Genomic DNA, 144179 nt, shown 5'->3' with positions numbered 1-144179 from the left:
AGAGAAGCATCGTTGCTAGTAAAAATCAAATCATCTACATATAAAACAACAATAAGAATCTTACCGTCATTCTCCTTTATGTAGAGTGTGAGTTCACCATCACACTTATCAAACCCATTCTCAATTAGATAAGCATTTATTCTATTGTACCATGCTCTTAGAGCTTGCTTCATCCCATAAAGAGCCTTCTTCAGTTTGCAGACTTTATGCTCTTGGCCTTCAAATTCATAGCCTGGAGGTTGTTCAACATAAACCTCCTCTTTTAACATTCCATTCAGGAATGTAGATTTAACATTCATCTGATAAATGTCCCATTTGTGTTATGCTACAATAGACAACACTGTTCTGATTGTTTCCATCCTTGCTACTGGTGCAAAGGTTTCATCATAGTATTTTCCTTGTTGCTGCTTGTAGCCTTTCACAACAAGTATTGCTTTGTGCCTGTCAATCTTGACTTCAGCATTGCTTTTGGTCTTATAGACCCACTTAACTCCAATAGCATCTTTGGCTCCAAGGAGGTTCACTAACTCCCATGTTTTACTCTTCTCAATTGCACCAGTTTCTTCATTCATTGCTTCAATCCATTTATTTTCATTTACAGCATCTTCAAAATGAACTAGATCATCAACATGACAATACAAAGCGAATAATGAATTCAGACCGGTATTGTTACTTACCTCTCCTTGTTCATAAATCTCATTCATATTTCTGAATCTTGATCTTCTTGGTGTGTTTGGAGTTCCATCCGAACTTGAGGGTATTTCTGATCAAGGGTGGTGTGCTTGGAGAAGCACTTCCTTGGTGTGGTTTGTTGTACTTGCTGTGGTGGAGGAGGAGCCACCAAGGAAGGATTATTTGTTGCTGTCCCTTCCTATTCTTCTTCGTGAGACACAATTGTCTTCGCATTCACTGTCTTCTCTAAGCTTCCATCCCAAGCTTCATCTTCAATGAACTACACATCTCTGCTTACTATTAATTTCTTGGTGGATGGATTATAGAGTTTGCATGCTTTTGACTCATCACAATAGCCAATAAAGACACCTTCTCCCCCTTACTATCAAGCTTCTTCCTTAGCTGATCCGGTACATGTGCATATGCTACACAACCGAATACTTTCATGTGAGTGACAGTTTGCTTTTGACCACTCCATGCTTCTTCTGGTATTTTGTTCATGACAACTTTAGTTGGGCATCTACTCAAGATGTAAACTGCACAAATAACAGCTTCTGCCCAATACTCATGCGCAAAGTTTTTTTCCTTCAGCATACTTCTGACCATGTCAGAAATGGTCCTATTCTTCCGTTCGGCAACACCGTTTTGCTAAGGTGTATACCTCGCGGTGAACTGCTTTTGTATGCTATTCTCTCTACAAAAACGCAGAAAGTCTTTGGAGATGTACTCTCCTCCACTATTTGTTCTGAGCACTTTGATATAATGCCCACACTACTTCTCAGCAAGAGTTTTGAAGTGGCGAAACTTATCAAACACTTCACTCTTCTGTTTCAGCATATACACCCATGTATTTCTGGTGTAATCATCAATGAAAGGTAAAACATATTTATTTCTGACAAATGATGGTATTTACATCGGTCCACACACATCAGAGTGAACAATTTCCAAGGGTGCTTTTGCCCTTATACTCTTTCCTGCTGGAAAGCTTTCTTTGTGTTGCTTGCCCAAGATGCAGCCTTCACAAAGGCTGTCCGGTTTCTCGATCAATGGCAATCCCTTTACCATTCTCTTTCTGTGCAACAGATTCAAGCCTCCGAATTTGAGATTTCCAAATCTCAAGTGCCACAACCAACTCTCATCTTTCACTTGTTCCTGAAAGACTTCTTGTGTTACAGCTGCAATAGTTCTTCCTTCCTTCAAATCTGCCCTGAGTTTGAGAGGAAACATTCTATTGCTGGTCATTTGCACCTGTGCAATGATCTTCTTACTTGGAGGTATGTCTCTGATTGTACACATATCATCTTTGAAGAACACATTGTAACCTTTTTCAATGAGTTGTCCAATGCTCAAAAGATTACATTTCAGACCAGATACATAATATACCTTTGGCACAATCATCTGTTCTCCATTTCTTGCTTGGATACTGACTCTGCCCTTACCCTTTACAGATATCTTACTATCAATTCCTGTTGTTACCTCAGATTTCACATTTTCATCCAGATTGGCAAACATTACAAGATTTCCAGTCATGTGATTACTACAACCTGAGTCTAAGAACCAAAAATCTTCTTGTTTGTCTTGTGCAATATTACATGTTAACATCACAGTATTTGGATTCTTATCTTCTTCATTTGCAAAATTAGCATTCAGCCCACTATTCATGTCATTTTGTTTTTTCCTACATTCATTGGCGTAGTGCCCATATTTCTTACAATAATGACATTGGACTTGGGATTTGTCATACCTTTGTCCATGAGCTTGTTGTTTGCTTAAACCTTCATCTTGGTTCTGATTGTAGCTCCTTCCACTTGTGCTTATAGGATTGTTTTTGCCTTTGTTTTGGCTTCTTCCACGATCTCTGTTATTTTTTCTGCCTCGACCTTTTCTTTGGCCAAAAGACATCTCAGTCTTGAATGCTTGCTCAAAAGAGGAATCTGTTCCTCTACTCAGTCTGTATTCATGAGACATAAGAGAAGCACTCAGTTCATCTACTGTGAACTGTGAGAGACCATTTGTTTCTTCTATTGCTACCACAATAGATTCAATCCTTGAGGGTAAAATTCTCAAGATCTTCTCTACAATCCTTCTTTCTTCAAGAATCTCACCATGAGATCTTATCTGGGTTATCAACCCAATAACCTGAGTGAAGAATGAATCTATTGTATCAGATTCCTTCATGTTGAGTGTTTCAAAGTCTCTCCTCAACATCTACAACTTTGCAGTCTTCACCTTCTCCATGCCTTGATAGGAAGTTTTGAGAATATCCCATGCCTCCTTGGATTTTGTTGCTGCTGCAATCCGTGGAAAAACACTTTGATGCACAGATTGGAAGAGGGAAAAAAGGGCTTTAGCATCCTTCTTGCATCTCCAGGTTCAGCATAGCCAGTTTCAACCAGCTCCCATATTCCTTGAGAAGCAAACAATGCTTTCATTGTTATGGACCAATAACTGTGATTTTTCCCATTAAATTGTGGCAGCTGCGGATTTGTCAAACCAATTCCAGCATTTGCCATCTTAACATGTATAAGTAAAGAAGAAATACTGACTGTATAATTAAAAACAAGTAAAAAACTTTATCTGCTGGAGAAAATCTACTCAATAATCTTCTTACAGCTCCTACAATGAGAAACAAACTCTGTTTTTGACTCACTGAGTGCCTAGACTAGCTCTGATACCATGTTGGAAATTTCTGATAATTTCGAACAAAACAAAGGAAGCAAAGTTCCTCAACTCAACACAAAGAAATGAGAGAAATCTGGACAAGGAAGATATGGATAAAATCTCTTTTTTTATTAACCATAAAAATGACAATAAAAATTACAAACTTCTTTAGAACTATAGTTCTGGAATAACTAAAAACTCCATACTCTGTTTTTACAAACTCTGTTTTTTAACACAGATTCGTGTTTCAACATCTAGCAGACAGTTGCTGAAACACCAGTTTCAGCCACACAGTCTGTTGCTGAAACACACAGACAGTTGCTGAAACAGCCTGTAGAATGCATCGCTACTCTAAAACACAACTACTCTGTTTTCTTGTTGTTTTCTCTGCTCTGCCTTCTTCTTTGTCTTTTTCTATTTCTCAAACTCTCTAACATTCTTCTAACATGAAAAAGAACTGTTGTTCATTACATTTATATGTTAAAAACATATTTGACTTTAAACAATAAAATAATAAAAATATCTTCTAAATCTTATCTGCATATTGAATGCAGCAAGTTGTGATGTCTTTTGAAGAAATGAAGTCGGTTGTTGCAGGGGAATTTAATTCTGAAAATAATGCGCAGTAATATGCAAAATATCAAACACGACTTTGAGGCATCCAACAGTCTGGAATATCTATAGCAAATCGGATTTCTGTCCAGTTGTTTATATTGCAGTTGGAATTAAATTCCAACAACATGCTCAGGACGTTTATGCAGCTCAGACGGCCTTAAAATCTTGGAATATGTAAGCGGCCTGCATTGTATCAAATTAGGTAACATGGAAAGCAATAACAAACAAATAAAGAATTTGTAGGGAGCACTGAAAGGAAATTATTGTGGAGCCATGCTTCGTCTAGGTCTACATCTACAACGACAGCTACAGAGTGAATATAAAACACGTTGAGGCGTAGCCAAAGAATGAATGAATAAATTGTGTAGTCTACCATAATGGATGCGTTGCACTTTTTCTATCTAGTCCATTAAATTTACTGCTTTGCACTCTATTTTTGAGATAGAAGTCCATTTATTTTTCTCTCTAGTTTTGGAGACCCAAGTCCCTTTCCAGTGATATATATTCTGTTTCTATAATTACAAGTAACTGATTTTGCACGCTATTTTTGTTTGGAGACATAAATCGATTTAACTAATGTGTTTTTGATTTTGCTCTCTGATTTTGGAGATCGAAGTCGATTTAGAGTAATACAAACTTTTTATAACTGAAGTTATGTAGAAGTGGAAGATTTCGATTTTAATTTTTTTCATTTTCAAGGAACACATAAATAATGTAGAAGTGGAAGCTTTTGATCTTATTCTTTTTCATTTCCAAGTCACACATAAATAATTTTCATAATTGAAGTTATGTGAAAGTGGAAGCTTTTGATTTTATTTTTTTCCATTTGCAACGCACACTTCAATAACTTTCCTAAATTTTATTACAGACACAGAGGGTACACGGCTGAGTCTTCGGGCATGCATTATTTACAGTTTTAAAGAGGTGTTTTTTTAATAATATAATTTTTTTCATGTTTGAACAACAAATATATTTTTTCCTTATTTACCGCTTAAAATACATTTTCTACTGGAGAAAGTAGTGAAATATTAACTCTCAGTTTTACTACCAAAAAAATATTAGCATGTTAATTTATTCTTATATTATTTTGTTCTTTTGTTATCGTTCCAGTGAGACCACTGTAGCTCTAAATACCAATATATATATATATATATATATATATATATATATTAGATGGTCGGTGAAGTTCTCATATATATATATATATATATATATATATATATATATATATATATATTAGATGGTCGGTGAAGTTCTCAATAGCTATGTATATATTGAAATTTTTAATATTATTTTAAATTTAACAGGAATAAAAATGATTCCAAATATTAAATTAAATTGTATTAACTATACCATATTTTTAATATCTAAATTCATAAACAATATAATATAATTTTTTATTTTAATTTATTTTAAAAAATAATAAACTTTATATATCTTATTTTTAGTTTGGTTAATTCAATTCAATTTAATATAATAAATTCACAATTTAAATTTATTTAAATATGTATTCATATTTTAATTATTAAAAGTATTTCAAACAAATATGTATTTCATATAATTGTTTAATAAATACACTTCCCATATAATTATTTAAGCAAATCAATGTTAGGATAGAATCATTTGACATCAGTGTAAGGTAAACATTAAGAAGTACGAAAATTTTCAAATTTAAACTTTAAATTAGAGGTGTCTACTTTTTATCTGTACTTGATAAATGAAATATATTATTACACTATAAGGCATTCCCTTTGAGATAAACTTCCCTGTGGTCTTCGTTGTCCTCACTATGAGCCATGAGATTAAGTGTTAGACGATTAAATTGTTTCCCTACATCAATCACCGCGATTAACGCACAAAATTGCCAACTGACCTTAGTCTACGAGCACATCATCTCTGTAATTCAGAACCCTTCCATGAGGTTCACGACCAAGGATATCATGAATTTGCTTGCCATTATCACGTTATCCTCCTCTTTCCCTTTTAATTTTTGTTGCCTAAGTTCTCTCTTCTAAGTCTGTGTAGGAGTGGTGTTATCGGGAAAACTAGTGTCCATTCAGAGCTGCTAGTCCCACTAAGACGGATAGCTATCTTAGAAACAAATAGATTAAAGTTAATTGTGTTTTCCTTTATGAGAAATAGATGAGAGAGAAGCAGAGAGCACCAACCTCAGTCTTTAGCTAGTCTCCTTGCTTGTTTCCTCTCTCCTTTGATAAAGCTTTTGCCACTCCTTTTTCGCTTGTCCCGCTTCAAAGAACACCTGCAGAGTCAAGGAAGCAAAACACCATCAAAGCATAGAGATCTATAACCATAAATAATGTAGGATCAAATGTACATTAACCATATAAATGCATACACAAACAAGATTAAGAGATATACAAACATATGGAGGAAAACTCAAATAGCTTTATTGATAGAAGTAGTAGAAGAGAGAATTACAACCAGGCTGTCTGATCCAGCATCATCCTCCCAACATGAAAGCCCTCTTCACCTCATACAAGCAAGATCACCCAACAATGTCTTCAAAGAGAAACCAACAACACTTCCTTGCAAATTACAAAATTCCTGCCTCCTGGATCTCTAGGATGAGGGATCCATATATTGATGTTTGCAGAGGAGTGAGTCAGCTTCTGGGATTTTGAATAGTGTCATTTCACTGATAGTTCTTGGTTCCACTTGGAGATTTCATGATATCTTCTCATCCCTGGGCGAATTTAGAGAGGCAAGTGTCTTGGGGAAGTTTCTGGAAGATTCCAAGATCATCCACTTAGCAAACTACCTTTGCCATTTGTCTACTCTCGCTCATCGCACCCTATAGAAGGATTTTTCAGTATGCATCACACCCCCCGTGTGTAATAGGTGAGATGCATCTCACCCTCAGCATGGACCAGGTGAGATGGTCCAGTTTTGACCAATTATGAGCAATTTTTCAGGGAGAACTTCTGGGAAATGATGTAATCAGTTGACCTTGCTCCTCTAGGGTATGAAACAACGCTTTTAGGGGTTTAGAAGCCCTTGGTTTATGGACATATGTGATTGGGGTTGCAGTGGAAAAATAGGTTTGTAATAGTTACCCCCTAAAGCATGAGGTCGTAAATCTTCTGTTGTCGGGTGAAATGCTTTATATTGAGGATTCGAGGTTTTTCGAACTAGAAGGTGACCTGTAATAAGATACAATACAATAAATTATCTTCACAATATTTTCTTGATCTAGCTAAGGAGGGAATTCCCATGCTCAACTTTATAAATTCATATTCATGTACATAAGACAGACAATTGTCTATGTGGCAGACTGATGATTCTGGTAGAGCCATCATCCTTTAGTTTGGATGATTATCTGTGCAATTGTGATGTACATATGAAGTCCTTATTTTCTTGAATATATCACAGCCCGGATGGATGAAACTAGATCCAGGGTCTTCAAACTCGTTCAATCTTCACCCAAAGTACAAGTCGATCCATGTGAGAAGATGCTTTGATGTCAAACATGGAAAGACATCACCTGATTACCAGCCAATGATGTAAGTTGTTAACAGGCGTGAGAGGAATCGCCAATAATGGTAATGACCCTCAAGGTATTGCAGTACAATTCACATGGTGTGAATACATGAGTTGACATTGAACACCACGCAAAATCTTTCGGTCGAAGGCCATTGATGTAAACCTGTCACCGGAAGTGAGAAACTTGCCATTGAGGCATGCAAGCTTCAAAGTACTGAAAGGGTTGTTCCTAAGTCAACTTCTTGGACAATGAGCTGATGTCGATAAAAAGTGACCTGTCGTAGGAGGGCCTTAATGAATCCCACATCTACGACATGGAACTGAGAAAATGATTTCGTGGAGGTGAAAACGATCTGATGATATAAGGTTCAGGGTGGCAGTCATGAAAAATGGAGAGTGAAGGTATTTCAGCGGATGAGGAGTTAGCTAGGTTGGTGAATTCTTTGAGCGATTTCTCTTGAACATATCGACGACACTGAAATGGATTGGTAGCTTTAACCCCAAGGTGGATGGTACGGCGGACCAATGGTGATATGACTGGTGAACGGAATAACCCAACCCGACTCAATCACGGTGACGGAGTGAAAGTGTCATGTTCAAGAGCAACCTACTACCAATGAAGCTATTCAAGTTTTCTTCCCTTTTTCCCCAGTCATCGCTGACCAGTACCTCTTTATTTTTGCCAAGCTTGAGGAGGATAACATATGCTTGTTCTATAATTTTCCCTTTGGGCAAACCTGTCGTTGTGTTTTAACGAGCCTAGGGATAGTGAAACTCGCTCTTGTCTGCATGGACAAGTTTTTTCACTATTGTTTTAACGAGTTTAATGACAAAGATAACTCGGTCCTTTTCAATTTTAGAGTCTAAAAAGAGATGTAAAGGAAACTCCAATGGTCCTGTTATCACAAAATCAGGTACTGAAGGCTGCCAATCAGCAAGACTCTGTGTAACTATTTCAAACCAGGCTTTGGACTAAGGCTTAGCCTCCTTAATCTGAGAGGGCTCTCTCACAGATTATGAATATTGACTAATGACAAGAAAAGATGGCTAACTCTTATAAGACACATGAAAAATAAGCTGGCTGGACAACATTGAATTGATTCCCATTGGGCTTATGGAGTCTCTCATATCTCAGCAAACAAAAACACTATCTTTTCATAGAAATCAGGGCACTTTACATCTAAATGTTCAAACATAACTTTGAAACCATAGTTTGCCAAGGCATACAGGAAGTCAGAGCATGATTCATGAGTTCTGAGTGATTATGCATTAACCAAACTGTAAAATAACATTAAAGAGAATAAACCATCATACATTTGAAAAATAAGATCTATTGTGAATCCTGAGAAGAAACAACAGTCATTTGCATTACTGAAATCTGCTATACATAAACCAAAACAGTCTTTTCCAAAAACATCCAACCCCCATTACATCCAAGTCTGATCTATATATAGGGATACATTCTTAACCACCTTGAGCTTCCTCCTCCAGCATGAGGGGAGCTCGAAGACTGCTATTAACTACTCCTATCTACTGTTTAACTAATTCATTAAATACATTAAGTGCTGAACTGTAATTACAAAGAGTCCTAATTTAATCAAAACTCAAATTCTGTCCTCCTCGTAGCATGATTCCTTCTTGATTCTTGACACCTGTCTTCTTTCTGTTTTGGCCGAGATAGCTTAGAGGAGAATGCAATGAACAAGCTGGCTTTGGATACTGGATGCGTTGATGGTTCATTAATCATCAAGATAAGTCCCCTGTTTTCCCGGTCCTTGTCTCCCATCATTCTTCACAAATTAAGTAACATGTTCCCAGCCCTTTAATTCCTCAAAAACTACGAGCATCACCATATTCCCCAATGTGCTGGAAGCCTTGTTGATTGAACAGGTGTATAAACCAAAATCTCCGTATGCATTTCTTATCAGAACCCTAACAACCGGTAATAAAGTACATTTATCAAAGCTTTCACTAAAGACAAAATATTTCACCTTTTCAAAAAGGCACACTTGTCATTCTCTGAATAGCTAGGATAGCCTCAAGTGGTCTCCCTTATGTTCCTTGGGCGTTTCCTTCAAAAATTTGTTGATCTCATCATTAAACTGTTTGTTTTTATCATAAAACAGCACCTACAGCAGTTTCGTAGCGCGCTACGAAACTGCTGTTTTTGCTAAAACAGAGTATATTTACATTAAGGCATCTTTTTCTTGAACTTATGACTCTTTAGACTTCTTCTACAGGTGTCAGAGACTTAAATGACTTCAAAATAATGGAGCTTAAACAAAATTGACCAAAACTAAGAATGGCACCTTTTTCTTCAAATCAGTGAGCTAGTTGACCTAGCTGTATCTTCAAATTTGCAACCTCCTTCTTTAAGGCTTTGTTTTCAGCTCTCAGGCTCATGTTCGCTTTTCTGATGAGTTTAGCTTGCTTGAGGGCTGGAACCGTCCATGTATACACATCAGCCACTAAATCTACCTGACCCACTAGGTTTTTTCTACCTTTTAACACAGCTCTTCGATAGTTGGCATATCTAACTGCAAGGTCCTTAGTAACATTCTTCACCTGGGCAACTTCATCTTTTGCTGCTCCTGCTTGGTTCTTTATGGCTATAACATTTCCTCCTTGGGTAATAATAACCTTTCTATTCTTGTCTTTATGCTTGACTGCCTCCACTGTTTTGGTCAATACTTCAATTACCTCTGTTCTGGGCATCTTTACAGCTATCTCTCCTTTATGCACTTTCTCAGCTTCTCTAACTTGTTTCCTTGTAACCGGCCTTCGTGGTTTGAACATAAACTCCTCACTAGGTTCATCAAACCTTAGTTTCTTCGAAGCTTTTGATTTCTTAGTGCTCTCAGGTGATGATTGCGTTAAAGCAATATGCATAGGTTCAATATGCACCGGTTCTACCTGCTCAAACTCAATGGCCTCAAGAAAATCACTTAAGCTGGCCTTTGATATTGGACTTTCCTCAACAGCTACTGATTTTCCCTTCTCTTTGCTTAATTGACTCCTGGTCTTTACTCTTGATACCTTTTCAGACCCACTTGATCCAGGTGGATCTTTCTTGTGCTTAACCCTTTCTTTTAATGATGGCTGAGATGTCTCTTTAATAACCAAGGGCTTTACTTGTTTTTTCAACTGAGACCTGGTTTTCTTTTTATCCTTAGCCTCCTTTCTAAGCTCAGCTATTGTAGGTTCCTCCACTGATTCTTCTCTTTCTCTAACCGGCTGTGGGGTGAGGCCTGTCTTACTCTGGAAACCAGCCATATAGATGAAAGAATTCCAATCCCTGCCAATTTTCTGAAGACCATCCAGCACTAACAGTTTGACTAGACCATGGTGAAATAATGATGTCTCACAGTCATCCTTCCTTAATTGAACTTTATCACACATCTTGCTGAGACTACGAAACAGGTAAAATGGAATATCTATAGAGGCTTTACCAGTAAAATGCAACAACAACTTAAAGTGATAGGAGTAAACCTTGTTATATCTACCCTCACAGGTTAAATACTTTTGAATACATGTAAGAAGCAGAGCATAGTGCTCCTTAACATAACTCCTAGGCACAGCCTTTGTTAAATCCTCATTCACATATGCCTCTTTAAGAAATTCCTTGCAGGGGTTCAAATCAAATTTAAATTTTTTAAACCACTCTTGCCCTCCTCTTGGAATTTTAGTTACATTAGCAATTGCCTCTGGAGATACTTGAAATTCTAACATAGATACTTTAGAATTTAAACCTGTAAAATTCAAGGCAAATTCTTTTGTTACCTCAGCATGGCCACCCTGCAGCTTCTCACAGAAATTCCAACAGCGAGCATCCTTGAAAGCTTTCCTGACCCCTTCGTCTCTCAATGCAAGATCCAATCCTTCAGGCTCTGTTCTCTGACATCTTCCAGATAGATGCTCCTTCCTCTCCATTCCGCTTTCGAAATTTTTGCACAGAGAATCACCACCAGCTTCAACTCAAATGGAAAATTCATTTTTTTTTTAAAACGCAGGCTCGCTTGAAAAAGAAACTCGAGCTCATTTGAACTCGGGCTCATTTGCAATTCAAATATCTTATCACACAAGCGGGTCAGTTTATGCATCATTAACAAAAATCATAACACAACCATACATGACAAAACCGTTTGAATGATTTTTATGTGCGTGGCTATGAACCTATTGGTGGAGTGGTGGCTCATAATTGCTTGGAAAGAACGCCAACTGACAATAACCGGACGGACACAATGACTCATCCCCAGACATGACACTTTAAGAATCTGCGCTGCAAAATCCCCGAATCCGCGATTTCGTAGCGCAGATAGTTATAAATTAGCAAAATGCGCTGCGAAATGGCTGGATACTGACGCGCTGCGAAAAGGTTAAAACATCATTGCGCTGCAAAATCAACCAATAAGACTGCGCTGCGAAAATACGGAAAGGACCAGTGACATGTACGAGATAAGACATGGCTTATACAATCATGATGGAGGATGACCAACGGTATTTGAGAATGATTCACATCAAAACCTTTTAGAAACATGACCCCTAAGTAGGAAACAGAGGACAAAAACCATTTGACACCCATTTTTGACAATGAACTTTGGACAAAAAATTATATACATATGACTGTAGTTCTAGGTGATAACAGGTCCTTTCTCGTAATGTAATTCCTTAAGTCTGGAAAAGTGTAAAATAATACGAAAGGGATGAATTTTTGACAGTTTTAATGAGCCGAACAAGACAAGCGCTCGATCTTTTTGTGTAATAATCCCCCAAGTCCAAAAATATTAAAATCTATAGGAGGGATGGAACTTTCGATCACTTTAACGAGGTGGAGAGACCAATTGCTTGACAATCTTTTCATATTTTACGAGTCAGATGAAAAGAGCTTAAAGGAGACTTGTTTTTTTTTTTTTTTTTAGGAATGAGTGATGTTTTTGGATAGCAACTAGTTCCAGGTAAGGTTTGGAACTTTTCAATCATGACAATGTAAAGAAGGTGGCTAATAGAATCACTCATTGCAGTTGTTCCTCAAAAGGGTAAACAATCAAATAGAGGCGTATGATTGGCTAAAAAAGAGTGGAGGTGATGGTAAGAACACAACCAAGGTTCAAAAGTTGATAATTATGCTATCACAAAGATTATTTATTGAAGGTGGTGTTCATTTTTTAATGAACTTAAACTCTGGGGGAACTTTTGCTCATTGTTAGGTTTATTTTTCAACGAGCTTGAACTTTGTGTAAAATTGCTCGTGTTTCCTTTTTATGTAAGCTAGGAATAACTAAACTATATATATAAAAAGCTAAAAACTCTAAATTGGTCATTTTTGCTTGCATAAAAAGGTTTACATGCCCCCAGCATGAAAAAGTCCTTGGAAACTTACTGTGGTTAAGCAGGACGATTTTTTGTCAATACTTAGACATAACACTTCTTGCACTTTGTCCGCCAACTAGACAAAGGTGAAAGGTCGCCCGGACCGATCACATAACTTACAGGGAAACTTACCTCTACAGCTGGGTTTGTCCGCAAAAATTGACAAGGGTGCATGCCCCCTAAACTTCATTACATTCACCAGACTACTCGCTGTAATTAGGTGGATGGAATGAAGGTTCCTTTACAAGATCAAGTGAAAGACTTGACTTGGGACTTTGCTCAACCTTGTTTCATTTTTTAATGAGCTTGACACAAGACAAGGAATTTTGCTCAGATCCTTGGTTTAATTTTTTAACAAGGTTGACACCAGTCAACGAACTATCCTCTGGAAACCTTTGATCACAACTCATAAGGGGTCATGAAGGAAAGATCTGGTTCTAATGCCCCCAGTACATAATGTATAACATCAGTGAATTGATCATCAGATGATGTAGGTATGGTAGGGCTTGGAGGCAATACCTTGTGATGACCCACATTATCAAAATGTTCAGAGTTCTTCTTCATCTTTGTTGATGTAGAAGATATCATGTGACAGGTTTCCACTGTGGCCACTTCTTCCAAATTACTCAGAGGCAGAAGGGAAAAAGTCCCCATTAAGGAAGGGTCTTTTAGGAGACCTACTCCGATATTTTGAAGTGATTGAGAGAATCCATGGATCAATGGAATGCTTCTGGTAACTTGAGAACTGTTTGGGAGAAAGTTCTGTTGATCAACGATTGTAATTCCTCCTTGAAAGGGAAATGCAATCTTTCTAAAGTAAGTTGACACAACAGCAACCATAGCATAAATCCAGGACCTTCCTAGTAGGATATTGTAATCGAGGTTTCCATCAATAACTTCGATGTCAATTTCTATTGTCTTGCCCCCCAGTTCAACTTGCAAGTTACTTAATATCCCATACGGCATGTATGTTCTTCCATCGAATGTTTTTAGTGTTGTTGATGATCATGACAAGGGTGGAGAGCCTAAAGTTTTCCAGCAACTCATTGACATAATACAGGTAGATGCCCCCTCATCAATGATTGTTTGATGAACAGTTTTGTTGAGGGCTTTTACGTGTATGAGGAAAGGGATTTGGGCCAGTAACTGAGGTTCATATTCTTTATGATTAAAGGCCACTAGATCAGAATTTGCTAGATCAATCCCACCTATCGCTGATAACAAAGCCTTCTTTTGGGAGGGGCAATTCTGCAGTACTTCAAGTGTCGACATAACAGATGGCGATTGGGCCAGATCCTCCACTATATTATAATTCTGTGCTACTCGAGCACAAGGATTAAACGTCGATTTATGTACTACTCCCTTAGGCGGTTTTATTGTTAATTCAGGAATGATTGGTGGAACAACTTCTGGCTAAGTTGTTGTCTAACTATCGGGTTGATTTGTAGCCTTGCCATTCGACGACTATGGATATCCATAATCTTTATTCCTTGTTGATATCAAAGAATAATTTTGGTGTTTTGAAATGGATAACATAAGCACTTGGGATTTGGAAACACGATCACTAGCAACCAGGTTTATTTCTGAGCTCAGAAACGGGTCAGTCAATACCGTTGAAGTTCTTGAACTGTTAAAGATTTTCTTAAGTTTAGCTTTATATGGACAATCTCTCATGCAATGGTCCTCATCGCATATGAGACATGGCTGATTAGGTTTATTTTGCCCAGAAGGGTTTGCAGAAGATTTTTCAGGTGACGAATCATCCTGTTTCTTCTTTTTTCTTTTCCCCTTTTTCTTGCCACCTGGTTGCTTCGGTTCTTTTCCTTTGTCAGTCGACACGGCATTAACCTCCGAGGCAAGAAGTTCTCATTTGCATTTTGACCAGAAACTGTATGGGCTTTCTTAGATGCATCCTTCGCGGTTTTCGAGCTGGTTGTGCATATCACGCCATCACCGGCATGAGAGTCTTTGCTTTATTTAGGAGTAGGAACGGAAAGCTCTGGTCTAGGAGCATTAGGTATTTTGTCATAGAGTGTGCCAGACTGAGTATAAATCAAGTCTAGATATTGCGCACGAGCAATGACTTGCTCTTCAGTGAAAACCCCCACTTTAGCCACATCTTCTGTAATAGAAGGTAATAATGACTTAATAAACCATTTAGCTAGCAGCTGATCAAGAACATATGTTTTTACCATTCTACAATAACGTCGCCACTCATGAATATGATCAGATATGTGAGTGGTTGTCATCTGCTTAAAATTGTTAAGAAGCTTTTTTCCTGTTTCGTACCTTATGGGTAACTGAAAATGGGTTAAAAAGGTTGTGGCAAGGGTGCTGAAGTTATCGAATGAAGCTCTAGGCAATTCGATGTACCATTTTGATGCCAGACCAGTTAACGTTCACTGAAAGAGGTGAAGCCTAGTCGAATCATCATTGAGAGTGTTGGACGAACATCACAGATGAAAGGTCATCACATGATTCAACGGATCTTCACCCGGATTTCCATTGAATTTAGGAATATTTGACAGAATTTTATGAAGAATTGCCGGCCACCAAGGGGCATAAGCAATTGGATCATTTGTTAGTCGATTTAGATAAGTAATTCCAACGTTGCGACAAAAGGCAACTGTTGATTTAGGTTTGGAGAATCGTACCCAGGATAAGACGAGATCGCCTAAGCAGTGGGTCTTTGCATACCATCATAATGTACTTGATGCTGATAACTTTGATAAGGTTGATGGGCATAACCATTATGATATGATTGATGGTGACTGTTTTGAATATACAGTTTTCCATTACCCGCAAAGCTTTGTTGCTCAGGTCCTCGGTAAGCTTGCCGGAATTGCAGTTGTTGATATTGCACCAGCTATGGTTGTGAAGCCATTTGTTGTTGTCCAATATTGGATGTTTGACGAAGATGAAGGGTGATAGTACCTGTTTGAGCCTGATTTGCTTCAGTCAAGGAGCCACTAATCGACAATTGTGGTTGAGTCATTGAGATAAGAGGATATTGTATTACGACCTGAGAGACTTGAGGTTGACATACAACATGAAGCGCTTGTACTTGCGACACCGTTACAATAGCTAGTGTAGTGGGAATATTCAACACAGGTAGATTTGGTTGCATTGAATATACAACTCTTGGCTATTGAGGCAGTATTGGCACCCAACCACTAGATGCAATTCCAGCTTGACCCGAATTTTGTTGTGAACTCTCATATGGTTGTTCTCCTAGAGGGAATAATGAAAAGGCATACTGCCCCCCATATGGCAGTAGTCTAGTGTTCAAAAGAAAAATTGGTCCTTGTAGACTGGACTACCCAAATTGATACTGTTGTGGAGGATCAATTTTCCGAGACTCAACATAAGAAATTCCAGATATTATTCCGGACAAACAAATGAGAACAGACCATATTGTCGAAATAGTTCCTAGGTGGACTCCATCTAGTGGTTGAGAGCTAGTTGAGATCAATGGTATACCAGTGAACATTGTCAGAGTAGTGGTAGGAATTTCTGCTACTACTGTATTGGATTACATAGTCCTAGATGTCGATGGTTATTCAGACATATTGAGTCTATCCAAAAGACTTCCTAGAAATTCTATAGGAACTTGCGATGAAGGTTAACTATCTTCTGAATTAGAAGGATATAGGTGGATCCCAATTCCAAAATGCAATGGGTTACTGGATGGAATATCCTCCACAATCTCTTTTATTGCAATCAGTCCAGGTGGAAGAGGTAGACTGTCAGATCCGTAAAATATTTCTGGTGCCAAAGAAGGTACACTCTTTGCAACGACAGATGTTGGAGGGTTAACACCTTCTGAATTAGTCCTAGATGGAACTGGTTCAGGAATATATGTGTTTACCATTATAGTAGGATCAGTTCTAGTGTCCTCTTGTAACTGTGGAACTTCTCTTGTAGAGGCAAGGATACCAGAAATAGTTGGAATAACTAGAGTTTCTGAGGATGTTGAAACATAAGTTTCAAATAAATCAAGTGAATTTGACTCAGTTAAACGAGAATGCTTTGCCCGAGATGGTTTCGTTTCCAGAGTCAAAGACGGTTGACACATTAGTCTCCACGAACAATGGGGTTTTGATTGAATTTCTTCCATGATTGCGGATTACTTGATCAACTCAAAATAAAAAGGGGAAAAATGTTATTCCGCATTAAATGAATTTTATGACGCTTTGACACAACTTGCTTTTTCAATTTTTAAGAGTCGAGAAAAAGCTAAAGATGACTGTAGTCGCCTTCGATTTTTAATGAGCTTGAAGTAACAAGTGCTCAAATGGACCTTTTCTTTTAAGGAGTCCGAAAAGGAATGAAAGTGACTACTCTGGAAATCTAGACAGAGGGATTACCAAACCAATCACAAAACTGTAGGATACTTTTTACGGTACGACAATCAATCTTCCTGAATGTTGTGTTCAATGCATTGCAATTGATAGGGTGGTATAAACTTCTTCCTAAGGATAAAGGATGTAGCCTATTGTGCTCTCCCAATATATACTCTATGGTACATGGGAGCACAAGTCCTTACTGGAACTTGTCGTCTCAAAGAGGAGGAATCACCCAACCTACAATGAAAGCAATAGTTACCAGGCTTTACGACGTCGGAATACGTCTCTAGCCTAGACTTCTAAATGTTGTGCGTTAGGTTTCAAAGCATTTTTATGTTCATTGAAGTTTATTTTACAGTTGATCTTTCTTAAGAATTTTGCCTTTAAGGTTCACCACGTGATGTAGATATACAATTCCTAAATATGACATCTAAGATGATAAGCAGTCGTTTACTTTCTTTTTGCAATGAAAATCCTAGCTACTAAGGAAAGAGAAATGAAATTCTTTCAACATAGAGCAGAGAACACACACTAGATGCACTTTTCCTAAATCAACTTCAGCATGCAGTCTTAATTCAAATGTGCATGCATGTATTGTTTTTTTTGTTTCCTTAATGTGAGAATGACAAAAAGAAAACAAAGTATAGATCTAAACTATCTTCTTTTAAAGCGACAATACTAACAATTTTCTTTTCAAAAAACGAAAGTAAAGCCAAGACGACACTTCGCAATTTCGAATTTAAAATTGTTTTCGACACTTGAAATACTAATGATTCAAATCAAATACAATGGAAAAAGTGTAATCGACTATCTAAAAGAGGAATTCTTTGTGACACTCTTTTTCTTGACTAAAAATGACACTTGCGACACTTTCAAATCAAAAGACGACAGTTCGATTAAGCTACTTTTTTGCAAAGGAGAACTGTAAATGATGAAAAATACATAAAAAAACATTCACAATTCCTTCTGATGGAGGCCGAATAATGTAAATTAAGATGGTTTCAACAGAGATATACTGATTACAGATAGCAAAACTACTGAATAAAGCTGAAGACAATGAAGAAAAAACCAAAATCTAGAGGCAGAAACAGTGTCATTCAATCATCGCTCCTATAACACAGAGAAACAGGGATGCATCTCACCTGCAACACACGGGAGGTGCGTTGCATCCAGATTTCCTAGAAGAGACAGTGCAATGTTCTAGGGATGAGACTGTGCTTGGTTTTCACTCACAGATTGCTGCTAAGTTCAGGGATTTAGGCTGAGCTAATGATAGTCAGTAAACACAAGGTATAGGGGCTGATCTAATGAGGTTATTTGAGCTACCACCAGGGCACTTAGGATGTTTGAAAGCTAGATGTTCAGTTCATAAACCAACTCGGAGATTCACTGAAGCAGCATTGATCTACTTTGCAGTTGCATAGCAAAAGCAGTTTGAAGGCTAGCTGGCTTAAATTCAGGCTCCATCTTTGGTTTATAAAAAAAACAACAGTAACAAAACAAACAAACTATTCGCTCCCCAACGGGGTCACCATTTTGTTATCAGGAAAACTACTGTCCATTCATAGTTGCTAGTCCCACTAAGATGGGTAGCTATCTTAGAAACAAACATATTAAAGTTACTTGCATTTTCCTTTATGAGAGATAGATGAGAGAGAAGCAAAGAGCACTAACCTCAGTCTTTAGCTAGTCTCCTGGCTTGTTTCCTCTCTCCTTTGATAGAGCTTTCACCACTCCTTTATCGCTTGTCCCACTTCAAAGAACACCTGCAGAGTCAAGGTAGAAAAATACCATCAAAGCATAGAGATCTATAACCATAAATAATGTAGGATCAGATGTACATTAACCATATAAATGCATACACAAACAAGATTCAGAGATATACAAACATATGGAGGAAAACTCAAATAACTTTATTGATAGAAGTAGTAGAAGAGAGGATTACAACCAGGCTGTCTGATCCAGCATCATCCTCCCAGCATGAAAGCCATCTTCACCTAATACAAAGCAAGATCACCCAACAATGTCTTCAAAGAGAAACCAACAACACTTCCTTGCAAATTACAAAATTCCAGCCTCCTAGATCTCTAGGATGAGGGATCCATATATAGATGTTTGCAGAGGAGTGATTCAGCTACTGGGATTTTGATTAGTGTCATTTCACTAATAGTTCTTGGTTCCACTTGGAGATTCATGATCTCTTACTCATCCCTGGGCGAATTCAGAGAGGCAAGTGTCTTGGGGATGTTTCTAGAAGATTCCAAGATCATCCCCTTAGCAAATTTCCTCTGCCATTTGTCTACTCTCTCTCATCGCACCATATAGAAGGAATTTTTAGTATGCATCACACCCCCTATGTGTAATAGGTGAGATGCATCTCACCCTCAGCATGGAGCAAGTGAGATGGTCCAGTTTTGACCAATTCTGAGTAGTTTTTCAGGGAGAACTTCTAGGAAATGATGTAATTAGCTGACCTTGCTCCTTTAGGGCATGAAACAACACTTTTAGGGGTTTATAAGCCCTTGGTTTATGGACGCATGTGATTGGGGTTGCAGTGCCCAAATATGTCTATAACAGGTGGATTGACACCCTATTGTGAAGAGGAACTGTGGTCACACTATGCTCAAGTGAGAAATTTCTTTCTCCAGCGGGATTTAGTTAAAAATGTATGTCTTTTATTGAACTTATTTTCTGTCAAAGAGAGATTCGTCATTAATCTTATTGCTCTTGACTTCTCATCATCGTGGTCGCATGTACCCCAACCTACTCCTAAGCTGGATATTCAGACTTGTACCTAGCCTTCGTGTCATATTGGGGTTTCTTGATTACAACTGCGTTGTTTTCTTCTAGGTTGGCACACTTCAACTGTAGGTTTAAAGGACTTCGAATGGGAAGAAAACCCTAACCTAGGGTTTTGCCTTACGCCTTCGAGCTTAAGCTATCGGCTATCGACTGTTATTAGAGAAGGAAGTCTTCGATATTGTCTTCATTTTTGTAGATCACGATGATTGGTATTTTAGTGAATACCACCACACCATCCTATGGCTTGCCTTGCCATTATGAGATGAAAACACAAAGAAAAAACTTGATCAGGTCTTTGAGGTCAATGGAATTTCATGCCTTTTTGTTCAAGATAAAGAAGGTATATTCATAACCACTGAAGGTGTGGAGTTCAATGAAGAATATGGTGTTGAGGGTTATCCATTCACTATCGAGAGACTTGATGCGCTAAAGGCCAAAGAGGACACCTCAAGGAATGCATAGACTGTGGAGTCCCTTCTGATGTCCGATGAATGAGATTTTGTCTTTGCTCATGGAGGTGATCAAACATGGAGGTGCCCAATTGAGTTACTGAGATCTACTCACTACCTACATTGTTCTTATGTCATTATTCATTTATCAAACCATAAAAATAAATTCCACTAGTTAATGAATGAGGTTCACATACACAAAAGGTCAAGCAAAGTGCCTCATTGGCCTCCCCGTCTTAGTTGGGCTTGTGAATCATGATAATGTTGACAAGTGGACAAAGTGAGGTACAAATTAGTACTCTCGTGGTTGGTATCAATCATTTAAATGTTTTGATTCTTGTAACAGGTCTCGGTAGCTAAGTTTGTGGGAAAGACAATTGCTCTATATTTCTTTATTTGTTGGTCCCCCTTGCCGAGCTTTCACTCAAGAGCTTGTAAAGATATGCAACAAACTCAAGGAAATGGGAAAAGAATTTGAGATCGTAATTATAATTTCTAACTCATTGATGATTCTTAGAGTTAAAAACTTAATAAAAGTGGAAGGACCATGCAATAAAATATTTGAGTTGTATTTTTCAAAGTGCGATCTCCTTTCTTCCTTTCCAAAGTTAAAGGGTTAAGACATGAGTTTTGTTTGTCAAATGTAAATGAATTGAGATACTTGAGATAAAGTTGTGAGTTAATGGATTATGGTTATGAACCTTTGGTATTCTTCTCAATTTATATTATGAACCCAAGACTTAAAGAGGCAAGTTTGCTTCACATTTGTGGTTCTTTTTTCTTCTACTTCATTTTTTGATCATTTTGAATACATCTAGGGCAATGTTTTATTATTTTTAAAGGGATTTTCTTATAAACGAGCATAAATTATTGGAGGAGATCCAAGGTTCCATTCTCAGAGACTGTTGTATCTCTTGTATGCGTGTATAATATTGTACATTTCCTAGACCAATATAGGTACCTCAGAACTTTGCTAATACTTTCATTCCTTTTATTTAAGTTGCTTCTAAGAAACATAAACATGCCTCGACCCATAGTGCTGCATATTATAGCATACATAGTCTTTTCGGTTCATATGTCAAGCCTTAGAGGTATTTTGCCCAAATCACCCAAGAATCATATTTGGCCTCATCCTTTCTGTAATGCTCCATTCAGGTGTGGAAGATCACAATGAGAATTGAACCCTTGTGATGACAATGAGAATGGAAACCTTGTGAGCGGTTTAATACTCCATGGACTTGACAGCAAACTAAGGATCCGTTGGCACATGTACATGATTTTATTGTAGACCAGATAGGGCTATTTGAATGGGGATGGAATGGGGAGTCTAAATATTACAACGTTCTTTTATATAATATATATTTTGGTTGGGATAACAGGTCTCTGTTTTCCTTTTTCTTTTTCAGTGAGTTGATTTTCATCTTTATTATTATTATTATTATTATTTTTGTTTTTTTGTTTTTTTTTTTTTTTTTTTTTTTTTTTTTTTTTTTTTTTTTTTTTTTTTTTTTCAACCCATGGGGACTTGAATATTTAATCTCATTGTTTACATGATACCTCATATCATGGTATTGCCAATTGAACTACACCCTATGGGAATATCTATCTATGTTTTCATTGTATAATATGTTGTCTTTTTTGTGGGGATTGTAGGTTTATGTTTTGTTTATTTTTTTATTGGGTTGATTTTCATCTATGTATTTTCAATATTCATTGTGTAGTTTGTTATGTTTTCTGGGTGAGCATCACTTTTTTAATCAGGCTGGGGGATGGTAAATGGAATTTTCTCATTGTGGGTTATACCTTATATTCAGGTGCTATAACCAATGGATATCTATTATATCTTTCACCTAGGACTTACAAGTATTCTTGTTTGTTGAGATATGCTTCATTTGTGGGTCATCAAATCCGTTGAGACTTGAAAGAATAAGACCTTTCCTTTCATGGTAATTTTTTGTTATTTACATGGGAAAGACCTTGTTGGTTGGGTTAGACTTTAGAAGCAACCTTGCCTTCTAACTTGCAACCATTGTTACCCGGTCTGGACGAGATAACTATCTATGTTGGCCACATGAATGCTACAACATGTTTTTAGTGGGGTTGGTCTGGATGGGATAGCTAACTCTATTTGCTACATGAACACTGAAACATATATTTAGGGGGTTTCATATTGACAAAGTGATTTAAATATTTATTGAGAGATAATTTTTTCCTCTAAACATGTTCGTCCTCACGTGTCTAGCTTATCAAAAACTAAAAAATATTGTGTCATAAAATCTATTACTAACCACTGTCTCAAAGAAGTAGCTTATTTCTCCTACTATATATTGAGGCCCCATGCCACTCTAAAAAATATGTCAACTATCCCATCCATTTACATCAGCTTATCCTTGTTTTGGATCAAAAATACATATATAACCACATATATCCCGTGGACCTTTTTTTTCTTGAAAAGATAAAAACATATAAAAAATAGCATTTTCATTTAGTTCCAAGTATCATAAAGAATTTATGTATGTTGGAATTCCTTTGTTAGTGTGATCTTCATTGTGCCTAGGTCCATTTCCTTTCCAGTCATGGAAAATCTAGTTGCCTCTGGATTTTTGTTCTTGTGGACATCGTTAAAGGAGATGTAACAAAAGAAAATTGTTGTTTAATAATTTGAAAAAGTGGCTACAAGTGGTAGCTCATAACTCTAGAAGCTCCTTTCAACCCATTTGTGACTAACATGGAGCCCCCTAGATATGGGGGTAGTATATCTTGTGTTCTTGAGCAAGATGAATAAATTTTGGAGCCTTCAGGTTTCCATTGTTGCTTGAAACAGAGCCAATGTTAGCTGAAAAAGAAATGCAGTGTGAGTGGGAAAGAAAAAGAGGCCCACTAGCACCTCCTTCAAATGGAGAAACTTGGACAACCCCATCTAAAAATCCCAAAGGGTTTTCAATTTTGATAGAGATGTCACTTTGAATGGAGCTAGCTAGAGAGGTTTTGTGAGGCACCTAATAGACCATGTCATGGCTTGCCCTGCCATTCTCAGATGAAAATACAAAGAAAAAAATTGATCATGTCGATGGAGTTCCATGTTGGTATTACATGGCTTGATGTTCTGGACAAAGAGGGAAGAGTTAACCACTAAAGCTGTGGATATAGTTGCATAATATGGTGTTGAAGGTTATCCATTCACTGTAGATAGACTTGATGAGCTAAAGGCCAAAGGTGAGACCTCAAGGGATGCACAGACTATGGAGTCCCTTCTGTTGTCTGATGAATAAGATATTTTCCTTGGACATGGAGGTGATCAGGCATGGAGGTGCCCAGGTGATTTACTCAGATTTTCTCACTATCTTCATTATTCTTATGCCATTATTCATGTAGCAAAACTTGTCACATTCCCAATAAGAAAACATGATGTTTTAACTAGGTAGATGATAAACCTATAATTACGTTGGAACCAGAGCCAAAGCCTCTTGTAGAGAACCTTTCACAACACCCACACATGTAAAAACACACTAGTATAAATATTACACAAGAGTAGTGATATGAGTCCCTTCTTGCTCAAAGTAGTTAAACTTTCATGATTAATACTAAAAGCACAAATATATATCTCTAGAATATGATAATATTATTTTACACAAAAATTTTCATGTGAATTGAATAGCCTATTTTTAGGTAGTCAATTTTCATAGCCATGGTTTTTGGAAGTTTTCTTTGGACTCATGGTTGACACTCTCACTTTCAAAAATAAGAATATATTATAACTTTAAAAGAACAAAATACTCGTCATATAAAAAAACATGTATGTGCAAACAACACCATAAATTTAGGGGCCCACTACACCACATACCAAATTCACACCTTGCATTGAGTGACTTGGGTCCCACCAAAATCCATCCTTACTAATTCTTATCTTTTAACTACCTTCGTTCAAGAAAATGCCAGTTGTTACAGAAATTATTTGTTTCTAGGAGCATATTATGTACCTTGAGTTTTCCGATTTGTTATCACCTGGATTGAACCTCAGGCTGAAGGAAGGAAATGCCAGGGTAACGACAAACCACGATTAGCCAAGTAGTTAGCCCTACTAGGATAGGAGAGGGATATATCTGAAAGGATCTCAACCAAGATGACTGGATCAAGAAAACGATATTAGGCTAGGTATAGTAGCAAAGGTTTGATTTAATTTTGAAGGGTTTTGCTGGATCAGGAGGAGCCAAACAGTTACGGCAAGGAAATTAGGTCAAAATTGCAGGGTGTTTGATGGGGCAAGGTAGGCACAAAGTTCAACACTCTATGGTTTGATGAATGAGGTGAAAAGACATGTGAGGAGCTAGAAAGAGCATGTAAACCACATGGATTCTTCCTAAACTGAAAAAAACACGGATTGTGAAATGTCTACCCAAAACAGAGAATAGAAGTTATGGATTTCACATTTCAGACTTGTATACATTCACATAAAAGAAATGAAATGATGAATGGAGTAAAAAATACATTCTAACATATGAAAATATAAGAGAAACTGAATTGAGCATCATACCACATGGATCCCAAAGAAATAGCTGCAACGTTTCATTAATCTCCTGCTAAACTGATACAAAATGATGTATACTCAAAGCATAAGCATCCAACTGAGTCCAACCTATAAAATGATTGATAAAATACATAATATAGGCCAACAAACAACTCATCCTAGGCATCAGGGGTCGAATCCATGAGTGGAGGAGCAGTTGCAAGAAAGGCTGAATTGATAATTGAAAGGTAGGGTGGTCAAAGTGACTCATCCCTCACTCTAGCAAACTGATTCATTACATGCCACATAGGCCATCTAACTGATGTATCTACGTTAGGTAAAAGTAAAAAAATGATAATTACATCATCTAAATCAATTACATAGGTAAAAATTGAATTTCCCATAGATAAAAGTCAACCTGGAATGAAATAGTGAAAATTGTGGAAAACTGTCAAATGCGCAGTCACCCTGGTAAACGCACAACGACCTTGGTTAGACGCACAACATCCTCTTCAAGGTGACTTTTGACCGCCTTCTGAATGTCCACATCTAGCTTAGGATAGCTCATTGGAAATATTATCATGTCTAGTTTCCAGAACTACCCTTGGTTTTCAAAATGGGCTTCATCTACCCCTCCAAAATTTCAATCTCCCAAGACTGCTCAAACGCGCAGCAACCAGGCCAGAAAAGAGGCGGAAAGGTGTTTTTTTGGTAGTTTTTGACCCTTTTGGTTGCCCAGTTTTGCTTCAAATTCTTAGAAAAAGTATAGGGTGTATGTCCTCATCATTCGAAATCCAAAAGTGTTGACCATTTGCTCATTGGATGCCCCAAAAAAAAGCACAGCATCCCAAGTGCTACGCGTTTGACCATGCTGACTGTGCCAAACTTTCTTCAAAAAACACAACAAAACACGTCTTGTTAAAATTGTTCAAAAATGGCCAAAATTGGTGGGCTGACAGATGGCTATATATTTGAGGCATGGAGTGATGCCTCGGCAAGGATATCCAACCTCTTTTTCTCCTCTTGCTTGGTCAAAGCCTCAATTTTTGCATGAGCTCTTTTGAGCTTGGCTCTTGTAATTTTGTCTCTCATAGCATAGTGCTTCGCCATCCTTCTTTGAATATCATTGTCCTTCTTGGCCTTGCCTAGGAGGTTCTCTAGATGATTGTTTACCTTCTCAAGACAATATTCTCAGTTTTCATTTACCATCTTGGCAAATTGCTCATTCAAGGTGAGCTGATTAGCCATTTCTTCCTCCCTTTTCCTTTCCTGCTCCAAGGATCTTTTTAGGCCTCTAGTCCTTCACCTACTTCTTGGCACCTATTCATGAAGTGGCTCAACATAATGTCCATATGCCTCACCAAGTAAGGCCTTTTCCTTTTCAGCCTCTCTCTTTTCCTTTCTGAGTTGAATCTCCATGAGCTAATTTTTTACCTCAAACTGCTTATTTTCCTACTCATAGTAGGAAATGATCCATTTGGCCCTTTGCAAGTTGACCTTGAGCTCTCCTACGAGTGCATTCTTCACCTTGATGACAATATTTATGCTTTTACTATCATTGTTAGGTTGTGTTATATTATTTCCATGACTAGCCCACGTAGTTAACCGGGGGGTTAGAGGGGGGGCAGAGCACCCCCTTCGTTGCGTTGATTGTGTAGCTAGGGGGGGTCACTGGGGGTTTGAGGTGTACACGTAACCCCACTCTCTGGGGTCCGGGGTAGCACCCTGGAAAATTTTGGTTTTCGACCCTATGTTAGGTTGGGCGGACCCACCCATGTTTTTATGCATGATTTTCGCACATGTTTTTTTGGATGTGATGGTTTTTGGTCCATGGTATTAGATGCGATGGTTTTTCGGTCCATGGTATTGGATGCTTTGGCATGTATAAATATGTATTATAACATTGAAAGGAGCATAATGAAAATTAAGATGGTAGTCCCCGTTTTGGGATCCAGGGGAAAATCTCTGTGTATATGTGTTTGATGTGTTATTCTCTCGCATTTTTTATTTTCTGTGTTTTTGAATTCGTATGCAGGTAATTTCTGTACGGGGTTAAAACCTACATTTGGTATAGGAGCAGATTTAGCTTCAAGGGGACGCCTTTGTTGCTGAGGGGTTTTTCTCGGGTCTGTGGTAGACCCTTTTTAGTGGGAGATCTACGAGATCGATTCTGGTGGTGAAAGAAGATGGCGAGTAGTGGAAAGATAGAGATCGAGAAATTTAATGGTAAAAGTTTTAAGTTGTGGAAACTGAAGATGGAGGATCTGTTGGTAGATAAATATTAGCGGATCATGGTAGATATAGGTACTAAACCAACGAAAGTGTCCAATGAAGAATGGAAGAAGCTGGATCAGAAGGCAAAGAGCACAATAAAATTGTGTCTCAGATTCAATATTGCTTAATGTATCAGGGGAAGCTATGGCGAAGGATTTGTGGGACAAGTTAGGGACTTTGTACCAATCTAAGTATCTGGTAAATAAGCTATTCCTGCGAAAAAAGTTGTATAACCTAAGGATGAAAGATGGAGACTTAGTGACAGAGCATCTGAACGCTTTTAATACTGTAGTAAGTGAGTTAGCATCTGTTAATATTAAAATTTCATATGAAGATAAGTGCATCAGTTTGTTGTGTTCTCTACCAGATTCATGGGATAGTCTGCTTATTGCAATAAGTAGCAATGCAACTACCTTGTAGTTTGATGAAATAGTCTCAGCCTTGCTGATGAGGAGATGAGACGAAAAAATATGGAGAGCCAAAATGGTGATGCCTTGTCTGTACGAGGATGGTCCCAGAACAGAAACAAAAATAAGTCATCGAGTGGGAGATCTAAATCTAGAGGGAGATCTAAATCTCCAGGAAAACTTGTAAAGGTGGTGTGCTGGAAATGTGGAAAGGAAGGCCACTTCAAAAGGTACTGTAAATCTAAAGCTCCTGACAAAGGAAAGGGATCTAATAAGGCTCCTTCTGCAGAGGAAAAAACCACGTTAGATGAAGGTGGGGATGTGTACTTGGCTTCTTCAAGTACACATGTAGATCATGAGGCATGGTTGATTGACTCAAGTGCAGCCTTTCACTTCACTCCCCAAAGACAGTGGTTCTGCGAGTATGAGAAATATGATGGTGGTGATGTCTTCTTGGGGGATGATAGGAAGGCTAGAATCATTGGTCATGGAAAAGTAAAGTTGAAGTTGCAGGTGGAAGGGTTAGAATGCTTCCAGGTGTTCTACATATTCCTGCATTAGCTAGAAATATGATTTCTGTAGGCAAGCTAGATGATGCAGGTGTAAAAACGTTGTTCGAGAAGGATAATTGCAAAATATTTTGGGGAGCACTGGTATTGATGCGGGGAGTTTGTATTGGAACTCTGTACAAGCTGCAAGGTAGCACTGTTATTGATGGGTGCAATAGTTCTATGGTTCTTGAAAGTGGAGAAGAAAATCTAGTGGTCTCTGGAGAGAAGACCATGCTGTGGCATCAAAGGCTTGGACATATTGGAGAGAAGGGCCTTCGAATACTTCATGGTAAAGGTATGGTAGAAGGTATGAGTAATAGCTCTCTGGATCTTGATTTCTGTGAAAATTATGTATATGGGAAGCAGAATCGGGTGAGTTTGCCCTCTAGTGGTAAGAGGGTGAAACATATATTAGAGCTTGTGCACAGTGATGTGTTTGGACCTTTGAAGGTTCCATCACTGGGTAAGTCTGTGTACTATGTATCATTAATATATGACTTATCAAGGAATACATGGTTATATTTCCTTAAGAAGAAATATAAAGTCTTTGACAGGTTTAAAGAATTTAAGGCTCTAGTGGAAAAACAGACAGAGAAGAAGATAAAGGTGTTGAGGACAAATAATGGTGGAGAGTTTTGTAGTAAGGAATTTGAAGAATTCTGCAAGAAGTGTGGTATAGCATGGAAGAAGTCTACTCCATATACACCTCAGAAAAATGGAGTTGCAAAAAGAATGAACAAGACATTGATGGAAAGGGCAAGAAGCATGCTCAGTGGTGCCGGGTTAGGACAGGAATTCTAGGCAGAGGCGGTGGATACTGCATGTTACCTGGTTAACAGGTCACCTTCATCAGCGTTGGAGGATAAGACTCCATAAGAGGTATGGACTGGTAAGAAACCCTCTCTTTCACATCTGAGGGTATTTGGATGTGATGCATATGTACATGTTCCAAAGGAGAAATGAACCAAGTTGGATAGTAAATCTGACAAGTGCATCTTTATTGGGTACAAGGATGGTTTAAAGGGTTATAAGCTTTGGAACCTAGTCACTCAGAAAGTTGTGTACAACCGAGATGTGTTTTTCAAAGAGGTAAAAGATGTTATTAAACATGAAGTCCAACCAAAGGAACCTAAGAAGATAGAGTTTGAGCTAAAGGAGGAAGAATCAAACACTACAGCAAAGGAGGAATCAGAAGATGAAGAGCCACAAACTCCAGCTGTGAGAAGATCAGTTCGAGAAATAAGGTAGCCAGAAAGGTATAGTCCATCTGATTTTTGTTCAAATTTTTCTTTGTCTGTTACATATGATGATCCCAGAACTATGAAGGAAGCAGTGGATTTAGACGATGGAAAACTCTGGAAAGAGGCCATGGTTGATGAAATGGCATGTTTGCACAAAAATGAGGCTTGGGATCTGGTGGAGTTGTCGGCTGGAAGGAAACCCATTGGAAGCAAATGGGTGTTCAAAAAGAAGACAAATGCATAAGGAAAAGTGGAGAAATACAAAGCTTGGTTGGTAGCAAAAGGTTATTCCCAGGTGTTGGGAATTGATTTTGGTGATATTTTTTCTCCTGTTACCAAGGTAACTTCTATTAGATTACTTTTATCTTATTGTTGTTGCTTTTGATTTTTAGGTAGAACAGATGGATGTGAAGACAACATTTCTTTACAGGGATCTGGAAGAGGAGACATACATGAAGCAACCTGAAGGCTTTGCGGTAAAGGGTTAGAAGGAACTGGTGTGTAAGATAAAGAAGGCTTTGTATGGGTTAAAACAGTCACCAAGGATGTGGTATTAGAAATTTGATACATTTATATGGGGACTTAGCTTCACTAGAAGCAAAGCAGATCACTGTGTGTATTTTAAATTAATTGGTGACTGTGTTATTTATCTGGTCTTGTATGTGGATGATATGTTGCTGGTTGGAAATGACAAACAAATTATCCAGGATTTGAAGACCCAATTGTCCTCCAAATTCGACATGAAATATCTTGGTGTAGCAAACTATATTTTGGGCATGGAAATTAAAAGAGATCGTACAAAGAGGAAGCTCTGGTTAAACCAGAGTGTGTCGAGACAATACTGAAGAGGTTTAATATGTAGGATAGTAAACCGCTAAAGGTTCCTATTCCTGTAGGTGTGAGGTTATCTGCTGAATAGTGTCCCAAGACACAAGAAGAGGAAGAGGACATGTCCCATGTTCCATATGCAAGTGCAGTCGGTAGCCTGATGTATGCAATGGTCTGTACTAGACCAGACATTGCACATGCAGTGGGAGTATTGAGCAGGTTTATGTCAAAACCAGGGAAGGAGCACTGGAGAGCAGTGAAGCGAGTTTTCATGTATTTGCATGGCACTAGTGATTATGGTTTGTACTACCAAGGAAGACCGGGATTGGACAGAGTGTTGGATATTCATGACTTTGTTGATGTACACTAGGCTGGAGATCTGGATCAGAGAAGATCTACAAGTGGGTATGTGTTTAACCTATTTGGAGGTGCAGTCAGTTGGATGAGTAAGAAACAATCTGTAGTGGCACTATCAACTACAGAGGCAGAATACATGGCAACCACTCATGCAAGTAAGGAAGCAGTTTGGTTGCATAGATTGTGTTCAAGTATGGGGTTAGTATAGGAAGCTATAAGGACAAACTGTGACAGCCAAAGTGCAATTTTCTTGGCAAAGAACCCCACATATCATTCAAAGACAAAGCAGATGGATGTTCAATATCACTTTGTGAGGGATATGATAGAAGACAAAAAGGTGTTGCTGGTAAAGGTGGACATTTTGAAGAATATTGCATATGCATTAACAAAATCTGTGAGTTTTGAGAAGTTCTCTTGGTTTAGAGAAACAATGGGCGTTTCAGGGCTGGATAAATGACTAAGCTCTCTTGTGCCCCCCTATGGAAATAAAACAACAAGTTGGAGAATGTTGGGTTGTGTTATATTCTTTCCACGATTAGCCCACATAGTTAATTGGGGGGTTAGAGGGGGGGGCGGGGGGGGGGGGGCGAAGCACTGCCTTCATTGCACCAATTGTGTAGCGAAGGGGGATCACTGGGGGTTTGAGGTGTACTCGTAACCCCACTTTATGGGGTCCAGGGTAGCATCCCAGAAAATTTTAGTTTTGGACCCTATGTTAGGTTGGGCGGACCCACCTACGGTTTTGTGCATGATTTTCACACATGTTTCTTTGGACGCGATGGTTTCAGTCCATGTTATTAGACATGATGGTTTTTCGGTCCATGGTATTGGATGCTTCGATATGTATAAATATGTATTATAACATTGAAAGGAACATAATGAAAAATCAAGTTGGTAGCCCTAGTTTTGGGATCCAGGGGAAAATCTCTCTGTATATGTGTTTTATGTGTTATGCTCTCACATTGTTTATTTTCTATGTTTTAGAATTCATATGCAAGTAGTTTCTATACATGGTTAAAACCTACAGTCATCATGTTCATCTGACTCAACTAACTGAAACTCATGCTCTATCTCACAGAGGTTTTCCTCCTGCTGTTGGACCTTTACCTCTATAGATTTTTCCTTACCCTTTTGTACTTTCTTTCTCAATGAAGAAGGCAAGGCCCATCCCACAATAAGTGGGGAAAACACTTGCCTATTCCCTCTCTAATAAGTATGTGCTAAGGTACCTAAACTAGCCTTTTTTGGCTTGCTGCTCTCACTATGTTCAATATGCTCCTACTCAGTTCCTTTATCTCTGCCAGGTGAATGATTAGGCTGATGAAATGGTGATGAAAAAGGTGATTGTGTGGCTGACTCATGTGATGCAGATGAATGATGCATAGGCTAAGGTGGAGGAATGGAGGTGTGTGGATGAGAGGATGAAGGGGCTTCTTGTCCATGCTGAATAGGTGGGACTGTGAAAATCTCATTGGATATGATAGTGGCTCATGCAATGTTAAGCTGATCAAGGTGGTGTAGGGCTATCATCTTTATGAGAGAATGGTGAAATATGCTATGCATTTTATGATCACGATCTTTCCTATGGGCAATGTATGACATCTTATCAATATCCTGGTAAAGATAGAAGGGTAGATTGAGAATTTTGACTCTTGTAAAATGCATGAGTAACATAATATGATAGGAAAAGAGCCTAGAAAACCTGCCCTCAAATGTGAAGTACTTCATGATGATTTTTATCATAGGAACATATATGTCTAGGAGGTAAGAGAAAGGAAAAATCCTCCTTCTTTCATTCTTGTGGTTGGGTTTAAGATACGGTTCATAGTAGCAGTAATGCAAAGGTACTTGTTTAAACCATTTTTCCCCAACATCTAGGATCCCAGTAGCAATTGATATGATAGCAGAAGATATGGTAAAGGTGACACTGGCAAGGGTTGCTTAGTTTTCATGGAGGTTGATGATGAACTGTTTGGTCAATTCAAAATGATGTTGTGTCCTTTCCACCTTCTAAAAAAACTAGAAACAACCCATACGTTTGAAGTTTGTGACAGTGATGGGAGATGCCATGAGTTCTCTGGTGTTTTTTGGCTCATATCTGATCATTTTTCCTCCTTTCTTATATTTCCTCCACTGTTGTGTTTCTTCCTATAATTCAAAGCTACGTATTTAAACAATTTTTCCCCAACATCTGGGATCCCAGTAGCAGCTGATATGATAGCAGAAGATATGGTAAAGGTGACACCGACAAGGGTTGCTTCGTTGTCATGGAAGTTGGTGATGAACTACCTGGTCAATTCAGAATGATGATGTGTCCTTTCCACCTTCTCACAAAACTCAAAACACCCCATATGTTTGGAGCTTGTGACAGTGATGGGAGATTCCATGAGTTCTCTGGTGTTTGTTGACTCATATATGATAATTTTTTCTCCTTTCTTATATTCCTCCTCTGTTGTGTTTCTTCCTCACTCTCACTTTGGTGTTCCTCTAAATGGTTTTGCTGGATCAGGACGAGCCAAACATTTAGGGCAAGAAATTGGGAAAAAATTGTAGGGTGTTCGATGGGGCAAGGTAGGCACAAGGTTCAACACTCTATGGTTTGATGGATTAGGTGAAAAGACAGGTGATGAGCTAGAAAGAGCATGTAAAGCACATGGATTCTTCCTAAACTGAAGAAATCATAGATTGTGAAATGTCTACCCAAAACAGAGCATAGAAGCTATGGATTCCGCCTTTCAGACTTGTATACATTCACATAAAAGCAATGAAATGATGAATGGAGTAAACAATACATTATAACATATGAAAACATAAGAAAAACTGAATTGAGTATCATACCACATGGATCCCAAAGAAATAGCTACAACTTTTCATTAATCTCCTGCTAAACTAATACAAAATGATGTCTACTCAAAGCATAAGCATCCAGCTGAGTCCAACTTGTAAAATGACAGAGAAAATACATAATATAGGAAAACAACCAACTCATCCTAAGCATCGAGGGTTGAATGCATGAGTGGAGGAGAAATTGAAAGAAATGTTGAACTAATAGTTGAAGTGTAGGGTGGTCAAAGTGATTTATTCCTCACTCTAGCAAATTGATTCATTACATGTCACATAGGCCATCTAACTAATGTATCTACCCTAGGTAAAAGTAAAAACATGATAATTACATCATCTAGATCAATGACATAGGTAACAATTTAATTTACCATAGATAAAAGTAAACCTGGAATGAAACAGTGAAAATTCTGGAAAACTGTCAAACGCACAACGACTTTGGTAAGCGTGCAGTGACCCTGGTTAAACGCGCAACGTCCTCTTTGATGAGCCCCAAAAATGGATAATTATTTGGGCTCATTCAACCTCCTAATTTGACTTAATCCACAATTCTCATTAGTATATTGCATGTTTTTAATTATATTTATGCTAATAGAGTGAATTGGGTTAGTCATTATGCCAACAAGTCTAATGGGTGCTTTGTGTAGCCTTTTTGGTCAATTTGGAGACAAAATTGAAGGTTTTAATGAGCACTTGGCAGCCAAATTCGTGGGAGAACAAGGGGGAGGATTTGTAGGAAGGTTTCCCCTTCATTTATGGGCCCTTACCTCGAATTATCCACCGTCAACTCGGAGGTCAAAGGCCACCAAATCAATTAACACAAGGGCAGCCAAGCAAGTCAAGTAGGACTGCTGTTAACTACAAGTTTTGGGCAGCCGAGTCCCTAAAGTTTAGGAGGACTGTTGGGGTCCTCAATTTGTATAAATAAGAAGGCTTAGGGCCTCATTTGGGTTAGCTAGTAGTTGGAAAATGGTTAGTCATTTTGTAGGCAGAAGTTAGCTAGTTTGTATTTCGATTTTTAGGCAATAGATTAGCTTTGCTTTCAACTCATTTTCAAGTTCTCCTTCTGGATAGTTTTGATGTAACTCTTTTTTTTCTTGCTCAATAAAGATGAATCCAGCTTTTCACCAGCTCTAAATCTCTCTTAGGAGGCTATAGCTCTTGGGGTTGGGCCCATCTCAAGCGCCCAATACCTCCTTTGATTATCTTTATGTGTTTTTGCTGCATTCTTATAATAAAATCTGCTATTTAGATCTAAATATTGTTTTGTTATTTAGTTTGTTTTTTTATGAGTAAAATAGCTTTTCGTGCTTAGATTTAGTTGATAGGTTTTTAACAGAAAAAGCTTCAAGAAAAGGGCCAACAAACATCTGTGGTTTTACCTCTCCCTCAGTGGGATAAGGAGTTGTGACTAGGATGACTTTGCTGCCACAAAAACACTGACTTTGCTTTGCCATGCAATCATTAGTGTCTGGTTTTCATTTGCAGAAGTTGGTTACATGTTCAGATCTTTGAATGCTTTATTGCATAGTTAATATACATGGTTTCCTTGCAAATAAAGCTGCTGTCCATTCTTGTTACTGTTAGCTAGATCATATTAGGGTAGCATAACTAGATCTTTGTTTTCTTGCATGTCTTTGTTGGTTCAGTTGGAAACACAAATTGCAGAGCACCTGTACCACTTCTTTGTCTACACAGTCTCCCTCAAACCCATCTTCTCCATCTCCTAACTTGGTTTCTTGCCTCACGTTGCCATACTGCCCTCATAACCCTACCTTTTGTGCAACATTACTTCAGTCTTCTTGGAACAAGTCCAGCCATCTACACCTTCTCCTCAACTCTATCCATCAGTCCTTGGGTCATTTCAGGCCCCTACCCTACCTCCCTATCCATTCATGCACCTTACCTCACTCACCCATCCTCCAAAATCCAATTTTTAAACATCCTGTAGAAAAATTACAGAACATCCTGTAGAAATCCTAAACATCCTGTAGAACCCCTGCAGACTTCCTGTAGAAGCTCACGAATGAGGTTTTTTGATATTCAAACTCTGTGAAACTCTCTGGAAGTGTGTTAGGGACCCCTTAGACCCTCTCTGAACCTTCCCAAACTTTCCCAAGCATTTCTCCTCCTTGATCCACCTCTGCACAGTAAAAAGCTAGTTAAAAGCACATCCATGATAATTCTAGTAACTGATTCAAAAATACAAAAAGATGTTTTCTTCAGGTAGAGGTAGTCTAGACACATGGATTTTACCTTCATAGAAGTAATGGCATCTCTTTTAGTAGTTTTCATTCTCATCTTTGCATTAGTAGGACTAGCTGGTAGAATTAGGGTTTGCTAGGGTTTCCGTTTCTTTTTGGCTTTCAGTTTCTTTCCACAAGTAGATTAGCTTCCTCTGAGTTAGCTTTCATCCATCAGTTAAAAAGCTTCTTCTAAGAGCTTATAGAAGTTGGATTAAGCCCCTAGTGGACTTGTGCCAGCTGACCAAGTGACAGCTGCGGCAAGAGCTAGTACTTGTGCATACAGCATCGTCGCTTCCAAATTTGTTACGAACTACAGGGTTGATAAAATTAAAGAAGGGAGTTCCAGGAGTTGTAGCATTATTGCTACAATACTGGGGCCCACCATATTTTTGGCGCCGTTGCCGGGGAAGCGTTAGAGTATTGGTGATTGCCACTTTTCTTCTATTTTCCACTACAGTCTTCTACTAAGTAGTTTATTTCATTTCCATTATGCAATTTCGTTTATGCAAAAGTAGATTAGCATTTCAATTCCGCAATTTCAATTCTGCAAGTGTAGATTAACATTTCAATTCTGCAAGCGTAGATTAGCATTTCATTCTTGTAATTTCATTTGAGAAAAATAGATTAGTCCTTTCCTGCTTTCATTTCAATTCCGCATTTTCATTTCAGCAAGATAGTTAGTCGCAGTTCAATCTATTTTAGTTTTTACAGGTACAAGAAGAAAAATACAAAAATCAACCAAAAAGATTTCATTTCATGCCTTGTAGGAGTAGAGATAAGTTAGAAAAATGATTGCACAATGCCCCCACTGCTTCACACAGCCAACATTCTCTCTTCTTCGATGACTGTGGTTAAAGAACCCTTAGGTGGACAGCAAGACATATTTGAAGAACCTCAAGGGAAGAAGAAGAAGAAACCATTCCTCTGGAGCAAATGGCTACAAGCAGAAATGTTGGGAGCATCACCTTGTCCAAAGACAAATTTGAAGATCAGGTGGAAGATTTCAAGAGTGATATGAGGCAGTTTCTTGCCATGCAACTGGATACCTTGCGCATCCAAAAGAAGCAAGAGGAAGCCAAGAGGGCTTTGGTCATCTTTTGTCCCAGGTGCACTAGAAAGCATCCTAGGAATGAATGTCCATTGCACTCCATAGAAGTGTGTTTTGTCTGTGAAAGAGACCATCCTACGAATCAGTGCCCTTCCTTGCCCAGAATCAAAGCTGCATATCAAAGAGCCAAGGGAGCCACTGAATCACTCTATTATATGAACCAAAGGAGGCCACAGCCTCAGTGGAATGCACCTCATCAGGGGTGGAGTCCCCAATACAACACTCCTCCCACTTATTTTCCTCCACCACCTGCTTGTCCACAACCATCGCCTCCTGCTCCACCAAGGCAACCCCAAATGCCTACCCAACCACAACCCCATCCACATCCATCTCAAATCTACGCCTCCACTCAACTACCCGTACCACCATTTCCAAAACCATACCATGGAGCAGCTCAACCCAATTGCAAAGCTGAGGCACAACATGTCCAAACAACTGCTCTTGAGCTCAATGATCTTCACCATAGCTCAGGAAGAGTATTGCAAAAAAGAGACTATATTGAAAGCATTGAAGGACCACATCAGGCAAAAGAAGATTCAGAAGAGGAAATCAAAGAACCATGGGCTTTACTTGATGAAGAGAAGACATCAGAAGCAGAGATAAAGAAAGATCCTTCATGGTTACCATCAAATCTTCCATGTATTCAAGAGAAAGATCAACAAAAAGAGGAAGATGAGGAAGTCATAGTAGAAAGTGACATGAAACATGACCCAGATCAGCAAAAGGACCAAGGATATCAAAGCTATATTGAGATATGGTTCCAGACAGTCACTAAATTGCAACAGTACTCTCTTCCTCAGCTATGTTTGATCCCTTCAAAGTCAGATCATTTTGTCTCTGAAATCTGGATCGCTGGCAAAGCATGAATTTCGAGCCTTCACATCATCTTCTCTCTAATCTCGATGTGCACATGGCTCCATTGGAAGTATTCTTATACTTGAAAATGATTTTGTTTTTCAAGTAGGGTAGGGTAAAAAAAAGGAAAAAAGAAAAAAAAATAAAAATAAGAAGAAAAATAAAAATCTAAGGTGAAAACCTCCTCGGAGGCGCCTTAGATTGGCTCATTGATTGAAAACCTCCATGAGGCGGTCAATGGGTTGGGAAAAAAGAGAAAAAAGAATAAGATCCCTGGGTGGAAACCTCCCTTAGAGGCGCCCAGGGTAGGCAATTAGGGTGAAAACCTCCATGAGGCACCCTAGTTGTTTTCAAAAAAAAAAAAGGAGAAAAAGAAAAGAAAAATAAAGCTAATTTCCATTGGATAATTGCAGGTTGTAAGAAGGACATTGCAGGTCAGAAGGATCACTCAAAGCAAAGACAAAAGAAATTTGTGCTTTCTACAGGAAGTTTTGTGTCTTCTACAAGAAGCTTACAAAAAAGCCAAATTGATCTCCGAAGAGGACCCGAACGCTGGGAATATCTCCATGAGGCCTACAAGCATCCATGTTTCCATTCCTCACCCTTTTTCATCATTTTTTCCACCTCATTGTGCTTCTTTTATGAAAACTGTGTTTTCTACAGGAAGTTTTAAATTTCTACAGGAAACATCCTGTAGAACCTTTGGACGAACCAAATTCAATTTTAAAAGGGAATCTGATGGTGGGAATCTGTTGGTTAGGCCTGCAAGCACCTTTGTGTCCATCCCTCGCCTTGCTCCATCATTTTTCCACCTCATTGTGCTTCTACAGGAAGTTCCTGTAGAAATTGTAGGAAGCTAGAAATGGATTTCAAAAAGGTGGTTTGGCGAACATGGTAGCTTCCTCAAGGGTTCAGAAGTCTTCCTGCAATCTTCAAGCTCCTCCTCCATCATCTCCATACCTACATCACAGCCCAAGTTCATTTTTCATACCATGCAACAAAATTGCAAAATGCCTTGAAGCAAAAATACCTAGAACATAATTTGTTTTTTCCTTAACTTGAAAACCATGCATCCATTTGAAAAACCGTTTTACAGAGAATCATACAGGGGTGATGGCAACATGCTTGAGCAGTTTCAGCCAATTTCGGTGCACGGTTTCCAAAAAATCAGCCTCCATCTCCTTCAGACATTTTTGCATTTTCTCCATATCCATGCATCTGTTTCAAAACCTGTTTCATGGGGAGATGCACATGGGTGATAGTAGCCTACCCAAGTAGTTTCAGCCGATTCGGATGCACGGTTTCCGAGAAATTGATCTCTGAAATCTTCAGCCATTTTCCATTTTTCTCGAAATTTGTGCATCCATTAATCATGATTTTGCTATGGGAGGTGCATCATGATGATAGGAACATGCTCAGAAATTTTTAGATCGATCCGGTTTACCGTTTGGGAGAAATGGCGAAAACAAGTTCTGGTCCTGTGAAAATTTAGCAGCAGCAGCTTGAAGGTGCAGATCTGAACGTGGAAATGAACTCCTGCAGCATGCATCTGGCCAGAGGACACCTGCACAAGGAAACCAGCAATGAATCAACAACTAAGCCATCATGCAACCATAGAATCAAATGCATGCAGCAATGACAGGCCACAGCACCTCACGGCAGCCATTCGACTTCGAGGTATGTGACTGAAACTCGTTCTTCTATTGCATAAATCTAATCTAAAAACTGCATGAATGAATGGAATGGTGGGATTAAGCCACGAATATAGCAAGGTTAAGCTGATTGCCTTCTCTAGCAGTCAGCCAGAAGTCACGCAGTACACGTGGACAACTGACTTACGTGAAAATTAAAGCAACCAGGAGTGTTGGCCGTTTAAACTTCAATTCAATTCACGACAGTGATTACAGGGGGAAACGCACAGTTTAGGAACAACACTTCCAGTTGCATGTGGCCACGTACACTTGGCCACTTCACTATCTCACATGAATCACGCTGCAGTTAAACGACACTCAGCTGAAACTCTCACCACTCTTTGTTCAACTGCGGTCAACTGAAGCACATGTCTACCACTTCCAGATCAGTCAACCAGTGGTCCTCTACAAGATTTCTGCCTGGTTTCTCAATATTTCTACCGTTTCTTAAAGAAATTCCCGCCTTTCGTGCTCTACAGGCGTTTCTACAGGAAGTCTTCTGCAGGAAACACAGAAAACAGCCTTCCAGAGCAGAAAAGCCTGGATTTTTCTTCGACAAATTGGAGTTTCGAAGAGAGGTAGGCTCGAACATGCCATCCCCATGCTTAATTTTTGAAAGGTGGTGAATTATCTCGTTTGAAGTGAAAAATATTGGAACCAATCTGCCTGTGGGTCCAGACAGTGTTTTGCTTATATAATACACAGAATTTCTTTTGAATGGTGCTGCGTCATATTCACCTCCATGGTTCCTGCCAGAAAACTCTCCCCATTTTAATGACAAACCACTTTAACACTCACCATTGCACATATAAACTACTTTTCTTTTTTGTGACTACTATATGGTTAGTGTGAAAAGTAGCTCTGCACTCTTTCTGTGAGGGCTTAATTCCTTTTGAAAAGTTTATTTTTGGGCAACAGCAGTATTATAACCAAATAATTGGTGAAAGGGGAGATACAAACAACAGAGAAATCTTGTCCTGAGAACCAAGGAGGAAAGCCACATCTGAATTTCCATTCTATCAGAGCTCAAGCCGAAAACAGGGTATTCTCACCATGCCTGGAGGGTTTATCAGAAAGGAACCCTCGGATTCCAAGAAGTTGAGAGAAACTCCTGAGGTGGTAGACCTATTTACCTGTGCAAAGTGGATGACCTTCTGTGATAAAATTCAAGGTCATGATGATGAAATCACAGAGGAGTTCCTTAAGTTCCTGCAGCCCAAATCAAAAACATTAGCGACTGTGGATTTCAGAGGGTTGACCCTAAAGCTACCCCACCATTCATTAGAAGAGAAATCCAGTGGAAAAGAAACACAAGAAAGACCACCACAGAAGGAACAAGAAGAGGAATGAGGGAAAAGGACAAGCTGTTGAGGCCAAAGCTGTGGGTGAAGTAAAAACACAAATGCCATGGAAGAAGCGGTTGCAAGCATGGGCAGAGAAGATTGAAAATGTCCAAACAAATAAGGGCACACCCAAGGCAACCAAAACACATGTCAAAGAGAAGGTACCCCCAGCTAAGCAAGCCAAATCAAGGAAAACTGTTTCTACAGGAAGCCAACTGACTGCTTCTACAGGAAGCCAGAAAACAACCTCCCAGCACAAGCAAAAGGGTCCCTACCAAGTTCCCAGGCATCCTCACATCCATCCCCTCCGTGAACACTCATTTTTTTCAGATTTCGGACACAATTTAGTCATGGTTCAACCTTCTACAGGAAGCTACACGACTTTTTACAGGAAGTTCTGTATTTTTACCAGAAACATCTTATAGAAGCCTTTGGGCAGGCCAAAATCAATTATGGAGATGGATTTGAAGCTTGAAGTTTGTTGAGGAGGAATGCAACCACTCTTTTCTTCCATCCTCCACTGATTTCATCTCCTTTCACCACCATTGCCACCATCAGATTGAATATATTTGCACAATCATACCAAAGCTGAGAATTCTCTAGAAAAAGGAGCAAGTAGTGGGAAGAAGCAAAGAGAAAATCATGGTTTCATGATAGAGAAGAGGGCATAACTTTAGAAGCTTGGCATGACAGGGAGGCCACCAGGGCCATCAAAGATGAGGAGATAAATTGGTTGCTCAGAGGATGAGCAACACTTTCAGTAGGGGGGTGATGATGAGCCCAAAAATGGATAATTATTTGGGTTTATTCAACCTCCTAATTCGAATTAATCCACCATTCTCATTAGTTTATTGCATGCTTTTAATTATATTTATCCTAATAGAGTGAATTGGGTTAGTCATTATGCCAACAAGTCTAATGGGTGCTTTGTGTAGCCTTTTTAGTCAATTTGGAGACAAAATTGAAGGTTTTAATGAGCACTTGGCAGCCAAATTCGTGGGAGAACAAGGGGGAGGATTTGTAGGAAGGTGTCCCCTTCATTTATGGGCCCTTACCTCGAATTCTCCACCATCAACTCGGAGTTCAAAGGCCACCAAATCAATTAACACAAGGGCAGCCAAGCAAGTCAAGTAGGACTACTGTTAACTACAAGTTTTGGGCAGCCGAGACCCTAAAGTTTAGGAGGACTGTTGGGGTCCTCAATTTGTATAAATAAGAAGGATTAGGGCCTCATTTGGGTTAGCTAGTAGTTGGCCAATGGTTAGTCATTTTGTAGGCAGAAGTTAGCTAGTTTTTATTTCGATTTTTAGGCAATAGATTAGCTTTGCTTTCAGCTCATTTTCAAGTTCTCCTTGTGGACAGCTTTGATGTAACTCTTTTCTTTCTTACTCAATAAAGATGAATCCAGCTTTTCACCAGCTCTAAATCTCTCTTAGGAGGCTATAGCTCTTGGGGTTGGGCCCATCTCAAGTGCCCAATACCTCCTTTGATTATCTTTATGTGTTTTTGCTGCATTCTTATAATAAAATCTGCTATTTAGATCTAAATATTGTTTTGTTATTTAGTTTGTTTTTTTATGAGTAAAATAGCTTTTCGTGCTCAGATTTAGTTGATAGGTTGTTAACAGAAAAAGCTTCAAGAAAAGGGCCAACAAACATCTGTGGTTTTACCTCTCCCTCAGTGGGATCAGGAGCTGTGACTAGGATGACTTTGCTGCCCAAAAAAACACTGAATTTGCTTTGCCATGCAATCATTAGTGTTGGGTTTTCATTTGCAGAAGTTGGTTACATGTTCAGATCTTTGAATGCTTCATTGCATAGTTAATATACATGGTTTCCTTGCAAATAAAGCTGATGTCCATTCTTGTTACTGTTAGCTAGATCATATTAGGGTAGCATAACTAGATCTTTGTTTTCTTGCATGTCTTTGTTGGTTCAGTTGGAAAAACAAATTGCAGAGCACCTGTACCACTTCTCTGTCTACCCAGACTCCCTCAAACCCATCTTCTCCATCTTCTAACTTGGTTTCTTGCCTCACGTTGCCATACTGCCCTCATAACCCTACCTTTTGTGCAGCATTACTTCAGTCTTCTTGGAACAAGTCCAGCCATCTACACCTTCTCCTCAACTCTATCCATCAGTCCTTGGGTCATTTCAGGCCCCTACCCTACGTCCCTATCCATTCATGCACCTTACCTCACTCACCCATCCTCCAAAATCCAATTTTTAAACATCTTGTAGAAAAATTACAGAACATCCTGTAGAAATCCTAAACATCCTGTAGAACCCCCGCAGACTTCCTGTAGAAGCTCATGAATGAGGTTTTTTGATATTCAAACTCTGTGAAACTCTCTGGAAGTGTGTTAGGGACCCCTTAGACCCTCTCTAAACCTTCCCAACCTTTCCCAAGCATTTCTCCTCCTTGATCCACCTCTGCACAGTAAAAAGCTACTTAAAAGCACATGCATGATAATTCTAATAACTGATTCAAAAATACAAAAAGATGTTTTCTTCAGGTAGAGGTAGTCTAGACACATGGATTTTACCTTCATAGAAGTAACGACATCTCTTTTAGTAGTTTTCATTCTCATCTTTGCATCCTAGGACTAGCTGGTAGAATTAGGGTTTGTTAGGGTTTGTGTTTCTTTTTGGCTTTCAGTTTCTTTCCGCAAGTAGATTAGCTTCCTCTGAGTTAGCTTTCATCCATCAGTTAAAAAGCTTCTTCTAAGAGCTTATCGAAGTTGCCTTAAGCCCCTAGTGGACTTGTGCCAGCTGACCAAGTGACAGCTGCGGCAAGAGCTAATACTTGTGCATACAGCACCGTCGCTTCCAAGTTTGTTACGAACTACCGGGTTGATAAAATTAAAGAAGGGAGTTCCAGGAGTTGTAGCATTATTGCTACAATACTGGGGCCCACCACTCTTCAAGATGACTTTCGACCACCTTCCAAATATCCAAATCTAGCGCAGGATAGCTCATTGGAAAGCTTAACTTGTCTAGTTTCCAAAACTGCCCTCAGTTTTCAAAATGGGCTTCATTTACTCCTCAAAAATTGCAATCTCCCAAGAATGCTAAAAAATGCAGCGACTAGGCCAAAAAAGAGGCAGAAAGATGATTTTTTGGTAGTTTTTCACCCTTTTGGTTGACTCTGTTTTGCTCCAAATTCTTAGAAAAAGTATAGGGTGCATGTACTAATCATTTTGAATTCAAAAATACTGACCATTTGCTCATTGGATGCCCCAAAAAAAATTGTAGGGTCCTAGGTGCTGCGCGTTTGACCATGTTGACTGTGCCAAAATTTCTTCAAAAAACACAGCAAAACACATCTTGTGAAAGTCTCACTTTTTCTCCTCTTGCTTGGTCAAAGTCTCAATTTTTGCATGAGATCTTTTGAGCTTGTGCGTCTAACCATGCTGACTATGCCAAAATTTCTTCAAAAAAGACAACAAAACACATCTTGTTAAAATTGTTAAAAAATGGCCAAAATTGGTGGGCTGACAGATGGTTATATGTTTTAGGCATGGAGTGATGCCTTGGCAAGGATATCCAACCTCTTTTTCTCCTCTTTCTTGGTCAAAGCCTCAATTTTTGCATGAATTCTTTTGAGCTTCGCTCTTGCAATTTTGTCTCTCATAGCATAGTGCTTCGCCATCCTTATTTGAATATCATTGTCCTTCTTGGACTTGCCTAGGAGGTTCTCCAGATGATAATTTACCTTCTCAAGCCAATATTTTCGGTTTCCATTTACCATCTTGGAAAATTGCTCATGTTCATCTAACTCAACTAATTAAAACTTATGCTCTATCTCACGGAGGTTTTCCTCCTACTGCTGAACCTTTACCTCTACAACTTTTTCCTTACCCTTTTGTACTTGCTTTGTCAATGAAGAAGGCAAGGCCCCTCCCATAATCAATGGGGAAAACACTTGCCTATGCCCTCTCTGTTAGGTATGTGCCAAGGTACCTAAACTAGCCCTTTTGGGCTTGCTGCTCTGTTACACAACAACAAAACCAGAGATAGTACCTCAGCAACAACTGCATGCAAAGCTATTCAAGATTACTTCTTTATGAGATGAGAGAGAGAAGAGAAAGAGGATCCACTAACTGTTATCTTGCGCTAATGGTTGATCCAATCTTCCCTCTTTGCTGCTTGCTCCTAGCTCCTTGCTCTTTCACTGGCCCAGCTACACAAAGATCCTGTAAAAGCACAAGAAAAGGAAACTACAAGAAGCATACATCCATAATCGATTCAGGGATTAGAATAAATCAAATATACAAGCATCAATTCACCATTTAGACACATGCATATAGAAGAATCTCAAATACTTTATTAATGGAAGAAGTAAAGTTCTGAGAGAGTTACAACCATAATAGGCCCAATCCAGCAACACCTCCCAGCAGAAAGAAATCTCCTCTTCACCTCCTTCAAAGCAATCACCCAATAGTTCTATACTCAAACCAACAACACTTCCTTACTTGCACAAAATTCCAGCCTCCTTAGACCTCATGAGAGAGCTCTATATATAGGAGTTTTGGAGAAAGGATGAGTCAGCTTGAGGCTGGCATGAAGCTGACTAGTGTCCTCTCCCACTTTAGTTAATCTTCAGTTCTTGAGTCCACTTGGAGATTCTTGCTTCCACTTGGAGATCAAGACCGTCTTACTCATCACAAGGTGAATTCCTTGACCCAAGTGTCAGTTTGGAAGCTTCCTGGGCAATTGACACCTTGCAGAATGACTGTGCCACTTGGCCAATCTCACCCAGCGTAGGTAGCCTTCATTAGATTTGACGTTCAGCGCAAGTACAGAGTGGAGCAGTTGACATTCAGCGCAGATGCTCAGTGGAGCAGCTGACATGATCCAGAAATAGCCTGTTTTTGAGTGTTTTCAGGTGGAGAACTGATTTTTAGTGAATTTGTTGTTGGGAAAAGTATCCAATACGGAATGACCCTATCCCACTCTAAGGGTGATAGTACCTCAGCAACAACTGAATGCAAAGCTATTCAAGATTACTTCTTTATGAGATGAGAGAGAGAAGAGAAAGAGGATCCACTAACCGTTATCTTGCGCTAATGGTTGATCCAATCTTCCCTCTTTGTTGCTTGCTCCTAGCTCCTTGCTCTTTCACCGGCCCAGCTACACAAAGATCTTGTAAAAGCACAAGAAAAGGAAACTACAAGAAGCATACATCCATAATCGATTCAGGGATTAGAATAAATCAAATATACAAGCATCAATTCACCATTTAGACACATGCATATAGAAGAATCTCAAATACTTTATTAATGGAAGAAGTAAAGTTCTGAGAGAGTTACAACCATAATAGGCCCAATCCAGCAACACCTCCCAGCAGAAAGAAATCTCCTCTTCACCTCCTTCAAAGCAATCACCCAATAGTTCTATACTCAAACCAACAGCACTTCCTTACTTGCACAAAATTCCAGCCTCCTCAGACCTCATGAGAGAGCTCTATATATAGGAGTTTTGGAGAAAGGATGAGTCAGCTCGAGGCTGGCATGAAGCTGACTAGTGTCCTCTCCCACTTTAGTTAATCTTCAGTTCTTGAGTCCACTTGGAGATTCTTGCTTCCACTTGGAGATCAAGACCCTCTTACTCATCACAAGGCGAATTCCTTGACACAAGTGTCAGTTTGGAAGCTTCCTGGGCAATTGACACCTTGCAGAATGACTATGCCACTTGGCCAATCTCGCCCAGCGTAGGTAGCCTTCATTAGATTTGAAATTCAGCGCAGGTACAGAGTGGAGAAGTTGACATCCAGCGCAGATGCTCAGTGGAGCAGCTGACATGATCCAGAAATAGCCTGTTTTTGAGTGTTTTCAGGTGGAGAACTGATTTTCAGTGCTGTGGTTTGCTGACCTTGTTACTCTAAGGGTAAGAACAACATGTTTAGGGAATTTGGATCCCTCAGATTATTGACATTTCATGCTTCATGCTGTTAGGCACAAAAATGTCTATAACAGTTGCCCCCTAAAGTATGAGGTCGTTTATCGGGTGAAATGCTTTATCAGGAGGATCCGAAGTTCATTCAATCGCTAAGAGGTGTCCTGTAATAAAATACAATACAATACATTATTTTTCATTCTGCTTTCATGATCTAGCTGAGGCGGGCATTCCCATGCTCAGCTTTATAAATTCATTTTGGTACATAGAACAGACGATCGTCTGGTGGAAGACTGATAATTCTCTGCTGAAATTATCATCCTTTGAGTAGGATGATCATCTGCTGCAATGATGTACATAACAAATGTCTTTATATCCTGAATATATATATCGCAGCCCGGATGGATGAAACTAGATCCGGGGTCTTCAAAACTCGTTCGATCTTCACTCTAAGTACAAGTCGATCCATGTGAGAATTGCGCTGAAGTCGAACATGGAAAGACATCGCTTGATTACTGGTCAATAATGTAAACCGTTAACAAGTACGAGAGGAATCACCGATAATGATGATGACCCTCAAGTTACTACAGTACAATTCACGTGGTGTGAATATAGGACTTGGCGTCGAACACCACGCAAAATCTTCTGGTCGAAGGTCATTGATGTATACCTGTCGTCGGAAGTGAGAAACTTGCCCTTGAGGCATGCAAGCTTCAAAGTACTGGGGGGTTTGTTCCTAGATCAACTTCTTGGATAATGAGCTGAAGTCGACAAGAAGCGATCCGTCAAAGGAGGGCCTTAATGAATCCCACATCAGTGACACGGAACGGAGCTAATGATTTTAGTGGAGGTGAAAACAATCTGTGAGATATGATTCAGGGTGGCGATCATGGGTGGATGAAGGATAATGTATGGCAGTGGATGGGACACGGTTGACTCTTTCTGAACACATCTCTTGAACATATAACGACACTGATGTGATGGATCGGTAGCATTACCCCAAATGTGGATGGTTTGGCGAGGACCATGGTGATGAGACCGGTGAATGAAACAACCCAACCCGATGTGATACGGAGGACAAAGTGTCATGTTCAAGAGCGACTTGCTACCATTAAAGCTTTGAGGTTCTCCCAATTTTTCCCCAGTCATTTCTGACCAGTACCTCTTTATTTTTGTCAAGCTTGAGGAGGATAACATATGCTTGTTCTATAACCTGCCCTTCGGGCAAGCCCATCGCTATGTTTTAACGAGCCTAGCGATAGGGAAACTCGTTCTCGTCTAAAGACAAGTTTGTCGCTATTTAATCATTTTAACGAGTCTAACGACAAGGAAAACTCAGTCCTTTTCATTTTTAGAGAGTCTGAAAAGGTACAGAAAGTTAACTCCAAAATTCCTTTTTCGTCATCTAATCCCTTAAGTCCGAAAAAGTATAAAACAATATAGAAGGGATGAATTTTCGATAACTTTAACGAGCCAAATAAAACAAGCGCTCGACCTTTTTGTGTAATAATCCCTCAGGTCCAAAAAGATTAAAATCAATGGGGGAGAGGCACCTCCAGAGCTCCAACAAACCAAATGCAAATGAAATGGTAAATGAGAGGTAAAAACTCCTTTTAATGGCTTTTTACACAGTTTAAAGTAAAATATTAGGGTTATAATCTCATTTTCATGCAAATATTATTCATTTCTAACAAGGTTTGTTGCAGCAATTGAAAAAGCAGTACTATATTTGAAGAGAGAAAAGCTAGTTATGGTAAAAAATCAAAATGTGACCATATAATCGAGCAATTTTACCGCGGAATTTATGCTCGTTAAAAAATAGAAAAGCGAGATCTGAGCAGTTTTAGCGTCATAGTTCATGCTCGTTAAAAAATAAACAGGTCGTTTATCGGGTGAAATGCTTTATCAGGAGGATCCGAAGTTCATTCAATCGCTGAGAGGTGCCCTGTAATAAAATACAATACAATACATTATTTTTCATTCTGCTTTCATGATCTAGCTGAGGCGGGCATTCCCATGCTCAGCTTTATAAATTCATTTTGGTACATAGAACAGACGATCGTCTGGTGGAAGACGGATAATTCTCTGCTGAAATTATCATCCTTTGAGTAGGATGATCATCTGCTGCAATGATGTACATAACAAATGTCTTTATATCCTGAATATATATATCGCAGCCCGGATGGATGAAACTAGATCCGGGGTCTTCAAAACTCGTTCGATCTTCACTCTAAGTACAAGTATCTTGTTGGTTGTTTGTGTTTTTGCTATTCATTTCATAAACAAAGGGAGTACCGAATCGAACTGTATTTGGATCTTTCAAATACAAAGTAGAGGGCAGCTACTCTAGCTCAGTTTCTGGGCAAGTTTATGATTTGAAGAGCTGATCCACAAGGACTCTAATAAGCTCTTAGTGATAGCTTTTCATCCTCCTTGTCATCCCTTAGTGTGTCCTTGACTGATAGCTTCTGATTTGAGCAAAAACTGTGAATTTTTGAGCAATCTGTGGCCCGAAAACCAAGAGAAACGAAAGTTTCGTTCTTCAGTGCAGGCTGTACAAAGGCTGTCTGCATTTCAGTGCAGTTCCCGAAGGGGCTACCTGCGCTGAAGGTCAAACAGGTAGTGTACCACCTGCGCTGGACCAGTCTTGTCTAGTGCTACTGGGGTTTCCTGCTGTTTCTTGCCTTGTTTTCACTCTTGTTTTTGCTGTTTGTTACCAGTCAGTAGGCCTATTTGAAACCAACTTTCCTTGTCACTATTTCGCCTCGGTTGTATAAAGAAACTGTGTTTGTTCTTTTGTATTTCTTGTGTCATTTACAGTTTCCCATAACGAAAGTGAACCAGTCTTGCTGTGACCTCTTAGATCTAGACCTGTGATAAAGTGTCGTTTTGATCTTAAGAGTTAGTTTGTTTGCTGTTCATAGCTGACTAAGCTTTTGCTTTCGTCATATGGTTTGAACTCATATATTTTTAGTGTCGGAACAAGTAAATCTTAAGGTGTCTTTTGATTTTGGACAAGCTTGTTTGCTTTCGCTTGAAATTGAATTCAAAGTTATACAACAGCTTTCTTTTTGTATTTCACCAACATTAAGAAAGAGAAAAGAAATACTTGCATTGTGCATGTGCATTATGACAGTTTGCATGTCGATTTAGGGAAAACGCATTAGTGTGTGCTCTATGATCTGTGTGAAAAGGTGTTATCTTTCTTTTCCCTCAGTAGTTAAGGTTTTCAAAGTTGAAAGATTGAAAAGCTTGCTTATCATCTTAGACTGCATTTAGGAATGTTACTATACATCTCGTGGTGATCCATAAAGGCAAACTGCTAAACAAGATCAACCTTAAAATAAATTGAATTTACATAACAACGCATTGAAACATAACGCAAACATCTAGAGCTCTAAGCTAGAGACGTGTTCCGGCGTCGTTAAACGTGATATCTTAGCGTTGAGTGGTTGGGTGATTCCTCCACGGTGAAGCGATAAGTATCAATACGGACTTGTGCTCCCACGTACCGTCGCGTATATATTGGGAAACCCCTATAGGAACAAAGCCTTTATCCAATAGGAAACCGTGTCGGCCGCCCTACTGATCGCAATGCAGTGAACACAGCATTCATGAAGATCGACCACTCGTACCGTAAAACGTATTCTGTGGTTTTGCGAAAAGTTTGGCACACCCTCTGCCTAGAACTCCAGAGCAGTTTCTTTTGGCCTTTTTCAAACTCTATAACTGAAAAAGTCCATCCAAGCATTTGTCACTTCGGGCTCGTTAAAACATCGAAGGAGACTAGAGTCATCTTTAGCTTTTTCTTGACTCTTAAAAAGTGAAAAAGCAAGTTGTGTCTAAGCGTCGTTATAAAATTTATTTTAAACGGAACATAATCACCTCCTATTCCCACGTTGATCTTAAGTTGAGAACATGGAACGCCCCAACCAAGGAACTCCACATGATGGAAATCCTAGTCCATTCTCCTCTTGGGGAGAAGTTGGTGCGCCCCACATGGCCACATTGTCGCTTCCAGGACTGACAATTGGCCTGCCTATTTGGCTTTTCTCAACTAATGTAGTTCAGACCACCATGGTTCCTGAACAGTCGAGTCAACAGTTAGATTAGTCCAGAGCTGCCCACCAGCCTTCTACTTCTTATAACTCTTCCTCCAATCCTTCATCTTCGCAGGGTAGAGCCGGTAAAAGCCAAGCTCCCATGGAGAAGAAGGAGAAGAAGAAGAAGGAGAAGAAGAAGAAGGGGCCTAAGGCGACTGGGGGCAAGCAAAAGACATCTGACAAAAACCCACACACAGCACAGACCGGGCCTAAATCTCCATGTGTCATATGTAGAGGAGACCACTTCCATAGAGATTGTCCCTGTATTCCCTGGATACTAAGGGACTGGTCACCTCGTTTGCACAATTCGGGAGCATCAACCTCTGATAGCCATGTTGATTGCTTACCGTCAACCAGCGAAAGTGAAGGTTCAAGACAAAGAGGGGGAGCAAGATCCCCCTACAGACTGTGTGAAGGCGATCACGCCATCCACCGTTGTCCCTTCTTAGACGAAGCGAAGAGAGTTTTGGAAGATCGCCCGGTTTCACCGGTAATGCTTCCTCCTGGATACAAAAAACTCGTGCCGAATCCTTCGTTGGTTGAAAATACAGCTGGCCCACTCAAGTGGTCGGCTGAAGCGTCAGTCATTGAAAATGAACCTACTGAATCCAGACCAGACGAAAGTCTAAAGGTCGATACGGCAGTTGACCCGGTTCTTCCTTCAGAGGTTTCATCCTCAAATGACACAGTCACTGAAGATTCATCTTCAAATGACACCCTCACTGAAGAGAATAAGGATGACACCATCCAGATTCTTTTCATCAACACAGATTCTGATGAGCATCAGGGCAATGCGCCCATTCCTTTATCGCAGGAAGGAACATCGTCAGGATCGTATCCGGCTGTGTATTCGGTCCCACCACCAAGCAACCTGGTTGTGTCCTTTGATTGGAACCAACTAGGCAGACCCCGGTTACTAGCCAGTATACCATTCAGAATCATAGTCCAAATCTACAGGATGGTAATGGCTGGAACTATCATTGATGAAGGGGCATCTGTGAGTATCCTTTCCTCTATTGCTTGGAAAGCAATGGTTTCCCCAGCGCTTTTTCCTGAGATAAGAAATCTCTCAGGTTTTGATAAAGGAACCAGTCGACCGTTAGGGATCCTCCCCAATGTGCCTGTTACATTGAAAGGGAAGACCGTTCAAATGAACGTGATGGTCGTTCAAGGACCCTTGGATTATAACCTACTCCTTGGATGAGACTATATATATTGCATGGGAGCTATAGTCTCCTCACTCTTTAGAGTAATGTGTTTTCCACATGAAGGAAGAATGGTCAAGCTCGTAGACCAACTTTCATTTCCGGGATCACGCATCGCAAATAGTCAAATACCAACCCTCAATGGTCTATTCACTCAAGAAATGTCTCCACCCCCAGTCCTCCTTCCCGATGAGTGCGATTGATTCGGAAAGATGGGATTGGAACCCAGGGGGCATGCATCCTAGTCTGCTTCGGGCAGAGGAAACCCTGGGTATAAGGTAGAATTTCCGCGGAAGAATATGACTAGTCCGTACCCCGTCCGAAAAGGAAGAGGGGTTGTTCTGGAACAGGATTCTTTTGATAAGGTTACTTGCCTGACAAAGGTCATTCACCATTGTCTACTTCGGTAGACAGTGCCGAGGAAGTGTTTTCGTTTGATGGTGTTAACAAAACAATCTTTGGGTAACCAGGAAGAGGAAAGCCTCACCCTTTAAAACAAATGTTTTATCGGATAAGTAGGGGCAGCCTTGAAATTGTACTTTATACCTGGGGGCATGCAAACCTTTTGGAGTGCAAGCTAGGAGCGATTATTTATCTGTTTTTGGGATTAGCCATTTTCCGAACTTGCATAAAGAAAGGATGTGGGGCAAAGGTCAAAATTTGCCAAATTAGGAGCATAGCTTCGTGAGATAAAGCTCCATAAAAAATAGCTATCTCACAAGAGACATTTCTTATCTTATGACTGGTATAATCGAGCAGTTTTACCGCGGAATTTATGCTCGTTAAAAAATAGAAAAGCGAGATCCGAGCAGTTTTAGCGTCATAGTTCATGCTCGTTAAAAAATGAAATTCCCGGTAAATAACCATTAAGAATGTACCCTAATCAACCGTAAAAAGACCTTGGTTGTGTTTTGCTGCAGCCATCACCTCCATCGTTCATTTGGCCGATCATTTACCTCCATATGATTGTTTACCCATTTTGAGGAACAGCTGCGAAGAGTGATTTCACCTAGCCATCCTTGTGACACTGCCGTGATTGGAAAATTCCAACCTGTACCTGGAATCTGCTGCTATCCCTGTTTATCACTCGTTCCTCAAAAGACGAGTCTTCTTTGAGCTCTTTTCTCCTGACTCGTAAAATATGAAACGTTTGCTGAGTTTTGGCCTTCCAACTCGTTAAAGCGACCGGAAGAGCTATCCCTCCTCTAGATTTTAATCTTTTTGGACCTGAGGGATTATTACACAAAAAGGTCGAGCGCTTGTTTTATTCGACTCGTTAAAGTTATCGAAAATTCATCCCTTCTGTATTGTTTTATACTTTTTCGGACTTAAGGGATTAGATGACGAAAAAGGAATTTTGGAGTTAACTTTCTGTACCTTTTCAGACTCTCTAAAAATGAAAAGGACCGAGTTTTCCTTGTGATTAGACTCGTTAAAATGATTAAATAGCGACAAACTTGTCTTTAGACGAGAACGAGTTTCCCTATCACTAGGCTCGTTAAAACATAGCGATGGGCTTGCCCGAAGGGCAGGTTATAGAACAAGCATATGTTATCCTCCTCAAGCTTGACAAAAATAAAGAGGTACTGGTCAGAAATGACTGGGGAAAAATTGGGAGAACCTCAAAGCTTTAATGGTAGCAAGTCGCTCTTGAACATGACACTTTGTCCTCCGTATCACATCGGGTTGGGTTGTTTCATTCACCGGTCTCGTCACCATGGTCCTCGCCAAACAATCCACATTTGGGGTAATGCTACCGATCCATCACATCAGTGTCGTTATATGTTCAAGAGATGTGTTCAGAAAGAGTCAACCGTGTCCCATCCACTGCCATACATTATCCTTCATCCACCCATGATCGCCACCCTGAATCATATTTCACAGATTGTTTTCACCTCCACTAAAATCATTAGCTCCGTTCCGTGTCATTGATGTGGGATTCATTAAGGCCCTCCTTTGACGGATCGCTTCTTGTCGACTTCAGCTCATTATCCAAGAAGTTGATCTAGGAACAAACCCCCCAGTACTTTGAAGCTTGCATGCCTCAATGGCAAGTTTCTCACTTCCGGCGACAGGTATACATCAATGACCTTCGACCAGAAGATTTTGCGTGGTGTTCGACGCCAAGTCCTATATTCAAACCACATGAATTGTACTGTATTACCTTGAGGGTCATCATCATTATCGGTGATTCCTCTCGCGCTTGTTAACGGTTTACATTATTGACCGGTAATCAAGCGATGTCTTTCCATGTTCGACTTCAGCGCAATTCTCACATGGATCGACTTGTACTTAGAGTGAAGATCGAACGAGTTTTGAAGACCCCGGATCTAGTTTCATCCATCCGGGCTGCGATATATATATTCAGGATATAAAGACATTTGTTATGTACATCATTGCAGTAGATGATCATCCTACTCAAAGGATGATAATTTCAGCAGAGAATTATCAGTCTTCCACCAGACGATTGTCTGTTCTATGTACCAAAATGAATTTATAAAGCTGAGCATGGGAATGCCCGCCTCAGCTAGATCATGAAAGCAGAATGAAAAATAATGTATTGTATTGTATTTTATTACAGGGCACCTCCCAGCGATTGAATGAACTTCGGATCCTCCTGATAAAGCATTTCACCTGATAAACGACCTCATACTTTAGGGGGCAACTGTTATAGACATTTTTGTGCCTAACAGCATGAAGCATGAAATGTCAATAATCTGAGGGATCCAAAGTCCCTAAACATGTTGTTCTTACCCTTACAGGAACAAGGTCAGCAAACCACAGCACTAAAAATCAGTTCTCCACCTGAAAACACTCAAAAACAGGCTATTTCTGGATCATGTCAGCTGCTCCACTGAGCATCTGCGCTGAATGTCATCTGCTCCACTCTGTACCTGCGCTGAATGTCAAATCTAATGAAGGCTACCTGCGCTGGGCGAGATTGGCCAAGTGGCATAGTCATTCTGCAAGGTGTCAATTGCCCAGGAAGCTTCCAAACTGACACTTGGGTCAAGGAATTCACCTTGTGATGAGTAAGAGGGTCTTGATCTCTAAGTGGAAGCAAGAATCTCCAAGTGGACTCAAGAACTGAAGATTAACTAAAGTGGGAGAGGACACTAGTCAGCTTCATGCCAGCCTCAAGCTGACTCATCCTTTCTCCAAAACTCCTATATATAGAGCTCTCTCATGAGGTCTAAGGAGGCTGGAATTTTGTGCAAGTAAGGAAGTGCTGTTGGTTTGAGTATAGAACTATTGGGTGATTGCTTTGAAGGAGGTGAAGAGGAGATTTCTTTCTGCTGGGAGGTGTTGCTGGATTGGGCCTATTATGGTTGTAACTCTCTCAGAACTTTACTTCTTCCATTAATAAAGTATTTGAGATTCTTCTATATGCATGTGTCTAAATGGTGAATTGATGCTTGTATATTTGATTTATTCTAATCCCTGAATCGATTATGGATGTATGCTTCTTGTAGTTTCCTTTTCTTGTGCTTTTACATGATCTTTGTGTAGCTGGGCCAGTGAAAGAGCAAGGAGCTAGGAGCAAGCAGCAAAGAGGGAAGATTGGATCAACCATTAGCGCAAGATAACGGTTAGTGGATCCTCTTTCTCTTCTCTCTCTCATTTCATAAAGAAGTAATCTTGAATAGCTTTGCATTCAGTTGTTGCTGAGGTACTATCACCCTTAGAGTGGGATAGGGTCATTCCACTGAATGCAAAGCTATTCAAGATTACTTCTTTATGAGATGAGAGAGAGAAGAGAAAGAGGATCCACTAACCGTTATCTTGCGCTAATGGTTGATCCAATCTTCCCTCTTTGCTGCTTGCTCCTAGCTCCTTGCTCTTTCACCGGCCCAGCTACACAAAGATCCTATAAAAGCACAAGAAAAGGAAACTACAAGAAGCATACATCCATAATCGATTCAGGGATTAGAATAAATCAAATATACAAGCATCAATGCACCATAGAGACACATGCATATAGAAGAACCTCAAATGCTTTATTAATGGAAGAAGCAAAGTTCTGAGAGTGTTACAACCATAATAGGCCCAATCCAGCAACACCTCCCAGCAGAAAGAAATCTCCTCTTCACCTCCTTCAAAGCAATCACCCAATAGTTCTATACTCAAACCAACAACACTTCCTTACTTGCACAAAATTCCAGCCCCCTCAGACCTCATGAGAGAGCTCTATATATAGGAGTTTTGGAGAAATGATGAGTCAGCTTGAGGCTGGCATGAAGCTGACTAGTGTCCTCTCCCACTTTAGTTAATCTTCAGTTCTTGAGTCCACTTGGAGATTCTTGCTTCCACTTGGAGATCAAGACCCTCTTACTCATCACAAGGCGAATTCCTTGACCCAAGTGTCAGTTTGGAAGCTTCCTGGGCAATTGAGACCTTGCAGAATGACTGTGCCACTTGGCCAATCTCGCCCAGCGCAGGTAGCCTTCATTAGATTTGACATTCAGCGCAGGTACAGAGTGGAGCAGTTGACATTCAGCGCAGATGCTCAGTGGAGCAGCTGACATGATCCAGAAATAGCCTGTTTTTGAGTGTTTTCAGGTGGAGAACTGATTTTCAGTGCTGTGGTTTGCTGACCTTGTTACTCTAAGGGTAAGAACAACATGTTTAGGGACTTTGGATCCCTCAGATTATTGACATTTCATGCTTCATGCTGTTAGGCACAAAAATGTCTATAACAGTTGCCCCCTAAAGTATGAGGTCGTTTATCGGGTGAAATGCTTTATCAGGAGGATCCGAAGTTCATTCAATCGCTGAGAGGTGCCGTATAATAAAATACAATACAATACATTATTTTTCATTCTGCTTTCATGATCTAGCTGAGCCGGGCATTCCCATGCTCAGCTTTATAAATTCATTTTGGTACATAGAACAGACGAATGTCTGGTGGAAGACTGATAATTCTCTGCTGAAATTATCATCCTTTGAGTAGGATGATCATCTGCTGCAATGATGTACATAACAAATGCCTTTATATCCTGAATATATATATCGCAGTCCGGATGGATGAAACTAGATCCGGGGTCTTCAAAACTCGTTCGATCTTCACTCTAAGTACAAGTCGATCCATGTGAGAATTGCGCTGAAGTCGAACATGGAAAGACATCGCTTGATTAGCGGTCAATAATGTAAACCGTTAACAAGCGCGAGAGGAATCACCGATAATGATGATGACCCTCAAGGTACTACAGTACAATTCACGTGGTGTGAATATAGGACATGGCGTCGAACACCACGCAAAATCTTCTGGTCGAAGGTCATTGATGTATACCTGTCGCCGGAAGTGAGAAACTTGCCCTTGAGGCATGCAAGCTTCAAAGTACTGGGGGGTTTGTTCCTAGATCAACTTCTTGGATAATGAGCTGAAGTCGACAAGAAGCGATCCGTCAAAGGAGGGCATTAATGAATCCCACATTAGTGACACGGAACGGAGCTAATGATTTTAGTGGAGGTGAAAACAATCTGTGAGATATGATTCAGGGTGGCGATCATGGGTGGATGAAGGATAATGTATGGCAGTGGATGGGACACGGTTGACTCTTTCTTAACACATCTCTTGAACATATAATGACACTGATGTGATGGATCGGTAGCATTACCCCAAATGTGGATGGTTTGGCGAGGACCATGGTGATGAGACCGGTGAATGAAACAACCCAACCCGATGTGATACGGAGGACAAAGTGTCATGTTCAAGAGCGACTTGCTACCATTAAAGCTTTGAGGTTCTCCCAATTTTTCCCCAGTCATTTCTGACCAGTACCTCTTTATTTTTGTCAAGCTTGAGGAGGATAACATATGCTTGTTCTATAACCTGCCCTTCGGGCAAGCCCATCGCTATGTTTTAACGAGCCTAGCGATAGGGAAACTCATTCTCGTCTAAAGACAAGTTTGTTGCTATTTAATCATTTTAACGAGTCTAACGACAAAGAAAACTCGGTCCTTTTCATTTTTAGAGAGTCTGAAAAGGTACAGAAAGTTAACTCCAAAATTCCTTTTTCGTTATCTAATCCCTTAAGTCCGAAAAAGTATAAAACAATACAGAAGGGATGAATTTTCGATAACTTTAACGAGCCGAATAAAACAAGCGCTCGACCTTTTTGTGTAATAATCCCTCAGGTCCAAAAAGATTAAAATCTAGATGAGGGATAGCTCTTCCAGTCACTTTAACGAGCTGGAAGGCCAAAACTCGGCAAACTTTTCATATTTTACGAGTCAGGAGAAAAGAGCTCAAAGAAGACTCGTCTTTTGAGAAACGAGTGATAAACAGGGATAGCAGCAGATTCCAGGTACATGTTGGAATTTTCCAATCACGGCAGTGTCACAAGGATGGCTAGGTGAAATCACTCTTCGCAGCTGTTCCTCAAAATGGGTAAACAATCATATGGAGGTAAACGATCGGCCAAACGAACGGTGGAGGTGATGGCTGCAGCAAAACATGACCAAGGTCTTTTTACGGTTGATCAGGGTACATTCTTAATGGTTATTTACCGGGAAGTTCATTTTTTAACGAGCTTAAACTTGCTCAAAAGCTTATGTTTATTTTTTAATGAGCATGAACTATGACACTAAAATTGCTCGGATCTCGCTTTTCTATTTTTTAACGAGCATAAATTCCACGGTAAAACTACTCGATTCATTTTACATGCCCCCAGCATAATAATGCAAACGAGGCGCATGCCCCCTAGACTTCAGGGGGTCGTTTCATTTTTTAACGAGGTCGACCTGAGATAAGAACTATCCTCTTGACTTTTCATTTTTTAACGAGGTTGACCTGAGATAGGAACTATCCTCGACTTTAGATCCATTAGAAATAGAAGGTTTCATATTCCATTGCAGCCATTTCCGCCGGATCACTTGTAGGCGGTAGGGCAACAGTACCCATTAACTTGGGTTCTTTTAGGAAAATTACTCCGATATTTCGGAGAATGATTGCTTCCATGGATCATTGGAATGCTTCCCGTAACGAATGATGGCACCACTTTTGTCGAAGTTGTTGTCGAACTGCTTGGTTGATCTTTACCTTTTTCGTTCGACATCTGAGGATTCCCGTAATCTTCGTTCCTTGTCGAAATCAAAGCATCATTCTGCTGTTTCGAAACCAACAACATAAGTACTTGCGACGGGGAAGCATTTCCACTATCAACCAAATTTTGACCTGGGTTGGGAAACGGATCAGTCAACACAGCTGAGGTTTGGGAACTTTTAAAGAACCTTTTAAGCTCAGCTTTGTAAGGACAATCCCTTGTCCGACGATCTTCGTCACATATCATACATGGACTATTTGGTTTCCCTTTTCCAGGAGGGTTTGAAGAATTTTTTCTAGGGGATGATTTACCTTGTTTCTTCTTCTTCCCTTTGTTTTGCTTCTTCTTGCTTCCTGGTTGATTGGTTTCTTTGCCTTTATCTTCCGATACGGCATTTACTTCCGAAGCAAGAATTTCTCCTTTCGCATTTTGATCCGAATTCTTACGGGCTTTCTTTGCGGAAGCCTTTATCGATTTCGTGTTTGCGGTGCCAATCACACCATCACTGGCATGAGAGTCACTATTTGATTTAGGAGGGGGAGGAATTGAAAATTCCGGTCTAGGGGCGTCAGGTATTTTGTCATAGAGCGTGCCGGACTGGGTATAAACCAAGTCCAAATACTGCGCACGCGCAATGACTTGCTCCTCTATTACGACTCCCCCCTTGGCCACATCTTCCGTAATAGTCGGAAGTAATGACTTTATAAACCATTAAGCTAATAGCTGATCGGGAACATATGTTTTCACCATCCTGCGACGACGACGCCACTCATGTATATGATCAGATATATGGGTGGTAGTTGTCTGCTTGAAGTTGGTTAATATTTTTGTTCCTGTTTCATACCTTATCGGTAATTGAAAATGGGTTGAGAAAGTCGTGGCTAAGGAACTAAAGTTGTCGAAAGAGGCTCTTGGCAATTCAATATACCATTTAGCCACTGGACCCGTCAATGTCCTCTGAAAAAGGCAAAGTCTTATCGAATCGTCGTTAAGGGTGTTCGATGAACACCACAGATGAAAAGTCATCACGTGATTCGACGGGTCTTCACCTGGATTTCCATTGAATTTAGGAATGTCAGATGGAAGTTTATGAGGAATCGCTGGCCACCAAGGGGCATAAGCAATCGGATCGTTCATTAACCGATGTAAATCAGGTAACTCTAAAGTTGCCACGAATGGTAACTGTTGATTCAAGTTAGGCGAAGCGTAACCAGGGTACGATGGAATCGCTTGAGCAGTGGGTCTTTGCATACCAGCATAATGTAATTGATGTTGGTATGACTGATACGGTTGGTGGATTTGACCACTGTAAAGTGGTTGGTTTTGACCGTTTTGGATATACGGTTTTCCACTATTCGCAAAGATCTGCTGCTCAGAACCTTGGTACACTTGCTGGAATTGCGGTTGTTGGTATTGTACAAGCCATGGTTGTGACGCCATGTTCTGCTGTGCCATGCTACCCATTGGACCAAGGTGTGGGGTAATTGTACCCGTTTGTACTTGTGTCGACCCACCAGTTGGCGATTGTGGTTGTGACCCATGGTCAAGCGACTGTTGCATTACAACCTGAGAAATCTGAGGTTGACATGTAACAGGTATCGCTTGAACTTGCGACACGGTTACAATAGCCGGTGTGGTTGGGATGTTCGTCACAGGTACACACTGTTGCATAGAATATACAATCCTTGGTTGTTGAGGTAGCATAGGTACCCAACTACTTGATGCAATTCCAGTATAACCTGAACATTGCTGTGAACTCACGTATGGGTACCCTACCGGAGGGGGTAATGAAAGGGCATATTGCCCCCCATACGGTATCAATCCGGAACTAAAAGGTATTGATGGCCCAGATTGACCTCCAAATGGATCAATTTGGCGAGTTTCAACATAAGAGTTACTGGGCATTACTCCGGATGAACAAACTGGAACAGACCATACTGTCGAGATAGTCCCTTGGTGGACTCCTTCTAGCTGTTGAGAGCTAGTTGGGACAGCTGGTATGCTGGCAAACATCGTTGGAGTGACGACAGGGGCTTTTGCTGTCGCCGTGTCATTTGACACAGTCCTAGATGATGACGGTTGTTCAGACATTTTAAGTCTATCCAATAGATTGCCTAGTGATTCTACAGGAACCTCCACTTCTGGTGGATTAACTTCTGATGAAGGAAATAGAGTGACCCCGACTCCAAAATGAGTTGGAGTACTTGCTTGCGGATCCTCTGCAATTTCCTCTATCGCAATCAAACCCAGTGGAAGAGGAAGACCGTCAGGTCTGTAAAATATTTCTGGTGCCGAAGAAGTGGTTGCTTCGACAGCGACAATTGTTTGAGGAACAAAACTCTCTGGACCGGTTACAGATGGAACTGGTTCAGTTACACAAGTATTTGCCCCCAGACTAGGATCAGTATTACTATCCTTCTGTGGCTGTTGAACTTCTTCTATAGAGGCAGGGTTTCCAGAAATGTTAGGAGTAACCGGAACCTCAGATGTAGTTGGAACACTTGTTCTGACTTTCAAAGGAGATTTTGAACCGGTTAAACGAGTTCGCTTTTCCCGTACTGTTTTCGATTCCGGAGACAAAGACAGTTGACTCATAAGCCTCCGCGAATGACGGGGTTTCAATTGACTTTCTTCCACGATTGCGGATTACTCGATCAACCAAAATATAAAAAGGGGAAAATTGTGTTTCCGAATTGAATGAATTTTATTAGACGCTTTTAGACACAACTTGCTTTTTCACTTTTTAAGAGTCGAGAAAAAGCTAAAGATGACTCTAGTCTCCTTCGATGTATTAACGAGCCCGAAGTGACAAATGCTCGGTTGGACTTTTTCATTTATAGAGTTTGAAAAAGGCCAAAAGAAACTGCTCTGGAGATCTAGGCAGAGGGTGTGCCAAACCTTTCGCAAAACCACAGAATACGTTTTACGGTACGAGTGGTCGATCTTCGTGAATGCTGTGTTCACTGCATTGCGATCAGTAAGACGGCCGACACAGTTTCCTATGGATAAAGGCTTTGATCCTATAGGGGTCTCCCAATATATACGCGATGGTACGTGGGAGCACAAGTCCGTATTAGTGCCACCGACTCTCAGGAGGAATCACCCACCTTCGTCGAGATTGACAGTCACTACGTTTAACGACGCCGGAACACGTCTCTAGCTTAGACCTCTAGATGTTTGCGTTATGTTTCAAAGCGTTGTTAGGTTCATTCAATATATTTTAAGTTGATCTTTTTAAAGTTTGCCTTTCAAGGTTCACCACGAGATGTATTGATACAAATTCCTAAATGCGGTCTAAGATGAGAAGCAAGCTTTTTCAATCTTTTCGACTTATGAAAATCTTAACTACTGAGGGAAAAGAGAGACAAAATCTTTTCACACAGATCAAAGAGCACTCGCTAATGCATTTTTCCCTAAATCAACATACAAACTTATATGCAAAATGCAAAAATGCAAGTATTTCTTTTCTCTTTCTTAATGTTTATGCAATACAAAAAGAAAGCTGTTGTATAACTTTGAATCCAAATTCAAGCGAAAGCAAACAAGTTTGTCCAAAATCAAAAGACACCTTAAGATCTACTTGTTTCGACACTAGAAACATATGAATTCAAACCATATGACGAAAGCAAAAGCTCAATCAGCTATGAACAACAAACAAACTAACTCTTAAGATCAAAACGACACTTTATCACAGGTCTAGATCTAAGAGGCCACAGCAAGACTAGTTCACTTTCGTTATGGGAAACTATAAATGTACAAGAAATACACAAAGAACAAACGCAGTTTCTTTATACAACCGAGGCGGAATAGTGACAAGGAAAGTTGGTTTCAGATAGGCCTACTGACTGGTAACAAACAGCAAAAACAAGAGTGAAAACAAGGCAAGAAACAGCAGGAAACCCCAGTAGCACTAGGCAAGACTGGTCCAGCGCAGGTGGTACACTGCCTGTTTGACCTTCAGCGCAGGTAGCCCCTTCGGGAACTGCGCTGAAATGCAGACAGCCTTTGTACAGCCTGCACTGAAGAACAAAACTTTCGTTTCTCTGGGTTTCCGGGCCATAGATTGCTCAAAAATTCACAGTTTTTGCTCAAATCAGAAGCTATCAGTCAAGGACACACTAAGGGATGACAAGGAGAATGAAAAGCTATCACTAAGAGCTTATTAGAGTCCTTGTGGATCAGCTCTTCAAATCATAAACTTGCCCAGAAACTGAGCTAGAGTAGCTGCCCTCTACTTTGTATTTGAAAGATCCAAATACAGTTCGATTCGGTACTCCCTTTGTTTATGAAATGAATAGCAAAAAACACAAACAACCAACAAGATACGATCCCCAGCGGAGTCGCCAATTTGTTGTTGGGAAAAGTATCCAATACGGAATGACCCTATCCCACTCTAAGGGTGATAGTACCTCAGCAACAACTGAATGCAAAGCTATTCAAGATTACTTCTTTATGAGATGAGAGAGAGAAGAGAAAGAGGATCCACTAACCGTTATCTTGCGCTAATGGTTGATCCAATCTTCCCTCTTTGCTGCTTGCTCCTAGCTCCTTGCTCTTTCACTGGCCCAGCTACACAAAGATCCTGTAAAAGCATAAGAAAAGGAAACTACAAGAAGCATACATCCATAATCGATTCAGGGATTAGAATAAATCAAATATACAAGCATCAATTCACCATAGAGACACATGCATATAGAAGAACCTCAAATTCTTTATTAATGGAAGAAGCAAAGTTCTGAGAGTGTTACAACCATAATAGGCCCAATCCAGCAACACCTCCCAGCAGAAAGAAATCTCCTCTTCACCTCCTTCAAAGCAATCACCCAATAGTTCTATACTCAAACCAACAGCACTTCCTTACTTGCACAAAATTCCAGCCCCCTCAGACCTCATGAGAGAGCTCTATATATAGGAGTTTTGGAGAAAGGATGAGTCAGCTTGAGGCTGGCATGAAGCTGACTAGTGTCCTCTCCCACTTTAGTTAATCTTCAGTTCTTGAGTCCACTTGGAGATTCTTGCTTCCACTTGGAGATCAAGACCCTCTTACTCATCACAAGGCGAATTCCTTGACCCAAGTGTCAGTTTGGAAGCTTCCTGGGCAATTGACACCTTGCAGAATGACTGTGCCACTTGGCCAATCTCGCCCAGCGCAGGTAGCCTTCATTAGATTTGATATTCAGCGCAGGTACAGAGTGGAGCAGTTGACATTCAGCGGAGATGCTCAGTGGAGCAGCTGACATGATCCAGAAATAGCCTGTTTTTGAGTGTTTTCAGGTGGAGAACTGATTTTCAGTGCTGTGGTTTGCTGACCTTGTTCCTCTAAGGGTAAGAACAACATGTTTAGGGACTTTGGATCCCTCAGATTATTGACATTTCATGCTTCATGCTGTTAGGAACAAAAATGTCTATAACATGCTCTCACCATGCTCAATATGCTCCTGCTCAGTTCCTTTATCTCTGCCAGGTGAATGAATAGGCTGATGAAATGGTGATGATGGAGGTGATGGTGTGGCTGAATAATGAGATGAAGATGAATGATGTAAGGCTGAAGTGGAGGAATGGAGGTGTTTGGATGAGAGGATGAAGGGGCTTCTTGTCCATGCTGAATAGTGGGACTGTGAAAATCTCATTGAATATGAAAGTGTCCCATGCAATGTTAAGCTGATCAAGGTGGTGTAGGACTATCATATTAATGAGAGAATGGTTAAATATGTTATGCATTTGATGATCATGATCTTTCCTTTGGGCAATGTATGGAATCTTATCAATATCCCAGTAAAGGTAATTGGACAGATCAACATTCTGACTCTTGTAAAATGCATGAGTAACCAAATATGTTAGGAATAGAGCCTAGAAAACTTTCTCTCACATGTGAAGTACTTCATGATGATTTTAATCATAGGAACACATATGTTTAGGAGGTAAGAGAAAATAAAAATCCTCCTTCTTTAATTATTGTGGTTGGGTTTAAGGTATGGCTCATAGTAGCAGTAATCCAAATATACCTATTTAAACCATTTTTCCCCAACATCTGGGATCCAGGAGAACTTGTAACTTCCCTCCATTGCACTATAAATACAGGCATTGTGGTGAGGACTAGGGAGGTTAGAAGCTAAACATTTTGAGGGTAAATGCTAGTGAAATTAAGACTCTTTGGTTGAGCTTGAGAGGAGAGATCACATACCTCTTGGCTCCATTGGAGAGTGAGTGAAACTTGTCAATGTAGAGGAGACATCTTGTTGGACCCTGGGAAGAGCTTGTACAACGTCAAGGCAAAGGTTGTAAAGTTCTTCTTCTTTTGAATTAATACAATCAAACTCATTTTTCTCAACAAGTATCTTATGTTATTTGTTTCATGGACTCCTTGACTTTCATGTTAAATATGCTTTATGCAATTGGTTTTTCAGGTTTTATTTAATTTGTTTGCCTTGTTTGTGTTTGAAGATTCGCGAAAAGGAGCTCATTTGGATCAAAAGAGCGAGGGCATCCACAAGCTTGCGTTGGACCAAAGGTAGGCCCTAAAAACACTTGTTTGCTATTGTTTATTGAAACATATTTAGAGAAAGATAGTGTCTGGTTGGTTTGCTTGTCGTTAGGTCTTCTTTAGATTCTAGGAAGGTCTATATTGTCTGCAAGATCGACTCATTCCGTGCGACAAAATGGCGACTCCACTGGGGACTTGATTGTTTTCCTTGTCTATACTTTGACCTGAGAAACTGTATTTTCTGTTTCTGTTTTTGACTTGATGATTGTGGGATTGGGTGAATTTAGTTAATTTTGAGTTAGTTTTCATTTTTCATAGTTTTGGGAGAGGTAGGCACCCTCTGAGTTAAGCATAGTGCGTACCTGTACGCACTTTTGCTTTGTGCACAGAGCGTGGACGCACCTGCGTAAACAGGTAGCCTGCGTACCCTGTCAAAAATTTGAAAAATTTTAAATCTTTCTCTTTTTTATCAGTTTAGAATTTGTTTATAGGTTTTAGCCATTGCCCAGACCTGCTTGTTCCCTGTCAAAAACTTTCCTTGGTTTAATTTCATTAGCATTAGGGTTTTAGGTGGAATTCCTAGGAATTTTTCTTGTTGGGTTTGTTTTTCGTTTTTGGTTGTGTAGTGGTTCTGAGCTTAGAAGCTATAGGGACCTCAGATTACCTTGGTGTCTACCAGTCTTCTTATGAGTCTGACCATTTATGAAATCTCCCCTTGTTGAGGAATCCGCTTTGAGTTTTCTCATTTCAAAATTTTGAAAAGCTTGTAGTTGAAAGTTTGGAATTTTCATTTAAAAAAAAAAAAGAAAACGAAAGATTGGTTGTTTTTTGACTAATTGTGATTTTGCATAAATTAGTCCTTAGCTCACATTTAGCTAAGTAAAACATCCTCAAAAAGAATTTTAGTAGGCTTTGACTTCAAGTAGCTTTTATATAGTTTTTCGCTCTCAAAGTTAGTCATTTTCATTAGTTTTGAGTGTTTTATTTACAAAATAAAAAAAAATCTCTTTCGGAAAAGTTTGTTTTTTGTAGTGATTGAGCGCTTTGAAAAGAAAAGGGAAAATTGTGTGAAATAGCTAGTTGTCTCGTTTTGAGTGCTTTGGAAAGGAAAAGCTCTTCTTTTAATTTGTTTAATTGAGAAAGATTTGTGTTTACAAAGTATTTGCATTCTCAAACTCTTTCTTAGTTTAGAAGTTCATCGAAGAGAAAAGATTGTTTAAATCATCTTAGGTGCATCTTTTTAGTGATTTTGAGTCGAGTCTTTACACAACGAGTTTCATCTCCGCCACCCCTTGACTTAAACAACAACCACTAAAATTAACGCTTAAATTAAAATTCACCTAGTAACATTTTATTTCTAGGGCTCTGATACACCAACTTAGCTTAGGCTAGTGTCTTGGAGTAGGAGAGTAATTAACTTTCCAGGACAGTAAAAACAAACAAGTAGCTGTATCTTGTGGTAGGAAGAAATCCAATTGTTACATTTATGCTCTGGGAAAGCTCCTCTTAAAGGAGAAGCATGAGATTGTGTCTGAACCAGTGTGGGAATCAATGCTTCCTCATTGGGAACGACGCGAGATATTCACGTATTAAAAACGGTAAACCTCGAATTAACCATTGTCGAGGAGCCTGGGGTCACTTGTTGGTAAACCTTGGATTATGTCAAGGAGCCTTCAAGGGGATTGAGCTTGCTACTCTGCCCTTGCATGCGTATCAGATCGTAGACTGTTCCCCCAGGTGTATTTGTCTCAGTTGGTAACCTTAGTGGTCATATTCTTTAGGATTCTTCCTAAGGTGACAGTGGTGGGAAGATCCCACTGTACCTGGAGCAAACGTCGACTAGACTCACTTGGATTTTCTGGGGGGTTCACTTCACTCGAGACAGTTAAGTGGAGGAACTTGGTCCAGTATATTCATTAAGCAGGTTGTCGGGGTAACTGTTCCAACCGCCATTTCTGTACTGAATTCTGCGACGTTGGATTTCATCACTAACTAGTGTTTTCGGTCCGGAAAGTTACTATTTGTGTGTGTTTGATCTCTAGATTCTTTAGGCGTGTGATTCAAATTTGTTTGGTTCTTTAGAGGCTTTAGTTGTTTTTCATTGAGATTTTACTTTGTTTGTGTGTGAAGTAGTTAAAAGTTTTTAACTGTGGCTGAATTACCAAGACAGTCCCGTAGACTTTAGGGCCAGTCTCCTGAGTTTGTAACCATGGTTGATTTATTGAGGAAGTCCCATAGACTTCGGGGCCAACCTCCTGAAGAAGTCTTGAGCCATCTTGAAGGCTTGAAATCCCTTGTAACTCCTAGTGGCAGTAAAGTTGGGTCACCTGAAGAAGGAGAGTCTTCGTTGGTTGTACATCCTGATTACCAAACTCTAGTTACAGGTTATAATCCTGAATCTATTTCAGTTTCCGAACTTGCTGGTAGCTTTTCATCTACTAGTGATATAGGTGAAGAACCTGGGATATCTGAACCTGTTACTCCAACATCGGGGTTTGTCTCTCCAACTTCTAGTGGTCCTAATTCACCTAGGGTAGAAAGAGTAATCACCGAAAATCTTCCTTCTGGTTTGATAGTTATTGAAGAACTTGCTCCGGAAGAAGAAGTAGGCATCCCTATCCCAGAAAATCAACCTGTTATTGATCTAAGGGAGCGTGAATCAATTTTTTACAGTCCACCTAGAAGTACTACTTGGTATCTTTCTTTGACTAATTGTTTGGAAAACCCAGCGTGAAGTTTTTCACCACCTCATGCTCCTTATCATCCTAGAGGTTTTTATACTCCCGTAAATATGTCAGGTTAGTCGTCCATGTTTACTCAATCGCCTGAATCTTTTTTGTATGGTGCTCCTTCTGTTCCCTCTGGGTATCAGTCACTTTCTGGTACTTTTTCGGCAGCATCTCCTCAACCTATTGAACAATGGTTATTCATTGGAAGCAATGGTGCAAAGCCATTGAGCGTAGAAGACATTCTTATGATGTTAGGTTCTATTCCCAATTCTCAACCTCAAGGTGGCCAGTTATTGCCTGGGGGGCAGCCTCAATTAATGCCTGGGGGGCAACCTCAAGGTACATAATTTGCATCTGGGGGGCAACCTCAAGGACAGTACGTACCTACGGTACAATACGTTCCTCAAGGTCAACCCCAGACTCAATTTATACCTCAAGGTCAACCCCAGTATCAGTACGTGCCTCAGGGGTATCTAACCCAAGGTCAGTACTCGAACCAAGGTTTCCAACCACCCCAAGGTCAATCTTATGTTCAAGGAACGGGAAATGTACCTTTCAATTATCAATCCTACCCTCAACCTGGTTATGGTCCTCAATACTCTCAACCTGTTATGGGTCAGTACCCCGGAATGAACATAGTGTGGGATCCATCGCAAACTCAACAGGTGTTGCAGCCAAGTGTACAGTTGTCATCTCAAACTGGACAACCCTTAGTTTCTGGTTCACTCCAGCAACCAGTCCAGTCTAACATTCAAACTTCTCTACCTTCGGTAGTTTCTCAGTCTGGGCCTACTGCGCCTCGTACTCCATCTCAAACGACTGTTGCAACTTCCGCAACATCTGTTCAAACTACCCCACCTACTTCCGGAGTATCAACAGCTCCGGTTTCTACTGTTCCTGTATCTACTCCTCTGACATCTTTACCACCGTCTGGATCTATGATTCAAACTACGGTTCAGATGCCTGTAGGACAACCTGGTTTAAGTACGGTTGCCACAAGTCAACCTCAATTCACCTATCAACCGTACCAGGGACAGTACCAACTTGGTCCTACTGTCTAGTAGCCAGTTTATCATTATCAACCGTATCCTGGATACACTTATCAACAACCTCAACAACCCCAGTACGGTCCAGTTAATCCTGGTTTTCTGGGAGGATACAATATCTAGAACGTGATTCCTATTCCTAGTTATCCTGGATATCCTCCTCCTGGGGCTGGTCTCATGACCCAGAGTTTCAGGGATCCTAATCGGCAGTTACCATTTATCGGAACTTTGGCCTTACCTGATTTGTCGCGCCTAACGAACGATCCAATTAATTATCTTCCATTTTGGCCGCCAATGCCGGATAAGTTGCCCAGTGACATTCCCAAGTTCGAAGGTAAATCCGAAGAGGATCCGTCGAACCATATGATGACTTACCACCTCTGGTGTGTGTCTAACTCCATCACAGATGATTCGATCCATCTTAGACTTTTCCAATGCACTCTAATTGGTCTCGTGGCCAAGTGGTACATTGAGTTACCGCGAGGCACTTTTTATAATTTTAGTCAGTTAGCTACCTCGTTTTTAACTCATTTTCAGTTTCCAGTCAGATATGACAATGGCATGGAATTGTTAACTTCGGTTAAACAATCGACATCCACGTACATTTCAGATCATATTCATGAGTGGAGACGTCGACGACGTTTAGTGAAGGTATTTATTCCGGTTCAAATCTTGGCTAAGTGGTTTGTAAAATCCTTGTTGCCAAGGATCACTGAAGATGTTGCTAAAGCCGGAGTTGTTACTGAGGAGCAAGTGATTGCTCAAGCACAGTACCTTGACTTGGTATATACGCAGTAAGGTACGTTACACGAAAAGATCCCTGATCTTCCCAAGTCAAATCAAATCACTGCAGCTCCTTCGGGATCTCATGCCACTGACGGTATGATTGGTACGGTTAACACTAAAAGTAAGAAGAAGTCTTCCAAGAATTCTTCTCCTATCATAACCTTGCCTGATTCCCCGACAAGAGATTCTTCTGCAGAGGTTTCCGCCGATATTCACGTTGTAGAGTCATCTACAGCTAAATCAAAATCCGGTGGGAAGAAGAAAGGAAAGAAGAAGAATAAAACGGACAAAAGTTCAAAAGAGAAATCTGAAAAGGCGGAATCCAATGATGAAAAGCACAAACCTCGTTATCCATGTCTCATTTGTGACGAAGAACATTTTACAAGAGACTGCCCTCATCAAGTAGAGGTTGCAAAGATCGTCAAAGGTTCCCAAACTCCTGCTGTTTTGAAGGATCCATTTCCAAGTCAAGATAGCAAGATGATAGGTTCTTCCTCGAGTGCCAATGAAGAGCCCATATTGATGATGTCCCATGTAAGGATTGCAACTCGATCGCAAGATTATGGCAGTAAAAGTCCTGTTGATGGTAAAGAAGCAGAATCTTCTCATTCTAATCCATCAACCTCAGCTCCCGGTTCTGATCCACTACAGATCGAGAAACCTAATCCAGACTTAGTAATCAAACTGCCCACCAAGGGTATACTTCGAAAGTTAGCTTTCAATCCACATGCGAGAGCGGCTCAGAATTATAACATTGTTGAGGATTTAGTTGTTTCACCCTCAGCAACGTCGGCTTTGGAAGTGTTGCAATCATGCCCAGCACAACGTAAATTACTTTTGTTGGCTATAGGAGCTGTTGATGTTCAGGACCCGAACCTAATAATCTTTGATCTAGAAAATAGTACACCGCGCTTGCCTCATCAAATGGCTTTCCAAATCCCAGTGATAGTAAAAAACAGGCCTATTCATCGGACTGTAATTGATGAAGGAGCATCAACGTGTATTATGTCGATACAGTGTTGGAGATCGCTTGGTTCTCCTTCACTAAATCAATCCTCGACAATTCTTAAGGCCTTTGATGGCTGTGGGTTTCATCCTTTTGGCATTCTACAAGATTTGCCTATAGGGGTTGAAGGAAAAACCGTTAGTCTAGATGTGGAGGTGGTTGATGCCCCTCTAGACTACAACCTTCTCTTAGGTCGAAGTTGGTCTTACGTTATGACAGCGGTCGTTTCATCGGTCTTTAGAGTAATAAAGTTTCCACATAATGGAAAGATCATAACAATAGACCAAGTGGCTTACTTTTCATCTGACCCAGCCTCTTCGGAGAGTATTCAGCATGTCGGTAAATCGACTATCCCATATAAGGATGTTGGAGTAGGATTAGTTAAAGATGTCGGTTTACTGGGAACTTTTCCTTTTCCTCCAATCAACGCATCATCTTCATTTACAACCATTCATATGATTACATCAGACACCATTTCTTATGACGATCCTTGGATCTTTCCTTCTGAATCTGAAATAGACTCATTTGGTAATTCGATGCCTTTGAGTCCATATGAAATTGCCTATGAAGCCGTGCAGTCTTTTGCCGACCCGTGTTCAACCAAAAATGACTTAATGAATGTGGTCCGTGAGGAATCACCTTTCACATCAAACTCAGATTTAACTATGTTTTCTGAACTTGTTCACTATGACGAGAAAATTCGTGAAATCCTATGTGTAGATGATTTACCATGGGAAGATCTCCATCACAGATCTTCGTTTTTACCTGAGGATGATTATTTTGAAAATGATTTCTCATCAATCTTTACGACTGAATATGTCAAGGAACCTCAGAATCCAATCAAACATCCTAATTCAGAGTTAAATTTGGGAAACATCTCTCGAACTATCCCCATTGACATTTCGGTTAAGCTCGGAATTGTTGAGAACATTCATATAGGTGCCTCATGTACAGATGACGAAATTCAATTATATAAGGCCCTATTTAAGGAATTCCGCAACGTATTTGCCTGGTCTTATGAGGAAATGCCAGGAATTGATCCCGCAATTGTTGTTCATGAGATCAAGACTTACCCGGACGCTAAACCCATTTGGCAACGTTTGCATCAGATTCACCCACGAAAAGCTGCTGCAATTAAAGCAGAAGTTGAGAAACTGTTGAAAGCAGGTTTCATTTATCTGATCCTGTTAACGGATTGGGTATCGAATATTGTTCCGGTTAACAAAAAATAGGGGACAATAAGAATATGCATCGACTATAGGGATATTAATCGAGCCTGTCCAAAGGACAACTATCCAACTCCCTATATCGATCAAATCATTGATGATTGTGCCAGCAGCGAAATATTTTCCTTTATGGACGGTTTTTCTGGATACAATCAAATCAATATTCTACCTGCCGATCAACCAAAAATGGCTTTCATTTGGCCATGGGGGACATTTGCTTATTGCAAATTACCTTTTGGGCTTAAGAATGCCAGAGCAACTTTTAAGAGGGCGATGTCTTATGCGATTCATGACATCAAGCACATTGTGCAACCCTACCTCGATGACTTGCCGGCTCATTCATTACATCGAGCTGATCACCTCGTCCATTTACGAGCAATCTTTATGAGGTGTAGGCATTATCGTATTCGGTTGAACCCACACAATTGTGTCTTCTCTATAGAAACAGGTCGATTGTTGGGATTTGTAGTTTCGAAAGCCGGCATTCGCGTTGATCCCTCGAAGGTCGAAGCTATTATCAATTTGCCTCCTCCTTCTAGTCTTCGCCAACTCCAAAGTTTGCAGGGGAAAGCAAACTTTTTACGACGATTCATTCCTAACTACGTTGAGGTTACGAAGGGTTTTACACGGTTGTTGAAACAAAATACTCAATTTTCTTGGGATGAGATAGCTCAGAAATCTTTTGATGCACTCAAACACGCGTTGACCCATGCACCGTTGTTGCATCCTCCCAACTACAACCAGGATTACTTCTTGTATCTCGCCGCCTCCCATTCCACCATTGGAATGGTCTTAGTTCAGGAAGATGAATTCGAAACGGAACAAGTGATATATTACCTTAGTCGACCGTTAAATCCAACTGAGCTAAAATACTCACATGTGGAGAAATTGGCATTGGCAGCCGTTCAAGCTGTCCAACGTTTTCGTCACTACATTTTACTGCGTAAAACTACGGTAATTTCGGATTGCAACCATATGATCTACATTTTGACCAAACAATTGCTAGGGGGCAAGTACTCTAAATGGATTGTTATCCTGCAGGAGTTCGACTTGGAGTTTGAGAAATCTAAGTCTAAGAAATCTTTAGTTTTGGCAGAATTAATGTGTGACTTCCCGCGTGCTGATACAGAAACTGTGGCAGAGGAGCCCATTGCGGACGAATCTTTGTTTCTAATCAGCACTTTAGATCCGTGGTATGGGGATATCATCATCTATCTCCAGACCCAATCCTTTCGGCCAGAAATTTCAAGGTCAGAACGTCGAAAAATTCGATTCCAGTCCCAACAATTTAAAATTATTGGAGATACTCTTTATCGCCGTGGGGCGGATTCTATTTTTCGACGTTGCTTAACTCACAAAGAGGCTGAGAGGGTTCTAAATGACTGTCACTCTGGAGCATGTGGCGGTCATATGTCTGGGTATGCCACAGCCCAAAAGATATTGCGCGCTAGCTATTTCTGGCCATCCTTGTTTAAAGATTGTATTACAGCGGTCCGAAAATGCCACAACTGTCAAATTTTTTATCGTAAGATGCGTGCTCCACCTGCTCCTCTCCACCCTATAATTTTCGTTGGTCCTTTTTCCAAATGGGTTATCGATTTTATTACATGTAACCCTCACTCGGCCGAGGGGCATGCGTATATCATCCTTGCGGTAGATATTTTACTAAGTGGGCGAGGCGATGCCTACATTTGAGGCAGACGGCAAGACAGCTGCAATTTTCGTGTTCAATCATATAATTTCTAGGTTTGGTGTCCCACAAGCGATAATCACTGATCATGGGCGTCATTTTCGAAACGTTATGATGACCGAACTTACAGGCCAGCTTGGTTTACGTCACGATAGTTCAACTCCTTATTATCCACAAGAAAATGGTCTGGTTGAATCCATCAACAAAGTTTTAGTTATCATGATCCGACGAATCATTGGATTCATCGGTCAAATTGGCACAACATGCTATTTTCAGCGTTTTGGGCGTACCGAACTTCAGTAAAAACATCGACAGGGTTCACTCCTTTCCAACTAGTCTATGGTTTGGAAGCTGTGTTACCCATTGAGTGTGAAATCCCGTCACTGCAAATGGCCATCGAGTTACTTCCAGCTACTTCCGAAGAGGAAAAGCGTTTGTTATACTTAGCTCAATTAGATGAAAATCGACGTGATGCTGCATTTCGAGACTCACGCAAAACGTATGAAAGCTCAGTATGATCGGAATGTGACCCCTCGAAATTTTTCGGAAGGAGACCTAGTGTTATTGTATGATCAAGCTAATGATAAATTAGGCGCTGGGAAATTCGTTCCTATGTGGCATGGTCCCTATATTGTTAAGCGAAAGCTAGCAAAAGGGGCCTATGAATTGGTAGACTTTGATGGGGACTCTTTGGGTAAACCCAGAAATGGCCTTTACTTGAAGAGGTACTATGCTTAAAAGAATGGGGTATGGAGATTTTTAGTTAGGATAGTTTTTCTTTCTAGCTGGTGTGTTTTAGTTTAAAAACAAAAGTGTGCTTAGCTTAGAGAATGTTTTTCCGTCATTTTCCTGCTTATCTTGGTTTTACTCTTGATATTGCAGATGTCGATGCCTCTCCAAACATACATTGGATTTGCTGATGGTGCTTTTCGTAATACACAGAACATCTCTTCCGCAGCTTGGGTTATCTATTCATCCTCTGACGAGTTAGTTTCTATGCATGGGGTAAGCCTCGGTCAAACAACAAACAACATTGCAGAGTACAGTGCAATGATTGAGTTATTGTTTGAATCTATTTCATTTGGGATTCGAAGTTTGATAGTGAGGTTAGATTCTGAACTCGTTTTGTTACAGCTTAATAGAGTGTATGCCATTAGAAATCCAATGTTATTAAGATTATTTTTGAGAGTGCGTCTCTTGGAACGTGAATTTGATTATATTGAATATCAACATATTCCAAGGTCTTTAAATACATTAGCAGATGCAATTGCTTCTCGAATATTAAATAGACATTTGAAATAATCATACATGTAAATTTAAAACCATTCCATAATATGATTTACAAGATAAGCCGGTAATAGTGATATATATATAGGAGTGTGTCAAAAAATACATCGTCTTCGATCATAGGTTGAAAAACACCTTATGATTGGCAAAAATGATAAGTACAAAAAACAAAAATGTCACATGTGCCCACAAAAGGCGATCATCCTATCACTGGTGATGATCTCTATAAGAAACCACTGCCCATGCCACCTTGCAAAGGAACCTCCTAAAAGGTCCCGGGACTCCAATCACATAGCGCTGAAGTCGACGAGGAATGTCGTCTATAGTGGTCTCAGGAATATCCCCTGTCAAGTGCTCAAGTTGACTCTACAACTCGGCCAAAACCTCTGTTGATTCGTCCTGTGGGGCTGGCGCGGGTGCAACTGGTTTCCTCCTCTCGAAAGGCCGGAGAGTAGCTGGTCGCTGTGGACCCACATCTGCATTTGAAATTTTGACTATCAGTTTTGAGATGATAGAAAAAAATAAAAAAAAATAGGAAAAGTTGAAAAGGATTTTACCTGACTCGTCCCACTACTCTCCTAGTGGAAGAGCCATGTCTGGGTCACCACGGAAATCCATCCCAGCGTAAGGGAAGTCCTGAATGGAAAAAACCTGACTTTCCAACCATTGGAAATACTCAGGTTTGAACCGAGCAACTTCTGTCCTCTCGTCCGGGTGACAGGCCATGACTGCGACCCATCGCATCAGTTTAGGCTCTCGAGGAAGCCCAGCTCCAACAGTAAGGTGCTATGGGATCAGAATAGAAACCCTCTCCAGGCCAAAACTCATGACCAAAGCCACATAACCAAAGGTATTTAGTCGTCTGCTCTTGGCCCTGGTCAGTTTGCCTTTCACATTGGCCAGCACAGCATTGCACCAGTTGAAGATGGTGCCTCGAAAGCAATCAACTGCCATACGCATCTGGGATCCAGTGGAAATATGTAATGTGGCAGCTCCGCAAAGTCTAGTGACAGTAAACGCAATCACCATGACCTCAGGACGAGATATGGTCTTTATGTCTATCCCTTTGTCTTTAGCCTGGCTGTTGCAGTACTCTAGCCGGAGGCTATCGACAGACTGGCCACCTGACCTAGTCCCGTATAGAGTCAAGTCTTCGCCTCTCTTAGGCAAACCAGTCAAGAAATAAATGTCCTCCGGCTTGATTTCGAGCCGGTGCCCGCCAATGAAAAAACACTGGTCCTGTATGCTCCATCTGTCAACCAGCCACTGTAAGAAATCTACCTGAGCCCTCATGCCAGGAATGGTCCAGAATTTGTACAGTCCGCATGCCCTCAAAGCATCAAGTGAAGGCTGATGATTCCATGTGGCAGTATCCACGTCCTCATGCTCTCGTTCACGCCAATATTGCATGATATACTCTCTGCATCAAGTATAAAGATTAATTAAAATGCTAGAAAACATTTTAATTGGTCATTTTTTGAGAAATTTTGGGTTCAAAACCCTTGCGGCGGGGTACGCACCCTCCGCGTTAGACACAGTGCGTGGGTCCGCAGTTTGTCTACACGGAAGGTGCAGACCCCGATCTTTTTCCCAATGGAGAAAAAGTCAGGGTCCGCGGGTCCGCAATGGTAAACTTGCGGACCACCGCGCACGGGTTTTGCGCCTAAAAACCCTCCCACAAAATTAAATGAGGGACTAAATAAAAAAACTAAACGGTTGAAAATGAAGAGTAGGATGATGTGGATTACCTGGAGAAGACGGCGCTCGATTCCGACGGTTGGATTTTCCACAATATTCACGGGAAGTTTTCTAAGCAAAAGCACTATTTTCTCACCCAAACTCGAACGGTAAAAATGAATTGAGAAAGGCCCTTTTTATAAGTTTTTTGAGTAAATAAATCACAAATTTGTTTATGTTTCACTTTGAAAAGGTATTTTGCAATGCTTTTATCCATTTCAAATAGGTATGAGTAATGTTTGTATTTTTGTGCAGAATAAAGGATTATTCAGGTGAAATCTATCATTTTCAATGAAAAAACAAGTAGAGTCATCTTTAAGCCCTTTTCTGACTCCTAAAACATGAAAAGATTGCCGAGCGTTTCTTTTACACTCGTTAAAACAGAATTAAAAGGCGGTCCACTTACAGCTCTTTTCCGACCGTAAAAACATGAAAAGATTGCCGGATTTTTGTCATTTCAAATTCGATATTGGTTATAAAATGACCTGTCGTTGCTCGCTTTTTTACTTTTTCGGATCAGTAACACTAATAACGAAAAGTACTCCTTGGTCATAAAAGATCAAGCGGTTCTCTCAAGTATTATTTTATACTTTTTCGGGCTGGGGAGACACAAATTTAAGAAAAAGGTCAACCCTAGAGTCTTCTTAAGTTTTTGCAGACTCTCTAAAATTGAAAAACGCTGAGTTTCTCCTATACTGGACTCGTTAAAATTTCATAGTAAAGGACCTGTTCAGTTACAAACAGGAACAAACCACTCCTTCTTAGGGTTCGAATTTAAACTAAGTTGGACTCATCCGAAGGATGAGCTTATAATCAAGCAAATGTTATCCTCCTCAAGCTTGTCAAAAATAAAGAGGTACTTGGTAGAAATGGTGGGGCAAAAGAGAGGAAAATGAGCCTGTTTGTCATACTTTGTAACCACTCTTGAACACGACACTTTTATTCACCTGGGTTGGGAAATCCTTTGCCTAACAGTTGATCAAACCACATTGAAAGTCTTCAGCTGGTTTCTGGGTATTAACTTTGGGTCAATTATCACCAAGCATCTGTCATGTCGTTATGTGTTCAAGAGGTCACTGCGAGTAAGCCATTCATATGTAAAAATATCTGTCATCCATCTTGACCATCCCTGAGTCAGTCCTTGCAACTAAATTTCTTCAACTTGATCTATGATTTCGTGTTGTGGGCTTGCCTACGACGGATCGCTTTCTATCGAGATCAGCTCATTATCTAGAAAGATGATCTAGAAATCGTCAGTACCTTGAGATCTGCATGCCTCAATGGCAGGTTTCTTGCCTTTGACGACAATTTACATCATTGACTTTCGATCGAAGGATTCCGTGATATGTTCGACATCAACACATTTACTCACATCTCATGGATTGTACTGGGTACTTTGAGAGCCATTGACATCACTGGTGGTTTTTCTCACACTTGTTAACAATTTACATCATTGACTGGTAATCAAGTGGTTTCTACCATGTTCGACATCAACACATTTATTCGCATGGTGTTATAGACATTTTTGTGCCTTACAACATAGAGCATGAAATGTCAATAATCTAAGGGATCCAAAGTCTCTAAACAAGTTGTTCTTACCCTTAGAGGAACAAGGTCAGCAAACCACAGCACTACAGTTCAGTTCTCCACTGAAAAACACTCAAAAACAGGTCAGTTTTGGATCATTGCAGCTACTCCACTAGGCATCTGCGCTGCATAGCAGGTACAACAAAGGCTACCTGCGTTGCATAGTAGGTAGAACAAAGGCTACCTGCGTTGGGCATACTTGGACATGTGGAGGAATATTTTTCTCAAAGTGCCAGTGTCCAGGAAGCTTCCAAAAAGACACTTGATCATAAGATTCGCCTAATGATGAGTTAAGAGCTTCTAAAACTCCAAGTGGAGGGCAGAAACTCTGAGTGAAGGACTGAAGAACAACTGGAGTTGAAGAGGACAACAAGTCACACATCAAGCTGGCTTATCTTCACTCCAAAACTCTATATAAGGATCTCATCCCATGGGATCTGGAGGGGGGAATTCAGTGCAAAGAATCGTTGTTGGTTTGCAATTGAGAGTATTGGGTGATTGCTTGAGGGAGGTGAAGAAGATATTTCTCTCCGTCGGGAAGGTGATGCTGGATTGGACCTCGCATGGTTGTATCACCGCCTGAACCTTACTTCCATATATTAATAAAGCATTTGAGGTTTTTCTATTCGCATGTGTTTCAATGATGGATTGTCTTACTTGCGTCTTTGATTTATGCTAATCCTTGAATCATTTATGCATGCATGCCTCTTGTAGTTTCCTTTTCTTGTATTATTTGCAGGATCTCGTGTAGAGCTGGGAGCAAGCGGCAAACAAAGGAGATAGGATCGACCATTTGCGCAAGACATCGATAAGTGGATCTATCCTTTTCATCTCTTGCATGTCATAAAGAAGAAACTTTAGATAGCTTTGCTTTCAGCTGTTGCTAAGGAACTGTCACCCTTAGAGTGGGTTAGGGTCATTCCAAGTTGGATACTTTCCCCCACAACAGACTGGCGACTCCGCTGGGGATCGTGTCTTGTTGGTAGCTTGTGTTTCTTGCTATTCATTTCTTAAACAAAAGAGTACCGAATCGAACTGCATGCGAGTCCTTTGAATGCAAAGTAGAGGGCAACTACTCTAGCCCAGTGCTGGGCATGTTTATGATTTGAAGAGCTGATCCACAAGGACCCTTTTTAGCTCTTTTTGATAGTGTTCATCTTCCTTTAATCATCCTCTAGAGTATACTTGACTGATAGCAACTGATTTGGCCAAAAACCGTTCATTTTTGAGCAAACTGTGAGCCGGAATGTGAGAGAGACGAGAGTTGTCTCATCAGTGCAGCTGCAACAAAGGCTACCTGCACTAACAACGCAGGTCCCGAAGGGGCTACCTGCGCTGATCCAGTTTTTCCTTGTGCAACTTGGATTACCCACTGTCTGTTGCCCAGTTTTCAGTATTGTTTTTGCAGCCTGTTGTCAACCTGTATACCCAGCTGAAACCACTTCTCTTTGCCTTCATTCCCCCTCAGTTGTATGAAGAAACCGTGATTGTTCTTATTATATTTCTTGTTGTCATTCACTGTTTCCCATAGCGAAAGCGAACTAGTCTTGCTATGACCTCTTGGATCTAGACCTGTGAGAAAGTGTCGTTGTGATTCTAAGAGCTGGTTTATTGCTGTTCATAGCTGCTTGAGCATTTTCTTTCGTTATATGGTTCGAATTTCAGTATTTCTTGTGTTGAAACGAGTGAATCTTAAGGTGTTCTTTTTATTATTGGACAAAACTTGTTTCCTTACACTTGAAATCGAATTCAAAATTATACAACAGCTTTCTTTTTGTAATCATCAACATTAAGGAAGAAGAAAAGAAATACTTGCATTGTGCATGTGCATTTTGACAGTTTGCATGTCGATTTAGGAAAAGTGCATCAGTGTGTGCTCTATGATCTGTTTGAAAAGATGATGTCTTTCTTTTCCTTCAGTAGTTAAGGTTTTCATAAGTTGAAAGAATTGAAAAAGCTTGCTTATCATTCTTAGACTGCATTTAGGAGTTGTCTCATACATCACGTGGTGATCCATAAAGGCAAACTGCTAAGCAAGATCAACCTAAAAAGAACTGAATTTATCTAACAACGCTTTGAAACATAACGAAACACAGTAGAGGTCTAGGTAGAGACGTGAACCGGTGTCGTTAAACATAGTGACTGTCGATCTCTACGAAGGTGGGTGATTCCTCCTGAGGGACGATAGCACTAATACGGACTTGTGCCCCCGCGTACCGTCGCGTATATTGGGGGACCCCTATAGGAACAAAGCCTTTATCCATAGGAAGCCGTGTCGGCCGCCCTACTAATCGCGATGCAATGAACACAGCATTCACGAAGATCGACCACTCGTACTGTAAAACGTATTCTGTGGTTTCGCGAAAGGTTTGGCACACCCTTGCCTAGAACTCCAGAGTAGTTTCTTTTGGCCTTTTTCAAACTCTATAACTGAAAAAGTCCATCCGAGCATTTGTCACTTCGGGCTCGTTAATACATCGAAGGAGACTAGAGTCATCTTTAGCTTTTTCTCGACTCTTAAAAAGTGAAAAAGCAAGTTGTGTCTAAAGCGTCGTCATATAAAATTCATCTTAAACGGAACATAATTACCCCTGATTCCTACGTTGATCTTAAAGCTGAGAACATGGAACACACCAACAAAGGGATTCCACATGATGGGAACCCTAGCCCTTTCTCCTCTTGGGGAGAAGTTGGTGCACCCCACATGGCCACATTGTCGCTTCCAGGACTGACGATTGGCCTGCCAGTTTGGCTATTCTCAACCGCTGTAGTTCAGACCACCACGGTTCCTGAACAGTCGAGTCAATAGTTAGACCTGTCTAGAGCTACCCTCCAGCCTTCCACTTCTTATACGCCTTCCTCCGATCCTTCTTCTTCGAAAGGTCAAGCCGCCGAAAGCAGAGCTCCCATAGAAAAGAAGAAGGAAAAGAAGAAGAAAGAAAAGAAGCAGAAGGAGCCAAAGGCGCCTGGGGGCAAGCAGAAGGTATCTAACGAAAACCCACACACAGCACGGACCGGGCCCAAATCGCCATGTGTCATATGTAGAGGGAACCACTTCCACAGTGATTGTCCCAGTATTCCCCGGATACTAAGGGACTGGTCCCCTTGTTTGCACAGTTCGGAAGCGTCAACCTCTGACAACCAGGTTGAATGCTTACCGTCGACCAGCGAAAGTGAATGTTCTAGACGACGAAGGGGAATGAGATCCCCCTGCGAACTGTGTGAAGGCAATCACACCCTTCGCCGTTGTCCCTTTTTAGACAAATCAAAGAGAGTTTCGGAAGATCAACCGGTGGCACCGGTGCTACTTCCTCCTGGATATCAAAAACTCGCGCCAAGTCCTTCATTGGTCGAAAATACAGCTGCCCCGCTCATAGGGCCAGCTAAAGTGTCAGTCGCTGAAAGGGAACCTACTGAATCCGGACCGGACGAAAGTCCAATGGTCGAAACGGCAGTTGACCCAGTTCTCCCTTCAGAAGTTTCACCTTCACACACCACAGTCACTGAGGATTCATCTTCAGTTGACGCCCTCACCGAAGAGAGTAAGGATGACACCGTCCATATTCTTTTCGTCAACACCGATCCTAATGAGCATCTGGACAATGCGCCCACTCCTTTATCGCAGGAAGGAGCATCGTCAGGATCATATCCGGCCATATATTCGGTCCCACCACCAAGCAACCTAGTTGTGTCCTTTGATTGGAACCAACTGGGCAGACCCCGGTTACCAGCCAGTATACCATTTAGAATTATAGTCCAAATATACAAAATGGTGATGGCTGGAACCATCATTGATGAAGGGGCATCTATGAGTATTCTGTCCTCTATTGCTTGGAAAGCACTGGGTTGCCCGGCGCTTTTGCCTGAGACAAGAAATCTCTCGGGTTTTGACAGAGGAACCAGTCGACCATTAGGGATTCTACCTAATGTGCCTATTACCTTGAAAGGGAAGGCCGTCAAGATAAATTTGATGGTCGTCCAAGGACGCTTGGATTATAACCTACTCCTTGGACGGGACTACATATATTGCATGGAAGCAATAGTCTCCTCACTCTTTCGAATAATGTGTTTTCCATACGAAGGAAGAATGGTCAAGCTCATAGACCAACTTTCACTTCCGGGATCACGCATCGCGAATAGCCACATACCTATCCTCAATGGTCTTTTCGATCAAGAAGGGTCTCTACCTCCGGTTCTTCTTCCTGATGAAGGCGAGTGATTCGGGAAAGGAAGGCTGGAACCCAGGGGGCATGCATCCTGGTCTGCTCTGGAGGCAGAAAAAACCTTGGGTGTAAAGTAGAATTTCCGCGGAAGGATATGACTAGTCCGTACCCCGTCCCCTCCTTCATCTTTGAGAATCTTCCTCTGAGCCATCTTCGTGGAGAAGAAGGACAAGAAGACAAAGAGAGACTGGGAATCTCAGAAGGGGCTGTTAGGAGTGGGGTTGTTCTAGAATAGGATTCTTCTGTCAAGGTTACTTGTTTGACAAAAGTCATTCACCTTTGTCTAGATAGGTAGGCTCCATCAAAGAAGGGGATCCGTTTGCGGCAGCAAGTAGGTACCGTCTTTGGGTAAAAGGCCAGCCTCACCCATTAAAACAAATGTTTTAAAGGATAAGTAGGGGCAGCCCCCAAAGAAAGAGATGCTATTTGTTGCAACAGATTGTAACCATCTTTGTGTAACCTAATTATAGACATCGCCGAAGAAAGAGTTTCATTTGCGGCAGCAAATAAAACCATTCTTTGGGTAACCAGAAAGAGGTAGGCCTCTCCCGGTAGAACAATTTGTTTTACCTGCAAATTGAGGGGTAACCTTGAAATTAGACTTACACCTGGGGGCATGCAAACCTCTTGGAAGGAAAGCATAGGCGACTTTTAGTTTTAGGTAGAACTAACCCACTAACCCGTAGATAAGTCGATACCTGGCTTGCACAAAAAGAGGATATGGAGCAATGCATAGGGAGATGAAAGCTCTTTAAAAAATAGGGATCTTCCATGAGACCTTTCTACATTATGACTGGTAAGAACGAGCATTTTTGGCAAAGTTCATGCTCGTTAAAAAATAAACGCAAGATCCGAGCAGTTTTAATGCGGAAATTCATGCTCGTTAAAAAATAAACGTAAGCTTGTGAGCATGCTTCCCCCAGTGTTCAAGCTCATTCAGAAAAAATGAACCGGTAAATAACCATTTGAGACCGTAAATTCATCATCCATAAAAACCTTGGTCGTGTTTATGCACCGTCACCTCCACTTGTCATTTGGCCGATCATTCACATCCACTTGATTGTTTACCCATTTTGAGGAACAGCTGCGAAGAGTGATTTCACCTAGCCATCCTTGTAATACTGTCGTGATTGGAAAATTCCAACCTGTACCTGGAATCTGCTGCTATCCCTGTTTATCACTCGTTCCTCAAAAGACGAGTCTTCTTTGAGCTCTTTTCACTGACTCGTAAAATATGAAAAGTTTGCCGAGTTTTGGCCTTCCAGCTCGTTAAAAGGACTGGAAGAGCTATCCCTCCTCTAGATTTTAATCTTTTTGGACCTGAGGGATTATTGCACAAAAAGATCGAGCGCTTGTCTAGTTCGGCTCGATAAAGATATCGAACATTCATCCCTTCTGTATTGTTTTATACTTTTTCGGACTTAAGGGATTAGATGACAAAAAAGGACCCCTGGAGTCTACTTTATGTACACTTTTCAGACTCTCTAAAAATGAAAAGAACCGAGTTGTCTTTGTCGCTGGGCTCGTTAAAAACTTGTCTTTAGACAAGAACGAGTTTCCCTATCGCTAGGCTCATTAAAAACATAGCGATGGGCTTGCCCGAAGGGCAGGTTATAGATCAAGCATATGTTATCCTCCTCAAGCTTGTCAAAAAATAAAGAGGTACTGGTCAGAAATGACTGGGGAAAAATTGGGAAGAACCTCAAAGCTTAATGGTAGCAAGTCGCTCTTGAACATGACACTTTTGCCTCCGTAAATATCGGGTTGGGTTATTATCATTCACCGGTCCCTTCACCATGGTCTCGCCATACCATCCATACATGGGGTAATGCTACCGATCCATCTCATCAGTGTCGTTATATGTTCAAGAGATGTCATTCAGAAAGTGTCAACCGGGTCCCATCCACTACCGTACATCATCTTTCATCCTTCCATGACCGCCACCCTGAATCATATTTCACAGATCGTTTTCACCAATCATCACTAGCTCCGTTCCGTGTCACTGATGTGGGATTCATTAAGGCCCTCCTTTGACGGATCACTTCTTGTCGACATCAGCTCACTATCCAAGAAGTTGATCTAGGAACACCCCCTCAGTACTTTGAAGCTTGCATGCCTCAATGGCAAGTTTCTCACTCTCAGCGATAGGTATACATTAATGACCTTCGACCATGAGACTTTGCGTGGTGTTCGACGTCAGATCCTATATTCACACCACATGAATTGTGCTGCAGTACCTTGAGGGTCATCATCATTATCGGTGATTCCTCTCGCGCTTGTTAACAGTTTACATTATTGACTGGTAATCAAGCGATGTCTTTCCATGTTCGACTTCAAGAAATTCTCACATGGATCGACTTGTACTAATGTGAAGATCGGACAAGTTTGAAGACCCCGGATCTAGTTTCATCCATCCGGGCTGCGATATATATTCAGGAGATAAAAACATAGACATGTGCAGCAGATGATCATCCTATTAAAAGGATGATAATTAAAAGCAGAGAATTATCCGTCTCTTATTAGACGATCGTCTGTTTATGTACAACAAATGTATTTATAAAGCTGAGCATGGGAAATGACCGCCTCAGCTAGATCATGAAAAGAAAGTATGAAAAGATAATGTATTGTATTGTATTTTGTTACAGGTCACCTCCCGATGATTGAATGAACTTCGGATCCTCCTAATAAAGCATTTCACCCGATAAACGACCTCATACTTTAGGGGGCAACTGTTATAGACATTTTTGTGCCTTACAACATAGAGCATGAAAATGTCAATAATCTAAGGGATCCAAAGTCCCTAAACAAGTTGTTCTTACCCTTAGAGGAACAAGGTCAGCAAACCACAGCACTACAGTTTAGTTCTCCACTGAAAAACACTCAAAAACAGGTCAGTTTTGGATCATTGCAGCTGCTCCACTAGGCATCTGCGCTGCATAACAGGTACAACAAAGGCTACCTGCGTTGCATAGCAGGTAGAACAAAGGCTACCTGCGTTGGGCGTACTTGGACATGTGGAGGAATCTTTCTCTCAAAGTGCCAGTGTCCAGGAAGCTTCCAAAAAGACACTTGATCATAAGATTCGCCTAATGATGAGTTAAGAGCTTCTAAAACTCCAAGTGGAAGGCAGAAACTCTGAGTGAAGGACTGAAGAACAACTGGAGTTGAAGAGGACAACAAGTCACACATCAAGCTGGCTTATCTTCACTCCAAAACTCTATATAAGGATCTCATCCCATGGGATCTGGGGGGAGAATTCAGTGCAAAGAATCGCTGTTGGTTTGCAGTTGAGAGTATTGGGTGATTGCTTGAGGGAGGTGAAGAAGAGATTTCTCTCCGTCGGGAAGGTGATGCTGGATTGGACCTCGCATGGTTGTATCACCGCCTGAACCTTACTTCCATATATTAATAAAGCATTTGAGGTTCTTCTATTCGCATGTGTTTCAATGATGTGTTGTCTTACTTGCGTCTTTGATTTATGCTAATCCTTGAATCATTTATGCATGCATGCCTCTTGTAGTTTCCTTTTCTTGTCTTATTTGCAGGATCTCGTGTAGTTGGGCCCGTGAAAAGACTTGGAGCTGGGAGCAAGCGGCAAACAAAGGAGATAGGATCGACCATTTGCGCAAGACATCGGTAAGTGGATCTATCCTTTTCATCTCTTGCATGTCATAAAGAAGAAACTTTAGATAGCTTTGCTTTCAGCTGTTGCTAAGGAACTGTCACCCTTAGAGTGGGTTAGGGTCATTCCGAGTTGGATACTTTCCCCCACAACACATGGATAGAATCGTACTTTTTCGGGAAGTAGAAATGAAGACCCTGGATCTAGTTTCTACCATCCAGGCTGTGAGGAATTTTGTATTCATTGTATTGTGGACTATTTATAAATAGATGGCTACATCCATACTGTGTTCACATGAGTCCATACTTGTGATGTTTTACAAGATCATTCCTATATCAGAGCAGTAGATAGTTTCCTAGTTAGTTTTGATCTGAGTATGGGAATTCCTACCTCAGCGATGATATGATCTCATATATAGATATTACATTGAATGTTTTTACAGGTTCCTACCAGGCTCTCCACAAGATGATCCTCGAAATGATAAAGTACTTCACTCTTCCTATATGATAAATGAAATCCTTATCTACTACAGACTTCGCACTTTAAGGGGCAATCTGTTACACTAAAATATCGTCACCATGATTATTTGCAGTCAGTATGGGTCTATCATCACTTATACTGTCCTCCTAAGCAAGTCTAAGACCTCAGCTCTTCAAATCAAGCTTTGGAAGTGGGAGAAAGACATTAAAAATCAATGTAACTCTGGTTTCACACTTTCTCTCATGGTCACCTGCGGTCCCGTACCTTCTGTGTACAAAAGCTGTGTACCTACCCGCTCTGTCCCTAACGGTGTAGGTGCGGACCCCTGTGAAAGTCAAAAGGCACAAATTTTATCTTAAAAAACTAACTTTGGGTTAATTATAGAGTTTTCTAGAAGGAATTTTGACGTGGATTGTTCACTCTGAGGTGGTTCATGCATCCCAAAAGAGAAGGAGCTAATCCCTTGACTAAAGGAGCTATCCCTTTGAAGGAGGGCTTTATCCCTTTGAAAGAGGACCTAGTAACTTCCCTCCATTGGACTATAAATACAGGCATTGGGGTGAGGACTAGGGAGGTTAGAAGCTGAACATTTTGAGGGTAAATGCTGGTGAAATTAAGACTCTTTGGTTGAGCTTGAGAGGAGAGATCACATACCTCTTGGTTCCATTGGAGAGTGAGTGAAACTTGTCAAAGTAGAGGAGACATCTTGTTGGACCCTGGGAAGAGCTTGTACAACGTCAAGGCAAAGGTTGTAAAGTTCTTCTTTTGAATTAATACAATCAAACTCATTTTTCTCAACAAGTATCTTATGTTATTTGTTTCATGGACTCCTTGACTTTCATGTTAAATATGTTTTATGCAATTGGTTTTTCAGGTGCTATTTAATTTGTTTGCCTTGTTTGTGTTTGCAGATTCGCGAAAAGGAGCTCATTTGGATCAAAAGAGCGAGGGCATCCACAAGCTTGCATTGGACCAAAGGTAGGCCCTAAAAACACTTGTTTGCTATTGTTTATTGAAACACATTTAGAGAAAGATAGTGTCTGGTTGGTTTGCTTGTCATTAGGTCTTCTTTAGATTCTAGGAAGGTCTATCTTGTCCACAAGATTGACTCATTCCGTGCGACAACACTGACAAGGATTTCTTGGTTTTCATGGAAGTTGATGATGAACTGTCTAGTCAATTCAGAATGATGTTGTGTCCTTTACACCTTCTCACAAAACTTAAAACAACCCATATGTTTGAATCTTGTGACAGTGATGGGAGATGCCATGAGTTCTCTGGTGTTTTTTGGTTCATATCTGATAATTTTTCCTCCTTTCTTATATTTCCTCCTCTGTTGTGTTTCTTTCTCACTCTGACTTTGGTGTTCTTCTTCTGCCATGATTTGTTGCTATCAAAACCCTAGGGAAATGGTAGAATGGACTATGGGTATGGGAAGTGTGGAATGATGTGAGGAGAGATGATGAGGAGGAGATGGGATGTGTGGAATGAGGGAGGTGATAGAGGATAGTTGTTAAGTGAAGGGGGAATAGTGATGAAAGCTAGCAAATGTGATTTGAGATGGTGGGAATGTATGGCTAGGGCTTGATCTTAGGAATAAAAACAAACAACTTAAACCCTATGTAGGTGAATAATGGAGGGAAGAAGTGAGTAAATTTTCCACCAACTTGATTTACTGAAGTATATGATGACCAACTTGGAAACTTGGTGGTGATGGAGGGTTTCTAGCATGTTTTAGCTCCTTCTAGGCGAACGTGCAACGGCCTGGTCAAATGCACAATGACCTCTATAGGAGCGCAATGCCGTTGTAAATAACACTGGTATCTCTGGAAAATGCACAAGAAACCTTTATAGGAGCACAACTACCGGGCTAAACACATAGCGGCCTTGTTCAACGCGTCCACTTGCTCTGTTTTTCCAACTTCACCTTAAAATCGCCAATTTTCTTTTGCTAAGGAGTTGTGAGAGTGCTAGAATGCAAATGAGGATTTCATGGGTGTCTTCAGAGGATTTATACTTGAATCAAATTTAATTTATGAGTTTGCATACCCACTTTCTAAAGTTCTTTGTCATTTTTCAAATTCTCACTTTAATGCCTTTTTGACGTTTTGACATTTTTTTGCTCTTGACAGGTGGATGATGCTTTGATTGAACTGATTTCTTCAATGGTTTCATTTTATTGCAGCAAGGATACATGTTTGGGGTATCTAGGAACACTTATTACATAAAATGAATTGAATTACATCAAAAGAATATAAATCAACTAAAAATACTCTGTTTTCATCTCAAAAACATGTTTTTGAGATGAAAATTACAATAGTGACAAAAGATCTTTATACAATCATTATGAATTATTAGCAATTACTCTTTGTTTATTTGTCATCCTCATACCTTTGCTGCCCTTTATTTACATTTGAAATCATGCTTTTGACCTTGGAAATGAACCCTAAGTGTAGATTTTTTCTACAAATCAACTAGCTCTTATACCATGTAGAAATTCCCACCTATAGATCACCTGATAATGCAATATACTAAAGAAAAATACTTGATCTATTTCTACAACCAATTATGCGGAAGCTTGATCGAATTGAGAAAGATCAATTGAACACATATAACTGATAAGAAGAAATCAATCACACATAACGCAGAAGAAATAACCAGGGGAAAGCCTTAGCCTAAAACCCCAACTATGTATTATCATACAAGTGGAAATATAGTCTGGATTACAAAAAGAATCAGCTCACAAGCTATCCTACTCCCTCTACAATCCCTCTGTTTCTCATAGATAGTCAAAGGCCTCTCTCAAACCTTCTCCTCTGCCCTCCAAGCCTCCTATTTCTTTGCGCAATTTTCTTTGCGGTCCGTGCAACCACTTGCGTGAATTGGCCTCTTCACACACTCACTAACCTCTGATCCAACTGTGCAATCCTGAAGGAGATCAATCCTTCTATATATATGAGTTTCCTTTATGGGAAAAATCCATCCAATTGATAGTACATTGTCCCTCCTCTGATCTCAACTGGGTCTCTGTCTGAACTAACATGCATGAGTTATTCATGAGCGAATATTCAGCTATCTGAAGTGCAGCAGTTATATGCAAGCATGCATTAACTAACTGAACTCACATTAATTTAAACAAATTGTTTAAATCAATCTAACTGGACTTGACTCAGTTAACTGAACCAACTAATTACAACTCAAATTAGAACTCATCTTTATCTCTTTAACTGATGGATAAATTCCTCAATTAATGGAGAAACTATTGCATGTCCTCACATAGACTTTATATTTGATTTTTCACAACTAATTAACTCATGGTGAATTAATTAATTTATTTTCAAACAACTGTTAACTTCAAATTAGAATTTTACTTCCTATTTTAGTATAGGGACTGACTACAATTGGAATCCATCTCGAACCACTTCCATTTTTCATTCCCTTTTGCTCAATCTAGCATTGGTACCCAAACTGCTATTTATAGCAGTTCTATTTTTAGCATTTCTTGTTGCCATTTTCAACACTCCCTCTCAACAAGAAAGGAATTCAACTCAAATCCAATCTTGAACCTTTGGAATGTTCTGAATGCAACACTTCTTCCAAGTGTTGTTGCTCCAGCAACTCTAGAAACAAAAAATCTCCCAACTGACCTCTCTGTTGGGCTAGAAACATACTCTGATGTTGAAGCTCCCTCTGCCACTGACAATTGCTCCCTCTTTGACCTCTAAGCTACTACAAAACTCCATGCATCTCACACCATTGCACACCTCTCTGTGCCATCCTTCACTAATGCAACACTCCTGTGCCTCTCGCATTGCTACAGCTTGCTAGCTTTATAAAGTCTTGGGACTCCTGCACTGTAGCTCTCTCTGTCACTCCATCCACCTCTGTCTCTACCCACTTATCTAGTCCTGCTACTCCTCGTTGGGGCTCCCGTAGCAAAGTCTAATCCAAGAGGCTGGGTACCTAGAGGATCCTGACCCTATTTCAGCCTTCTTGCGACTATCACGTCCCATCGGCCCACCTCCCACTTGGAGGTATGGCTGCATGAGATCCCTCTGCCCACTTGGGTTGAAATTTCCCCCTACTGGAGGTCTCTGCATGAGTGGATGCCTCCACTCAATATCCTCTCGGTTTTTCCAGTTGTGGCTGCTCGATAACCTCCTGAAGCTGCTTCACCAATTGTGGCTCCTCCACAATTGTCTGAGACTTCTTCTGGTGCTGCATGTTGAGAGGTAATTTACTCTCCCTCTAAACCACCAAGTATCTAACCTTTTCCTTGCTCGTCAAGGCTTTGCATGCATCTTGTACCTCAAGTGCATACAGGTTCTTGGCTAGCACACCAATCTGTTTCATCTTTCCTGTTGTCATGAAATTTTCAGGAAAAATATATGATTTTAAATCAATGATATCTCCCTCATCCGAACTCCGATTCAGCCGATTTGTTTTTGGAATTTGGGTCCTTTTTTGCAAGAATCCAGATCTGCTATTTGTTTTTGAAAATTTTGCACAAAAAGTTTCATATCTTCTTTGAAATCTCGCAGCCCAAAACTCAAAACTTTGAAATCTCCTCTAGTATATTGTTCACCGCTTTGATCACCTTTGCTCTGATACCATGTAGGTTTTTTCTACAAATCAGCTAGCTCTGATACCATGTAGAAATTCCCACCTGTAGATCACCTGATAATGCAATATACGAAAGCAAGATACTTGATCTACTTCTATAACCAATTATGCGGAAGCTTAATCGAATTGAGAAAGACCAATTGAACACATATAACTAATAAGAAGAAATCAGTCACACATAACATAGAAGAAATAACTAGGGGAAAGCCTCAGCATAAAACCTCAACTCTGTATTATCATACAAGTGGAAATATAGTCTAGATTACAAAAAGAATCAGCTCACAAGCTATCCTGCTCTATCTGCAATCCATCTACTGCTCATAGACAGTCAAACGCCTCTCTCAAACATTCTCGTCTACCCCCCAAGCCTCTTATTTCTTTGTGCAATTTTCCTTGGGGTCCAGTGTAGCCACTTCTATGAATTGGCCTCTTCACACACTCACTAACCTCTGATCCAACTACGCAATCTTGAAGGAGATAAATCCTTCTGCATAGATGAGTTTCCTTTATAGGAAAAATCCATCCAAGTGATAGTAAATTGTCCCTCCTCTGATCTCAACTAGGTCTCTATCTGAACTAACATGCATGAGTTATTCATGAGAGAAATTTCAGTTATCTGAAGTGCAACAGTTATATGCAAGCTTACATTAACTAACTAAACTCACACTAATTTAAACAAACTGTTTAAATCAATCTAACTAGACTTGACTCATCTAACCGAGCCAACTAATCACAACTAAAATTAGAACTCATCCTTATCTCTTTAACTGATGGATAAATTCCTCAATTAACGGAGAAAGTGTTGCATGTCCTCACATAGACTTCATGTTTGATTTTTCATAACTAATTAACTCATGGGACTGACTAAAATTGGAATCCATCCCAAACTACTAAAAATAGCAATGTTATTTTTAACACTTCCATTTTTCATTCCCTGTTGCTCAATCTAGCACTGGTACCCAAACTTCTGTTTATGGCAATGCTATTTTTAGCATTTTGTGTTGTCATTTTCAACACTAAGACCTAATGGAAATACCTTGGAAATGAACCCTAAAATCTAATGGAAAGACAATTGCCTTGACACCTAGAGTAACATATTTGAAACCTCCACTGAATACAACATGGAAATGGGTCAACAAATGTACCTTATGAGGGAAGATTTGATTTTCTAGGAAAAAGACAACCATCCATGGATCATTTTAACATGACCTAATGGAATGATCCAAAATTTAGTATGAGACACCTAAAATGAAAATTCAAAGAGAAGATTTGATCCCTGATGGAAGTATGCATATATTGACAGTAACACGATCATTAAAATTCTAGTCAACTCAGTAAAGTCATTATCAACTCTTCTAATGCAAACATTGGTTCTGAAAAATCAATCCTTCTCAGATAGGGTCTTGTGATAACTTTGTTCACTAAAAGAGAAAACAACCCTATCCCAATTTGAAATTCTCTTTTGCCACATAGGATCTCAAAACTTGTTTAAAGTTATATGAAAAAGGGTATGGAAAAACTTGGCCCATTCGTAAAAATAAAACAAGTAATTTTAACTGTGTAGAGGATAAACCTACAATTACCTTGGAACTGGACCCAAAGCCTCTTGTAGAGAACCTTCCAACACACACACACACATGTATAAAACACACAGTATAATATTACATAAGAGTAGTATTATGAGTCCCTTCCTACTCAAAGAAGTTAAAATTTAATGATTAATACTAAAAGCACGAATATCTATCTGTAGCATATGATAATATTATTTTACACAAAAGTTGGCATGTGAATTGAATAGGCTATTTTCAGACAGTAAATTTTCATAGCCATGTTTTTTGGGAGTTTTATTTGGAGTCATGGTTGGAACTCTCACTTTCAAAAATAAGAATATACTATAACTTTAAAAGAACAAAATACTCTTCATATAAAAAAAATCATGTATGTTGCAAACAAATAATAAATTTAGGGGCCCACTAAACCACATACCATATTCACACCCTCGACCTAATGAATTGTGTCCTAACCAACTCCATCCTTACTGATTCTTATCTTTTAACTGCCTTGGTTCAAGAAAATTATAGTTGTTACAAATATTCTTTGTTTCTAGGAGAAAATTATGTACCTTGAGCTGGTTGATCATCAAAATTGGGGCAACTTCTTAACCTTGTTGGAGATAGTATCACCTTTGGGATGTGCCTTCAACACAAGGTGGATAATCCTCATTGTTCGTGTGTGATTACTTTATAGACTAAAGATTGATGATGAGTACCAACCAATATTTAGGTTCTCCATAGTTCTTAATCTAATGCTAGATCCACCATAGTTTCCCATATGATTTTGGTTCTAAAAGAGGCTAGAAGGATCCCAATATTTCCCCCTCCAACACCCTTTATGATATGGAACCATACCAACAATAATGCTTTCTAAATACCTCATTGTGGTCATGAAATAGTATAATAGAGTGTTGAAATGTTCAACATTTAGAAAGAAGGCATCCATATTAAATCATATAAATTACTAATTAGTTATTGGAACTTTGTATTAAAATATCAAAACCATGTCCAAATTGAAACAACTAACTTTATGGGCCAGAGCCATGAGATAATGAGGATTTCTCAAATTTCCCAGTGGATGTTTATATACTAATGTTCTTTAGGAAGACTGTGATAGTTATGGGTATGTCCAAAACTCAATTTTAATCATTTCAGTATGCTAAGAGGATTGTCCACACCTATTAAAAAATTCCAATATTCGTATTTGACATTTTCATTTTAAATAAGTTCTACTCATTGACAAATGAGGTTCATATACAGGAAAGGTCGAGAAAAGTGCCTCATTGTCCTTCCCCATCTTAGTTTGAGCTTGTGAATTATAATAACAATGACAAGTGGATAGAGTGAGGTGCAACTCAGTACTCGCGTGGGTGATGTTGATCATTCAAATATTGTGGTTCTTGTAACAGGTCCCGATAGTTGAGCTTGTCGCCAAATTTATTGTCAACCTAAAAAATGGGTTGCCAAAAGGCGCTGGAAAGAGATTCAAATTTATGAGTGCAAGTCACGTTTGTTGCTAATATTACTACAAATATCTGTGAAAATTGGTAATCAAAAGGAAAGGAAAGGAGAGGAGATTCAAATTGACAAGTTCAAACTATGTTGGATATCTTTTTGAAAAAATATACATAATACGCCAATTTTAAAAATTTGGAAGCATAAATTTGTTTGATACAATATATATCTTAACTTTTGACTCAATTAATTTGATAATGACATACTATTAAAATTGAAAAGATCCAACGTATTTTTTGGGTGAAAATGTCAATCCATTGAATTAGAGTCTGTAACTCATTGATAATTCTTAGACTTAAAAACTTAATAAAGGTGGAAGGGACATGCAATATAATATTTGAGTTGTATTTTTCATAGTGCGATTTCTTTTCTTCCTTTCCAAATCTAAGGGGTTGAGACATGAGTTTTATTTTTCCAATGTAAATGAATTGAGATACTTGAGATAAAGTCATGAGATAATGAATCTAGTTATGAACCTTTGGTATTCTTATCATTTCAGGTTACAAAGCCAGGACTTAAAGAGGCAAATTTGTTTCACATATTTAGTTCCTTTTTCTTCTACTTGTTTTTTTGATAATTTTGAGTACATCTAGGGAAATGTTTTATTAGTTTTAAATGGATTGTCATATAAGTGGGAATAAATTATTAGAGGAGATCCAAGGTTCCATTCTCAAAGATTCTTGTGACTACTATAGGTGTGTATAATATTGTACATTTGCTAGACCAATATAGGCACCTCGGAATTTTGCTGAAACTTTCATTCTCATTTTTTTTTTTTGTTTGGAAAGTTGGTTCTAAGAAACATAAACATGCCCCGACCCAGAGTGCTACACTCCAACAAACATAATATTTTTGGTTCATATGTCGGGCCTTAGAGGTATTATTCCCAAATCACACAGGTATCGAATTTGGCCTCATCCTTTTTATAATGTTGCATTTAGGTGGGGCATATGACAATAGGAATTGAACCCTTGTGATCACTATGAGAATGGAAACCTTGTGAGTGGCTTAATACTCCATGGACTTGACACTAAACCAAGGATCCATTGGCACAAGTACAAGATTTTATTATAGTCCATCTAGGGATATTTGAATGGGGTGAGAATGGAGAGTTTAAATATTACGATGTTCTTTTCTATAATATGTATTTTACTGGGGATATCAGGTCTATGTGTAGTTTTTTTTTTTTTTAATTGAGTTGATTTTCATCTCTATTTGTCGTTTCTTATTTTTGGTTGGCTGAGCCCATGAGGCCTTGAACCTTGAATCTCATTGTTTACATGATATTTCATATCATGGGATTGCTAATTGAGATACACCCTTTAGGAATGTCTATCTATGTTTTCATTATGTAAGTTGTTGTCTTTTTGGTGGGGATTGCAGGTCTATGTTTTATTTATTTTTTCTGTGGATTGGTTTTCATCTCTGTATTTTCAATGTTCATTATGCAGTTTGTTATGTTTTCTGAGTGAGCGCCCTTTTTTTAACTGGGACGGGGGATGGTAAATGGCCTTTTTCTCAATGTGGTTATACCTTTTATTTAGGTTCTATAACCAATGGATATCTATTTTTTATTTCACCTAGGACTTGCACATATTCTTGTTTGTTGAGATATGATTCATCTTTTGGTCGTCAAAGCTGCTGAGACTTGAAAGACTAAGACCTTTACTTTCGTGGTAAATTGCTACTATATACATGGGAAATACCTTGCTAATTGGGTTAGAATTTAGAAGTAACATTTCCTTTCGACATGCCACCATTGTTACTCGATCTGGATGGGATAACGATCTTTGTTTTCCACATGAATGTTGCAACATGTTTTTAGTGGGTTTGGTTTGGATGAGATAGCTAATTCGGTTTTCTACATGAACAATGAAACATATTTTTAGGGTGTTTCATATTGATAAAGTGATTTAAATCTTTATTGAGCTATAATTATTTTCCTCAAAAAGTGTTTGTCCTCCAGTGTCCAGCTTATCAAAAAGTAAAAAAGGAATGTCATAAAATTTGATACTAACCATTGTTTCAAAGATTTTTCTTAGTTCTACTGATATATATTGAGGCCCCACGCCACTCTAAAAATTATGTCAACTATCCCCTCCATTTACATCAATTTATCTTTTTTTGGATAAAAAATGCATATATAACCCAGGAGGGCTTCACTAGGGGAGCAATATCATACCACATGCATTGATATTGGGGGATATAAATTGAGGAAAAAGTGATATAATATATTGAAAATATAATAGGAGGTAAATGGTTTTTATATTGGTAGGTACAAAAAATAGAGCTCAAATTTAATGAAAAAATATAAAGGGGATAAAAAAATTTAAGGAAAGAATGGATACTGAAAATATCTAGTGAAGGTAGGGGTTTTTTTAATTGGTAAGGTGTATTGGGTTCATATTGGTAGGGGATTAAACAATGTGATTTTTAGAGATATTTTCCAATATATAGTCAAATTAAGGGTATTGTTTAGAATGCCACGAATGCACATGATATGTCATAGTTTCATTGAGTGAAGCCCCATTGGTATAACCACATATATCTTGTCGACTTATTTTTTCTAAAAATTAAAAAACATATAAAAAGTAGCATTTTCATTTGGTTCCAAGTATCATAAAGAAGTTTTGTATGTTTCCCTTTGTTAGTGTGATTTTCAATGTGCCTAGGTCCATTTCCTTTCTAGCCTTAGACAATCTATTTGCCTCTTGATTTTTGTACGTGTAGACATCGTCAAAGGAGTTGTAACAAAATAATGAAAGTTGTTTTTTAACAATTTGAAAAAGTGACTGCAAGTGGTAGCTCATAACTCTAGAAGCTCCTTTCAACCCATTTATGACTAACATGGAAACCCCTAAATATGGAGATAGGAGATCTTGTGTTCTTGAGCAAGCTCAAGAAGTTTTAGAGCCTTCAGATCCACATAGTTGTTTGAAACATGGCTAATGCTAGCTGAAAAAGAAATGTAGTGTTACGAGGAAAGAAAAAGAGGTCCACTAGCACCTCCTTCAGATGGAGAACCTTGGACAACCTCATCTAAAAAAACCCAAAGGGTCATCAATTTTTATAGAGATGTCACTTTAGATGGAGCTAGCCAGAGAGGTTTTCTGAGGTACCTAATAGTTCATAATTTCTTTTAAGTGGCTACGTTCAAAGAGGAAATTCCAGCATTATCAAATATTTCATGGTTTCTCTCTAGCCACACCCAACACCAGATAAAGGAAGATATATATTCCAAGCCTTGTGTTGACCTAAAAACCAATTTTGGAGGGGCCTCTTAAATGGAAAGGCCCTCCCAAACATAAGAGTTGCCTCTAGATTGTGGATATCCTACCATATTGTTTGCAAAAAGGGACATTTGATGCAAAATTGTTCCAGTGATTTAAATGGTTGAGAGCATAAGACACATTTGCGGGGGTTCTGCAAAGAATGATTTTTATAATAAACTCCATGCCCATCATAATAATAATAGATAATAGTAAATATAAAAATATTAAAGTTTAAATTTCAATTTTTTCATTATAGAAACGTTAGTAAATAAATAAAATTACATAAATTTTTTACTTCTATCTTATGTGCTGCTCTTCCTATGCTCCTGCCTTACGTCATTTCCTTTGCAACATGTGGTAAAATTGCAAGTTTTTTTGTGAAATTTAGAAGTACAAATCTTAAATATGAAAAATGCCAAATTTAAACTTTAAGTCAGACGTCCATCAATATTTTATAAATGGAATATGTTATTTTAAGGTGAAATATAGAAATACAAATCTATTAATGTTTGTAACTAGTATTTTAGGCCTAGAATGCAATAGTATTTATATAATTTTTTATTGTTTGGAATATTTATTTTAATTATAATAAATATATTTTAGTATGTTTAGAATAAAATATTTATAATTAATTATTTTTATTGTAATAAGGAAAAAAGTAAGGTTTTTCTTTCAAGAACTCAACATGTCTCATAAATATATATGGAGAGATATGTAATGGAGTGATGGAGAAAGAGGGAAGGAGATAGTGAAGGGGATGGAGATACAAATAGAGAATAAGAGATAGAGATACACGCAAACATATGTGTGTGTTTGTGTGTGTGGAGAGGGAGATATAGTAAAGGAATGATGGAGAAATAGGAAATGATATAGGGAAAGAGATGGAAACAAATAAAGAAGAAGACATGGAAAGACACAATCAAATATGTAAATGGAAATAAAAAGGTGGAGAATGAGGTGTAAAGGGAGAGGATGAGATGGGGAGGAGGAGAGAGATAAGGAGGGGAGTGTTATAGACATTTTTGTGCCTTACAGCATGAAGCATGAAATGTCAATAATCTAAGGGATCCAAAGTCCCTAAACATGTTGTTCCTACCCCTAGAGGAACAAGGTCAGCAAACCACAGCACTAAAAATCAGTTCTCCACCTGAAAACACTCAAAAACAGGCTATTTCTGGATCATGTCAGCTGCTCCACTGAGCATCTGCGCTGAATGTCATCTGCTCCACTCTGTACCTGCGCTGAATGTCAAATCTAATGAAGGCTACCTGCGCTGGGCGAGATTGGCCAAGTGGCATAGTCATTCTGCAAGGTGTCAATTGCCCAGGAAGCTTCCAAACTGACACTTGGGTCAAGGAATTCGCCTTGTGATGAGTAAGAGGGTCTTGATCTCCAAGTGGAAGCAAGAATCTCCAAGTGGACTCAAGAACTGAAGATTAACTAAAGTGGGAGAGGACACTAGTCAGCTTCATGCCAGCCTCAAGCTGACTCATCCTTTCTCCAAAACTCCTATATATAGAGCTCTCTCATGAGGTCTAAGGAGGCTGGAATTTTGTGCAAGTAAGGAAGTGCTTTTGGTTTGAGTATAGAACTATTGGGTGATTTGTTTGAAGGAGGTGAAGAGGATATTTCTTTCTGCTGGGAGGTGTTGCTGGATTGGGCCTATTATGGTTGTAACACTCTCAGAACTTTACTTCTTCCATTAATAAAGTATTTGAGGTTCTTCTATATGCATGCGTCTCAATGGTGAATTGATGCTTGTATATTTTATTTATGCTAATCCCTGAATCGATTATGGATGTATGCTTCTTGTAGTTTCCTTTTCTTGTGCTTTTACAGGATCTTTGTGTAGCTGGGCCGGTGAAAGAGCGAGGAGCTAGGAGCAAGCAGCAAAGAGGGAAGATTGGATCAACCATTAGTGGAAGATAACGATTAGTGGATCCCCTTTCTCTTCTCTTTCTCATCTCATAAAGAAGTAATCTTGAATAGCTTTGCATTCAGTTGTTGCTGAGGTACTATCACCCTTAGAGTGGGATAGGGTCATTCCATATTGGATACTTTTCCCAAAAACAAATTGGTGACTCCACTGGGGGAACGTATCTTGTTGGTGGTTTGTGTTTTTTGCTATTCATTTCATAAACAAAGGGAGTACCGAATCGAACTGTGTTTGAATCTTTCAAATACAAAGTAGAGGGCAGCTACTCTAGCTCAGTTTCTGGGCAAGTTTATGATTTGAAGAGCTGATCCACAAGGAATCTAATAAGCTCTTAGTGATAGCTTTTCATCCTCCTTGTCATCCCTTAGTGTGTCCTTGACTGATAGCTTCTGATTTGAGCAAAAACTGTGAATTTTTGAGCAATCTGTGACCCGGAAACCAAGAGAAACGAAAGTTTCGTTCTTCAGTGCAGGTTGTACAAAGGCTGTCTGCATTTCAGCGCAGTTCCCGAAGGGGCTACCTGCGCTGAAGGTCAAACAGACAGTGTCCCACCTGCGCTGAACCAGTCTTGCCTTGTGCTACTGGGGTTTCCTGCTATTTCTTGCCCTGTTTTCACTCTTGTTTTTGCTGTTTGTTACCAGTCAGTGTGCCTATCTGAAACCAACTTTCCTTGTCACTATTCCGCCTCAGTTGTATAAAGAAACTGTTTTTTTTCTTTGTGTATTTCTTGTGCATTTACAGTTTCCCATAACGAAAGTGAACTAGTCTTGCTGTGGCCTCTTAGATCTAGACCTATGATTAAGTGTCGTTTTGATCTTAAGAGTTAGTTTATTTGCTGTTCATAGCTAATTGAGCTTTTGCTTTCGTCGTTTGGTTTGAGTCTATATATTTCTAGTGTCGAAACAAGTAAATCTTAAGGTGTCTTTTGATTTTGGACAAGCTTGTTTGCTTTCACTTGAAATTGAATTCAAAGTTATACAACAGCTTTCTTTTTGTATTGCACCAACATTAAGAAAGAGAAAAGAAATACTTGCATTGTGCATTATGACAGTTTGCATGTTGATTTAGGGAAAAGTGCATTAGTGTGTGCTCTATGATCTGTGTGAAAAGGTGTTATCTTTCTTTTCCCTCAGTAGTTAAGATTTTCAAAGTTGAAAGATTGAAAAGATTGCTTATCATCTTAGACTGCATTTAGGAGTGTTATCATACATCTCGTGGTGATCCATAAAGGCAAACTGCTAAACAAGATCAACCTTAAAATAAATTGAATTTACATAACAACGCATTGAAACATAACGAAAACACATAGAGGTCTAAGCTAGAGACGTGTTCCGGTGTCGTTAAACGTGATATCTTAGCGTTGAGTGGTTGGGTGATTCCTCCACGGTGAAGCGATAAGTATCAATATGGACTTGTGCTCCCATGTACCGTCGTGTATATATTGGGAGACCCCTATAGGAATAAAGCCTTTATCCAATAGGAAACTGTGTCGGCCGCCCTACTGATCGCAATGCAGTGAACACATCATTCACGAAGATCGACCACTCGTACCGTAAAACGTATTCTGTGGTTTTGCGAAAAGTTTGGCACACCCTCTGCCTAGAACTCCAGAGCAGTTTCTTTTGGCCTTTTTCAAACTCTATAACTGAAAAAGTCCATCCGAGCATTTGTCACTTCGGGCTCGTTAAAACATCGAAGGAGACTAGAGTCATCTTTAGCTTTTTCTCGACTCTTAAAAAGTGAAAAAGCAAGTTGTGTCTAAGCGTCGTTATAAAATTTATTTTAAACGGAACATAATCACCTCCTATTCCCGCGTTGATCTTAAGTTGAGAACATGGAACGCCCCAACCAAGGAATTCCACATGATGGAAATCCTAGTCCATTCTCCTCTTGGGGAGAAGTTGGTACGCCCCACATGGCCACATTGTCGCTTCCAGGACTGACAAATGGCCTGCCTATTTGGATATTCTCAACCAATGTAGTTCAGACCACCATGGTTCCTGAACAGTCGAGTCAACAGTTAGATGAGTCTAGAGCTGCCCGCCAGCCTTCCACTTCCTATAACTCTTCCTCTAATCCTTCATCTTCGCAAGGTAGAGCCGATAAAAGCCAAGCTCCCATGGAGAAGAAGGAAAAGAAGAAGAAAGAGAAGAAGAAGAAGGAGCCTAAGGCAACTGCGGGCAAGCAAAAGACATCTAGCAAAAATCCACACACAGCACAAACCGGGCCTAAATCGCCATGTGTCATATGTAGAGGACACCACTTCCATAGAGATTGTCCCTGTATTCCCCGGATACTAAGGGACTGGTCCCCTCGGTTGCACAATTCGAGAGCATCAACCTCTGATAGCCAGGTTGAGTGCTTACTGTCAACCAGCGAAAGTGAAGGTTCAAGACAAAAGGGGGGAGCAAGATTCCCCTGTAGACTGTGTGAAGGCGATCACACCATCCACCATTGTCCCTTCTTAGACGAAGCGAAGAGAGTTTTGGAAGATCGTCCGGTTTCACCGTTGAGACTTCCTCCTGGATACAAAAAACTCGTGCCAAGTCCTTCGTTGGTTGAAAACACAGCTGGACCGCTCAAGTGGTCAGCTGAAACGTCAGTCATTGAAAATGAACCTACTGAATCCAGACCAGACGAAAGTCTAAAGGTCGATGCGGCAGTTGACCTGGTTCTTCCTTCAGAGGTTTCATCCTCAAATGACACCGTCACTGAAGATTCATCTTCAAATGACACCCTCACTGAAGAGAATAAGGATGACACCATCCAGATTCTTTTCATCAACACAGACTCTGATGAGCATCAGGGCAATGCGCCCATTCCTTTATCGCAGGGAGGAACATCGTCAGGGCCATATCCGGCCGTGTATTCGGTCCCACCACCGAGCAACCTGGTTGTGTCCTTTGATTGGAACCAACTAGGCAGACCCCGGTTACCAGCCAGTATACCATTCAAAATCATAGTCCAAATCTACAGAATGGTAATGGCTGGAACTATCATTGATGAAGGGGCATCTGTGAGTATCCTTTCCTCTATTGCTTGGAAAGCACTGGGTTCCCCGGCGCTTTTGCCTGAGATGAGAAATCTCTTGGGTGTTGATAAAGGAACCAGTCGACCGTTAGGGATCCTCCCAAATGTACCTGTTACATTGAAAGGGAAAACCGTTCAAATGAACGTGATGGTCGTTCAAGGACCCTTGGATTATAACCTACTCCTTGGACGAGACTATATATATTGCATGGGAGCTATAGTCTCCTCACTCTTTAGAGTAATGTGTTTTCCACATGAAGGAAGAATGGTCAAGCTCGTAGACCAACTTTCATTTCCGGGATCACGCATCGCAAATAGTCAAATACCAACCCTGAATGGTCTATTCACCCAAGAAATGTCTCCACCCCCATTCCTCCTTCCCGATGAGTGCGAGTGATTCGGAAAGATGGGACTGGAACCCAGGGGGCATGCATCCTGGTCTGCTTCGGGCAGAGGAAACCTTGGGTGTAAAGTAGAATTTCCGCGAAGGAATATGACTAGTCCGTACCCCGTTCGTGGAAGGAAGAGGGGTTGTTCTAGAACAGGATTCTTTTGGTAAGGTTACTTGTCTGACAAAGGTCATTCACCATTGTCTACTTCGGTAGATAGTGCCGAGGAAGTGTTTTCGTTTGATGGTGTTAACAAAACAATCTTTGGGTAACCAGGAAGAGGCAAGCCTCACCCTTTAAAACAAATGTTTTATCGGATAAGTAGGGGCAGCCTTGAAATTATACTTTATACCTGGGGGCATGCAAACCTTTTGGAGTGCAAACTAGGGGCGGTTATTTATCTGTTTTTGAGATTAACCGTCTCCGAACTTGCATAAAGAAAGGATGAGATGGAGCACAGCTTATGTGAGGTGCAAGCTATATAAAAATTGGAATCTTGCAGGAGACATTTCTTATCTTATGACTGGTATATCGAGCAGTTTTACTGCGGAATTTGTGCTCGTTAGAAAATAGAAAAGCGAGATCCGAGCAGTTTTAACACATAGTTCATGCTCGTTAAAAAATAAACATAAGATCGAGCAGTTTTATCATGGAATTTATGCTCGTTAAAAAATAGAAAAGCGTGAGCAAGAGTTTCCTCCAGAGTTTAAGCTCATTAAAAAATGAACCTATACTGGTAAATAACCATTGTGATCGTAAATTTATTAGCCATAAAAGCCTTGGTCGTGTTTGCACCCTCCACCTCCATTCCATTTGGCCTACCGTTCACCTCCATATGATTGTTTACCCATTTTGAGGAACAGCTGCGAAGAGTGATTTCACTTAGCCATCCTTGTGACACTGCCGTGATTGGAAAATTCCAACCTGTACCTGGAATCTGCTGCTATCCCTGTTTATCACTCGTTCCTCAAAAGACGAGTCTTCTTTGAGCTCTTTTCTCCTGACTCGTAAAATATGAAAAGTTTGCCGAGTTTTTGCCTTCCAGCTCGTTAAAGTGACAGGAAGAGCTATCCCTCCTCTAGATTTTAATCTTTTTGGACCTGAGGGATTATTGCACAAAAATTTCGAGCGCTTGTTTTATTCGGCTCGTTAAAGTTATCGAAAACTCATCCCTTCTGTATTGTTTTATACTTTTTCGGACTTAAGGGATTAGATGACGAAAAATGAATTTTGGAGTTAAATTTCGGTACCTTTTCAGACTCTCTAAAAATGAAAAGGACCGAGTTTTCCTTGTCGTTAGACTCGTTAAAATAATTAAATAGCGACAAACTTGTCTTTAGACGAGAACGAGTTTCCCTATCGCTAAGCTCGTTAAAACATAGTGATGAGCTTGCCCGAAGGGCAGGTTATAGAACAAGCATATGTTATCCTCCTCAAGCTTGACAAAAATAAAGAGGTACTGGTCAGAAATGACTGGGGAAAAATTGGGAGAACTTCAAAGCTTTAATGGTAGCAAGTCACTCTTGAACATGACACTTTGTCCTCCGTATCACGTCGGGTTAGGTTGTTTCATTCACCGGTCTCATCACCATGGTCCTCGCCAAACCATCCACATTTGGGGTAATGCTACCGATCCATCACATCAGTGTCGTTATATGTTCAAGAGATGTGTTCAGAAAGAGTCAACCGTGTCCCATCCACTGCCATACATTATCCTTCATCCACCCATGATCGCCACCCTGAATCATATCTCACAGATTGTTTTCACCTCCACTAAAATCATTAGCTCTGTTCCGTGTCATTGATGTGGGATTCATTAAGGCCCTCCTTTGACAGATCACTTCTTGTCGACTTCAGCTCATTATCCAAGAGGTTGATCTAGGAACAAACCCCCCCAGTACTTTGAAGCTTGCATGCCTCAATGGCAAGTTTCTCACTTCCGGCGACAGGTATACATTAATGACCTTCGACCAAAAGATTTTGCGTGGTGTTCGACACCAAGTCCTCTATTCACACCACGTGAATTGTACTGCAGTACCTTGAGGGTCATTGTCATTATTGGTGATTCCTCTCGCGCTTGTTAACGGTTTACATTATTGACCAGTAATCAAGCGATGTCTTTCCATGTTCGACTTCAGCGCAATTCTCACATGGATCGACTTGTACTTAGAGTGAAGATCGAACGAGTTTGAAGACCTCGGATCTAGTTTCATCCATCCGGGCTGCGATATATATTCAGGAAATATAAAGACATTTGTTATGTACATCATTGCAGCAGATGATCATCCTACTCAAAGGATGATAATTTCAGCAGAGAATTATCAGTCTACCATCAGACGATCGTCTGTTCTATGTACCAAAATGAATTTATAAAGCTGAGCATGGGAATGCCCGCCTCAGCTAGATCATGAAAGCAGAATGAAAAATAATGTATTGTATTGTATTTTATTACAGGGCACCTCTCAGCGATTGAATGAACTTCAGATCCTCCTGATAAAGCATTTCACCCGATAAACGACCTCATACTTTAGGGGGCAACTGTTATAGACATTTTTGTGCCTTACAGCATGAAGCATGAAATGTCAATAATCTAAGGGATCCAATGTCCCTAAACATGTTGTTCCTACCCCTAGAGGAACAAGGTCAGCAAACCACAACACTGAAAATCAGTTCTCCACCTGAAAACACTCAAAAACAAGCTATTTCTGGATCATGTCAACTGCTCCACTGAGCATCTGCGCTGAATGTCAACTGCTCCACTCTGTACCTGCGCTGAATGTCAAAAGCAATGAAGGCTACCTGCGCTGGGCGAGATTGGCCAAGTGGCACAGTCATTCTGCAAGGTGTCAAATGCCCAGGAAGCTTCCAAAATGACACTTGGATCAGGGAATTTGCATTGTGATGAGTAAGAGGATCTAGATCTCCAAGTGGAAGCAAGAAACTCCAAGTGGACTCAAGAACTGAAGTATAACTGAAGTGGGAGAGGACACTAGTCAGCTTCAAGCCAACCTCAAGTTGACTCATCCTTTCTCCAAAACTCCTATATATAGAGCTCTCTCATGAGGTCTAAGGGGGCTGGAATTTTGTGCAAGTAAGGAAGTGTTGTTGGTTTGAGTATAGAACTATTGGGTGATTTGTTTGAAGGAGGTGAAGAGGAGATTTCTTTCTGCTAGGAGGTGTTGCTGGATTGGGCCTATTATGGTTGTAACACTCTCAGAACTTTACTTCTTCCATTAATAAAGTATTTGAGGTTCTTCTATATGCATGTGTCTCAATGGTGAATTGATGCTTGTATATTTGATTTATGCTAATCCCTGAATCGATTATGGATGTATGCTTCTTGTAGTTTCCTTTTCTTGTGCTTTTACAGGATCTTTGTGTAGCTGGGCCGGTGAAAGAGCGAGGAGCTAGGAGCAAGCAGCAAAGAGGGAAGATTGGATCAACCATTAGCAGAAGATAACGGTTAGTGGATCCCCTTTCTCTTCTCTCTCTCATCTCATAAAGAAGTAATCTTGAATAGCTTTGCATTCAGTTGTTGCTGAGGTACTATCACCCTTAGAGTGGGATAGGGTCATTCCATATTGGATACTTTTCCCAACAACAGGGAGGGATATTGAGAGTGAAGGGAGAGAGGTAGAGTGAGTGGAATAAGAGAGAGAGAAAGAGAGAGAGAGAGTTGGAGATAGAAAATAAGAGATAAGGAGAGATGGAGGGGGATAAAGGGGGAAGAATATATATATATATATATATATATATATATATAGAGAGAGAGAGAGAGAGAGAGAGAGAGAGAGAGGGCCACAATTCTGGGCCAACCTCCAGACTCAAGAATGATAAATTACATAAGGACAATACAAAACATACTAAACTTGAACAAGAACCTGACCTAACCTGGCCTTACCATGACAACCATATGGTGAACATGTAAGTTACAAGTCATGAATGCATATCTAGTCATAGGACGCTGAAACTTATCTAAGAATAACCAAGAAGGTCTAATGCCCTCTAATAATAGTTGCAATATCATTTTTTAGTCCATGCATTCATCAACCATTCATACATTCATCAAAACATTTCAAGATCCATAAGTAATATGCATCGCATAACAAACATATAACCAACAAATAACCAACATAGAAACCATGGCAACTCGGCCATAATATCACCAACATAATCGCTACAAATTCTCATAAATCACAATAAGGAAACATCTCATATTAACATATGAAAATACCAACCAAGTTAGGGAACTCCATGTACCACATGACCATAAATTTGGATGAACCAAAACTTTCTTTCAGCTAATCACCCCCACGCCATATTCCAAGAATGAATGTGTGATCACATGGAATAAACCAAGGTCAAACCAAACCAAGGTTTCTAGAAGCCGAACCCCTCAACCCTTAACTGGTGATTCAACATCACCGTTAGACATCACTAACACCAACCAGATCAGTCTTTACCCAAGATATCCAAGGCTCCAAGAACTAGTAACTCAATCCATAGCCTTCCAAGGCTCTAGAGAATTTGCCCAACCTGGCTCCAGGGACTAGTAACTCAACCCACCAAGGGCTCCATATCGTTTGTCCCAATCTAGGCTCTAGGACTATTAACTCAACCCAAGTCATTCCAGGGCTTCCAAAGCATTTGTTCCAACCCACATCCATAAGGAATTATGAGAACAAATCAAAAAACGATCAAGTGGAAAGACCCACAACACCATGGTTATCCAGGAAATGGCTAGGAAAGGCTAAAACCAATGTCAATCCAAGTAATACTTTGTGCCAATGATAACACATAACCAGATAATCACATGTATATTCCACACATCCATAAATTAGCAAGGAAATCACACATGCAACCTATTATTTTCAAAACAAACCAGTTGTAGCTACGAATCCACCTATTCCCTTGCACTTTACTGCTTTCCTTTGTCATCTTTCTCCAAATCTAATGTATGCCAAAGTGCTCCAAGAATAATATAGGTGTGTAAGAGTGTCAAAGAATGAGAGAATTAATGAGAGAGATCCAACACTAAACTAACAAAAAACTAAACCAACAAAAGCTATGAACTCGTCCTCAAACACCTTTTTATCATTGAGACCTATATTTTTTCATTTTCCTCCAATTTCCCTCTCATTAAATTTTTGTCTCTTCACCTTCCTTTTCTCCTATTTTCCTTTATTTTCATAAATAAATGCCAATTAATGTTACTTTTCCTTTTCCAATGCCTTTGCCAATTTCCATAGCCATTAATTAATCACCATTGATATCCCATTTCCTTGGTCTTATTTTTATTTACATAGGAAATCAACTAGGGGTTGTCACAAATACCTCCCCCTTGGGGGAACGCTGTCCTTGGTGTTCAATGAGACTTAGAAACCATCAAAACACATGCTGCCCAAGGAAATTCATAACACAACTCAATGCAACATTTACATCATATCATATTTTTGAGACCATGAACATCATACCATGAACACCACACTGCTTATTGAAGCTTTATAACACATCTCGATGCTGTATTTACACACACCCACACACACACACATATATAGACATGACCAAAACACAACATCAAACACATATATCAGAATACATTCGCACAACATCAAACACATATATCAAAATTGTTAAAATTGGCAACTAGGGCCAAACTTCATGTGGGTCACCTTATTTATGGATGCTGATATTTTTCCTAGATTCCTCTCATCAAGAGGTGTAAGATTGATCTAAAAATTATATGATTCTAATAAGTATTTATGGAGATATGAATTTACTTTGATTATGGACTAATTGTCAAAGTCGGCTAGCAACCTATGTGGGCTTAGAAGCCCAACAAATGCATCTATTCATCATCAACATTTACATATAAATACATGATGTCTCCTCCTCATTTGGACACTTTACTTCTCATCATACATCTCTCTCTCCCACATAGAAAAAGAGTCTCTTCTTTCTCCTACACAGAAAGGTCTCTCTCTCACACGTGGGAAGGAAGGACGTAGTTTTTCTAGGGTTTACAAGCAGCAAATTGAAACTTTGACCAGTGTTGACCAGCATTCTCTCTCTCTGACTATGCAGTAGGTGAAGCTGACTCTCCTTGGAAGGTCACATTTTTTGGCATAGGAATCAAGGTGATCTGACCTCCAATTTGACAGATATTGACTGCCATAGTTTAGGTCTAATCTAGGGTTTGATTCTGCTGATATAAATCAAACTTTTGTACTATTTCTCTTTGCTAAATTATTGAAGATAAAAGAAGATTTAATCAAAGGGTTTCCCCATATTGGGGTTTTTCCCTGGCTAGCCACCACATCTTGTGTCTCTTGTCTTGGCTTGTTTTCTGTTGATCGTTTAAATGTTCTATATGCACTTTACTTAATGTACATGTGATTGCTAATCTGCGGATAATAAAAAGAAAGATAAGTAAACTGCTCTAAGCATAGAACATACCATAATTTGACAAGAATACATTCATTCAACCATCAAATAGAGAAGCACACATAGCCCACATATGATAAACAATCTCCCATGTAGCTTCATCGGGCCCAAAGTGCTTCCACTGCACTTTATCTTGCTTGATTTCTCAATTCCAGAGCATGAGCATCCTTCACTACAAAATGCATTGAGGTTTCACCTAAAATTCTCATTTTGGTTCTACCTGTAATATAAATCATTCAATCACATCATAAACGTCCTCCACGTATATTTTAAGCAATGAAACATTGACAACATCATGGACTTTCACTGTCAGAGGTAGTGCAAGTGTATAGCCCACTGGTCCAATCCTCTCAAGGATCTCGAAAGTCCCGCAATACCAAGGTTCCAGCTTGGAACATGATCCATCCCTCAAGGACCTCCTCTTAGGTTTAATGCATAAGTACACATGCTCCCCAACGTAAAACTCCTTGAATAGCCTATGCTAATATGCATAACTCTTTTGTTTATCATGTGTTACCTTTATATTCTTTTTGATAACCTACATTTCCTGTTCCATCTTTTCCACCATATCTAATCCAATCAATACCCTGTTCACTGGATCACTCCAGCTAATTGGATTTTTACAACTCTACCCATAAAGTGCCTCAAACAAACTTATCTTCAAAGATTCATGATACCTATTTTTATATGAAAACTCAACCAATGGAAGACACTCTTCCAACTTTAATTTTTGATGCATGACATACATCCTTAACATGTCCTCAAGAATCCTGTTAACCCTCTCTATCTATCCATCTTTCTGCGAATGATAATTTTTACTGAAGGCTAAATCTATCTCCAAACTTGCAAACAAATCCTTCCAAAATGAATGATAATTTTTACTGAAGGCTAAATCTATCTCCAAACTTGCAAACAACTCCTTCCAAAACCTGGAAGTGAACTTGGCATCTCTGTCTGAAAAAATATTCTTAGGAATACCATGTAACCTCGCTATCTCCTTGATGAAAAGCTAAGTTCTGTCACTAGCTAAGTTCGTAGACTTAACTATGATGAAATGAGCTACCTTGGTAAGGTTTTCAACCATCACCACAATAGAATCATGTTGCTTTCATGTCCTTGGAAAAATTGTAAAGAAGTTGTTAGACCTCCCATTTCCACTTTGGAATCATAATCAACTACAATAACCCACCTGGATGCTTACACTCTACTATTACTTGCTGAAAATCCAAGCATTTTCCAACTTAATAAACCACTTATTTCTTCAATTTTAACCAATGATAGAACTCCTTAACTAATTTCAATGTCTTCTAACGTCCGGGGTGACTTGGATATGGCTTGACATGAAATCCCCTCAAGATAAGTTTCTTGAGCTTGTTGTTGTCTGACACATAGATCTTGTCCCTAAATATGAACAAACCATAAATCTTTAGATGATAATCCACATCCTGATCACATGTACCCTATTGGTGTAACTTGTTCTTAAGCTGGTTGTACCTGTCTTCCTGCTATATTTCATGCAACATCCACTCCTACAAGTGTGCCATAAGAAATCATTGTTGCAATGTGATCCACCTGCACTCTTCTACTAAAAGAACTTGCAACCATGTTCTCTTTACCCTTGATGTACCTGATCTCAAAGTCAAACTCACTTAGCGTAGCCAACCACCTAGCTTGGTTGAAATTCAAATTAGGTTGGTCAAACAAGTACCTCAACCCGCTATGATCAATCATCAAAATGAACCTCCCACCAAGAAGATAATGTCTCCACATATTCAATGCATGAATGATCGTTGTCAACTCAAGATCATGAGTCACATAATTCTTCTCATGCTCTTTGAGTTTCGTTGACTCATAGCATACTACCTATCTTCCCTGCATCAAGACTCCACCAAGTTCTCTCTTGCAAGCAATTGTGCATACCACAAACTCTTTGTCTGGAACTACAAACTTCAAGACTAGAACATTCATAAGAAAATACTTCAACTACTCAAAACTAGTTCCACATTCCTCTATCCATTCAAATTTATTTCCTTTTCTTTGCAAGACTGTAATAGGATAGGCATTCTATAAGAAGTTCTTGATGAACCTCCTGAAGTGACAGCTACAACATTCAAGGTAGCAACGTGCCCTATAAATAAAGGGTTGATTTTCGAAGGAGAATCGGTAAAAGGCATGAGACAATAAGAAAACTTATTAGCACCGACTAATGAACCAAGCTGTGAAATTAAGGATAATGAACCTTGTCTGAAGCTGATTATTCCACCTCCTTGTCCCAAGTCCCCATCATTGCCTTGGATGCATCCAAATAAAAATTTCTCAATTGACTGAGAACTAGAAAAGGTAAAGGTCGCATATGAAAGGATCCTAGCACCAAAGGAGCGATCAACATACTCATAGAAGTAATGACATTGTTCACGAGCACAAAGAATGTCCACGTTTGGCTGGCCCTTAGAGCTTTCACATGTGATGGCCTTGTAAGTGGAGGAGAGGGAAGGATGATAGATTATATAGGATTGATTATAGCAAGAATTTAACGGCATGCACTATGTCCATATCAAGTACTGCTTCTGTCTAAAATTCCAGAATATGATAAATATGACTCACCAATTTCCACCTTCATCATAAATTCTCCACATCCTCTACTTATTGGAGCTTCCATTTGTTTCTTTTTATGAGCAAACTGACGAGCGCCCTTTGGAACTACAGATCTATGCAGTGTTCCAACCCTTTCATGGCTGCATCCCACTGCTTGCATAAGTCATTTAGTGGATGTAATATTCACTAGAAAGAATGGAGAAAATGATGAATCTCTATGCATAAGATTTATTCTCAACCCAACAATGGGTTTAACCTCACGCCTTAAAATATTGCATTTATGCTTATGCCTTGAAATCTTGGGCACAAGTGGCCTACATTGCATCAAAGGTAACATGGAAAGAAATAACAAAAAAATAAAGAATTTGTAGGGAGCACTGCAAGGAGATGTATCTAATTATGGAGCCATGCTTCGTCTACAACTACAAGGTGAACGGAAAACACGTTGAGGCATAGCAAAATAATAAATGGTTTACTCTTACTAGAGGGGATGCCACACAATTTCTCTATCTATTGGAGATACATAAGTCCATTTAAATAATGTGTCTTGAACTGTAATTTTGGAGATAAAAGTCCATTTATTTATTTAAAGTAATTTATTTTTCTCTCTCATTTCGAAGATCGAAATTCAGTTAAAGTAATACATATTTTTATTATTAAAATTAAGAATTGTTGATTTTGCACAATATTTAAAGTAATACAAACTTTTTATAACTAGAAGTTGTTGATTTGGGTCTAGAAGTCTGTTTAATTTATTTTTTCCTGTTTACACAACAACCAATTACAAAGATAATAATGGAGTTGAAATGTAAATGAAAGGGGAAGCTTAAGCTTTTAATTATGCTGTAAGGCATTCCCCTCTGAAATCAACTTCCTAAACTGCTACTGTGTAATCATCTACACCATTTGATCCGATGTTATACGATTAGAAATTTTAAGAGCCTTGGATTAATAGTTCAAACAAAAAAACCTAATATTTAAGTTAAAATGGGCATTCTCTAGTGTTTTTACAACATTCGCTTCATGGTTCTCTGGTCTTGGTGACCAAGCCCTTGTTGTCTTCCGTTCAATTCCTGCAATGAGGAGTATACCGAATTCAATTCTACAATTTTTAGGGTAGTTTGGGATTCTTTGTGTGATCCATAACGGATGACGTGGTTCAAGTCTGCTCAAGCTGCTTAGGCTTCTTGTGTTCAACACCACAGCTCAGGCTTCTCGTGTTCAACACCACAGGTAAGGGTTTTCTTTATTTGTTTTAGTTTCTCCCAGTTGGTTTATGAACGAAAGGAATCTAACCAATGTAATTTCCTCTTGCAGGCTGAGCGACTGCATAGCGACAGACCTTACTAGCAAAGGAGGAGAAATTGCCAAATTGCCAACCCCTATCACTGTAGGTTGGTTTCTGGACCTATTTTGAAAACAAACTTGCTTTGTTTTCCCTTCCAGGCCTGTTGGAGTTTTCTAAGCTAGAATAAGGTTTTCTTAAGCGTTAATCATTATGGGTTTTTTTCTTTACAAGCTGAGTTTCTGGTACGGCGGCCTTGAGGGCTTTGAAGGAAATGGCCATGGCCTTCCTCCATCTGAGTATTTTTTGCTTTGTTCTTCTTGTCATTACACTTAATGAGTGACACATTTCCACTTTGGATTCCTCAAATCTTCTCTGGTTAACAGTATATATATCTGTGTCAGTTATAGTGTTTGATATCAATGGCAGTGAAGAAAATGAGAGAAGCTGCTACTGGGTCATCCACTAAATCTGATTGGAAATGAGAGAAGCTCTATTACCAGTTCATCCACTAAATTTGATTACAAGATTGATGATGTCCAGGAGTTGGTAAAATGTCACCCTCAAGATGTTCAGGAGAGATATATCAGACCTAAAGAAGAGATCATTTGATCTGCAATAGTACTGGCAATTTCCTCTGAATTTCATATGCCTGTCATCGACATGGCCAAACTTTTCTTATGCCAAGGCCCCTCCAGAGAGTATGAGATGGCCAGGCTATTCGCTACCTACAAAGATTGGGGCTTCTTTCAGGTAATTAGGGAATTATTATAGATTGTGAAATGTTAGTTTAATCAGTTACCAAAGTAATAATATTTATTTGATTTTCTAATTAACTTAAACTGTAGGTTTTGAATCATTCGGGAAGTGCCACCTGCATTTCCTTTTCTTCAGAGTACACAGCAGGAGTAGAATCCATAATCAAAGGGAATATGTGTTATTTGAGGGGATGGATTTGGGGAAGGATTTGGTATTCAAGGTATGTTTGTTTGCAAGTCTATGGAATATTCTTACGGAAATGTGAATGAGAGTTTCAAAGGGAGTATATATCTGCAGAATTCTGATACTTGGGGTCTAAGCTCTGTCTGTTGTCCATGAAATCTTTGAATGCTTTTGTCATTTTAGATCCGCCCTTTTGATTTAATTCCTTTATAATTTAATTGGCTTTTTTTATGTACTTCCAAGTGCGATCTGAGCATGATTCTAATTGTGGTTTGTGGAATTTAATCTGAAAGTGTATGGTGAAGTAGATTCGTTGTATTGTTTTATGTTTTGGCCAAAAAAAATGAAGGTTTTTTTAGTGTTTTGGGTTCATGGGTTTTGGATTTCCTTAAGGTGTAGGGATTTCATTGTTGTCTGTTGGTTTTCAGTTTCAGATATTCAATGAATGATAGTGGATTGTTGTTGACCTCGTTCGATTTTATAGGTTTGCCTTCTATTATTGCTCGAGTATAGAAAAGTTCTGATGTGTATCTAGTGTGGGAATTCTCCACTAATCTGTTTTTGTATATGCTTTGTAAGATGTGGGTAGGGTTTGGAAATCTCAGCTTCTGATATGTGGGTGGGTTTGGGGAGATAATTGCTCTATTTTCTCATTTTCAAGTTGCTGCAATAAGCACTCTTGAGGTTGGGGGTTGCACTGTATAACACTTTTTGGGCTACTTTCTTTGGCTAAGCTGCCAGGTTTGCTAAGTTTGAGGGAGAAGTGTTGCACTGAAATTGACCACATAACCCTTCCTGGGATTTTTTAGCTTAGTTTCCAGGCTTGAGGGATAACTATTCATTGTAATTGCCCAGGGTTGACATCAATTTTTTTAGACATGCCATGATAGAACTTGCAATGGAACTCTCTGGTTGGACACAATAGAACCCTTGGGAAACTGTAATAAAACTACTCTTGGGAGCTCATGAATGAGCCTCGTTGCTTGTCTGATCCAACTGGAGATACGTTGCAGGTTAAATACCATCATCTCTTTTTGTATTTTTATGATTACAAGAATTGACAATTGGGCAGAGTTCTTATTTCTTATTGGCCTAATAGGGATAGAACCATTATAATTTTTAGGTGAAACAACAGCTTTAGTGACAACTCATTAGCTAAAACAGAGACTTAAACTTTGGATTTAAATTCTGATAGTATATTTTATATAATACTTCATAATACAGTTATTGCTAATTGAGTTGTGTTATGAAAAATTAAATCTCGTTTTAATTATAAATTGATATTTTAATTATAATTCCCAAATTTTTTGAAGGAAAACTAGGTTGATCAGTAGTACTGATGTTTGAAATGTCTAGATGTCAATGGGTAGGCATGGATTGAGGAAATGGTAGTTTATGTGAAGTCCATCGATAGAAAGCATTTACTGGAGATTGGAGTGGAAGGGTTTTATGGTCCATCAAGCCATGATAGACTTCAATTCAATCCTGACACATATGCACAGTAAGTGGGAACAGACTTCACCATAAACCATCAAGCACTTGGCATAGATTTTTCTTATGTGCATATCTACACAGACAGTTGGTAATTATTGATTTGAATAATATTTAATATTATATACTAGTATAACATGTAACATGTTGTCCATTTGTTTTTCCTTCCGAATAAATTGTGTATTTTGATTAAAATGATTGATATTTTGAGTGGACTCTTGACATTTATCATCATTAGAGACAAATAAGTTTTTTCAATCAAGATATTTTTTTTTGCAAATAAGTTATTTCAATCAAGACAATTTTTCTAGAAGAAAAATAGTTTGACAAGATGAATTCTAACTGTGAAAATATTTAAGAAATGTGATTGATATAGGTTGATTGCATCATTTTTCCCTCTTAAAATTAAGGAAGTCGATATCTAGGATGTCTTATTTGATAATTTGTATAGTAATTTCATAATTGTAATAAGTAAATTTGTAAAAATAAATATGTATTTAGAAATATCAGTTCATTAATATTTAAAATTATATCTATTGATATAAAAAAAGGGAAATATACTACTATTTTTCATTTATAACTATAAAATAAAAATTTGAATTAAAAGAAAATTAAACTACAAACATTGAATATGGAAGAACATCTATAAAAGTATGCAGCTTTCTTCTTATCTCTACTACTTAACTGATAATGCTGATGTTGTTTTATCTTGTGGTTAGGTCAAACATTTGGCGTCCATCATCTACATTCCCACATTTTCTATACCTACCAACAAAGGTGTTTCCAATGTTTGAAATATCATTTTAATTATAAATTGATATTTTAATTATAATTCCCAAAAAAATTGAAGAAAAACCGGGTTGATCAGTAGTACTGATGTTTGAAATTTCTGGATGTCAATGGGCAGGCATTGATTGAGGAAATGGTAGTTTATGTGAAGTCCATCGATAGAAAGCATAAACTGGAGATTGGAGTGGAAGGGTTTTATGGTCCATCAAGTCCTGATAGACTTCAATTCAATCCCAACACATATTCACAGCAAGTGGGAACAGACTTCACCAGAAACCATCAAGCACTTGGCATCAAAATTATATCTATTGATATAAAAAAATGGAAATATACTACTATTTTTCATTTATAACTATAAAATACAAATTTGAATTAAAATAAAATTAAACTACGAACATTGAATATGGAAAAACATCTATAAAAGAATGCAAATTTCTTCTTATCTCTGCTAATTTTTTTTTCTAAGTAAAAGCTATTCTATTAATATAAGGTAAAGTATAATTACAGTGAGGCACAGGCCTCAGTAGTGCTGAGCATCGTTCATAAAAAAATATGACTGTATAACCTTGACTACCCCAACAATTAGGAAACCAGTCCATAAAAGAAAAAAAATCCACACAGGGGTTATTAGTTTTGTCCAAAAAACATATCAGACATTGCATAAACATAACAGAACTCAAAAAAAAAAATAACCAAAATTTTCCAATCATCAGAAAAAGCATCCATCTAGCAGAGGGCAACACCTAGCTACCAAGTGTCAAATGTAGAGGTTGTCTGGGGCAGGTATTTCCTCAATCAGGCACGCATACTTGTACCAATCATCCACTTCTTTTGATGTGCCACCTCCCCATGTTGGAATGGCATCTGCTGAGCTGCCCACAACTGCATGTGGTCCAGACTTGTCTCCCAGCCTGCTTCCCAAAGCCTGTGTGTCGCCAATTATACCTTCAGCAGCTTGCTGACTACCAACCAACACTTTGTCATGTGGGTTGGAAACATCTTCGTGGAGCTGTTGTTTGCTTGGGTTGCGATTACATCTGTTTCTTGGTGCTGCCCTCTGCTGGTCAGCATTGTGCCCAGGCAGAGCTTACAGCGGGTTGATTTCTTTAGAGAATGTGATGGTTACGGTAGCAGTGATAACAGGTCTATCCAGGGTGCTGTGGAAACAGAATTGCGTTGTATGGGGAGCTGGGTGCAGAGGAAGGGGAGAATTGGCTATGTGGACGATGGCATCCCTCCTTCCTGCGCCTTGGAGTTGAGCTCTTCCCCTACCGCTACGGGTGTTAAGATATCAGCCATAGAAGGAACCATAAGGATTTGGTGTGTCAGTTGAGGAGGGGGAGACAAAGTTTGGGCTAGGCATTGCAGGAGGTCGGATGCTCCCTCCACGAGTGCCTCCATTCCTGCTCCGCATTCAGTGGCAGATGTGAGCCATGGTAGGATTCAAAACAGGCTATCAACGAGGAGATTGGTGGAATGACTGTGCAGAGAGTAAACAAAGGAGGTCTCAGTGGAAGCTAAATTACAAATCCTGGTGTGGGAGAAGTGAAACTCGTTGCCAAGGTCTATACAACTGAGCAGCCAACAATGACTTCCCATTACAGTGCAAGAGCAGGGCTCTGTGGCTTGAGGAGGACAAATGCAGTGGAGCATGGGAGGAGAAATAGCATTATGGTTTGTGGCTTGAGGAGGAAAAACACAATGGATCAAGGGAGGAGGAATATCATTATGGTCTGCAGAGGCCATTGCTATGAGCATTATGGTGAGGTCACGTCTAGAGCACTCATTTAATGGTGCCTGCAAGGTGCCATGAATGCCCTTCAGGTTGGCATGGGAGAAGACACAAGCGGCCATGTGGCCAGTCCTCCTGCCACCCAACCATCTAATCACCATAAATGACTTTATTATCACCCGCATCCGGGTCTTATCTCTACTACTTAACTAATAATGTTGATGTTGTTTTATCTTGTGGTTAGGTCAAACATTTGGCGTCCATCATCTACATTCCCACATTTTCTATACCTGCCAACAAAGGTGTTTCCAATGTTTGAAATATCATTTTAATTATAAATTAATATTTTAATTATAATTCCAAAAAAATTTGAAGAAAAACTAGGTTGATTAGGAGTACTGATGTTTGGAATGTCTAGATGTCAATGGGCAGGCATGGATTGAGGAAGTGGTAGTTTATGTGAAGTCCATCGATAGAAAGCGTTTATTGGAGATTTGAGTGGAAGGGTTTTATGGTCCATCAAGTCCTGATAGACTTCAATTCAATCCCAACACATATTCACAACAAGTGGGAACTAACTTCACCAGAAACCATCAAGCACTTGGCATGGATTTTTCTTCTGTGCATATATACACAGACAGTTGTAATTATTGATTTGAATAATATTTAATACTATATAATAGTATAACATGTAACATGTTGTCAATTTGTTTTTCCTTCCAAAGAAATTGTGTATTTTAATTAAAATGATTGATATTTTGAGTTGACTCTCGACATTCATCATTATTAGAGGAAAATAAGTTGTTTATTATGCCTTTCCTAGGAGGTCTCTTCATGTCTACAGGTACACGGCTTGTCAAAAGCTCTAAAAGCATAACATCAAATTTGTAAACATATGATGGTTTTGTTGTTAGGTGTCATATCAAAGCATACTTGCAGTGAAATTTGTATCAAGTGATCAAATTCCAGGGAGTAAACTTGTACCTTTAGCCATTTGTTGATGCTTATATCAAGGAATAACATTTGATGTAAGTTAAGAAACTTTTTCTAGGGAAACATATCTCGTAGTTCCTAAAATCTCAGTGGATATTTCACCATTCAACATTTCAGAAGCAAGCTTTGCTAGCCTAGAATTAGACACGTTGGCATTGTAGTTTTTGTCAAGTACGATGTTGTTGGCCTTAAAATCCTGGTGTATCACTGGTGGATTAATATGGTCATGAAGGTATTCAAGACCTCTAGCCCCATGTAGAACTAATTCCATTCTTGTTCCCAAATCTAACAATGACAGATTGCCTCGTGAACATGTAGAAACAATTAATGAAACGACCACCTTATTTTAAAATTGCAACGTTCCTAGCATTCTTGTTGTTCGTTATCAGATTTTCAGTTTGCAATCTTGAGGTACATATCAGACTCAGATTTAGATGGATCTGGACTAGTTATAAAACGCCCCTCCCTATAATGCCTTGGTTAATTAGTGATGTTAATGAAATATTAGACCACCTACGAGGGTTTTGTGGTATGTCCAACCCAAGAGTAGTTTTATTGCAGTTTCCCAATGGCTTTATTGTGTCCGACCAGAGAGTTCCATTGCAGGTTCTATCTTGGCATGTCTAAAAAAACGATGTCAACCCTGGGCAATTACAAAGAATAGTTATCACTTGAACCTGGCAACTGAACTGAAAAATCCCAGGAAGGGTTATGTGGGAAATTTCAGTGCAACACTTCTCCCTCAAACTTGGTAGATTAGCCAAAGAAAGTAGCCCAAAAAGTGTTATATAGTGCAACCCCCAACCTCAAGAGTGCTTATTGCAGCAACTTGGAAATGAGAAAATAGAGTAGTTATCTACCCAAACCCACCCACATATCAGAAGATGATATTTCCAAACCCTACCCACATCTTACAAAGCATATACAAAAACAGATTAGTGGAGAATTCCCACACTAGATACATATCAGAACTTTTCTATACTCGAGCAATAATAGAGGGCAGTAATATTAAAAACATCCACAAGCCTCACCACCATGAAAACAGAAAATATGTGCAACATCTCATGTATTCTAGATCAAAACATATAAAATCGAACGAGGTCAAAAACAATCCACTATCATTCATTGAATATCTAAAACTGAAAGCTAGCAGATAGTAATGAAAAACCTGCACCTTAAGGAAATCAAAAACCCATGAAACCAAAACACTAAAAAACCCTCCATTTTTTGTGTCCAAAACATGAAACAATACAATGAATCTACTTCACCATGCACTTTCATATCAAATTCAACGAATCACAGTTAGAATCATCCTCAGATCGCACTTGGAAGTACATAAAAATGCCAATTAAATTATAAAGGAATTCAATCAAAAAGGCAGATCTAAAATGACAAAATCATTCAAAGATTTCATGGACAATAGGCAGAGCTTAGACCCCAAGTATCAGACTTCTGCACATATATCCTCCCTTTCAAACTCTCATTCACATTTCCTTAAGAATATTCCATAGACTTGCAAACAAACAGGCCTTGAATACCAAATCGTTCCCCAAATCCCTCCCCTCAAACAACACATATGCCCTCTGATTGTGGATTCTGCTCCCGCTGTGTACTCTGAAGAAAAAGCAACACATGTGGCACTTTCCAAATGATTCTAATGCGTGAAAACCATGGAAGAGCAACATTATTGCCTTTGCAGAGCAGATGGTCTCCTAGGCTACCACTCAGATTTAGATGGATCTAGACTAGTTATAAAACACCCCTCCCTATAGGGCCTTGGTTAATTAGTGATGTTAATGAAATATTAGACCACCTACCAGGGTTTTGTGGTATGTCCAACCCAAGAGTAGTTTTATTGCAGTTTCCCAAGGGTTCTATTGTGTCTGACCAGAGAGTTCCATTGCAGGTTCTATCATGGCATGTCTAAAAAATTGATGTCAACCCTGGGCAATTACAAGGAATAGTTATCCCTCAAGCCTGGCAACTAAGCTGAAAAATCCCAAGAAGGGTTATGTGGGAAATTTCAGTGCAACACTTCTCCCTCAAACCTGGTAGCTTAGCCAAAGAAAGTAGCCCAAAAAGTGTTATACAGTGCAACCCCCAACCTCAAGAGTGCTTATTGCAGCAACTTGGAAATGAGAAAATAGAGCAGTTATCTCCCCAAACACACCCACATATCAAAAGTTGAGATTTCCAAACCATACCCACATCTTACAAAGCATATACAAAAATAGATTAGTAGAGAATTCCCGCACTAGATACACATCATAACTTTTCTATACTCGAGCAATAATAGATGCAGACCTATAAAATAGAATGAGGTCAGCAACAATCCACTATCATTCATTGAATATTTGAAACTGAAAACCAACAGACAACAATTAAAACCTTGCACCTTAAGGAAATCTAAAACCCATGAACCCAAAACACTAAAAAACCCTTCATTTTTTTGCGGCAAAAACACAAAACAATACAACAAATCTACTTCACCATACACTTTCAGATCAAATTCCACAAACCGCAATTAGAATCATGCTTAGATTGCACTTGGAAGTATATAAAAGATTCCAATTAAATTATAAAGGAATTCAATCAAAATGGCACATCTAAAATGACAAAAGCATTCAAAGATTTCATGGACAATAGACAGAGCTTAGACCCCAAGTATCAAACTTTTGCAGATATATATACTTCATTTCAAATTCTCATTCACATTTCCTTAAGAATATTCCATAGACTTGCAAATAAACAGGCCTTGAATACCAAATCGTTCCCCAAATCCCTCCTCTCAAACAACGCATATGTCCTCTGATTGTGGATTTTACTCCCACTATGTACTCTGAAGAAAAAGCAACGCAGGTGGCACTTCCCGAATGATTCTGATGTGTGAAAACTATGGAAGAGGAGCATTATTGTCTTTGCAGAGCAGATGTTATTCTAGGCTACCACTCAGATTTAGATGGATCTGGACTAGTTATAAAACACCCCTCCCTATAGGGCCTTGGTTCATTAGTGATGTTTATGAAATATTAGACCACCTACCTAGGTTTTGTGACATGTCAAACCCAAGAGTAGTTTTATTGCAGCTTCACAAGGGTTCTATTGTGTCTGACCAGAGAGTTCCATTGCAAGTTCTATTGTGGCATGTCTAAAAAAATTGATTTCAACCCTGGGCAATTACAAGGAATAATTATCCCTCAAGCCTGACAACTAAGCTGAAAAATCCCAGGAAGGGTTATGTGGGAAATTTCAATGCAACACTTCTCCCTCAAGCCTGGCAGCTTAGCCAAATAAAGTAGCCCAAAACGTGTTATACAATGCAACCCCCAACCTCAAGAGTGCTTATTTCAGCAACTTGGAAATGAGAAAATAGAGAAGTTATCTCCCCAAACCCACCCACATATCAGAAGTTGAGATTTTCAAATCCTACCCACATCTTACAAAACATATACAAAAACAGATTAGTGGAGAATTCCTGCAGTATATAGACATCATAACTTTTCTATACTCAAGCAATAATAGAAGGAAAACCTATAATATCGAACAAGGTCAACAACAATCCACTATCATTCATTGAATATTTGAAACTAAAAACCAACAGACAACGATGAAATCCCTGCACCTTAAGGAAATCCAAAACCCCTGAACCCAAAACACTAAAAAAACCTTCTCCATCTAAATCTGAGTTTGATATGTACCTCAAGATTGCAAACTAAAAATCTGATAACAAACAACAAGAATGCTAGAAAAATTGCAATTTTAAAATAAGGTGGTTGTTTCATTAATTGCTTCTACAGGTTCGCGAGCCAATCTGTTGTTGTTAGATTTAGGAACAACAATGGAATTAGTTCTGCATGGGGCTAGAGGTCTTGAATACCTTCATGACCATATTAATCCACCAGTGGTACACCGGGATTTTAAGGCCACCAACTTCCTACTTGACAATAACTACAATTCCAATGTGTCTAATTCTGGGCTGGCAAAGCTTGCTTCTGAAAAGTTGAATGGTGAAATATCCACTGAGATTTTAGGAACTACTAGATATGTTTCCCTAGAGTGGCAACTAAGCTGAAAAATCCTAGGAAGGGTTATGTCGGAAATTTCAGTGCAACACTTCTGCCTCAAACTTGGCAGATTAGCCAAATAAAGTAGCCCAAAAAGTGTTATACAATGCAATCCCCAACCTCAAGAGTTCTTATTGTAGTAACTTGGAAATGAGGAAATAGAGCAGCTATCTACCCAAACCCACCCACATATCAGAAGCTGATATTTCCAAACCCTACCCACATCTTACAAAGCATATACAAAAATAGATTAGTAGAGAATTCTTGCACTAGATACACATCATAATTTTTCTATACTCGAGCAATAATAGAAGGCAGTAATATTAAAAACATCCACAAGCCTCACCGCCATGAAAATAGAAAATAAGTGCAACATCTCATGTATTCTAGATCAAAACCTATAAAATTGAATGAGGTCGGCAACAATCCACTATCATTCATTGAATATCTAAAATTCAAAACTAGTAGACAATAATGAAAACCCTAAACCTTAAGGAAATCCAAAATCCATGAACCCAAAACACTAAAAAACCCTCCATTTTTTGTGGCCAAAACACAAAACAATACAGCGAATCTACTTCACCATACACTTTCAGATCAAATTCAACAAACCGCAGTTAGAATCATGCTCAGATCGCACTTGGAGGTACGTAAAAAATGCCAGTTAAATTATAAAGGAATTCAATCAAAAGGTTAGATCTAAAATCACAAAATCATTCAAAGACTTCATGGACAACAAGCAGAGCTTAGACCCCAAGTATCAGACTTCTACACATATATCCTCCCTTTCAAACTCTCATTCACATTTTCTTAAGAATATTCCATAGACTTGCAAACAAACAGGCCTTGAATACCAAATCATTCCCCAAATCCCTCCCCTCAAACAACACATATGCCCTCTGATTATGGATTCTACTCCTACTGTGTACTTTGAAGAAAAAGCAATGTAGGTAGCAATTTTCGAATGATTCTGATGCGTGAAAACCATGGAAGAGTAACATTATTGCCTTTGCAGAGCAGATGGTCTTCTAGGCTACCACTCAAACTTAGAAGGATCTGGACTAGTTATAAAACACCCCTCCTATAGGGCCTTGGTTAATTAGTCATGTTAATGAAATATTAGACCACCTACCAGGGCTTTGTGGTATGTCCAACCCAAGAGTAGTTTTATTGAAGTTTCTAAAGGGTTCTATTTTGTCTGACCAGAGAGTTCCATTACACGGTCTATGATGGCATGTCTAAAAAATTGATGTCAACCCTGGGCAATTACAAGGAAAGTTATCCATCAAGGCTGGCAACTAAGCTGAAAAATACCAGGAAGGGTTTGTAGAGCTTTGAAACTACACCTCTTCTACACATTTTTCCTAGACTTTTTCCCTTACTAGCACTACATAAGCTATCAAATATCATTGCATGTTGATTTTAAAAGAGCATTTAAGTGGTTTTCTAACTATGTTTTTGTGTTTACTGTTTGAACTAGATTTTTCTCATTAGCTACGGAATCCAGTCACTTTCCGCAGATGATTCAACTTTCCGCAACTGTTTTGGTTAAATTCTATGTTGCAGGTGTCACCAGGAAAAACAAGCCACATGGGAAAATTAGTAATGACCTGGACATGGATCAGGTCCTATTGGTTCAGCCGAATTCATCAAGGGAAGTTGTGGCCAACGGTGGTCCTACATAAGAGTCCTACGACAGCCAGACTCTGTTTTCCAGCACATGAAGGATTCTGAAGGATGCGTGGCCATTCCTAACTTTCTGGGGTCTGTTGCCACCTGTAGACTGACCCATGATGAGAATATAACAACCACAGTTGATAGATTTAATATTTTTGGCAACCAGTACGCTAAATCCATGCATGATGTCTTTTACTTGTCCCCTGTTCGCGCAGTTCTACAAGAAAATAGTTATGTAAACAATTATGTAAACTTTGTTATAAATAACGTGTTTCTATAACTCATAGTTTTAGTCTTTGTGAATGTAATTTTTTCTGTTCAAGCCCATTGTGCCGTGACACTAGTTTTATTGTTGTAACTGTGTTATGAAATATATGAGAAGACTCTGTTTCTACACGATTGCATGAACATAATCTTGGATTGATAGCTTATTGACCGAGGCTGTGCAGAGGGCCCCTGTATGCTGAGGTTTTGTTTCTCTTGTTGTAAAGTTTCCTGCATTGTTTTCTTATTTCCATTTGCATATATTCCACCTGTGTATATTTCAATTGTCATGGTATTAAAATTCCACTTCTATTCATGATTTTACAGCTTTGTATAACACTGATCAGTGCATGTATGTCTCAGGATAGAGTAGGCAGCCCGGGCATCTGCATATAATTTTCACAATGACTAATGACATGGGATTAATTCTTTGCTGACTTTGCTTTTCCTATTTTTTAATTCCAGTTCTGTTTTGTTGATTTCAGTTTTGTTTCCTTGCTTTATTAGTTAGCTTAGATATTAAATTTCTCATATGATTAACGGCTACCTCTGAAAGCCATAGCTAGACTAACTGGCAAGGGATCAAATTATGAATGTGTGATTTGATTTTAGTTTTACTTTTCTGCAATTAGATATTAAATTGCTCATATCATTGATGGTTACCTCCAAAAGCCATAGCTAGACTAACTGGCAAGGGATCGAATTATGAATGTGTGATGTGATTTTAGTTTTACTTTTCTGCAAATTAGATTTTAAATTACTCATATCATTGACGGTTACCTCCGAAAGCCATAGCTACACTAAGTGGCGAGGGATCGAATTATGAATGTGTGATTTGATTTTAGTTTTACTTTTCTGCAATTAGATATTAAATTGCTTATATCATTGACGGTTACCTCTGAAAGCCATAGCTAGACTAACTGGCGAGGGATCAGATTAGAATGTGTGATTTGACTTTAGTTTTACTTTCCTTGCAATTCTTGATTTCTTTGAGTGTAGTAGCTTAAATTATTTTTCTGTATTTAGATAACAGTGGAGATGATGGTTTCATGATCAGTAGTTCATTACCTGTTTTAGATAGCAGCACATCTTCCATTCTTGTTCAAGCATTACTGTCATCACTAGTATATTCTAAGATCTTTTGAAGTGTTAAGTGTTGGAAACCATTATAGAGGACATAATTGCCTAAAATTTATATCCATACTTGCCTTCTAGAAACTTAGGAATAGGATTTCCATTCACATTAGGAGAATAGCAAAGATAAAAACCCCCAAAACAAAATAAAAATCGAAAACGACAAAAATATAAGAAAGAGGCTATCTTGCACATATAGTGCACACACTTCATTAGTTAATTACGACTCCTGGATTGATAATTAATGTAGCAATTTAGGACACACTAAATTGACCAAACATTTTGGTGCCATTGCCAGGGAAGCGTAACTAGGTAGCCAATCTCTTTAAAAAAAAAGAAGGAAAAATTGATAACTTCTTGAAGTATGCTCTCCTCTTGCACCTAGTGTGATCTGGAGGAATAGAAAAGAGAGTTGTTAGTTTAATAATTTCTTGATTATGCTCTCTTCTTGCACCTAGTGTGACCTGCAAGATCAGAAAGAGAATTATTAACCCAACTTGAAAAATAAAAAAAAATAAATAAAAAAAATGACATACATAGAGCAAGAGATTCTAGGGGAAGGTTTATAGCTAGGGCAAAAAGTTCAATTTTTACAACTCCAGCTACTTCAAGGCATAGAAAAGATACACCTCCATCATCTCCAACTCACACTCCTAGCCTTAGGATTCCTGGAATTCAAGGGGCAGTAGCTGAATTAGGAGACTCTCCCACACTATCCATCAAATCTGACCTAGGAAAAGAACCTTTCTTCACTTCTACAGGGGAACATACTGTAATAAAAGAAGTATAATCACCTGAAGAAGAAGAGGGAGAAATTCCTCCTCGTTTGCCATTAATAGAAGAACCAGAGGACTCTGAGAACTCTGAGAAAACTATCATGACAGAGGAAGTAGTAAACGGATTTGGAGGAGGAGGTAGAGGTAGAGGTAGAGGAGGAGGAAAAAATGGAGGAGGTAGAGGTAACAATGGGGGAAATAGGGATGGAGATAACTCATTTGGATTTCCTATAGCCAATGAGGAGACCCATACAACAATGAAAAATATTTCACCATCTGTCCTCCCAAACTTTTATGGGTTGCGAAGTGAGGATCTTGAAACATTTCTATTTGAGTTTGAAGTCTTGTGCCGAACCTATGACTATATGGAAGACTCTCAAAAACTCAAATTGTTTCCTTCAACATTGAAAGGAGCAGCTTTGAAATGGTTCATGGGATTAGTCACTCAATCTATTAGAACTTGGAATGATATGAAACAAACATTTTTGGATAGATACTTGGATTATTGTACGCCCACCAAGCATAAGGATGAGGTATTCAAAATGATGCAAAAACAAGATGAAAACTTGGAGGATTTACTTGAAAGATTTCAATACAACTTAAAGAGAGAAAAAATGAGTAATTTAGATGAGGAAACCTTGAAAGCCCTTCTATTGAAAGCCATTAGATATGATTGGGTAGATATTTTGAACATGATGGGGAAGGGATATATTTCTCAACTTCCACTCCATGAAATAGTAGAACTATGTGTCCATCTCTCAAGGCGAAAATCTAAAACTGGAAAAGGACCTAGAGATCCTTCTCTTATTAGAGTAAACAAATCTGCAACTGGATCAGTAAGTAGGGCAAAGATTGGCAATATGCTTGATGAATTCAAAACTGATATTTTAGGGAGCCTTAGTGAACAACTAGACACCCCTAAAATACAAAACAAATAGAAAGCAGAAGCCGAAGCTTTAGCCATATTTTGTCCAAAATGTAGAAAGAAACATGCTTTAAGGGAATGTCCCTTGAATGCAAAAGTTGTAGAGACATGTGTGATTTGCTGAGAAAGCCATGAGACCAAGGATTGTCCTTCAATTCCTGGGCTCAAAGCTGTCTTTCAGGAAGATCCAAATTGAGTAGAATCCCTTTGTTTTGTTTCAAGAAGACCATGGCAGGGGCCACAAAATCAAGGATTTAACAATCCTATGAACTTTCAGCCCCCACCAAATTGGAATTCTTGGCAACAACCTTGGCCCAAATCTCAAAATCCATACCAATCATGAGCACAAGGGATGCAAAATCCTTATGGGAGATTTGCTCAATTTTATCAATATCCTCCATCTTTTCAAAATCAACAAAATCCATAAATTCCAAATCAAAACCCACAACTTTCATTACCATTTCCACAACAACAACCTTCTCAACAAAATCCAAATTCTCAACTCTTGCTTCCATTTCAACAAAAGACCAATCAACTACCAGCCCATCCATTGCCAAATCCTAACAATAAAAATCCTCAGAATGCTTACATGGTAGAAGGACAACAATTTCCGACCTATATGATTGTTTCTCTCAATGATGTACAAGTAAGGTCTAGTAGAGTTTTAGAAAAACCTTCTATAGATGTTCAAGAGAAAGATACCTCTGAGGAGGATTCTCTTAAAGCCAATAAAGGTTCTGAAGAAGCATATCTTCAAAAACCAACCATTCAAAAAGAAAAAGAAAAAGAGTCAACCCCCACAACTCCTGTAGTTGAGCAACCTACATCTTCATCCACACCTCCTTTCCCTGAAAGATTACAAATTGACAAAGGGGTGGAAAAACAAATCTTGTTGCCTAACTATGATTTACCAGATGAATTAAAGAATGTATGTATCAAGATTCCCTTGCTACAAGCCATTAGAGAGATTCCTATTCTAGAAAAAACAATAAAGGAGTTGAGTCTTAAAAGACCAGGAAGGAAACCAAGAGATACAAGAAGAATCCACTTGGTAGGAAAAATTGCAGATATCATGATGGGAAAAATTACCATGTAGAAATATGTAGATCTAGGAAGTCTAATTGTCAAGACACATATAAATGGGATAGAAATTCCAAATACTTTGATTAACTTAGGGGCTGATATCAAGATTATGAATAGAAAAACTATGGAACAACTAAAACTTCCTAATCTTCTTTTTACATCTACCTTACTGCAACTTGCAGATAGATCAATAATCAAACCAGATAGTGTATTAGAAGATATTTCAGTCTCCTTAGATTCTTGGGAATATCCATTAGATTTCATGATTTTGACTCCCAAGAGTAATTTAGGAGGGCACCCACTCATCTTAGGAAGACCTTGGCTAGCCACAGCTGATGCTTTCATTAGTTGTAGATCTAGGGATATGTACATTTCTGATGGTAGTTCGACAAAGAAATTCAATTTGTATCCTCCAGCAAAAGAAATTATAGAAGTAGGAGACAATGAATGGGTCGATGATGAGGACACTATAAAACCTGTCTTTAACATTTCTGAAATCAGTGAAGATAGTCGAATTCTGAACACATTAGAAAATTTTGAAACATATTCAGAATATGACCACACACAATTTCAGTTAGATTCTGAGATTGAGTGTTTATCCTCCAGACAAATGTCTCTTTACTCTATGGAAGATTTTGGTAGTTCTACCATTGAGATTTTTCCAGGTAAAACATTGAATATCAACAACAACTTGGAAAAATCACAACAGGGAGCTAACCAAAATCTTGCAAAAACATTCTATTGCATTTGCATGGGAGTATACTGATATGAAATGTATTGACCCTAAGACTTGCATCCATCATATCTATATTGAGGAAAACAGTAGACCAATCAAACAACCTCAGAGAAGGATGATTCCAAATCTTAGGGAGATAGTGAAAGAAGAGCTCCAAAAACTACTCAATGTAAACTTCATTTATCCAATTTCAGATAGCCGATGGGTTTCTCCTTTGGTTATAGTACCCAAAAAGAATGGTAAATGGAGGGTATGCATTGATTACAGGGAATTGAACAAAGCAACCTTGAAGGATTACTTTCCTTTGCCCTTTATCGATCAAGTATTAGATATATTAGCAGGAAAAAAGTACTTTTCATTTCTGGATGGTTTTAGTGGTTATAATCAAACTTAGGTAGCCCCTAAGGATCAAGAGAAGACCACATTTACCTATCCATGGGGAACTTTTGCTTATCGAGTGCTTCATTTTGGATTATGTAATGCACCCGCAACATTCTAAAGAGCAGTACTAGGAATATTTTCTGATCTAATCCATGATTGTGTAGAGGTTTATATGGATGATTTTACAGTTTATGGTAATTCGTTTGAAGAGGAATTAGAAGATTTGGAAAAAGTCCTTATAAGATGTAAAGAGACAAACCTTTCATTGAGCCATGAAAAATCCTTTATGATGTTTACTGAAGGCATTTTTTTAGGACATCATATTTCAGGGGATGGGATTAAGTCGATAGATCAAAAGTTGAAGTCATCTCCAAATTTCCTATTCCAAATTGTCAAAAAGATGTTAGAATTTTTCTAGGATTTACTGGATACTATAGAATATTTATCGAAAACTTCACTAAAATAGAATCTCCACTCTTCAAACTACTTACAAAACACTGTGAATTCAAATGGGATCCTGATTGTCAATCAACATTTGAAACTTTGAAAACAAGAACATCTGAAGCACCTATCTTAAGAGGACAAAATTGGAAACTCCCTTTCCATATTTCTATAGATGCTTCAAATACAACTCTAGGAGCTGTGTTGGGTCAAAAATATTTAGTTCCTTATGCCATTTACTATATCAATAAAAATCTGACTCCCACTGAGTTGAACTACACTGTAACTGAAAAAGAGTTCTTAGTTGTTGTTCACGCAATCAATAAGTTTAGACACTATATAACAGGATATGAAACTTTTATTCATACTGATCTTTCTGCGATTATATATATATATAATGAAAAAATCTTTTACTGATGGAAGAGTTACAAGATGGCTCCTATTTTTATAGGAATTCAATATTACTGTGCTGGATAAACCAGAGAAACAAAATACAATAGCTGATTTCTTGTCTAGGATTCAGAATACTAAAGAGGATTCTCCTGTAGAGGATAAGTTTCCTGATGAATATTTATTTGCAGTAACTAGTAAGACTCCTTGGTATGTAGATATAGCTAACTATTTGGTTACAGGGAAACTACCTCTACATTTATTTCCTAGTGAAAGAAGAAAGATTATTCAGGAGAGTTCAAAATATTCATGGATTTCTAACGAATTGTTTAAAACAAGGACAGATCTTGTGATCAGAAGATGTGTTAGGGAAGATGAAATGCCTGATATCCTCAAAGCATGTCATGATGAACCATGAGACAGACACTTTTCTGACAAAAGGAAAACCTATAAAATCCTCTCTTTAGGATATTTTTGGCCATCCCTCTTCAAAGATGCAAAACAATGTCAAAAGGTGTGACAGCTGCCAAAGAGTAGGAAAACTTACTCTTTCAAACGAAATGCCATTGCAAACATAGGTACTCATCAAACCCTTTGAAAAATGGGCTTCATATTTCATTGGACCTATTAATCGACCATCTAAACAAAGAAATTATATATTGGTATGTATTGATTATGTCACTAAATGGGTAGAAGCCAAAGCATTATTTTCTGCTACTGAAAATTCAATTGTTAGTTTTCTTTATAAGGATATTTTTACTCGCTTTGGTGTTCTAAGAAAAATTGTGACAGATCAGGGAAGTCAATTCACATCCAACCTGGTGGAGAAGCTTATGGAAGAATACAAAATCAAGCACAGAAAATCTACTCCTTACCATCCGCAAGAAAATGGCCAAGTGGAGTCTACAAACAAATTTATTGAAGGTATAATCACCAAAACTGTTCATCTACACAGAAGAGATTGGGTAGAAAGACTTCCTGAAGCCTTGTGGGCCTACAGAACTACATGGAGAAATACAACAGGACATTCTCCCTATGAACTTGTTTATGTGAAAGAAGTCCTACTCCCCATTGAGTTCCAAGTCAAAACTTTCAAGATGGCAGTTCAGCTGGGAATGGATCTATCATAAGCCCAAAAGCATAGAATGGAGTAGTTGAATGAGCTAGATGAGATCAGACAAGAGGCAATCCTAAGAACTGATCTAGTTCAATATCAAAGAGCTAAGTGGCATGACAAATACATCAAGAAAAAAAAGTTTCAAGAAGGAGATTGGGCATTTCTATTTGATTTCAAGTTTAAAGATTTTAAAGGAAAATTTCAGACTCATTGGCTTGGGCCATATGAGATTGAAAAAATCTTTAGCAATGGAGCGGTAAGAATCAAAACCATTGATGAAAATCAAACTCCTCTTATTGTGAATGGCCAAAGATTAAAGATCTATCATAAGCCACTCTCAAAAGAGGAATTTGTCAAAATCTTTCAAGATAGTTCTGCAATAAGGCTGGTGAAGAAGAATCATTCTTCTCCACCAGCCTAGCCTTTGTTCTTTTCTGTTTCTAAAAAAAAAAATTGTATAAGCCTGAAAACCAATCACTGATTGGTAGTATTATACAGAAAATACAAGGTGAAAATTAGGAACTCCTGACACCCTATATTTTCCAAAAAAAAATTCTCTCTCTCATTTCACAGTTTTGTGACACTCCACTTCATTTCATTCCACTCCACTTCATTTCATTCCACTCCATTTCATCCATTTCATTTTATTTCACCAATAAGATTTTTCTTTTCATGACAATTTTTCATTCATTCAGTTATCATTTGTCCATCTCCATTCAGTTGTATGATTGTTGTGTCAGTTCCCGCAGCTGAACCCAGTTTCCGCAGCCAGAAGCAGTTTCTGCAGCCATCGCTATGTTTTTTTTTCAAAACTGACAATCAGATGTTAGTTAAATAATCATGAAATCAAATGCAGGTATGACCAAGGACCTATTTTGAAGATATGAGGCACCTAAGAGCATCAACAAGGAACGGTGATCAAAGGTTAATGGACGAAAAGTGGCAAAAATTCCAAGTTATGGGTAAGATTTATTTCAAATAGCATTTAGAACACATTTTATATAGTTTTGAAACCACGACTCCATTATATGAAATGATTGGCGTTGATAGCTCCATAACCATTCCACGACATTTATATGGTTCCTCCACAAACCTTGCATTTATTTTCAAACAGCCTCATGATCAAGCCTCAGATTTAACTCGTGTTCAGCTGTACTTTGACACTCCACCTGTAATTATGGGATGTGGTTGATTTGATCACGACTTTTCTCCGCCGCACAAATTCCGCAGCCATTTCTTGAGCATGTTTACATCTACTTCATAAACATTCAGTTTAAAACTTTGTCGGGCTCACTTTACTCCCCTACTATTTTATTGAAGTCGCGTTTTCATTCCTACCCTATTCACATAAGCCTCCACTCTGTTCCATAAACTCACTCCCTCTACCTGTTCTCTGTTTTCCATTTACAGTCACTGGTTTTTCTCCATAAATCCTGTCCATTTTCCACTAACCTAGCCGTCTCACCTCCGTTCATCCAATCCCACACAGACGTGTTTAAGACAAGAGGAAAGAATGGGTCCTCTGTTGAGAGCATAACCAGAAGGGACCAAATTTATGGAAGGGTATCCGCAAGTGAAAAGCATGCTAAGGAAAGCTCGATGGTTACAATTTATTAAGAAATTCAAAGGATACAACAAGGAAGTTATGAAGACTTTTGCGAGGTCCTTTGACGGCATAAAAGCGGAGATTGGAGACCTTAAGTTCACAGTCACGGAGGCATCCATAGCAGCTGCAACCGAACTTCCACAGGAGAGAGAATGGTGGTTCAAAAATAAGAGCTTTGACGAGAGAGCATGGAGGGTTATCCTACGAAATCCAGGTATGGATGTAACCATCATTAATAAAGGAATCCTTGTCTCTGCTTTACAAGAAAAATGGGCTAGTTTACTATTAATAATCCAGAAATTCATTACCTGTGAAGGAAGATTCAGGTCAATGTACATGTATCACATTCGGTTGCTGATGAATTTTCTATAGAACCAAACTCTTAATTTGCCTATTTCTTGCTAAATAGCCTGAAGAAAATGTCCACCACAATCCTAAAGAATATGGGGGACGTAGAACCCCACCTGTATCACCACGTCCTTGTGAGAATCTTGATAGAAAAATAATTAAAAGAAAAGAAGGACACATGGGAGCAGTTTTTGGTCAAAAATTTCTTTAAATATCCACAAGAAACCCCTGAAAGCAGCACATCAAGGAGAAGCAGAAGAAAGAGAACAAGTGATAAAATTCAAGGTACTCCTACTAACATAGTTGAAGAAACTAGTAGCGAAGAAAAACTGTCTGAAAGTAGGAAAGAAAATACTAAGGGTAAGAAGCCAAGAAAATCAAAAGGGAAAAGAAATATTGAGGTTGTCCATCAAACCCCAGAACCTTCCTCAGAAGAAGACCATCAAGTATTGTCTGAAAGACTAGTTTACCTTCAGGAATAGTCAGTTGCAACAAAGAAAAAAGGAAAAGAAAAACAGAGTGGGGAGAAAGAAGACACTAGCCCACAAAATTTGAGGAGAAGTTCTAGACTAAAAGGGAAGTTGAGAAAAATACAAACTAAAGGGCCCCATTTTATTGATTTAGGAGGGGAAATACTGGAACAAACTTCAACAATTCCTCCTAGCCGTGGTCCCCACCATACTCCTATTCCTCAACCAGATTTTGACATGAGTCCTTCTCGACCAGATTTTGAAATCAATCCTTCTCAATAGGATTTTTGGGTCAGCCCAAGAAAGACCACACCTGAGATAGACCCGAACCAGCAAGAAATGTATGATTATATAGAGTCCTTGGAGAAAACAGCCATGGATCCAGGCACTTCATCTGCCCAGCCTAACAGAGCTCAAGAAGCTCAAATCCAATCACTAAAACATGAAGTTTTTGAGCTAGAGGTCTTAAATAGACACATCAAAAGAGAAAATGAAACATTGAAGGAATAGGGTAGATTAGATAAGATTATTCATGACAACACCATGTTTCATCTTGGGCTATGGAAGAAGAAAAATAGAAAATTAAAGAAAAAGAACAGAAGGTTGAGCAGGGCTCTCATCAACCTTAAATTCAGGTGTCTAATGAGGAAGCCGAGGAAGGTAGTGGTCCCAAGAAAGAAGAAAAGAAGGTTGGATGTATTGGCATAGGTCTCAGAACACATGAAATAAAGGAGGGTGATCAAAGTTTTGGTTGCATGGGGACATGCAACACCTTCACAATGGGGGTATGTAGAGCTTTGAAATTACACCTCTCCTACACATTTTTCCTAGAATTTTTCCCTCACCAGCACTCCATAAGCTATTATATATCATTGCATATTGATTTTAAAAGAGCATTTAAGTGGTTTTCTGACTATGTTTTCGTGTTTTTTGTTTGAACTAGATTTTGCTCATTAGCTACAGAATCTAGTCACTTTCTGCAACTGATTCAACTTTCCGCAGTTGTTTTTGTTAAATTCTATGTTGCAGGTGTCACCAGGAAAAAAAAGCCACATGGGCAAGTTAGAAATGACTTGGACTTAGATCAGGTCCTATTGGTTCAGTCGAATTCATCAAGGGAAGTTGTGGTCAACGGTAGTCAAACGGTGGTCCTATGTAAGAGTCCTACGGCAGCTAAACTCTGTTTTCTAGCATGTGAAGGATTCTGAAGGATGTGTGGCCATTCCTAACTCTTTGGGGTCTGCTGCCACCTGTAGACTGACCCATGATGAGAATCAAACAGCCACAGTTGATAGATTTAATATTTTCGTCAACCGGTACGCTAAATCCATGGACGTTGTCTTTTACGTGTCCCCTATTCACCCACTTCTACAAGAAAACAATTATGTAAACTTTGTTATAAATAAAGCGTTTCTATAACACATAGTTTTAGTCTTTGTGAATGTAATTTTTGATGTTCAAGCCCACTGTGCCATGACACTAGTTTTATTGCTGTAACTGTGTTATGAAATATATGAGAATACTTTGTTTCTACATGATTGCGTGAACATAATCTTGGATTGGTAGCCTGTTGACTGAGGCTGTGCAGAGGGCCCCTGTACATTGAGGTTTTGTTTCTCTTGTTGCTGTAAATTTTCCTGCATTATTTTCTTATTTACATTTGCATATATTCCACCTGTGTATATTTCAATTGTCATGGTATTAACATTCCACTTCTGTTCATGATTTTATAGCTTTGTATAACACTGATCAGTGCATGTATCTTTCAGGATAGAGGAGGCAGCCTGAGCATCTCCATATAATTTTCACAATGACTAATGACATGGGATTAATTCTTTGCTGACTTTGCTTTTCCTAGTTTTTAATTCCAATTCTATTTTGTTGATTTCAGTTTTGTTTCCTTGCTTTATTAGTTAGCTTAGATATTAAATTGCTCATATCATTAATGGTTACCTCCGAAAGCCATAACTAGACTAAATGGCGAGGGATCGAATTATGAATGTGTGATTTGATTTTAGTTTTACCTTTCTGCAATTAGATATTAAATTGCTCTCATTGACGGTTACCTTCGAAAGCCATAGCCAGACTAACTGGCGAGGGATCGAATTATGAATGTGCGATTTGATTTTAGTTTTACTTTTCTGGAAATTAGATATTAAATTTCTCGTATCATTGACGGTTACCTTTGAAAGCCATAGCTAGACTAACTGGCAAGGGATCGAATTATGAATGTGTGATTTGATTTTAGTTTTACTTTTCTGCAATTAGATATTAAATTGCTCATATCATTGACGGTTACCTTCGAAAGCCATAGCTAGACTAACTGGCGAGGGATCAGATTATGAATGTGTGATTTGATTTTAGTTTTACTTTCCTTGCAATTCTTGATTTCTTTGAGTGCAGTAGCTTAAATTATTTTTCTGTATTTAGATAGCAGCAAAGATGATGGTTTCATGATTAGTAGTTCATTACTTGTTTTAGATAGCAGCACATCTTCCATTCTTGTTCAAGTATTACTGTCATCACTAGTATATTCTAAGATCTTCTGAAGTGCTAAGTGTTGGAAACCATTATAGAGGACATAATTGCCTAAAATTTATATCCACACTTTCCTTCTAGAAACTTAGGAATAGGATTCTCATTCACATTAGTAGAATAACAAAGATAAAAACCCCCAAAACAAAATAAAAATCGAAAACGACAAAAATATAAGAAAGAGGCTATCTTGCACATATAGTGTGCCACACCTCATCAGCTTATGACTCCCAGATTGATAATTAATGTAGAAATTTAGGACACACTAAATTGACCAAACAGGGTTATGTGGGAAATTTCAGTGCAACACTTCTCCCTCAAACCTGGCAGCTTAGCCAAAGAAAGTAGCCCAAAAAGTGTTATACAGTGAAACCCCCAACCTCAAGAGTGCTTATTACAGCAACTTCGAAATGAGAAAATAGAGAAGTTATCTCCCCAAACCCACCCACATATCAAAAGCTGCGATTTCCAAACCCTACCCACATCTTACAAAGCATATATAAAAATAGATTAGTAGAGAATTCCTTCACTAGATACACATCAGAACTTTTCTATACTCGAGCAATAATAGAAGGTAGACCTATAAAATAGAACGAGGTCAGCAACAATCCACTATCATTCATTGAATATCTGAAACTGAAAACCAATAGATAGCAATGAAAACCTTGCACCTTAAGGAAATCTAAAACCCATGAAGCCAAAACACTAAAAAACCCTTCATTTTTTGTGGCCAAAACACAAAACAATACAACGAATCTACTTCACCATACACTTTCAGATCAAATTCCATAAACTGCAATTAGAATCACGCTTCGATCGCACTGGGAAGTATAAAAAAATGCCAATAAAATTATAAAGGAATTCAATCAAAATGGCAGATCTAAAATGACAAAAGAAATCAAACATTTCATGGACAACAGGTAGAGCTTAGACCCCAAGTACCAGACTTATGCAGATAAATATACTCCGTTTCAAATTATCATTCACATTTCCTTAAGAATATTCCATAGACTTGCAAACAAACATGCCTTGAATACCAAATCGTTCCCCAAATCCCTCCTCTCAAACAACACATGTCCTCTGATTGTGGATTCTGCTCCCACTATGTACTTTGAAGAAAAAGCAACGCAGGTGGCACTTCCCGAATGATTTTGATGCGTGAAAACCATGGAAGAGGAGCATTATTGCCTTTACAGAGTAGATGGTCTTCTAGGCTACCACTCAGATTTAGATGGATCTGGACTAGTTATAAAACACCCCTCCCTATAGGGCCTTCGTTCATTAGTGATGTTTATGAAATATTAGACCACCTACCTAGGTTTTGTGGTATATCCAACCCAAGAGTAGTTTTATTTTAGTTTCCCAAGGGTTATATTGTGTCTGACTAGAGAGTTCCATTGCAAGTACTATCGTGGCATGTCTAAAAGAATTGATGTCAACCCTGGACAATTACAAGGAATAGTTATCCCTCAATCCTGGCAACTAAGTTGAAAAATCCCAGGAAGGGTTATGTGGGCAATTTCAATGCAACACTTCTCCCTCAAACTTGGCAGCTTAGCCAAAGAAAGTAGCCCAAAAAGTGTTATACAATGCAACCCCCAACCTCAGGAGTGCTTATTGCAGCAACTTGGAAATGAGAAAATAGAGAAGTTATCTCCCCAAATCCACCCACATAAAATAAGTTGAGATTTTCAAGCCCTATGCACATCTTACAAAGCATATACAAAAATAGATTAGTGGAGAATTCCCACACTAGATACACAAAAAAAAAAATCTATACTCGAGCAATAATAGAAGGCAGACCTATAAAATTGAACGAGGTCAACAACAATCCATTATCATTCATTGAATATCTGAAACTGAAAACCAACAGACAACAATGAAATCCCTACACCTAGTGGGCTCCAGTATTGTAGCAATAATACTGCAACTCCTGGGACTCCCTTCTTTACTTTTATCAACCCGGTAGTTCGTAACAAACTTGGAAGTGACGGTGTTGTGTGCACAAGTACTAGCTCTTATCGCAACTGTCACTTGATCAGTTGGAAAAAGTCCGCTAGGAGCTTAAGCCAATGTCTATGAGCTCTGAGAAGAAGCTTTCTAACTGATGGATGGAAGCTAACTCAAAGGAGGCTAATCTACTTGCAGAAAGAAACTGAAAAGCTGAAAGGAAACGCAAACCCTAGCAAACCCTAATTTTACCAGCTAATCCTATTGATGCAAGAAAGAGGAAAAAATCTACTGAAAGAGATGCCATTGACTTCTAAGAAGGTAAAATGCATGTGTCTAAGCTACTTCTACAGTAAAATATGAAAAAAACATCTTTTTGTATGATTGAGTAAAGTGTCAGAATTGTCACGCATGTGCTTTAACTAGTTTTTGACTTTGCAGAGGTGGATTGGCGAGGGGAAATGATTACAGGAGGTTTGGAAGGTTAGGAGAGGGCCTAAGGGGTCCCTAGCACCCTCCCAAAGAGTTTCACAGAGTTTGGCTATCAAGAAACTGCTTTCGTGAGCTTCAACAGGAAGTCTGCAAGGGTTCTACAGGATGTTCTGTATTTTCTACAAGATGTTCAAAAATGGGATTTTGGAGGGTGGATGGAGAGAGAAAGGTGGAGAAGTGAGTATGGGGGTAGAATAAGGGTGTGAGGAGGTCCAGGACTTGGTGTATGGGGATGAGGAGTGACGAGGATGGTTGGATTTGTTCAAGGAGGAGTAGAGCAATGTTGCACAAAATTAGGGCTACGCGAGTGAATGTGGCAAACGTGAGGCAAGAATTTGAGTTAGGGGATGGAGCAGATGGGATTGATGGAGTACGGGAAGATGGAGAGGTATTATAGGTACTCTGCAAGTTATTTCTCAAACTGAACAAACAATGACTTGGAAAACCAATGACCTATCTACTTTACCCTAATCTTACCTAAGTAACAACAAAGGAAATGAACAGAAGTTTATTTGCAATGAAATCACGTGAAATAGCTATGCAAACTAGGCAATCATGAACCTGAACACATAACCACAATTGGTATCAATTTCTGCAGATGAGAATCAAACACTAATGATTGCATGGTGAGGCAAAGACAGTGTTTTTGTTGGTCGCAAGGTCACCTTTGTCCCAACTCACGATCCCACTGAGGGAGAGGTGAGATCAGAGGTGCTTGATGGAATTTTTCTAAATATCTTCCCTGTAATTAACCTATCAACTAAATCTGAACATAAAAAGCCTTTCTAATCATCAACAATGACCTAGGTAACCAGCAAGATATTAATCTACTTAACAGAAATTATTTTACAAAGACATAAAAAGAAAATAACAATACACAAAGGAAGCCTTGGCACTTGGGCTGGGCCCAACCCCAAGATCTATAGGCTCCTAAGAAAAACTCAGAACTGATGCCAAATAAAGCTTCGTTTCATTACTCAAAAAATAACCATGTCACAAGAAAGTTATACAGTAGTAGCTACAAATATGAGCTGAGAAAATGACAACACTATAGTGCAAAACACAACAGTTCAAATGTAACCTACGAAGGCTAAAAGCCTTCCTATTTATGCACTACGAGGGTCTTCAGCAACCCTCCTTAACTGAAGGGGCTCGACTGTTCAAAATGCTAGTAAATAGTCACTTTCCACAAAGCTGCTTGGCTGCCTTTAGGATTCGTTTTGGTGGCCTGCTGAGCTCCGAGTTGAGGGTGGAGATTTTGAGGAAGGGCCATTTAATGCAAGAGACACCCTTCCTACGAATCCTCACCCTTGTTCCTTCATGCTTGGCTGTCATCTGGCTCATAATTGCTTGGCTTTGTTCCAAAATTTGTCCAAAAACCTGAAATAACCACGTATTAGCCTTCTTGGTAAAGTGACCATCCTCATTCGTTCAACTAACATAAATATACTCAAAAACATGCATAAACTATGAAAAATGGTGGACTGATCAAGAACAGTTAGGCAAAATGAGCCCAATAAGTTACCCAATTTGGGGCTCATCAGCACCTTAAGGAAATCCAAAACCCATGAACCCAAAACACTAGTAATACCTTCTTCATCTAAATCTAAGTCTGATATGTACCTCAAGATTGCAAACTGAAAATATGATAATGAAGAACAAGAATGCTAGGAACATTGCAATTTTAAAATAAGGTGGATGTTTCATTAATTATTTCTGCAGGTTCACGAGGAAATCCGTCGTTGTTAGATTTAGGAACAAGAATGGAATTAGTTCTACATGGGGCTAGAGGTCTTGAATATATTCATGACCATATTAATCCACCAGTGATACACTAGGATTTTAAGGCCACCAACTTCCTACTTGACAATAACTACAACACCAACGTGTCTAATTCTGGGCTAGCAAAGCTTGCTTCTGAAAAGTTGAATGGTGAAATATCCACTGATATTTTAGGAACTACTAGATATGTTTCCCCAGAGTAAGTTTCTTAACTTACATCAAATGATATTCCTTGATATAAGCAACAAAAAATGGCTAAAGGTACAAGTTTACTCCCTCGCATTTGATCACTTGATACAAATTTCACTACAGGTATGCTTTGACAGGACACCTAACAACAAAACCATCAGATGTTTACAACTTTGATGTTATGCTTTTAGAGCTTTTGACAGGCTGTGTACCTGTAGACATGAAGAGACCTCCAAGGAAAGGCATACTCGTCTCTTGGGTATTGATTATTTATCTATCTTGCTCTCTTGTATTATGTATTTTGTTAAGTATCTTTTTTTCGATTTGCAAAATTTGAGCCCAAACTGTTCATTTAATGGGAAAATCCTTCATAGTTTAGTTGATCATTAATATATCTTTTTGAGGCCACTAAATTTTTAATCTGATATTTTATTTTGAGCTAGTGAACCCCAGGGATCAAACAGAAGCCCATGTCTTTAGGAAATTGTGTTCATTCTTGGGAGGTTGGCACTGGCAAATAAAAAGTGAAAATAAGACTTTGTCCTCATAACTGCTACAATGGATGATGGACTAACTACCTTAGCAGCTCCTAGTGCATCTGCATAATACTGTGGTGGTTTCCTATCTCAAGTTGGGTGGCTTGGAAAGAAAGCATTTTAGTACAAATCAAGCTTCAACTCTCTTGTATTGCCCAGACCGTCGGGACGGTGACTCTATCCTACCCTGCATTAAAATGTAGACCTGTACATCTGAGCAACATTCTAATGTTGTTGGTTGATATATAGGTGGTTTCAGTCATTTTTCCATGTCTTTGTCCTAACTTGAGGTGAAATTCATGTAGGAAAGTGTGTCTAGGTGGTGGTTATTCTCTGTCAGCTATACCATAAATTCGTCTAGCTCTGATTAATTTATACTGGTGTTTTTTTTCTTTTTTTCTTTTTTAATTATACACTAGAAAAGTTACATCATTCTATTTTTCCTTCTTTTTTTTTATTGTGATTAGTTGTAATATTTAAAATAATCTTGTAATATAACTAGCAGTTGTCCCAAAAGGTACAAAGAGAGGCCAATAGGCTTATGAAGTTGGAATTGTTGAATTTCTATAAAAGATTAAAAAGTACAAGTATTTTTCCAAAAAATATTAAAAATAGAAAATAATGGATGTTGGAAACCACATAACATGTACAGTCTAAATTATTTTATTAAAAGGGGCTAAAAGAGAGGGGAAATGAGTTGTTTTTATCTTTTTCTGTAATTGGTTCTTGTTGTAAAACATTGTTGGTTGTTTGAGATATTTGGATGGAATTTTAAAGAGAGGTGGACTATGATGGAAGGAGATTCTCTATGATTTCCTATTCAGCAGGTTCATTTTTCGTTTTGATAAGTTGCTATGAAGATCCTTCTCTGTATTTCAACTTTTTTACACAATATCCTTTTGTCTTCTAATTCTGTTTACAACCCGTTACATTTTAGTATAAGTTCTTTTACAAATGATTTGCAATATTGATTTATTTCTATTTTTGTTTCTGTTTTCAATTTCCTGAGACAATATTCTTTTCTCTTCCAATTTTGTTTACGGTCTGTTAGATCTAAATATAAGTTCTTTTACATATGATGTGAAAAATTGATTTACTTCTATTTTTGTTTTCTATATTTCAAATTTTTCACACACTATCCTTTTGTCTTCCAATTTTGATTTACATCCTATTACATCCAAGTACAAGTTAGTTTTAAAAAACTGAGGTGCATGGCAGGTGCATGGAGTACTATAGCATTTTATTTAACAAATTTTTTAAAAAATAATGTAGCAACCTTTTATCTTGTTCATGGAAAAATATCTAGAAAAAACCAAAAAACATCATCAAAATAAGTGGGTTACTAAAAAACGTTACAACAGCAGCTTGAATCCACATTTTCTATGACCCTATACCCTTTCCCTTGTTTGATCAAGTTAATGGATTATTATTGCCTTACAAATTGACTTTTTGTGATCCATTGTGTAAACAATGGTCTACTTGTTATAATCTAAACAAGTATTTTTTTTACAAAATATTTTGTCAATCACTAGATCTCTTTGATTTTTAATGTGGTATATGATGCATTTTCAACAGCTAAAAAAATGGTGTAGCCAATTCGAGAAAGTAGATAACCCTTCATTATTGTTTTACTATGTAGAAGTTCTACTGTTTTAACTGACTCATTACATCATTATACCTGTTGGTGTAAAAGCCAAGGTTGTATCATATCACTTGATAAGATGTTCGACGTAGACAGTTGGAGGAAATGGATGGTTCTTGAAGGCTTTTTTACTTTGGACCAATGCTGTTGTTTTAAATTGAAACATTACACCGTTTACTTATTGGTGCAAGGTTGCATCATATTTATCTATTTTTTTTAGTGAGCATCATACT

This window comes from Pinus tabuliformis, chromosome 6 (assembly GCF_031772625.1).
Source record: "Pinus tabuliformis cultivar Carrire ecotype Pingquan chromosome 6, CPIR1, whole genome shotgun sequence".
Classification (NCBI taxonomy): Eukaryota; Viridiplantae; Streptophyta; class Pinopsida; order Pinales; family Pinaceae; genus Pinus; species Pinus tabuliformis.
Note: the sequence above shows the minus strand (reverse complement) of the source record.